The 144,179-nt window shown below is 44.4% G+C and overlaps 2 protein-coding genes and 2 long non-coding RNA genes across 10 annotated transcripts; 3 read left to right on the top strand and 1 right to left on the bottom strand.

Annotated features, from left to right (window-relative positions):
* Window positions 1-35,527: 35,527 nt before the first annotated feature.
* Dusp10 (dual specificity phosphatase 10) lies at window positions 35,528-72,935 on the bottom strand. 3 transcript variants are annotated; one of them, NM_001105734.1, is made up of 4 exons: window positions 72,821-72,935; window positions 69,935-70,786; window positions 41,470-41,841; window positions 35,528-36,892 (listed from the first exon to the last, which is right to left on the bottom strand). In NM_001105734.1, exons 2-4 carry the CDS (start codon window positions 70,743-70,745, stop codon window positions 36,627-36,629), a joined length of 1,449 nt encoding a protein of 482 aa, NP_001099204.1. In that variant the 5' UTR covers window positions 70,746-70,786; window positions 72,821-72,935; the 3' UTR covers window positions 35,528-36,626. The 3 variants fall into 3 exon arrangements, with proteins under 3 accessions (NP_001099204.1, XP_087437676.1, XP_087437677.1); XM_087581550.1 differs by having other exon boundaries at window positions 35,544-36,892; window positions 70,972-72,924; XM_087581551.1 differs by lacking the exons at window positions 35,528-36,892; window positions 41,470-41,841 and adding an exon at window positions 52,861-56,644 and having other exon boundaries at window positions 72,821-72,930.
* A 142-nt stretch (window positions 72,936-73,077) lies between these two features.
* On the top strand, window positions 73,078-74,362 carry LOC145788559 (uncharacterized). 3 transcript variants are annotated; one of them, NM_001446384.1, is made up of 2 exons: window positions 73,078-73,127; window positions 73,391-74,362. In NM_001446384.1, exon 2 carries the CDS (start codon window positions 73,527-73,529, stop codon window positions 74,229-74,231), a length of 705 nt encoding a protein of 234 aa, NP_001433313.1. In that variant the 5' UTR covers window positions 73,078-73,127; window positions 73,391-73,526; the 3' UTR covers window positions 74,232-74,362. The 3 variants fall into 3 exon arrangements, with proteins under 3 accessions (NP_001433313.1, NP_001433314.1, NP_001433315.1); NM_001446385.1 differs by having other exon boundaries at window positions 73,078-73,136; NM_001446386.1 differs by having other exon boundaries at window positions 73,078-74,362.
* A 2,917-nt stretch (window positions 74,363-77,279) lies between these two features.
* On the top strand, window positions 77,280-87,054 carry LOC148001855 (uncharacterized). Of its 2 annotated transcripts, XR_015635747.1 has the most exons (5): window positions 77,280-77,467; window positions 82,085-82,189; window positions 83,893-84,035; window positions 84,885-84,937; window positions 85,538-87,051. It is a non-coding gene; the product is annotated as an uncharacterized LOC148001855 (long non-coding RNA). The 2 variants fall into 2 exon arrangements; XR_015635748.1 differs by lacking the exon at window positions 83,893-84,035 and having other exon boundaries at window positions 85,538-87,054.
* A 27,499-nt stretch (window positions 87,055-114,553) lies between these two features.
* LOC148001854 (uncharacterized) lies at window positions 114,554-143,975 on the top strand. 2 transcript variants are annotated; one of them, XR_015635745.1, is made up of 3 exons: window positions 114,554-114,640; window positions 142,850-142,965; window positions 143,863-143,975. It is a non-coding gene; the product is annotated as an uncharacterized LOC148001854 (long non-coding RNA). The 2 variants fall into 2 exon arrangements; XR_015635746.1 differs by lacking the exon at window positions 142,850-142,965.
* Window positions 143,976-144,179: the final 204 nt, after the last annotated feature.

The following is a 144,179-nucleotide window of genomic DNA, read 5'->3' as shown; positions in this document are numbered from 1 at the left end:
ACAAGTGGATCATAGCTGCCAGTATGCCAGTAAAAGATCAAATATGTTCCCAGTCAGGAAAAGACATCAGGAGTAAAATCGAGATCACACTTTATAAAAACAGCCACCATTTTTAAACTGTAAATGCTGCAGCATATTTTCTACCAGAATGAAAGTTCTGTGGGGAGAGAGAGAGAGAGAGAGATTGTCAGTTTTAGGCACGATGTTGCTGGAATGTAAAGTAAGTTCTAATGAGGGAATGAGTTTCTTATTCAACATTTGAGAGATGAACAACGGACACAGCTCACAACTCCCCTGCATTCCCTGCGTTCTCAGCAGACAGGAAATCAGTCAAACAAGGTGAGGGCTGTTAGCTCCATTTTCAGGTGTTCCCCATAAGGCCCAGGTTTAATTAGTTAGCCAGTGACAGAGCCGGAACTTGAACCCAGGTTGGCTGGTGCAAATGGTTTCTGTACCTAATGTATGGGGAAGGGAGGGGAACAATTTGTATAAAAAAGGAAACCTGTCAGGCAGTGTACACCTAGAATACAAATAACCAAGTAAGGGCACACTCAAGAGTGCACATTTCCCCACTGTCCAACTGGAGAGAACAGAAGGAAATGAATAATTTATGTTAAATACACATCACATTAGAATATACTGCTGCGAATGTGGAAAAATTTGAGATAATGAGAGTTGACACTGATCAGCATCAGTAATGGGGATTTGGGGTAAAAGACAAAAAGCAAAAATGTAAATATGATACGTTCACATTTTGTTAAAAAATTTACCCAAACTGAGTATATGCATGTATGTGCATGTTTGTGCATGTACCTGTGTGTATATGTTCATATGTGTGTGTGTGTGTGTGTGTGTGTGTGTGTGTGTGTGTGTGTGTGTTTGACATCATATTACTTCCTTAGGAGAGAAATAGTTTGAGATGGTTAGCCAGGATGATTCCTTGGGGGACTACTAATGGGAACAATACCAGGAGAGTTAGAGGAGTGAAAGAAAAATGAAGCAAACAGGGAGAAAGTGAAAACCACCTTTTACACTTGATCTTAGCCAAAAGGCTGAGAAGTGATAAGCCACCTTTTTAAAGATTTATTTTTATTTGTGTGCATCTGTGTGTGCATGTGTGTGTGTGTGTGTGTTCATGCTTAATTGCTTTTTATGAGTTATATAAGAAAGATGTGTCCATCCCCAATGTGTTTGCTCAGAAACATCTGTAGGTTTCATTTTCTTCCTTTTCTGTTTACACCTAGAATTCACTTTTAGTTCATTTTCATGTAGGGTTTGAGGAATTAGCTGACACTGTTTCAAGTCCATAGTCAGTGAAGAATTACTTTAACATCACAATGAAATACCACCTCACATCAGTCAAAATAGCTAAAACGTAAAGGACTGACACATGTTGGCATAGCTGTTTGCCACCTGGAGCTCACAGCTGTTGTTGATGGGGATATTAAGCACTGTAATAACTTTGGCAAACAAATTTGAGTTATGTGATAGTTGATCACAGTTGTCAACCTGACTGGATCAGCTCAAAGGCAAGCTGAGGGATTTTCTTAATCAGATTATTTGAAATGGGAAGACCTGCCATAAATGGACAAGGCACCTTCTGGCAGCAATCCACATAAAAGCAGATAAAGAGGAAAACTGATGTCTTTTCCCTGGTTGCTTCTCTCTGCTGCCGAGTTCCTTCACCCTGCTGCATTCTGTCAGTGATATTAGAAGCAGCTTCCTCAGACTGTCAACCTAGGCTGTATCTTCCAGACCTTCAGCATCAGTCCGGGATTCTAAGAAATCCAACCTCTCAGACTGAGCAACTGCTGAATTCTGGGTCTGCCTAGAATGAAGACAACCATGTTGAGCTACCCACACTGTTATATAAGCCTAATAAATTCTCCTTTTAATATATTTTCAGCATATCAATTCTATTCCTCTGGAGAAACATAATACAAGTTGCAAGAATTCACCACGTGACCACCAAGCTTAAATCCTTGCACGTCCAATTGTTTATGTAAAACAAATCCAAAGATAACCCCACACAAAGATTGTCTGACAACCTTGTCTATATATATATATATATATATATATGTATGTATATATGTATATATATATTGTCTATATATGTATATATGCTCGGAAGTGAAATTCAATGAAACATCTGTCAACGGGTGGATGGACTTCCACATAAAAGATGAAACTATGGTACACCCAGCATAGTATTTAATAATAAAATGTGAAGCACACTTCCAGATACATAAACACATATGCCGTGTTGGAATTATATGGCATGAGGCAAGGGAAGCATCTCGTTGTGAAGTTCAGAGGTACTTTGGGGGGATGACAGATCATGCCTAAAAGGAACAAATATCTCACAAGCACACATATCCTTACAGCAATAGGAGATCTACCTAAAACAGTTGGGGAGAGAAGATGAATATGAGCAAATCTCACTGTATGAAATTCTCAAAGTACTAATAAAACATAAAGGAACTCAGTGGGTGAATGTCTTCATAAGCCACTGAAATATTGCCAGAACTAAGTAAGGACAAAATGAGGGAAAAAGTGATAGGTTGTAAATTTTAGAATGGAGCTGGCCTATAATCCCACGACATGCATGTACTTTCATTCACATACATACATGTCACACACATGTGCAAATAGTAATAAATGGAAAATCATTACATCTGTGAGAAAAAATGAGCTTTGACTAAATGTGTGGGTTATGTGCCTTGCAGAGGGTACTGGGCCAGGCTGCCTGTGCTTAGGTGAGTCACAGAAACCTGAAGGAAAGGAGCAGATGGGAAGAGAGGAACTCCAGTCACTGAGAAGAACCACAAGCAGTAGCTCTGTTCCTCCTCACCCCTGGCTTCTGGTCCTTCCCCACCTTCAGACTTGAAAACTGGCCCTGCAAGAGCACTGCCAGCAGGATTATCCTTTAATTGGGCAGAAGCCTGTCCTGGGCCTTTGCTTCTGGTAATTAGATCTAGTGGCTTCGCCATTAAAAGTGCAACCAATTTCTCAAGATTTCAGAAGTCTGCTTACCAGTGTCTAGCGGCCCTTTTTAACACCAAGTCTTTATAGTAGGCACAAACACTCAAACAAATAAGAAATGCTCAAAGGAAAACCTTTTTTTCAAGAATTAATAGAGCATCTCAGAGTCTCAGAGTGAAGAAATGTGGAGTGAATTTCTTGCATGTTCTTGAAGAAAGAAATGGGCGAAAACCCACTCTGGGATCCTTCATCAAGGCATTGAATCTGTAAATGTGTGTAAATCTGGAGTGTGCTGTCTCAGGAACATGCGTCTCTAAACTGCAGGTATTGAGACAGGAAGCCATCCACCAAAGGGAGCCAGAGATCATGATGCCAAAGAGTAAAGAAGGGTGCCATGCCCCACTAAGGCTGTGCTGTCACACGTGGTTAGTTAGTGAAGAATTAAGAAACAGTGATAGAATCTGAGGTATAGCTTAATGGCATAGTGTTGCAAGATATCTCATCACACTGTGATCCCTAAGATTGTATACTTAAAGAAACCCATCTTTCATTGTGGTGTGCTCAGCCTTAGCACACACTTTTAATACAAGAGTGTTGTAGAATATTTGAGCACATTATGAGATTGTGTACTGGAAAAACCTATTTCTTGTTGTGATATGGCTTCATCCTTAGCACGCACCTTTGATCCAAGAGCTTTCTGTTTATAGTAAACAAGATTGAATAAAGTCAACCATAGGTCAAGAGGCAGAGCAAGCAAGCAGTTGACGGGGAGAGATCATAAGAAAACCCAGGAAAGAGAAAGGGGGTCTATGAGTTGAATGAAGAGTATTAAGAGGGCATGGAGAAAGAGAAAGAGCTTTTTCCTTCTGGAATTACAGTGGAGTAGGCAGGTCAGTTGGATGCTTTCTCTGCCTCTACAAGCTAGCTGGCTTTCACCACAGGGTCTGGCTCTTGGATATTCATCTGGTAAAATCAAACACTTGGGATTTTTGTTGTTTTCAAAACAACAGCAGAGTGCTTGCCCAGGATATACAAGGCCCTAGGTTTCAGCACCAGACTAAAATACATACATACATACATACATACATACATACATACATACATATATACCTTCCACCCGGTCCTTTCTGCTGGGACAGACTGCTAGCTAGTCTGCTCCATGGAAGAGGCTACATCTTCAGACATAACAGAGGATCCACTGCACTCAGCATTTGCTTTGCATAGGACAACAGTGTAACTGCTCCTCTGAAGACCCAACAGTCTGAAGGCCTCCCAGGAGATCTACTACAGTCAGGGCTGTAATCAGCAGCTTCTCTGTTCCTCTGAATACCCTCCAGTTGGAAGGTCCCACAGGTCTGCTACAGCCAGGGCCTCGGGCCTACCAGGAAACCTGTTGCAACCCAGGGGCAAAAGAGGCAGACTCCAGACAGAGTCACCCAGATCAACAAACACTAGGGATAACAAGATGGTGAGAAGCAAGCACAAGACCATAAGCAACAGAAGCCAATATACATGGGCACCATCAGAACCCAGTTCTCCCACCACAGCAAGCCCTGAATACATCAACACACCTGAAAATCAGGAAGCTGACATAAAATCCTATCTCATGAAGATAATAGAGATAAGGAAGATAGAAATAACTCAATGAAAGAAATACAGGAAAACACAGGTGAACAGGTAGAAGACCTTAAAGAGGAAACAAATAAATCCCTTAAAGATATACAGGAAAACACAATGAAACAGGTGAAGTAATTGCCCACGCCTTAAAAGTGGAAGTAGAAATAATAAAGAAAACACAAATGAAGACAAACTAGGAAATGGAAAACCTAGGAAAGAGGTTAGGCATTACAGATGTAAGTATCACCAACAGAATACAATAGATAGAAGAGAGAAACTCAGGTGTAGAAGATACAGTAGAAGAGATTGACACAATGGTCAAAGAAAATTCAGAACACAAAAAAATTCCTAACCTGAAACATCCAGGAAATTCACAACACAAATGAAAAGACCAAATCTAAGAATAATTGGAATAGAGGAGAATGAAGATTCCCAGTTCAGAGGACCTGAAAATGTCTTCAACAAAATCATAGGAGAAAACTTCCCCAACCTAAAGACAGAGATGGCTATAATGGTACAAGAAGCCTACAGAACACCACATTAATGGGACCAGAAAAGAAAATCCTTTTGTCACATAATAGTCAAAACACTAAACTCACAGAACAAAGAAAAATAAAAGCTGCAAGAGAAAAGGGCCAAGTGACATCATACAAAGGTAGATCTATCAGAATTACACCAGACTTCTCAACAGAGACTATGAAAGCCAGAAGAACCTGGTCAGACTCTAAGAGAACACAAATGCCAGCCCAGACTACTATATCCAGCAAAACTCTCAATCAACATAGATGGAGAAATCAAATTCAGAACAAAACCAAATTCAAATAGTATCTATTACCAATCCAGCTCTACAGAGGATTCTAGAAGGAAAACTCCAATACAAAGAAGATACCTATACCAAAAAATGACAAGATATTAAGCATCTCACAACAAAGTGAAAGGGAGAAAACCACAAGCACATAAAGCTACCTACAAAAGAAATATTACAGGAACCAACAGTCATCTGTCTTTAATATCTCTCAATATTAATGGATTCAACTCACCTATAAATGACATAAGCTAACAGAGTGGATACACAAACAAGATCCAGCATTTTGCTGCATATAAGAAACACACCCCATTAACAAAGACAAACACTATCTCAGAGTAAAAGAATGGAAAAAGGTCTACCAAGCAAATGGTCCCAAGAAACAAGCTGAAGTTGCCATCCTAATATCCAATAAAATAGGCTTTCAACCAAAAGTTATCAAGCATGATGAGAAAGGACACTTCATATTAATCAAAGGGAAAATCCACCAAGAGAAAGTCTCAATTCTGAACATCTATGCCCCAAATGCAAGGGTACCCACATTCATAAAACAAACTTTAGTAAAATTCAAAACACACATTGAACCCCGCACAATAATAGTGTGAGACTTCAATACCTCACTCTCACCAATGGACAGGTCATTGAAACAGAAACTAAACAGAGACATAGTGAAACTAATAGAGGTTGGGAACCAAATGGATTTAACAGATATCTACAGAACATTTCACCCTAAAACAAAAAACTACACCTTCTTTTCAACACCGTATGTTATCTTCTCCAAAATTGACCATATAATTGGTCACAAAACAACCCTCAACCAATACAAAAAGATTGAAATAATCTCATGTACCCTATTAGACCACCATGGCCTAAAGCTAGTCTTCAGTAACAGCAAAAGCAACAGAAAACCCACATACATGTGGAAACTGAACAACTCTCTACTCAAATTATCCTTGATAATTTGGTCAGGGATGAAATAAAGAAAGAAATTAAAGACTTCCTGGAATTTAATGAAAATGTTGACAGATCATATCCAAACCTATGGGACACAATGCAAAGAGTACTAAGAGGAAAAGTCATAGCACTGGTAAAGAAACTGGAGAGATCTTCTTACACTAGCAACTTAACAGCACACCTGAGAGCTCTAGAACAGAAAGAAGCAAACTCACCCAAGAGAAGTAGAAGGCAGGAAATAGTCAAAGTCAGGGCTGAAATCAACAAAATAGAAGCAAAGAGAATACAAAGAATCAGCAAAACCAAAAGCTGGTTCTTTCAGAGAATCAACAAGATAGATAAACCCCTAGCCAAACTAACTAAAGGGCCCAGAGGCAATATCCAAATTAACAAAATCAGAAATGAAAAGGGAGACATAACAACAGAAACTGAGGAAATTAAAAAAAATAATAATCAGATCCTACTACAAAAGCCTATACTCAACAAAACTGGAAAATCTAGATGAAATGGATGGTTTTCTAGACAGACACCACATACCAAAGTTAAATCAAGAGCAGGTAAACTTTGTAAACAGGCCCATATCCCTAAAGAAATAGAAGAAGTCATTAGAAACCTCTCAACCAAAAAAAAAAGCCCAGGGCCAGATGGATTTAGTTCAGAATTCTACCAGACCTTCAAAGAAGACCTGATACCAATATTCCTCAAACTATTCCATAAAATAGAAACAGAAAGAACACTACCTAATTCATTTTATGAAGCCACAATTACTCTGATACCTAAATCACAGAAGGACCCTACCAAAAAATAGAACTTCAGACCAATCTCGCTTATGAATATCAATGCAAAAATACTCAATAAAATTCTTGTAAACCAAATCCAAGAATACATCAAAATCATCATTCACTATGATCAAGTAAGCTTCATCCCAGGGATGCAAGGTTGGTTAAATACAGGAAAATCCATTAATATAATTCACCATATAAACAAATTCAAAGAAAAAAATCATATGATCATCTCCTTAGATGCAGAAAAAGCATTTGACAAAATACAACACCTCCTCGTGTTTAAAGTATTAGAGAGATCAGGAATTCAAGTCCCATACCTAAACATAACAAAAGCAATTTACTACAAACCAACAGCCAATATCAAATTAAATGGAGAGATACTTGAAGCAATCCCACTAAAATCTGGGACAAGGATGCCCACTCTCCCCATATCGATTCAATATAGTACTTGAAGTGCTAGCTAGAACAATAAGACAACAAAAAGAGATCAAGTGAATACAAATTGGCAAAGAAGAATTAAAGGCATCACTATTTGCAGATGATATGGTAGTATACATAAGTGACCCAAAAATTCTACCAGAGAACTTCTCCAGCTGATAAACAACGACAGCAAAGTGGCTGGATATAAAATTAACTCAAATAAATAAGTAGCCTTCCTTTACAGAAATGACAAACAGGCTAAGAACAAAACTAGGGAAACAATTACCTTCACAATAGCCACAGATAATATAAAATATCTTGGGGTAACTCTAACCAAAAAAGTGAAAGACCTTATGATAAGAACTTCAAGTTTCTCAAGAAAGAAATCGAAGAAGATCTCAGAAAGTGGAGAGATCTTCCATGCTCATGGATTGGCAGAATTAATATAGTAAAAATGGCCTTCCTACCAAAGGCAATCTACAGATTCAGTGCAATCCCCATCAAAAATCCCAACACAATTTTTCAAAGACATGGAAAGAACAATTCTCAAATTCATCTGGAAAGGCAAAAAACCCAGAGAATTGGAAATAGACCTACCTAAAGATCCAGAAATACCATTCTTGGGAATATACCCCAAAGATGCCCCACCATGCCATAGGGGCACATGTTTCACTATGTTCATAGTGGCCTTATTTGTGATAGCCAGAAGTGGGAAACGACCCAGATGTCCTAGGACAGAAGAATGGATACAGAAAATGTGGTTCCATTTACAATGGAATACTACTCAGCTATTAAGAACAAGGACATCCTGAGTTTTGCAGGCAAATGGATGGATAGAACTAGAAAATGTCATCCTGAGTGAAGTAAATCAGACCCCAAAGAACATGCATGGTATGGTCTCACTAATAAGTGGATAATAGCCAAAAAAAAGTTTTTAAAAAGTATGGAATACCCAAGATATAGTCCACAGAACTCAAAAAGGTCAACAACCTGAAGGACCCACGTGAAGATGCCTCAGTTACACTTGGGAGGGAGAAGAAAGCAACCACAAGGGGGGAGGGAGGGAGGGAAAAAGGAGGGAAAGGGAATGAGGGTGAGGGGAGAGGGGAATATGATCTGGTATTGGGTGGAAGAAAAGGACTAAAGCCCTGAGGGCCAGCAGAAAGAATGGAACCGGCAACCTCGGGAGGAAGGAGGTTGGGAAGACCCTCCAGAATGTACCAGAGACCTGGGAGGTGAGAAACTCTCAGGATTCAAAGGTGGAGGGAGGGGGCTTGATGAAAGGCCCTACAGTGGGGAGAGGGAACTTATTGAATCTACCTCCAGCAGAAAGACAGGGCATCAAGTGAGAAATGGGCTTGCTATTCTATAGTCAAAAGTCTGACCCATAATTGTTCCTGTCTGAAAGAAATTGAGGGATGGAAATGGAGAAGAGCCTGAGGAAAAGAAGGTTTAGTAACAGGCCCAAAGGGGGATCCAGCTCAAGGGGAGGTACCAAGGCCTGTCACCATCACTAAGGCTATGGAGCACTCACAAAACAGGACCTATCGTGACTGCCCTCCGAAAGACGCAGCAAGCAGCTGAAAGAGTCAGATGCAGATATGTGCATCCAACCAACGAACAGAAGTCAGAAGTCGCTGACCCCTCTGGTTGAATTAGGGAAAAGCTGGAGGAAGCTAAGGAGGAGAGCAACCCTGTAGGAGGACCAGCAGTCTGAATTAACCTGGACCCCTGAGATCTCTTAGACACTTGATCACTAACCAGGCATTATACACAAGCTGAGATGAGGCCTCCAACACATATATAGGAGAGGACTCCCAGGTCTGTCTGGGTCCAGTCAGAGAAAATGCACCTAATCCTCAAGAGACTGGAGGTCCCAGGAAGTTTAGAGGTCTGGTGAGGTGGGTGGAGTGGCGACATCCTTGTGGAGACTGGGGGTGGGGAGGGAATATGGGGGGGGGGAGGTTGGTATGGGATGTGGAATCCTTGGAGGTTGGACTGGGAGGGGAATAAAATCTGGAGTGTAAAAATAAATAAATGAATAAATTTATAAATTTATAAAAAAACAAACAAACAAACAATAGGAAAGAAACAAAAACAGCAATAACCAAGTTTTGTGTTGTACATGCCTAAATCCAACCCTTATGAGGCTGAGGCCGGAGAGTACCAAGTTTGAGACCAGTCTGGTAAGACTGTGTCTCAAATCACAAACCAAACAAATGGAGCTGGAGAGAGAGTTCAGTGGGTAAGAGTGCCTGATGCCCTTGTGGTCAACCCACCTTCAGTTTGCAGCACCTGTGTGGCTCACAACAACCTACTCCAGTTCCAGAGAAGCAACTGTCCTCTCTGGTCTCCATGGGCACGGTCCACGGGTGGTATACTACACAGGCACATACACACACACACACACACACACACACACACACACACACACACACACACACAGGCACATACATACACACAGAGAGACAGAGAGACAGAGAGAGACACAGAGACAGGGAAGGGGGCGGGAGGGAACACACATAAATAAAAATGAATATTTAAAAGAAAAGGCAAAGCCATTTCACTCTTCCTCCTTCTGCAAGGAAGCACTGATGTTAAATATGGCCTCAATGATATGCTAAGTCCTTTGGTAGGAAGCACATCATGGACTAGCAAATGAAGCCACCCGAAAGCCACATAATATCTGCTCTGTGGACAGGAGCTCAGGGGCAGGCACAGCCAACAAGAAATATACAGACTTTCTGTAAAGATGAAGAACCAACAGTGGAAACGGGACTTGGAAGAAGCAGTGGACGTGGGTTGGGAGAGAAGGGCAACGAGGCCGTGCAGCCAAAGGGAAGAGCATGGTGCAGGACAATGAGAGGTCTGTGACACGCTTTCAGTAAAGAAACACACCCCAGGAATGTCCATCCTTGTGAAAAACACCCGAAATTCCTTGACATCTAACAATATCTCCCGTTTAGTAAACATTCTACAGTAACGGGCTGCTTCATTTCAAATCACTCCAAGTGGTCAATAAAGCTACTAACTCCAGAAATACTTTTGACCTTATGCTAAGCAAGAGGCCTAATTACAAAATTGTAATTACACGATTACACTGTGTAAACAGAATGGCCACAGCTGGGTCTAAGAAGACCTTAGCAAACATGTTAGGGAATAAACCATGATAGTGAACATAGTAATGGGTTTTTTATTCTGTTTTTTTTTTTTTTCACTTCAAATATCATATTTTGTTTTCACTCAAATTCTTTGTCTTTCTAAGATTTGAGAAGTTTCCCATACTATTCTTCTCTTATAGGATGGAAAATAGAACCTGTGTTTCTACAGACCTCTGGAAGGCCAGGGACTCATTCATAACAACTCCACCAGGCCAGAGGACACTGTGATGGGCAGAGTGGAGCCAGCAGTAGTGCGGGCTGACTGAAGAGTCTGAGAACTCACTTCCTCACAGAGATGTATAACTCATCTCAAGAGCATGCTCGGTCTCAGGATCTAAAGTTCCATTCCTATGATAGACGTAATTCGTCTGATTCTTCTTCAACCCGCTATCTCTAAACATGAGATTTAACTCTTACGAGTGATTGCTACATCCGTGACTGTCCTGGTGCTGTCACAGAATTACCTGACACAGACAACTGAAAAGAAGCAAGGATTTCTTCTTCTGGATTGTGGTTGCTTGAGGGTTCCATCCACGGTCGTTTAGACCAGCGTCCTGTGTGAAAACATGACAGCTCACTGCACCACTGAGTGGGAAGCACGTGGCCCAGAGACCTACTTATTTCAACTGGGTCTCGTGGTCTAAAGTTTCCAGAACCCTCAAAATAGTGCCACTCGCTGGGGACCAAGTGTTCAACACAGAAACCTGCATGGGGCATTTCATACTGAAACCGTCACTCTGGCCCAAAGAAGGGATTGTAAGTGACAGATGTAGAAGTTCCCAGGCTTTCATGTCCCTGTACAATGAGGGCCACACTCAGACGTTTGCCAGTTTGAGAACTCCTCTTTCTGGTATAGGAGTGTGTAAAACATCAGAGCTGATAGCTGGGCTTCCAGAAGAAACTCAAAGATAGAAATCTCAATATGGAGTAGGTAAGAAGGGATGGGAAGAGAGAAAGGAGGGGTCCCTAACCACAGCCTCGGTGGAGATCCCCCTTGTGTCTTCAAAATTGACCCTGCTTTGCATGTGTAGCCCCAGGGTGAAAAGTAGCTTCTTGCAAGTAGCCATCTTGAATGACCTTTGTAGAGCTGATGTCTTGCAGGTGCGCCCCTGATAAAACCAGGGAAACCTCAGCATCGAAGGAGAGCAGGACAGAGAGCTGAATGCAGGTCACATGCTGCTTAGCCAGATACAATGGAGCTAATGCCAAACCGGTGTCTCTCGTTCAATTTGTCGAGTAGAGCCACACTGGAGCTATCTGTGTAGTAAACTACAAGGCTCAAAGACATGGTTCTAAATTTTTGGACAGTGGAAGGACTGAGTGTCGGCAGTCTGATTGGAGGTTAACTGATACCTCATAGTAAGAACCAGGATTGTTCATTTATGTGGATGGAAACTAAGGGCCATCTGGGGTCAGCCTCTAAAGGTTCGACTTTCATTTTAAGTGTCTACCCACTATTTTCGTACTATGGTGTATTCTTATTAATTTTAAATATAGTTTTCTGTTGCCCCTAAAAGTAGTACTGGGAGGGTATTGACATGGACAGATAAGTGGTCCATGTGACCTCCTCTGACAGCTACAGTGGAGATCTGGAGATCATATTGTTCAGAGGAGGAAGAACAAGTAGGTGACTGCCTGACCTATTGCTATGTTAATGAGACTCGCATCCAAGGGAAGACTAACACTGCAAACTAGGTGGTGGCCTGTGGACACTTTACCCCCTTACAACGCATGAAGGTTTTTTCCTCTGGGAGTTCTCTTTACCCAACGCGGTTGCCACACCATGAGCCCAGCCGCTGACTAAAATCTGTTATTCTGAACTTCTACCCTTGAGATAATTCAGGTCACTGTCCACTGACTGGGGAATGGAGCCAGCTGTACTGCTCAAAGTCACGTCTCCAAAAGTCTGGAATTAAGCAAGAGATGAGAGGCCGGTTTCTCTTTGGAAGCCCGGATGTTGTCCTGTGTAAATCTGAGAGACGTGTGGCCCAGCGGATCGGGGGAAGTGGAAATTATTGTGAAAGCGTGGGGCTAAGATAAACCTTAGAAAGTGGCTCCGAATCTTGTTTGTAATCCTAAGAAACATGAGCACCCAACGTCTGAAGATAGATTAGCAGCCTACCAGTGGCACTCACATCGCCGTCGGTGTATGTGGATGATGGCCATGAAGTCTAATGTTGGTGATGGCTGGGGCTTGAATCTGAAAGGTTCCCCCACAGGCCCAGAGTTTGAACGCTCATGCCTGACCACACATAGTCTCCAGTCCATCCCTCATTCTATGTCCTCTCCATCACGAAGTGAAGATGCTCGTCTAGTACACTCTCCTTGCCAAGGTACACTGTCCTGACAATCATGAGTTGAGCTTTCTGTAAGAGTATGCCAAAATACACCCTTGGTTGCTTAGTCATATCCTCGATCACGGTTACACAAACTTTCTAATCAGCATCCATTTTCTCCTTAAACGTGGGAAGAATACCATCAATAAGGAAATAGGCAAATGCAGCCCAGTATAGTCTTTGGATACTCCAGAACCCGAGGACAGAGCGGGTTCACCACCCACTTGGCTTTCTGAGATCTCCATTTTCCTATCTTTCTACATTGTTTCCCGTTCCCATATACACAAGCAGTGAGAGCCAAGAGAAAAGGAAGTGCTGCCATTTTCCTCGGAAATGCCCAAACAGCCTTTGAAATTCTTCTTCCAACAGACGATCTCAGTCTTTGGCAAAGAGAGTTGTGCATTCAAAACTTTAGCACTGGGGTTTCCTAGTTTCTAGGGACCCTAATAGATGTCAGTCACATTGTACCTCATTTCCAGCTGGGAAGATCTGGGAGACAATGCATGCTAAACAGCTGTGCCCTCTCTATAGCCATTACTCAACCCATGCCTAGAAAAGGAAACTCCCTGCCATTCACTCCCATGTCTATCAGTGAAGCTATGTTTACTCAAAAGCAGTTTGCTTCTGTTACCCTGTATTATTACAAGTTATTTAAAAGTCAGGTGTGGAGTCTAGGGAAATGGCTCAGTGGTTAGGACCACTGGCTGCTGCTCTTTTACGGGACATGGGTTAGGTTCCCAGAACATACATGGTGGTCACCTTTCATAATATAATATAATAATCTTAATCTTAATCTTAGAGACATCCAGTAGGTCTGATCACTCTGGCTAACAGAGCATTGAGAGGTGACTCTGAAGGACAAGAATGCAGTTACATTAGCTCTCTCTCTCTCTCTCTCTCTCTCTCTCTCTCTCTCTCTCTCTCTCTCTCTCTCTCTCTCTCGGTAAGAACACCTAAGAATTGTAAAATAAACCCAGGAACTAACTTAATACTGACTGTGACTCAAGCCAATGTCCCTCCAGGGACACAAGCAACTTTACATTTTTCTTCATGATGACTTTATTAATTCTAACTTTTGCCTATGGGTATAAGAATCCCTTTTAGGACATTGGGCTGTAATTGCTCTAGGGAGCTTGGGTGAAACTTTCTTTTAACTCATCTACAACCTGTACAGAATCCATAAGCAGCTACTGCCGGGATCCCTAACTTTCCTCAGAGGTGGGGCTGCTAGTCTACAGCTGCTTTTCCGTCCCATAAGATCTTGGGTGCTGTGCTGTGTGCACTTCTCATATTTTCCTTGGACATGATGAGGGAGAGGTGGGAGCGAGAAGGAAATTAGAAACCAAAACCATGAGGCTAGAGAGATGGCTCAGTGGTTTGGAGCACATACTGCTCTTTCCAGAACCCAAGTTCAGTTTCTAGCATCCATGTGGGGCTGCTCACAATTCCCTGTAACTCCAGTTCCAGAGGGAGGCACTTCACTCATGCACACAAACTCATACTTAGTCACTCACACATATATACAGCTGATTTAAAAAAATAAAAAGTCAAGTATTTCAAAAGCAGTGGTTAAATAAATCACACTAAGTGTCAGTGTGATCTACTTCACTGTCCTAGGGCAGGGCCAGGAGCACAGTGGCACAAAGCAAACATTTGTTAGGGGAATAGAGATCCTCAAATAATCAATCATCAGGAAGACCAGCCATTTTAACTTTCACATCCCGAGAGAGAAAACTAAACAATGAAGTAGAAATACGAAAGAAAAAGAAACAGACAGAGAGGGTAGTTGATGTGTTCGAATGAATGCCACTTACAATCCTAGAGGAGTGGTTCTCCACCTGTGGGGTCATGACCCCTTTGGGGATCACATATCAGATACCCTGCAAATCAGATATTTACACTACGATTCATAACAGGAGCAAAGTTACAGTTATGGAATAGCAACAAGATCAATTTTATGGTTGAGGTCATTACAACATGAGGAGCTGTATTAAAGGTCTGCAGCACTAGGAAGACTGAGAGCCACTGGCCTAGAGAAAGCCTGAGAATGTGGGAATGTCCTTCTTGGTCATTCAGTCTCCCACATCACTCACCGGAGTGGTTTGCTGTTTCCAAGACACCAATCAGGTCCCTTCCCATTTATCTCTACACCATGAAGAAGCAGTTGTAATTGCTTCTGTAGTTTATTCTTCTGGACAGAGAAACTTCTAGAATCTAAGAACAAGTAGGTCGAGTAAAGCCCCTGTGCTTTCTGTTGCTGCTCTTAAGCCACTGTTACTCAGTGGACAGACAGCTGTTCTCACACAACACAGCCCTCCACTTGAACACTGTTTATTCTCCTCTTCCTTACTAAATCTTACAATTCTGCCAACAACCTCTGGTGTATTTCATGCAGCAGACACTGACATGTTCGCGTTGTTAGAGCATTTGACATTCCAAAGGCGTTTTATCTTCTTTATGTCATATCGACATGTGGAGATAACCCAGTAACAGGAGACTCCAACAACACTAGGCAGCCTTCTTTTATTATCGTAGCTGGTGATTAATGGGCATTAGAAAACGTATGTGATACTTCTTATATTTGATTCCATAGAGGAATATACATCCCTCCTTTCTACATACATTGCGCAATACCACTCGTTCACATACATGTCCATGCTGACAGACTCTCTATACTATTCAAGTCTGCATGTTTCAGAAGGTAACCTTTCTCCTTGTTTTATAGTAGTGTTACAAGACTCACTCCTCTGGACCAATTTATAAGTCATTAATACCAGCTCTAATCTCTGAAAGGAGTTGTAAAGGAACATTAGTGGGACACCGTGGCTCTTTTCCAGGACATCACTGGCAAATGGTTCCATAGATTTTGGGTCTTACAGAAAGACACTTGATGGTTTTGAAGTCTGTTGTTCTCTGACTATCTCTCTCCTTGGGACAATAAAATTCAAATTTTACCACTAGTTCTGTAAGAGAAGCTTTATGTAATTGCCTTTGAATATAACTCTTAAGCCTTCAAATAAGACTACTAAAGACAAGATATTCTTTTATTTTTAAGTGTGTGTGTGTGTGTGTGTGTGTGTGTGTGTGTGTTCACGTGAGTACAAGTTCCCAGAGAGGTTGGAAGATGCCACATGATCCCCGTGAGCTTGAGATTTGGGTGTTGTGAGCAGCTCCTGTGGGTGCTAGGAACTAACCTTGAGTCTTTTGCAAAGGCAGAGCGTACTTTTAACAGCTGAGTCATCCATTCAGCCCAGCAAGACATTCTTAAAGAGACCCAAATAAACCAACCATCCTTAAGACCCTCTAAAGGACCTATTGGCTGTGTATTTTCTTCAGAAGAACACCAAAACATTATCACCCCTCTCACTGCATTGATATTTGCACAAATGGCACAAAATTAATAATGACTAAAGTGGCTGGGGCTGAGCACAAATCAAGGTACTGACACTAAACCATACCGGTATTATGATCTGAAGGGCACACATCCACCCTCCCAGCTAAGCAAAAAGCAAAACACACTTTAAACAAGAGGTCCTTGAACCAGTTAAAGCTATTGATGACCTTAAATGTCAACCCCTGAGTAAATTTCCTCTGTGTCGATGCAACAAAATACAAAGTAAGAACTAAGCAGCCCTGAGGCATACCACAGCACTCTTGTGGTTCCCAGAATGCACTTGGAGGTTGTCAGTGTTTAGTTGAGAGAATTACTAACCAACAAACTATAGGTTTCCAGGACTTCCTGCTGTTTAGCTGTTTTCTCAGAAATAAACCTAACCGGTGACCGAAGGAATGTAACTCGAGAGTATTTGATACTAACGGTAAACACCTGAGATGTGGTGTAATAATTAGTAGTTTGGAACATTTTTATCTTGAAATTGGTTTGGTTTCCTTTTCTTGCCTTTTTCTTGCTTGTTTTGTTTTGTTTGTCATGACATTTAGCTTGACAAATTCCCACTATTTAAAGTTTTTTTTTTTCTGATAGGATCTGTGGTGATGTGAGTAAATGTTATTATCAAGTATTTCATAATGAAACATATCCGCTGTAGGAAGAGCTGCATGATTGAGGGTAGAGAGCATCATTTTAACCACACGAATCTCAGTGATATCCAGATCTAGCCTGATTTATGACGGGTGTTTTCAATTGGTAGAAATTCCAATGTTCACATTAATGATAGCCTCCTCCTACACAGAACACTCGATTTTATAATGTGAGGTTTAGTTTACCCTGGAACAGGCTGAAGATGCCTCGATCAGTGTGTTAGCCATACAAACGTGAGGACCAGAGTTCCTATCTCCAGCCCTCACATAAAAACCTGTGTGTGGCAATGAATGGCTATAACCTCGGTGCTGGGGACAGAGACGGCTCATTAGCCATTGATGAGCTCCAGGCTCCGTGAAAGATCCTGAGGTAAAGAACAAAGCTGGAGAATAATGAAGAAAATGTATACATGCACACAAATGCACTAGCAAATACATGCAGAGAGAGAGAGAGAGAGAGAGAGAGAGAGAGAGAGAGAGAGAGAGAGAGAGAGAGAGAGAGAGCTCCCAACCCTGGAATATAACAACTTCAGCATTCTCAAACACGCCCCTGGGTGGCCATGTGAGAGCTGGGCAACAAAGTCTTGCAGTGTATATACTTGTTTGCCAGCTTGTATGTATGTGTTAGCTTGCATGTATGTGCATATGTGTGTATGCTAGTTTGTGCATATGTATATGCATGTGTGCCAGTTTGTGCATATGTATATATGTATACGTGTGTGCCAGCTTGTGGGTATATGTGCTCCACATGTGTGCAGCACCTGCTGGAGATAGAAGAGGTAGGCTAGCCATAATGGTGACTCTCCGTTTGATTGAGGGACCCTGCTTCAATGAATAAGGTAGAAGAACAGACCTTCACCTATTTGCACACATGTACAGGTACACACACACACACACACACACACACATACACGCATCCCACACACATGCAAACAACGCACATGTACACACACATATACATACTACACACACATTTAAAATGGAAAAAGATAGACTCAGAGAGTGGGAGGAAATACATATGTGCTGTGTTTACTGTGACCAGCCATCCATACACTGTCCCGTGTGCGTCACCTTCATCTCTGTGGAATCATCCTGAGGTAGGATGAACGTAGGATGCCACCACATTCCCACGCACTTGGGGCTTGAAGGAGTCAGGAAACTCAAGTCACTTGAAGGAAGGCATGGAGTGGGAGGACTCTCAGAGTCACTTCCTTGAGAATTTCATTCATGTATGGAGTACATGTTGGTCAAACCCACCCCTCCCTTCACTCCCTTCTGGATACCCTTGAAGCTCACCCCCACTAGTTTTCTCTCCCAACTTCTCGTGCTCCTTTTTAAGTCCATAGAGTCCACTCAGAGCTACCTGTATGTCATCCGTGGGGGACCATCTACTGGGACATGGGTAGTCTCTTAGGTGTTGCATCTGTGAAGAATGACTCTCCCCCTGCCAGCAGCCATGAAAGGCCAATAACTCCTCAGCTAGGGGTGGGTCTCCACTAGCCACTCCCTACTCATGCTTGGACTTTACCTGATTTGACCTTGGTCTTGTGCATGAAGTCCCAGCCACTGTGAGTTCATGTGTGATGTCACTGTCCTGTCTAGCAAATACTGTCACAGGTTCATTTGAACTTTGACGTGATTGCCTTGAGTAAAACAAATTGATTTTGCCCTTCACCCTCCTCCAGTGCCACACCTCTTTTTTGTCTCCTCCCCTTCTTCTCAGTGTCCTCAGGTGGTCTCTATCTCCCACCCTAAGACCCGCTTTCTGGAGATACCCAGGACATGAAACTTGGCCAAGGGTTTTTTAAATCTCTTCAGTGTCTGCCATTGTCCATTCTCTCCAATCTGCAGCAGTCTATAGAAGTGGTTATTCAGAAGACTGTTCAGTCTTGTTAAACTGTTGATGCAGGACCCTTAACCTCTCTGAGAATAAATTCCCATCTCTTTAAGGTTCACAACCACAGTAAGTTAACACGTTCCTTAAAGCTCTCTGGAGCTGACATGTGGAGGAATTGAATGGCTACTGGTGGATCCGCATATAGCATCTAGAGCTAAACCAAGAGAACATCCTGATGGCACATGACTGAACATCTGTTCAAATGCTGGGACCTAGACAAGGCCAATTTCCTGATAGTGCTAAAGTGACATGACCCATGCTCCAGGCCTTCTGGGCAAGTACATGTGGCACCTTGGGAGGTCAACGCCGGCCACAGCTGAGGGACCATGGGGTGATAAGCATGGAGAACAGAAGAACTGGAAGGAAAGTGATGGACATTTTCATAGGCACAGCTATTGCTGTCCTCAGGCCCTCGCTTCTGCCTTCATGTATTCATCCAGTTGTTCTGGCAGCAAAGGAAGCAAAGGAAAGAGAAAGAGAAAGTTCAACACTGTGTGATCCCAGAGCCAGGGCTTCAGTGAGTCAGACCCGGCTTTCCATTCTGTGTCCTATCCCTATGTACATGACACCAACAGTGAGGAAATAGACTTGATAGAGCTTCCACGTATCGCCCCCATCCCATCTCCCAAAAAAACAAGTATGATAATGACTACTTTCCAGCTGTGAGGTGTGTCTTGTATAGTGACTATTGTCAGCTTGTCACAACCTGTTTAGCTTTCTTCATTGTCTCCCTAGTATAGAAGCAGTAGAACAGACAAGACAGTTGAATAGCTGCTAGAGCTAGGAACTCTGGGAAATTTCACTTCTACATCACTGTATATCTCCCATGGAGCCTAGCATGTTCCTAGGCCATCTTCAAGAACAGGTGATGAAGAAAAGCACAGAGGGGGGGAGGAAAGAGGAGGAGAAGGAAGAGGAGGCAGGGAAAGAGGAGGAAAACCTCGTCCATCTGTCACCTTATGAACGCTGAAAGATTCCTTCCCAAAGGAAGGTAAAGGGTAATTTGTGAATTCTGTCAAGGGGTTTTCCCTCTCTCCTACTTGTTGTGAGTTACTTCATCTAATCATGACCTCCTTGGGTCTCTGAGATATCTAAGCAACTTGATGGAAGACAGAGATTGACATCCCAAAGTCTTTCCCTTCCACTGCACCCCCCAGACCATAGCTAAGGCGTTGTATTTCTACTAACCCAAAAGATCTTGCCTCTTATCTAAGGTCTGCTATTGTTAACCAAGCCCACAGCCTGTCACCTGCTGTGCCACATTTCCCTCACAGAATGAGAATCACAGCTACCCTTGCTCACTCACAAAGTCACTGAGGGGTCTGACAGACAATGATCTTTGTCACCTGCAGAGCCACACTCCTGAGACAACCTGCAGTGGATGTGTTCTCACTGTGGTGTGAAGGATTAATATTAGATCCTCAACCCAAGCAATGAAGGAGTGGAAAATATTCACACAGAAAAGGATGAAAAATTGGAGCAGGTTGGAGACATTTGAGGGACATGTTTCTGTTCTGCCATAACTTCTGGAAACCACTCCTGTCTAGATGTAAGGTGCTTCCCTGTACTTACCACACTAGGTTCTTGTGTTCACCTAAGAGTCCAGCATCCATGGACTGCTCCCCACTCCTCCCACCAACACATTTCTCATCCCCGGGGACATCTTTCCTTCTCCAAATATGTACAAAAGCAGCAGCCCCAAAGCTGGCTGTGGGCTGGCTGAGCTCAGGGCTATTCTGGGGCAGCCGTTTTGCATGCCTGCTAGAGGAGGATTAATGAGCCAGTCTGCTCACCCATTGCAATTAGAAACAACACCACAACTATTCTGAGGCTCTTTCTATGCAGGGAGCTTGAACTGCTCATCAACCCTCCTCACTCAGAGACCTGTGGGTAATTAGGGCCCTGGTAAATATAGGAGGAGACTTGATGGTTAGCAGCCCCATCTGTGTAGTCACCCTTGGCTGGCACCCCAAGAGAAAGAGGAAGGGGATTTCACTTCAACCTGCAGAGCCAGAGCCAAAAGCACCCTGGCCTTTTAGTCCAACATGGGCTGGGATGGCACGTGGAGTTTAGGAGCGAGAGTCGATCAGTCCCAGAAAAGCTCCTGGCACTCGTGGACCTAGATTAGCCAAGGCGCAGATCTGACAGCTGCCCATTAAGAGGATGATTCAGTTTTCACTAAGGCCAAGGGAGGAATACTGGGTGTCTGCATCTCTTATGTTTGCACAAGAATAACTTAAAGAAGAACAGGAAGAGGATGGAATGGGCTAGGGGGAGGCCCGGAACGTGTGATTATCAGAGCAGCCTTCGATTCTGAGGGATTGTGGGAACCTTGGGTGATTAGGAAGCATTTCCTGTCCTGTAACAAAAACTCTTAAGTAAGCAGATCACAATGACCTGGATTTGACAATTCATGTAGTCCTTAAGCTATCTTCTCGTGTCGCCATAGGGGCTGAGGATGAGAAGTGTCAGCTATGCATTCTAGAGTCTCCTAGAGTCTTTTTTTCTTTCTTTCTAGAAATTGGGAGGTGGTAGGTAAAGTTAGGTACATAAGCAAAGCCTACATGCCAGGGTGATATCGGGAGGTCCTCTGGCTTGTCTCTGTGACACACCCCTCTTTGTGAGTGTGTTCTCTGAGTCCCACTACTCCAAGTGTGAACAATTCAAACACCACCTGAGAATGTGGCAGAAATGTGGCACGGTCTCAGGCATGGTCTACTGAGCTAGAGCCCGCCCTTTAATAATGTCCTCATAGGATCTACAGCAGCATCCAGGGTTGAAGGCGTGCCCTACAGGAGGCATTGCTGGGTTCCTGCGTGCAGAGATCAGCGGAGTTAGGATGAGCCAATGTGAGGCTGAGGGGAGTTGACCGTGTGCGGCTGTGCCAGTGTGAGGCTGCTTGGATTTCATCCCGCTGGCCGGAGAAGTTTACCACCCCCAGGATAATGGAGAAAGAAAGGTCTAGGTGTCCATTATGAAAGGGCCTCAGTTGTCTGTAACTTCACTCTCGGTCGTATCCTCCATATGTGCCCTTTGGGTCGTTGGATGAGGTTTGTGGCCAAATACCTTTTGGATTGCATTTTAAAAAATAAAGTACCAGGTCCTCTCCCCTGACCAGCTTAGGAGACTCAGTTGTCTTCATGGCTAATGTTCTAGGGCGGCATCCTCCACTTACTGAGGTCAGTGACTGATGCTCCAGAGGGGACATGGCTCAGAGTCATACTCCTGGTCCTCCTGAGAAGGACTCAAGCTTCTAGGCGTGCTAGTTCCCTTGATTCTCCCAGATCTCCGTGCAGTGACAGGAGCCATTCCTGTCAAGAGTGGATTATTGATGGAAAATGACTCCCATTGAGAAAGGAAAGGAAGTCACTTGCTTTCTGGGAACTCGGGGACCTGCTGGCTATGAAGGTCGCTCTTGGGGCTTGAAGCACTAGGATGAATGTCACAGCTCAGACCTCTGAATCCCATCTGCTGAGCCAGCCCAGTTATTTTATTTTAGAGCAGCCATGTGGGCTGTAGCATTCAAATTCTTTATATTTTACCAAGTCACAAGGGGGAGGCATCCACAATCACCCAGGTGACAGGCTCTCAGCTGCAAAGTGCCTAGAGGTAGCAGACACTGTATTTCTCTGGTGACACCATCACAAGGGCAATTTTACTGTTAGCCTTAAGTGGGATCATACTTATAGCTTTTCTGCACCCCCCCCCCCATTAAGGGAGGCAGAGGCAAGCCTAAGTAATGGAAAGATTGCACGGTTAACATTGTGGTGCATGCAACGAAGGAAATGCATAGGATGCTATGGTCAGTGATTCTGGTTAAACCACTTTTAAAAACCCAAAGTACCAATTAGTAGCATCTTCCAATTTCCACAGTGTAAATCTTTCCAGCATGACTGGTAGTTAGTTATTAGAAGTTGGTAGCTCGGGGCTGGGGATTTAGCTCAGTGGTAGAGCGCTTACCTAGGAAGCGCAAGGCCCTGGGTTCGGTCCCCAGCTCCGAAAAAAAGAACCAAAAAAAAAAAAAAAAAAAAAAAAAAAAAAAAAAAAGAATACTGGCTGCTTTAAAAAAAAAAAAGAAGTTGCTAGCTCGGGCTGGAGAGATGGCTCAGTGGTTAAGAGCACCGACTGCTCTTCCTGAGGTCCTGAGTTCAAATCCCAGCAACCACATGGTGGCTCACAACCATCTGTAATGAGATCTGATGCCCTCTTCTGGTGTGTCTGAAGGCAGCTACAGTGTACTCATATACAATAAAATAAAATCTTAAAAAAATAAATTAAAAAAAAAAAGAAGTTGCTAGCTCAAAAAATTCTAGAACATTTAGCAATCAGCTCTCTTTAGTCACTCTGAGCCAACTCCAGCACGTCACTGGGTCAGATAGAACATCTGAGTAGACTTATGGCCTTTAGAGTATCCCTGGTGTACAGAATCTGAACTGAGATAGCTAGATGGAGCTCTATAGTTGTCAAGAGAAGGATCCGATGTAAGACTCTTTCCAGGTAAGAGACTAGCCTGTTGCAGAATATTTGAACTCTGAGATTGTGTTATTTACTGCAAATACCCATTTCTAGTTGTGGCTCAGCCCCTTAGCCCTTTAATCCCCCTGGCTGGAACACAGGCATACCCTTAGTGCACACCTTTAATCCCAAACAATGAAGGTAAAGTTAGTTTGTAGAAGGAAGCACCCATGTTTGAAATGTCCAATTGAGTGGCAGACCAAAGTGATGAATCAGAGAAAGATTTGACAGAATAGGTTATGCCCAACTCACAAGAACAGAGAGGAAAGAGGCTACTTAAGAGAAAGCAGGACTGGAGAGATGGCTCAGCTGTTAAAGGCTAGGCTCACAACCAAAAATATAAGAGAAAGAGGTGCAGGGAGGCAACTTTTACTGGGACAATGGTACAGAGACAAATTGTAGAGAGATAACATGCTAGGTGTGGATGAAGACAGACCAAGCCAGAGAATGAGAAGGAGCCAGAAGATTATAACATATTGCCAAAATTAGTATGAGGCCAAGCAGAGCAATTCAGGAGAAGCCCAGAGAAGTCAGATTGAATCAGTCATGGTTGCAGAGGAGTTTTGAGCCAAAACAGCTGAGTTGAACCAGCCAGCCAGAGGTCAGAAAGAACTAGAAAGAGGTGAGTTTATTCTGCTGTAAGTCTTGAGGATGAAATCATTCTATGGGGCCTAATAAGATTCTAAGGAGGTTAGAAGCTTCCAGGACTAGGCCTAGGTTAGCCTTGGAGATGACAATTATGTCAGGTGAATAAAAGCTACTATTGGGGTTGGGGATTTAGCTCAGTGGTAGAGCGCTTGCCTAGAAAGCGCAAGGTCCTGGGTTCGGTCCCCAGCTCCGAAAAAAAAAAAAAGGAAAAAAAAAAAAAAGCTACTATTACACTGACTTGGGCAAAGACTCTGGGGGAAAGAAAAAACGTGATGCGTGATGTGAAAAGAGGTCAGTTTGGTGGGGCTCTGTGTGCCTGCAGACCAAGGATGCACCACTCACCACTGTTAGCATCATTCGAGGCATGGGGAACCTGGGCAGCAGAGGAGTAGAGAAAACCAGCACATTGCACCCAAGCACACTACTGCCAAGTAGAAGGTGATAGTTCTGAACCCAGGTCTTTTCCCTAAGTTGGCTGTATATACTTTCTGCTGCTCTTGTTCAAACTGGAAGAGAAGGCAAGGACCCAACATGCGAGGGATGAGTGAGACTTGGGCTGTGCTTCCAGGAATGGCACCAAATTCAACTCTCAAAGCATCTCTCTGCTCAGGCAGTTCCTTACCCAGAGGACCCTGGGAAATTTGATGAGAGGTATAGATACTGTTATAGTATTGAACATGTTTAAACACATGGATTTGCACATGGGTTCAAGGGGCACAACAGAACCCTGAAGCTATAATGTGATCTCTGTGATTCAAAAACTTTAGGGGAAAGAGCCTCCATGTTTGCAGCCTCCCATGCTGCTTAGCTTCCTCCTACTCGGTCATAGACATCCTGTCTCTGGATGGGAAGGGATGATCCTCACTCCCTATCTGCCCTCTTACTCCATGTCTTTTAGCTTCTCTTGTCATGACAATAACAAGAGATTTTGTCTTTTATTGGAGTCCTGGAGCCAGGTCATTTAAAATACATCTTACAAGGATGTTGGGCTAGAATGAAGAGCTGGTGATTTCCATTAGCCTGATCCCTGATGACTTTGCCCCCTGTGTCTCTAGCCATTATGTGAAACTCCATTAACACCTATTTTTAGTGCTCCCCTTGAAGACCCATGCCCTTGGACATTCTTTGTCCAAAAATACGTCATTAAAATATTCCTGAGTCTTCCATCAGTTCAATTTCCAATAAATTTACTTCACACTGACTAAATTGTACTCATGAGTAAATTTCTAATGTACAATTTTTTATGAGTAAAGTTCTAATGTACTTGGTCTTCTATCTTCCCAAATACTTTTGAATTTAAAGGAGGTATGTATAAAAGTGTTGTGAACCTTTTGAAAATAAAAAGCCGTTAAAATGCAGAACTTACTATCCCAACTGTAATTATTTTGCCTCAGTTCTAATACTGTCCCCCATCTTACTTCCAACTCTCCCTTCCAGAGCAAGAAAGGACAGAATCAAAGTGTTCTGTCTGCTCCCATAGCCTCAGAAACCTCGCGGTAGCTACTCCAGTCAATCACACTTAAATACATTGGCCCAGGAAAGCTCACAGAGCTCCTGTGAGCTAACAGTTAAATATTCTGGAATTTTGTAATCTGACAACTGTTTTAGATGAAGGACACTAATGGGGGAAAGAGGCTCTCTCTTTACTGGTTAGTAATAAAATGATAAGCAATATGACCATCAAGGAGCTGATGAGGCAGAGCATGTCCTGTGGAATTATGTAGTCTAACACACTGTTTGGGACTCTGGGGTGGGTGTGGGGTCCCCTCAAGTGTTTGATCAGCCTGGCTACACATTGGGCCATAGCTATATAAAGATGAATGATTAAAGTGTTGTTGAATGGATAAATGCTGAAGCATTGGGGAAAAATGATCACTGCCACGAGAACTCCAAACAGCCACATCCAGACTAAGAGAAACAGTGCATTGCAGAAGATTTTCATACATGTTGAACTTTGGTTCACTTATGGATGAAGCCTCATGTACTCTTTTCTTTGAGCCTATGCCTTGGTCTCTTAGTAGATGACCAGTCACTTGAACTTCTGCCCAGTGGCCCGCCCATGAGTCAGAAGTATCTGTGGGATTTGATGAGTGTCTCACCGAGTTTCAACTTGGAGAAGTGACATTTGTCCGACTCCTAGTTGTGTCTTAGTCACTTGCTACATACTTCGCTCCTATGAGTTCATTAGCTCACTTCACCCTGCAAAAATGTGAAGCAGGCAAATGAGACTCAGAGGGGAGCGGGATGACATAGCAAGTGATGCATCGCACTCATGACCTGAGTTTCTATTCTTCAAGAGAAACTCAGAAGAAAAAAAAAGTGTGGTATTTAATCTCCCAGCATACTTCAGAGGGTACTTACCCAGAGGCAAAACCCTGCCTATCTCAGGATGAATGTGATAATGGGGAATAGATCATTGACTCGAGTTTTCATGCCTCACTTTGAACTTCAGATTTATCCACACTTGAGTTGGGAGGAAATAATTATAATTTAATCATTTCTTAAAGTAATCATCGGTCTGATATGCATGCCTATGGAGCACTCAGGGGCCTCGTGAGCAAAGCTTCAATCTGAGTTTAGTACCAAACCTAAGTGGTTTTTCTGAGGAATTCTTTTTAAGCACATCTCCCCATTTACTCACTTTCGATAATAACAGACACACATCTCAAAGCACACTGGTCAGACGAAGGGCACGGGCATGAGATGAGTGAGAAACTGAAGAGTTGGAGGCCTAGGGTGTGAAAGTAGGAAGCCAACACCAGAGTCTGGAGACTCTTCAGAAGCTGATTGGGTTTCAGCAAGTTTAACTCTTTCAATTAAAAAAAAAAAAAAGGAAGGTGAGAGGGAGAAAGGGCAGGATATAAAAGAATAAAGGTTTCAGAGTCCTTGAGTTAAAGAAGAGAGGAGACAAGCCGACAAGGTGGGTTTCCTACACCGCACGACTTCTCCTCCCATTAGACCTCCCCTTATCCTTTTGCTGAATGTATTTTCATGGGACTGGGAAAGTGGTCGGAGGTAAAAGGTTCCAAGAACTCTACTTGCTGTAAGGCCTGTCGCACAGATGATAGTGTTCAGTCCATTTTTGTATCACTTACAATTTCCAGGACAATGAAGTATGGGCTGTCAGGTAGATTCTGACTTCCTGAGGACTTCCTCTGGCTTCGGTGCCATCCCTCTAGGAAACCTGGAAACACTGGGGATTGACATCCACCATCTATCTACTCAGAGAATCTTGATGAACAAATGCAACGGCTCCCCTCCTCCACTAGGATAATTCTTTCACATTCTACATTGGAAACAAGCTCCATCCCTTTCCCTCCATCATGGCCTCAGTTCTAATCTCCTTTGCCAGTTTTATGGGATCACTTCGTCAACTGCTTCTTTGAAAACCCCTACCTTGAGATCTACTTCAGAAGAAAGCAAAACAAAGAGAAATTAAAGTTTAATTCGACTGTCACACAACGGGTTAATACAAAATAAGGATCCCCCCCCATAGAAGACACATCTAAAAGTTCATGCTCTATAGACACATGGGACATCCATCTCCCAGTGATGACAAGGGACCAATCCAAAAACCAATGGCGGACCTACATTTTGGTCCCCAGTTTCTTAGGCATCACATAATATGTAGAGACAAGACAGAGGCACATAATGTCCCTTGTTTGTTTGTCTGTCTGTCTGTCTTTGGATGCATTCGGGTTTCTCTTTGGAATATAGCAAGCTGAAGGACAAAAATATCCCCAGGGATTTGGGCATGAATTGTGGAGTATCACATGCCTCTCAGAGCAGTAACTTTAAAAATCTAGTACACTGTCAAAGTATGATGTGGAGGAGACAAGACAGTGAGTCGTGTGGCCCTGAGAGCTGGTATACCACCAGAAACAGGAGGTCACCAGTCATCAACAGATGCAATCTTCCCCTTGTGACCTTTACCCTTATCCTCAGAGCTTTGTTTGGAGAGAGAGAAAGAGAGAGAAAAAAAAAAAACGGTTCAACCTTAGCCTTGAATTACGACATTATTTGAAGCAATATTTGAAGGAAGCTGATGTCACTGCCTGACTCTTTTCCACACACTGATTTGGTTGAGCAAAGGGGACTACAGTGTATTAAGAATGTTTGCAGATCCTTGGCTATTCTTCCTATTGAGAGGTGGAATCTCTCTCTCAATTGCTCTCTCTCTCCTTGAATTTGAACTGAGTTTGTTTAATAATAGGATTTTGCCGAAGTGATCTGAGACATCCATGTTTATATGATCTTAGAAGCCTTGCAACTTTCATCTTGATCACTTGGAAAGTGGCTACCATGTCTTGAGAAAGTCCAAGCATCCTCGAGGAAAGGATCCCAGGTATTTAGTGGACAACCATGGCTGAATTCCCAGTCAGTTAGAGCAGCATTTGCAAGGCCTTGGAAACACATTCACCAGCCCCAACAAGCAGCCTCAGTTCTGATTCTGAGTTTATGGTTCTAGTGACCTGTCTGTTGAACATACTTGAAACAAATTAATGAACAAACCCAACAATTGAATTCTTTTACGTCACTATAGTTTGTTATGAAGCTATAAGGTACTAAGGTAGCAAACACAAGAGAAATACAAATCTCCTAAAGAATTGAGACGAAATGCAAAGATGCCATTCCTTACATGTTCCCCCTTTATTTCAATCATTTTTCCTATGCTAAAAAAAGAGATGGATTTTAAGAGACAGTAGATTGTAAAGATGTCTTACAGTTGTTGGTTTCTACTACAGATGCTATGCCAGATGTGGTTTGATTAATGGGGCCACTCAACATGACTCTTGTAGCCCATAAGTATCTATTGGTATCACAAATGTTTATCTCTCTATGGTTGATGTATGCCTGTTTAAAAAGAACAGAAATTAGCAATGTATAAAACATGGACCAAATCCAGATGACTGTATTTAAAATATAAATTTACAACTATTCTTCTACATATTGTCTGTGATTGCCATTGTGGTCCAACTCTAGAGTAGCTGATAGCCAGCCTGTACCCTTCTAATCCTAAATTACTTATTATTGCCTTATACAAAACGTTTGTGAAGTGCTAATTAAGGCCATCAGAAGCAATTTGCCTTCAGAATGAATAATATAGTGACCATCACAATCCTACCTTAGGGCTGTTTCAACTTGATAGTCCCTGTCATGATCCAGTACACAGGGATCATAGGTGTCTATCCATCCCCTCATACACCATACATGGGTGATAGCACTCACAGTGTCTGATGAGTACAATGAAATAACCGGTGTAGATATGCTGCTGAGATAACGCAGGGATTGTCACAGACCATGGGTACCTGAGTCATCTCTTTCTCAATGAGCTTAGCTTGGCTCTCACCTATCTCTCTCCTATTTAGTAATGGGAAGATTGAGAAATACATTCCAAAACACTCAGGGGCCTACAACCAGTAAACATATAGAAGTCTAGGGGTTTTAGGAATGCTAGTAGGAGGCTGAGGCACGTCTCAGTGGTTAAGAGCACCGAGTGCTCTTCCAAAGGTCCTGAGTTCAATTCCTAGCAACCAGGTAGTGGCTCTCAACCATGTGTAATAGGATCTGATGCCCTCTTCTGGCGTGTCTAAAAGCAGGTACAGTGTACTCATAGAAATAAAATAAATACATCTTTTAAAAGTAAGTATTCTAGTAGATCTTCTTTATGGACAAAGTAACAAAGTTCTACCATCTATACTTCCTACCACAGAGAAGGAAACATAAGGGCCCTTTTTTATTTAGGAGAGAGAATCCATTTAATTCGATGAAAGGTCATTATTTTTGAGTAAAATCCGGAACTATGGAGTCTCTATTGTGGCTCAAGGTTACCATGTTAGATGTTTTTACACCTGAATCCAGTAGATCTGGTGGCAGCACTAAATGTCTCTCTATGCGACAGCAATCCTGTATGGAGCCATTGCCCCCTTAAGAAAATCACAGAATAGAAGTCAGAATAGATAGAATTCAGGAGCAACACCATGGCAGAATTTTTGTTTGTTTGTCTGCTTGCTTTGGAGTTTTAGAAAATCTATCCTTTCTTTAGATACCATTTTGCTACTGGAAAGCTTGAACTGGGACCATAAAATTACAATACAACCCAAATTTCCCATTATGAGCTAAGGATTGTTGAGCCCAGCATGTATCTACGCAGAGCATAAACAAGAGCATTTCATTATCAATGGTGGTGGGATACACCCTCCCCAGCCCAACCAATCTGTAAGCACTGACCCACAGACCCACTGCCCGCTCCAGTATGTCTTAGAACTTAGATCTCTAGAGTCATGGAGCGTTCTTGGTGACTAGTCATTGAAAGACAAATTGACCTTGTTTAAAGAAGGTTCTGTGTACTATCTTGTCATCCAGAGAGAAAGGCCGCATCATTGTATCTCTACTCTGTGGTGATCCAGAAGAAACAGATAAAGGGAAGACGTTCCAGTAGGCATAACTTTCATCTTTGAATTTTTTTCATAACAGAGAAAGGAGCAAAGATATGAATCTACATCGCTTTATGGCAGCAGTTGACAGTTTTCGTAGCTTATTAGAGATTTTGAAGAAACATGGCAGAGTTCACTGGGTTGGAAAGTCTTGAAACATGAAAGGTATCAGCTTCTCCTAGTGGGGACAGATTGTGGTCTGCCCTCTAACAAGTACCTTAAGACTGGTTAAACTTACCCATCCTGAGGACCTGTGAGTCTCCCTTTTCTACTGATCAATGAACTCCTGATCAAAGTAGCCATGCCAGTCCACATGGTGTGAGTGTATGCAATCAGGCACATGATAATCTACCCACCCAAGTCTAGTCGGGTTACAGCGGCTAATATGTGCCCAATCAACTCCAAATGAGGCAGCACTGGTTTCCTGGACTAGCAAACTTCCCTCTGGGGGAATTACTCAGCTATCTGATGCCGTTTCTCCTCACTCCATAGAAACCGACTTTTCATAAGGGTTTGCCTTTCCTACGAACACCTTGACAAATCCAGCAATTGGCCACTCACAGAGGTCTTCTTTTTTTTTTTTTTTTTTTTTCCGGAACTGGGGACCGAACCCAGGGCCTTGTGCTTCCTAGGCAAGCGCTCTACCACTGAGCTAAATCCCCAACCCCCACAGAGGTCTTCTTATCCACCACCATGACATTTCATGTCGTGCCTCTAAGGAACCTCCTTTGTGGTGAGTTGTGTATGGAAACAGGTTGATATTCATTAGTCCAACCATGTTAGCTGCCACTCTGAAGCCGTAGAAAGGCAGAAGAGTTATGACACGACAGTTGCTATGCTGGCAGACAGGGCTGGAGTAACGGCCTGAAAGACGAAGTAAAGTCAGAGTCATCAGCCAGTGTATGTTGCTGTTTCTCCCTTGTCTGTAAATGGAGTTTAATAAATTCTATTAGTTATTAATAGGACCTGTCCAGACCCCCAGTAACTGAGGCAGAGTCCTATGGGTTTATTTAATCAGCTTTTGCAAAATAACTGGGGGGTCACCCCTAAACTATTTTGCAAACGCTAGACTGGTTACTTCCCCGGCATCCCTCCTTAAGTACTTGCTGTTTGAGTCCCTCCCGGGTTACTTTTGCTCCAGCAATCTGCCCCCTGGGGATGGGGGTTCACTCAGGCACCTGCTCCTGGTCCATCCGTCTAATGGAGAACTTCTGTCCTCTCTTGTCTTCCTTCTCCTACCCTCCCTCTTCCATCTTTTCCTCTCTCCTTTTCCCTCATGGTCCCTCCCTTGACCCCCAGCCCCAATAAATGGAAACTGCCTCTTTCTACTCTCCCCAGGAGCTGACTGTAGCCATTTTTATTGGACCAATAGTTTTACTTTGGTGAGCAAGGCTTACATAGCATCACTTGGTATACTTTAGGATCAGCTTGGGGAGGGGGGTTTAACCAGATCTTGGGGGCCAGAATTTGTCATTTGAATACATAGGAGCACCAGAACAACCCCCAACATGTATCCAAGATACTTAAAGGAATCAAAGGCTAGAAATAGGACAAGCATCTCTCGCTAACGTCACTAATGATCCACTTACAAAGCTTGCTCTTTCTACCCTCAAATGTAGACATTCTAGTTCCTAAGGTAAAGACACTTCTACTGGAAGATGCAATATGGATCCATTGCGCTCTAAGCTGACACCGACAACTACCTTGGGTGTTTTACACTAAGAATCAGACATAGGGTAGAGCCCCGGCTCATCTGTGAAAGCATTTCCTGCTCTTGTAGTTTGGTTCCCAACACCCACGTCAGCCAGCTCATAACTGCCTCTTACTCCAGCTTCATGGCATCCAAAACATTCTTCTAGCTTCTGAAGGTATCTGAACTCACATGCACATACTCAACACATGTGCACGGGCGTGCACATGCACACACATTAAAAAGGAAAGAAATAGACCTTTTAAAAAACGATCAAGAGTAAAGTACTTTTTGCTATACTGACTGGCGTGATTGTAATTGCCACAAGGAACCGGGCTGGTACTGGGTTAAGGAAAAGTACATTTGGAATGCTAGAATGTCTCTTAGATTGTTGTGATTTTTAATTACCCTTGTTACAATAATAAAATAAGTGGAAAATGATCTAATGCAAGTTCAGTGGTCAGGGTCTGGGTCCTTCAGAAGGCAAAGTACCATGAAGAAGAATGTGCTTGCTGAGGACAAAGGGACAGAATGAGCAGTGAGAGAGGGAGGTTCCAAATATCAGCATGATGACAAAATCAGCCTAGATGGGAACTGGCTTTCCCACAATTCCCTTACCTGTCTCAAACTGGGTTTACTAAGTCTGAGAGGAAATTTACATCAAGTTGGGGGAAAAAAGAGAAGCAGCAGCCATCCCACTTTAGAGGGGTAACTGGAAGAATTAGAGTGAGCATGCTTTTGCCTTGACCCTGTGACCCACCTTGACTGAGCAGGAGCCATGATCTCAGCTCCTATGTTCTCTTCCAGTCTCCTCCTTAACCATCAAGCCACAAGCTCAGGACCTTTGTAATGTCATCACAACACTCCTCTATTTCATGTTCAGCTTTTGTCTCCCGTGTCCTTATGGACACAGAAATTCCAAGCCATGTCACATAGAAGCAGTACCCTGCTGGTGAGTCTTCCAATGTCTCCAGAGCCTGGTTATTTCACACCATTGATGAAGGGAACCAGAGACCAAAATCAGGGATGACTGACAGCAATGCCTTCTTTCCCTACCACCTCCAAAGGGCAGGTGGGTGAAGCTGGGGCCACTACAGTTCCAGAATATGACAGAACTCTTGCTTTTGAGTACCAGTGTTTCAATATATTCTATTGTGCCCTGTCCCAAAAACATTTGAGATTTGTGGTCAAAAATAATCCTACATACATCTATATAATTTATGTCCGAGAGCCAGGTTTCAAATAAGGTGAAAGTTAAGACAGTTTGATCTTTGTTGGGCTCACCAGGCTTATCCTTCAGAAGACCCAGAGAAATCAGCACTCTCTCTCTCTCCTGGCTGTCTCCCTGCCTGTCTCTCTCAATTTTCAGAGTATGATTTAGATGCTAATTCAACAATAGTACTCTTGCTACTCCCTTTCCCATTTCCCCATTTATTATCTCTTTAGCTTTTCTGGGTCATCTCTCATTTGCTGCCAACATGTGATCACTGCATCCTAAGAAATTTTCCTCTATTATTTTGCATACACATTCTTGTCAGCTTCCCCTCCTCACTCTCCACTCCACCTACCTTGGTCCAAATGTGGCTAGCTGGAGCTTGTCTGTGAACTGACCTGTCTCTACTCATTGATGCTGACTGGAAAAGTACGTCAACTATTGAAATAAATGTGGGCGATCTGGAGTTGTTCAGACCAAGGGAATGATGTCTACTCTGTCAATAGATATACTATGGATTCATTCTACTAAATCACTGTATTCTTTCAGCATGGGCCCTGGGAATGACTCATGAGGTGGATGGAGACTATGCTTTCTCAGAAGACACAATCATTTCCCAACTCCATCCCAAGGGTTGCAGGCAGCTAGTGAGAGGTTCAGAACGCTAGGGAATCTGCTTTCCAGAGAAATGGCTCTGCTGATCCAGTGGGTTCATGAAATGATTAACATTCCTCTTGAAGAAATGAAGGTGAAGTGACTCAGAGCAGATTAGGAGAAAAGACACGAGTTCTTCTCAGAATTCTTGGTATGCTGGTTGGCAAGATTCCTGTCTGCCCCAAGGCAGATCTTCTCCTAAGCTCATAAACTTCCAAACACATAAATCATGTCCATGTAGTTATCGATTCTTTCCCTTCCTTTGCAGAAGACATGATAAAAAAGCAGAGGGGAGAGAGAGAGAGAGAGAGAGAGAGAGAGAGAGAGAGAGAGAGAGAGAGAGAGAGAGAGAGAAATTTTATGCTCTAACAGAACTCCAACTTTTGACTTAGAAAATGACAAATCTGCCAGGCATTCTAAGTCCCCGTGTATCAGAAGTGGATTCCTTCAGTCTGCTCTAGTTGACAGTTGACAGAAACAAACAAAAGACCAACCACAACCTACTGACAAGATAGAAATGCCCAAAAGAGATTTACTTTTTGACTACTTCATACTTAGACTAAAGTAATTCCAGTTAGCTCTCAGTTCCAGTTGTGACCAATTTCCACTTTTCTAATGAAAGAAAAATTTAAATGACTCTTGGCAGACAAGCTATTTGAATAAAGAAATCAATGTCAAAACATTTTGGGTGTAACATTTGTAAGCAAATGTTCACAAAAGTATTTATGTCACATGTAGTCACTCCGGGACAGACATGCCAGAATTCTTCAGGGCTTACTCGAACCACGCAAACTTGGGGGCACTTCGAGTCTTCCCGGTGGCTAAGTCCCTCTAGATACGCACTCCACTAAAATGTCCAAATGCTTAGGATTATATTTCCCTCCCATCCCACTTCCAACTGTCTGTGGGTGGAATTTCCAGCACTGTCAGTCAGTGTGTACCCAGAGCTGGTTTCTACTAGCTGGGAGAAACACTGGAAGAGTACATCTAGCAGCTTGTACTACAGGGTGAATGTCCCTACATGTCACGTGGGCTAGCATCAGTTGAGGTGGGACTTCGAAAACCATACAAGCATGTCACTGATATTTACTTGTAGTTACCAGGGAGAGAACTGGATTCTAAATGCTCAGTTTGGCTGTGATTTGGTTATGAAGCCTGGTGGAAGCTGCTCAAATCTTTGAGTCCGCTGTCTCACAGGAAGAGAACGGGAGGGAGCAGAGGGGTGGACCAGCGCTGGGATCCTCGCCCTCTGTGAGTGGTCCCTGCTTTACGTTCTCATCCCCACTCTTTATAAAAACCTCTGCCTTGTTCCTAGTTGTGTTACGTGTACAGCTCCAGAGGCAAGAGAGGCACGAGCCTAACCAGAGAAGACAAGTGCAAAGAACGACACATCCCCAAACGAGTTTCATTTATATAATGAAAATAAATTCTTACACCATCAACAAAAACACACCAAGGATTTTTTTTTTTTGCGAAAAATATTTTTTAAATAAATTTTTGTCTTTTTTTTTTTTTTACATTCTGATATACATATGTAACAAGGTTTATGGCACTGTAACCAGAATCAAATCCAAAAAGAAAAAAAAAATTAAAGGAGGAGGAGGAAGAAAGAAAGGGGGGGAAAAGGGAGGAAGGAGGGAGGGGAAGCCACTGGTATTGTTGAATTCCTGCCTCCAAGCTGACTCCAGTCCTCACTCAGCTGCCAGCCCTACCTTAGCCTCACACTCCAAACACATTTTTATTGCACAAGTGCCAGCAAAGGCACACGGTATAACGTCAGTTTCTTTGTGTTAAACAAACACACACACACACAAAAGTTCTCTCAGACCCAGAGAAGGGAGAAAGTTGTCGGGAGCATGGAGCACACAAAATCGATGCTAGCCTGTCTCCCCAGAGAAGGTGTGAGGTGAGCTGAGCTGAGACCACCGGGTTTGCCCGCCCTTCTCTTCGCACCGGTGAGCACAGCTGTGCACGGTTTAACGGGCTTGCTTTCGACATGGTTGTCCAGGTCGGTTCCAGGTCTAGAGTCTTTTCCGTTGCCTTTTGGTTGTTTGTAATTGAAGGGTGGTATCTTCTGTCTATGAGCCCGCACAGACTATTGAGTCAAAACTCTACAGTAAGCTTACAAGGGAAACTGGGGAGAAACAAGTTTTATAGTATTTTTATTTGTTGGCTTAAAAAAAAAAAAAAAAAAAGATCTCTTTAGCTTAACTGCAATACCAGTTTAAGAGAAGTGAGTCTCATGGGCATCCAAAGTTACAGTCTTCTTACACTTATTAAAAATAGAGTCTTTCGACAAGTTTGTTTCCTTTCACAAACACCCCTGACCTTAAAAAAAAAAAAAAAAGAAAAAGAAATAAGAAAAAAAAAAAAAAGGAAGGAAGGAAGGAAAGGAGGAAGAAAGACAAGCCAGAATCCACCTTCCTTCCTGTTCTGCTCCTAACAGAGCATGACCCTTTCTAGCCTGTCTGCTGTCACACAACTGTCTCCATGCCCATCAGCTTTGGTGTAAGGATCCGTGGTGTCACGCCATTGTTTAGGTCTTCCTCAAATTCCAGCAACTGCCCCATGAAGTTGAGGTTCGGGGAGATAATTGGTCGTTTGCCTTTGACGAATTTGTAAGCGTCAGTCATGGTCATCCGTGTGTGCTTCATCAGGTAGGCGATGACAATGGTGGCAGAACGGGACACGCCGGCCTGGCAGTGGATGAGAAGGCCCTTCCCACACTGATGAGCTTCCTCTGTGGGATAAAGAGACAGGTGGTGAGAAAGGGGGGGACAGACGGAGGTTAACTTGTGCTTGAGTCGGCAGTGTTTCCTTGTGCAGAGACAATGCTTTGAAATGTTTCCAAAGCGTGACGCACCGATGAAGTCTACATGATCAAAACACAAGCTACAGAATTGGCCATAATCAGGAATCAGGAGCTGCTGGTCTGCATTTTCTTAAATCATTAAGAAAAAAAAAAATGGGGGCAGTATGCATGCCACAGTGTGCATCATGGGGAGGTCAACAGACAACTTGCAGGAATCAGTTCTGTCTTTCCACAATTTGAGATGGTAGGGATTAAACTCAGGTCGTCAGTCTTGGCAGCAAGTATCTTTTATTCACTGAGCCAGCTCATTGGCCCTTCACTATTTTGAGGGGGAAGGGTGCATGTGTGTATAGATGTGTGTGTGTGTGTGTGTGTGTGTGTGTGTGTGTGTGTGTGTGTGTGTGTGTTGTGCATGTGGAAGTACACATGTTCACATGTGTCTGTGGAAGGCCATGTGTTGGCATCGTGTGGTATCTACTTGATCTTCTGTGTTCTATGACGCAGCATCTCTTGCTGAGTCTGGAGCTCATAGTTTCTGCTGCTCAGGATGGCCAGCTGGCCCCGGAGTGCCCCATCTCAGTCCCTAGTGCCATGGGACTCCAGGCAAGCTGCTAGAGCTACTCGACTTCCGTGGGTCCTGGTGATCCTAGCCCACATTCTCATGCTTCTGTGCTGAGTGCTTTACAGCTGAGCCGTCTTCCCAGCCCCCTACAGCTCTACATTTAGAGAAGATAGTGCATGTTACAGGGATCATGGAATGCAGAAGCTATACCTAAAGAAGGACAGACTGACAGCCAGGAGCAAGCTACTGAGCTCACCAGGATCTCTAGATCTCTTTTGTTTTCTAAAGATTTATTTACTTATTATCTTTACACACACACCAGAAGAGGGCATCAGATCTCATTAGAGATGGTTGTGAGCCACCGTGTGGTTGCTGGGATTTGAACTCAGGACCTCTGGAAGAGCAGTCAGTGCTCCTAACCACTGAGCCACCTCTCCAGCCCCTCGAGATCTCTTTCTTGACAACCTTGCTCCTTTTCTATTTTCTCTAAAACCACTGGCATAAAGGGAAGAAAAAGTTAAAAAAGGAGGAGAGAAGACATGGAGATTATGTTACGAACACATATGGGCATGTGACAAAGGTCTTCTGATTAACAATGTTAATCCCACTTTCCAGATTATATGACTATGTCCCTCATAAAAACTAGCACTATTAGCAATGTATCTTCCACATGCTAGACACACACATACACACACACACACACACACCATTCTTTATCCTATAGACTGTTCTCTATAAGAGAACATTTAATATATAGAGTTTGGCTAAAACTTCATGAAAGGGAAGGGGTAAAGGTCAGCTGGAGCGTTCCTACTCTCAGCTTCTCATCAGAAACGCCAAATGTTGTCAGTGAGCCTTGTGGAGTACTGATCTACTGATGGCCCTCTCAGGAGTATTTGACTCCTCATCTCCACATATGCTGACCCTACATGGTGACCACTGGGAAGGCAGGGTTCCTAAGTAGCTCAGAAGAGAGAGCAACAGAAAGTGGCATGTTTAATATTAAAAGTTTCAGATGCCTGTGAGCACTGGACAACATTTTAGTGACACTTCTAGATTAAAACACACCCCCCAGGAAGTGTCCCCAGAGGAATGCAGGCCAATGATAAGGTAGAAAAGGGAGTACAGAGACTTGTCTCTTAGCTTAAATTGCCCACACTGGCTGCTTCCCAGCAGACTAAGAAGCAAACAGGATGTAACTATCTCTCTCACCAATCTGTAGACAAGCTTGCTTCAAGAGACCCAAGAGCAGTGCTTCAGGAAAGTCTCCCTTTGTCAGCACTAAATGACTTTCCAAACTAAGACCATAGAACATGGTGGTGTGAGAAAGAGTAAGGTGGGTGTGACTACCTGTTCTACTAACACACTAGCTGAGTGACCTTGGGAGTCCTCTGACCCCCAGGACTTCAGTCTTCCTCTTCCATAATACAAAGGACACTAGCTCACCAGTAGCTCACCACTAGCTCACTAGCCTCTGGAACTTCGGAAATGAAGTCATTTGATTCTGGTGTTAAACTGGCATTGTTAAACACTAAACGTGAACACTGCTTAGTTTATATTAAACTCAGGTGAATGTTATTATGCTGTAAGCCTTGCTGTGTGCCCCCTGAAGCCACGCTATAAAATTTCAGTTTATCCAATCAGTGGACAAGGAGAACAAAACCGTGCCCACTCACGTGATCCTGAGTTGTTCAGCAGGCTAAATGTTGCTTGTTATTAGTTTTGTTTTTCTTTTAAAGGGGGAGGTAAGCCTGAATAATCCAGAAGGAATGCAAACGCCGTGACTGTAATCTCTTAGAACCAGCCTATCCCATGCCACTCTCTAAACAGAAAACAAATTCCCAACTTCCTCCACCTGAAATTAAGCAGGTGGGACTCCCCTTTATAACGGCCTCAATTAACCAGAAACTTCCTCGACCTGGTGACCAGCATTTCTTGCTCAGGATTCAAGACTTGGCTCAGATTTTATGAATAAAAGAACCCAGGGCATCTTTGTACCCAGTGTTAGGAACTAATTAACGGGGCATGGTAAACACGGGAAAGTGTCTTGGCCAGAAGTCAAGAACACTAGGTCCTTTGTTCTTAACAGGTATAGGCATGCCATGACACACATGTGGAGGTCATGCAAGGCCTTGCCTACTTCCTTCTCTGAGATGGGTTTTCCTGTGTTGCTGTGGAGGCCAAGCTAGCTGTCCTGTGAGTGTCTAGGGGTTCTCTGCCTCCTATCTTGTCTCAGGAGAAGGTATCACAGTTATGTACTCTTGCTGACTTTCCATGGCCTCTGGAGGATTCAAACTCAGGTCTTGGAAACATTTTTTCCCCATCGTATCTCCTCCCAGCCCCCAGTTCTTTCTTGACACTAGAATTTTGGACATGGAAAGGTCCGCTTACTTCTGAGTTTAGAGACCACTCTGACAGAGTGTCCCTGGTATAGCCAGGCCCTGAAGGACAAACTAGAAAGGGAAACCAGCCGTTTAAAGCTGCTAAATTGCCAAAAAAAAAAAAAAAAAAAAAAAAGTTTAAAAAAAAAAATCACCCTGGTGGCTGCTAAACTTGGGATCTTTTTTCTGGCAAAACCAGCAACAGCCATGAGTGTTTTCTTCCCGAGGCAGTAATGTGGAGAGCATTGGGCTACCTCTCTATGTGCTGATAAAAGCTGGAGTCTCTTGGAAACAATGGAACGTTTGTCAACTGTTCTTCTTGCCCTAGTCACCCTGAGTCGCCCCACAACGCTACAAGGGCTACAAAAGCTAAGTTCAGCATAGAACTGGTGGTTGCTTCCTTCTGAGGTAAGAGCCTACTATTGCTAGGCTTTTCCTTCTTGGGTCCTACAGGGTCTTGATCTTTGCTGCTTCTCTGAGCTGCCAAAGGAAACATGTACCTCTCATGGCCACTAATGTCTGTCCTTGTCACTCAGTGTTTAAGAACTCAGATCACTTGGATGGAAGAAGACAATTCACACCACCCTTCCATCCCTCCTCTGCAAGGATGAAGTGGGTAGAGAAACTCACCACAGCATGGCCTGCTTCTGAAGATGGTCCTTCAGAACCAGCCCTTTCATGATACTGCCTTTGCCTTGACCTCAAGTGAAGAGGCCACACACTGTGACTCAGTATAACTCATGGTGGCCAGTGGAAATCTCCTACTCTGTGCTGGGTGAATAAAGGGGAGGGAGGTACTTTGTGGAGGTTTGGGGACAATTAAGGTGATGTCACAGTCTCTACCTGGTGCTTCTTTTGGGGCTTAGAGGGCAAAGAACAGGCAGCAGGAATAGCTCTGAGCAGTTCTTCACACTCCCCTTGAAGCTTCTGGTCATATGACATCTAAGTGCCAACATCCACCACGGTGTCTTTGTTAATGGGAGGATGGAGGACAGGGATTTCCTATGGAAAGGATGTTGGACAAAGAGGGTGCTTATTGCTTTAATGTGAATGTGAAATGATCCCACAGACTCATGTATCAAATGCTTGGTCCCCAACTGGTGGTACGGCTTTCAAAGGTTTCCAAAACGTTAGAAGGCAGAGGCTTGCCTAAGGAAGTAAGTAGGGTAGACACTATGCTACTTAAGGCCATATGCTGTCCCAGTCCCTCCCTTCCTAGTCACCATAAAGCCAGTCGCCTTTATCATACACCCCACTGTCTCACCTCAGGCCCAGAGTCAATACTACCAAGGACTGAAACTTCTAAGATCATAAGTCAAGATAATTCCTCCCTTTGAGATAACCTCTCTGGTATTTCAGCCACAACAACGGAAGGCTCACTGACTCAACTATTCTTCTATGTCCATCCAGGCAATCGAGGTTGGCTTTGCTTTGTTATTGTTGCTGCTTTCCCTAACATAGGAATAAACTTTGGACCTTGTATCAAACCCAGAACTAGAGGAAAGAGAGAACCAAAGAGGAGCCTCCCCCAATCCCCACCCCGTGCTGCGGGAGACAGTTACCAATGAATTCGAATGCCTCTTCAAAGTACTGCCGCAAGTTCTGCTTGTTGCTGTCTGTGGCTGGCAGCCTCTTGTAGTTGAAGAGGCCTTTCTCATAGTGGTAGAGAGGAAGGTGTGTGGTGACGTTGATGACATAGCCGACATTGAGCCTCTGCATGGCGTCTAGGTCCTGAGCATCCTGCTCATTGCCAAGAAACAGGAAGGGCAGGATGGGTGTCAGCTCTGCGCTCTCGATGTCAGGGGTGGAGGGGACAGACTGAGGTAGCACGCTCGAGGCCGCAGAGGCACCACCCCCCACCTCCCGGCACTCTTGGAGCTGGAGGGAGTTGTCACAGAGGTTTCCATGGTTCTGTTTAAAACTACTGAGTCCCCCTGGAAGGAAAACACAGAAATCATATATGAGTAAAGTCCACAGTGGGGTTAAAAAATGCCAGCTTCCCCATAGAAATGGGTGTCACTGTAGTCATGTATGTGTCTTAACATTTCTAAAATAAAAACAAGAACCAGAAGTCTGTTCTGGACACCCAGAGGCAGCTACAGAGGGCACTGTGCTCCCTATTGCAAAACTGGGCCAAGGTGCCTGGGAACAAGTTCCTCACAGCGCTCAGCCATTTCATCAACTGAAAATCCGATTTGCCTTTAACAGACATAGGGTCCCTGACTTATACGGAACCATGTACTTTGGAAGTTGAGAAGAGCACAGATGACATCACCCTACAGAGGACTTCTGTTGGTCTCCTGGTACTGTGCACACATGTCCTGTACCCTTTATAACTCACTTTACAGAAGGACAAGTTCACTCGGCAGCAAAGCAGTCAGTTGCAAGCAGGGCTTGTGGGAAAGACAGGTTACACTGGCTAGCATCCGGCTGGCACTGCTGAGCTGACGGTTGAATTGCACAAGCATGTCTCTCTGAGTGTGAGTCGGAGACAGACAAACACAGGCAAAGTGTTCAGTTCACCCCCAATGCCCAGCCTTGCATGGCCACTCTGCACAAACAAGCTATTTCTATTCATTTTACTTCTATGGCTGCCCAAAGGTAGAAAAAGCGGAGGGGAAGCTTGGCTAAGGTAAGTTAGTGTTGGAAGAGTGACTCAGGATCTACTGTATGACTTCTTCCACATAAGTCCTTGACATTTATAGATCTAGACTTCCAGGAGAATGGCATCTAAGACTGGCCCATTTCCCTGTAGTTAGCTTTTAGAGGACAGAGAGTACACTAACCCATTAACCGTGACCTCTGATGGATCTAATAACGCGCACTCCGAGCTCGAGGCTCTGCTCTCACTCTTGAGTCGGCAACACTTCAAAGGTTAAAGCTGCACCAGTTTCCCCACTTTCAGCATGCAGACGTGGCCTTCTATAAGTATGGAGTCACTTACAGAACTCACTCAGGCACAGCTGTGACGTGAGCCGCATGGGGTTGTCCATGAAGCGCCATCTGGTTAATGATGATGGAAGCAGAGAACTGGCTCCACAAAGTGGGCCTCTGACTTCCGAACTCACACACATACACAAACGCAAACAACTCAGACATACACTCAACAATGATAGGTTTTTTAAAAGGAAAGAAAGGCTAAGTAAAATACCAAAATTAAACTATTAAATCCATCCATGGGATAGCATGTGCCCACTAAAGGAATAGCTATAAAACCAAAGAAAGGGCTTCTATTTGATGCTAAAAGGAAAACAGCTGAATGTACGTGTCAGCGTTTGCTGCTTAACCCCTCCTTTCTTATGTTACACATAGTTACACACAGCCAAACCTGAAGGATTATGGAGCTCAAATTCTATAATGCATATGAGAGAGGCATTAGGAAACCTGGGGAGGGGTCACCCAATGAGTGGGAACCCCAGTAGAGCAAGGGAGATGTAGGGTCTTCTAGAAAAGGGTGAGACCCTGGCAAGTTCTAGGAAGCGATGTGAATTTCTTCCCAGTCACAGAGGCCTTGAGTGTCCCAAGGCATAAGAACAAAGCCTGAACAGAGTACAGCTCTGCTAACAGGACAGGAAGTCCACTTGTCCACCAGCCTCTCAACTGACACCACATCCTTCCAGACCGCAAGTCTCACTTTTGACCACTAGACTGGATGGCCTGTACAAGGCTTGTCCCCAACCATTGCATCAGCCTACTATATAACAGAACACAGTCATATTCTCAGTAGGGAATGACAAGAACTCACAGTCAGCTCAGGAGGGCCGTCCTGTACCCAGTCTACCAGTCAGACAAGAGACAGGGGAAGAGAAACAAAAGGGAGAGTACGTAAGAGCTTTGACTTCACTTGAATTCACTTCTGTAATTAAACTCTGCCCTTGTCGTTGTCTTCTGTGGTGATACCATTAGACCCAGGTGGCTAGCCCAGGGGGAACCTTCCAACTACAAAGAGAAATACAAGACTACAGGGGGGAAAAAAAGTCACCAGTGATCTTAAGTAAGAGTATAAAACTACCCACTGCCACTGTCCCGAACTCCACAGAGGACACTGGAAGGAGTTGTGTGGAAATCTGCTGGGCTCCACAAAGCCCCCAGTAAACAGCCCCCATGCTGATGGTGCCAGGGGAACCGAATTCACACGTTCTGAAGAAAAAAGGCACTTGTAACATTTTTTCCCCATATAAGTTAGGGGGAAGGACTGGGAAACTAAACTCAAAAGAGGAGGCTGGGAGGGGGAGGAGTCGTCTCAGCTCTTATTTATGTATTCAAGCTGTCATTTGTCTTAAAAGCAGCTAATTCAGAAAATAAAATAAAATAAAAGCATACCAAAACACCCTCCCACCCCCACACACATAAAAACCCCCAGCATAGAGCTCTTTAAAATTCAGCCTCTACCCCTCCTTTCCCAGTGACATCAGCCGGAGGCTCCCCACCTGCCCAGTTGCCATGGCACTCACACAAAGACACACAATGACATCAGCTGGCATGATATCAGCTCTTTGAATGCAAACAATACAAGAAGCACTACTTTGTTTAAGGCCTTGGGTACAACTGTGTTCTGGGGAGCCAATGACGTAATGCTAACAGGTGGCAAGGGGCCTTCCATTTGCCTAATGGGGGGAAAACATGGGGGAGGGGAGGATCAGAGAGAGTCTGACACACAGAAAGCTTCGACCACAGGGTGCTGCGTGTGTCTATGCGAAATGATGTGAATTATATGTCTGAGCCATGTGGGAAAGTTTGCTTGTGTACTATGGCTATCTGTAGGGAGAGAAAGGGGAAAGGCCTCATGTGACTGTAACGTCTCAGCTGACAAGGAAGTTCTCACTGAGGGTCTGAAGGCTCAGCCTCCAGCTAAGTCTGCTCATGCCAGGCATTGTCCTCACACAAGGGTGATGTACAGTGTCACACTGAAATGGAGACTCTCTCCTGGATGGCCTCTAAGGCGGCATGAAATAGCAGTATCTTACAAGGATATTCCAGAGAGGCCTGCACAGGGGGTGTCTGTACCTGTCAGGGGTGAGTTATGGGAGCAGCAGAAGGTGAGGGTGGACAGAGCTAAGCAGAGTTAACAGGGTCATTTTGGGCCCTCCAGACCCCATCAAACGATTACTTAATGAGGGGGTTTTAATTCTGTTTGGCCCGACTATAGAAGAAGACTACACAGGGGCAGGAAGATGGCTTAGTCAGTATATGGCCCACTTCACAAGCGTGAGGATCTGGGTTTGGATCCCCAGTATCCCTATGAAAGCAAAGAACATGTCTGTAATGCTTGCATTGGGGAGGAAGATACAGGGAGATCCCCATACCTTCCTGGCCAGCCACGGTAGCCAAATACAGACAGACAGACAGACAGACAGACAGACACGCACGCACGCGCGCGCACACACACACACACACACACACAATGGGTGGAGATGCATGGGCCCAGCCTCTGAGGCCTCAGCCTCCTAAGACCTTGTCAGAATCCCTTTCCCTTAAGAAGGCTCCGTTTATCGCCAATCGTGTATAAAATACAGCCCATGCACAGGACACAGGTAAAGGACACCTATATGAAGGTTTACGATTACATCACATGGGGTTGGGGATTTAGCTCAGTGGTAGAGCGCTTGCCTAGGAAGCGCAAGGCCCTGGGTTCGGTCCCCAGCTCCGAAAAAAAAAAAAAAAAGAACCAAAAAACGATTACATCACATGGCATTGCATACACTCTACCTCACGATGCTCACATCAGGACCACGGCCCTCACCTACACTCCATCCGGTAAGGATGAAGCTGCTGGAGGCTGAGCCTGGCCTTTCAAAGCCTGGCTGTGAGATCCTAGGCAGGCTCCCCACCTGTCTCTTCCTCAGTTTCCCTTCTACACTTCATTTCCTATGAACGTATCCACATACTCCATAGCTGAGAGTAGTCACTGACTTCAGGTTTAGTACCAGGAGGCATGAATTAAATCCTTAGGATCTGGCCCTGTGGGAAGCTATACTGAGAGAGAAGAGGGACAAAGGCGCTGTCTTCTAGCACCTAAGACCCTTTTGACGGCTGTAGCTGTACTCTTCCTACTAAGGTGCTCTGCCCCCGTCTCCGGACATCTCTGCCTTAGACAGGTTTTATTCTTTCACCTAATCTTTGTGGCTACAGAACCTCAGGAGACTTCATGCCATATTATTGTTTCCACTGGGGGAGCTACGAAATAATATTTATTATATGCCAATAATCCTGTCGTCTGTAAGATATATTATGCTGAACCGCGTCTGTGTTGAGGTCTGTGGATGGATATGTCCAAACGGCTGATGCAATCGCTGAGATGCAGGTAACGCCTTCATAGTGACCTTAACAGGAATACGCTCTTCCCAATCGCGCCGGGACGCCGAGTGACGGCTCGTCAGTATACAGGCCATACTTTTCAAGCGTGAGGACCTGAGTTTGGATCCCCAGGACCCACATAAGAAGCACAGCTGGGTGCCCCGAATCCCAGCACTGGGGGGACAGAGACAGGAGGGTCCCCAGAGTTCCCTGGCTGGCAAACCAAGCTGAGTCGGTGAGCCTGAGGATTAACAAGAGAGCCTGTCTCAGTACTGTGGACTGATTGAGGAAGACAGAAAATGGACAAAATGTCAACCTTTGACCTTCACATACACACACTCACATCATTCACACACACACACACACACACACACACACACACACACACACACACACAGAGAGACAGAGATACAGAGAGGAGAGAGACAGAGAGACAGAAAAACACAGAGACAGAAAGAAAGAGAGCTACATGTACACCCTCCCCCTCAAAAATTCTTGCCTGAATATTTATCTACAAAACGTGGAACTCAGTCAGAAGGACCTTATGATTTATTAAATAAAAGGAAAAATCTAGCTTTCTTTGGAAGCCTTCCAAGATATGGCGACTCTGGTGTGCTTTATCAGAGGTTGCGGGATTCCTCTCTGCCCTTGCCACCTCACTCTCCCCTCCTCTGAAGCAGTCCAGGGCTCTCCCAAGTCCATGCCTTACAGATGTGCTATAGAAAATGGCTGGGATTAAACTTCAGCCTGCTGAGGAGAGCCTCTCCTCATCAAAAAGACAGGCTCAGCTCAAAGCCCCATGGGGCTGGGGTGGATGGGTGGGGTTCCTTTACTCATCATAACCTGAAGACTTCAGGCTTTAATGAGTAGCCTGCACTGAGGAAGCCACACATTGTGTGTGTGTGTGTGTGTGTGTGTGTGTGTGTGTGTGTGTTTGAACAGCACAAGCAGATTGTTTGAGGCTGCTTCACAAGTATGTAAATACAGGCTGCTTCTTTAAACCTGTTAGCTCATTTATTTACATTAGTACAGAAAGCACTGCCAGAAGCGACAGCTGATGACAGTCATGTAACTTTCCACAACGACGACAATTAAAGCGCTTTGGGCCTGCTTTCACGCGCTTATGACTTTTATGTGAACCGGATTTAAACTGTAAGATCTCTGAGTCCCGTGCCAGGAGCCGGCTCTGGCTTTGCACAAATCAGCATGATTCTAAAGGGGGAGCAGCCCCAGGCTCCTTCCCATGCACCTGCAGCTGGCCTCTGCCTCCTGCTCCACCCCTTTCCCCTATTCTGACCTCAACGCTATACTGTGACATGTGTGTGCCTGCCATCCACACAAACAACAGGAAACAGGTTGGGTGAAGGAACAGGTAAGAGAAGGTAAAAGGACAGTCATGTTCTGGTTTCTTCTAAGTCTTCTAGCTTTGGCCCTTAGCTGTGGGAGAGCTAATTCCTGTTGCTTAAGTTACCCAGCTTGGGATGTTTTGTTATAGCAAGGTGCTGTGGTTTGGATGTGCTTTGAGCAAGTGCTCAAAGTTCAAATACTCGGAGCTTTGTAGTGTGGTGATGTTGACACGCGGAAGAACCTTTATCAGGTGGGGCCTAGTAGGAGGTCATAAGGTCAACAGGTGCTGCTGGGCTTGGAAGGAGTGAATACATTTCGTATATGACCCAAGTTAGTACCAGTGAGAGCAGGCCTAGGCCCTGAGTGTCTCTGGCTTCCACTCTTGACATATGATCTCTCTGGCACATACTTCCACAACTGAAATGTTATCCACGGCAAAGTCCTCGCTAGAAGCCCAACAGAGGCACCTGATCTTGAACTCCTGACTCCTAAAACCACAAAATCAATAAATATTTTCCTAATAAAGTATCCAGCACAGTCTTTTATTATTGCAACAGAAAACTATTACATAACCCAAGCAAACTAATATAGTACGACGTTACATTTTATTTCTCGGTACAACTCTACATAAGTGTATGTGTATCAGAATTCCTACTCTTTAGGAGTCTCACCAGAACTTGTGGGCTCCCTAAGACAAGGCTCCTGAGAGCCAACCTAAGGATACCATATCTTACAACCAAGCCAGAAACGGTCCAAGGTCAAGAGAGAGAGAGTGGTGAGGTTGAGAGGCTGCCCAGCCTACCTGGCAAGCCATAAGAAGTAAGCGCATAGAACCTTCTGGAACTACAGTTCTACATGCCAGCAAAATTCACAGAAGTTATCTTTTCTCAAAGGAATCCCTCAACCTCATCACGGACAAGCCCTGGCTCAAGCCCACCCTGAGACATCTTTCTGAGTAAAGATTGTCTTCCTTGGAGACATTTTGTCTGTTTGGGAAACCCAACCTTCTCGGGTTAATCCAGAGGGGAAGGGGGGCATACTAAGGTGGCTCTGAGGAGCTGAAGAGGAAGAATGTTAATAGTGAGGGGCTACTAGACAAACCCATGTTTTTCCCCAAGAGTGAACCACATACTCTATGCTGCTCATTTAATTCCCTGAAGGCGGGGCAAATATTCTTTACTTTTCAGGGCAGAAAAAGCTTAAATAATCAAACACTGCTAAGCAAACAGATAAAGCTACTCATTAAACCAGCCTGTGGCACAAGAGGAAAATTCGCTCCACTACCCATGTATCCATCTACCCCAGGACCACATTTATCTTAGACCCCAAACTAAACACATCACAACTTCACAGCGAAGACATGTTTCCCAATGGCAGTTAAGTAAAGTCTGATAAATCTTTAGAGACATAAAGAGCACACCTCAAGGGACTACATTCTTCTGACACAAAGAATTCCCACTGGAAATTACACTCAGAGAGAAGTTCATCAAACATCATCCCTGATCAGAAGAGGGGAGGAAAAGAAAAGGTTTACAGTAGAGACTGGGGTTGGGACCCATGCCCATGGTGATGAACGGAGCTGGCTAGTCAAGTCCGTGAGCCAAACTTGTTTTGAAGGAAACCCCACACTCAAACAATAGCTTTTGCAACCATGGATTTTGGAATGATCTGAAGGTCAAAGGGCTTTGGCCAGGGCAATTCAGGAAGCGGCAGGGGAAAGGCTCAACTGCTCCTGTCACGATTTGAAATGTTTTCCTGGGCCAATGTTTTCAGTCCACACAAAAAGAATATAGCAACCGATTCCTTAAGTCGGAGCTAAAGTCTATATTTGGCAAGAACAGTAAGCAAGGATAAGTCTTAACCATCAACTGCCAGAAAGAGGAGGCAGGAGCTGTCTCTGCAGACACATGCCATAGTCAAATCACCCACAATGGCTGAGCTCTGCAAGGTCAAATTGAAACCAGGCATGGCTTAGGAGGGTCTGGAAACCTCTGGTGGTGGTGGCTGTGGTGCCAGGTTATAGTAACAGGTCAAGCAAGAGCTGGAGTATCCACATCTGGTAGACCACATTATGGCCCAACCAATATAGCCGTCTGAGCTGGCTGAACTCAAAGTTACTGAAGAACCATCCCAGTCACCGTCTCTGCAGCCCAGAACAGAAAGCTGACCCTGTATGCACTCCACATCTGGCAGCGTAGGACTTTCCAGGCACATTCCCTGGAGGCCATATCCAGCAGGGTACAGCACGGAAGACCTCCTTACAGCAAGGACTCACAGAGCAGCTCTTCTTTCCATGCTGAAGGGACTTGGGGTTCTTGCTTATGGCATTTATTGCCAACCTCTTGGAAGCAAGCTCCAGGGTAATCCTTTCATTCTTTCCTCCCCTGAGCTCCCCTTAAGCCCAACAAAGCCCCACTACAATACAAAGCAGGCGGAAGTTGAGGCACAGCAAGAACAAAGTCAGTTGCCGAGGTGTGGGACCTCCACAATCTATTCCAGGGCTCTCTGTGTTTGCTGGTCACTCTTTCAAGTCATTCCCTGTGTGAAACTGTGAGACTACGCAATGCACCCCCCAACTGTGTCTACCTGCTGGTACCCAGCTCCTGAGACCCTGGCAACTTCCGAAGAGGTAAGAGTTACTATTTATGTGCCAATGAGGTGAGTGGCAGTCTGGGAGTCCTTAACACCTTCCAGGTGGTACCAAGAGGTACCATAAAGTAGAGAACAGGGTTAGAGGCTAGGGAACTTGAGCTCCAGCCCTCAATCTTCATCTAGAGATGAAGGTGAAAATGAATTGCTCACCTGTGGCCAAAAATTTAATCAATCATTCCGACTTAATGAGAACTCCATAAAAACTCAAAAGAACAAGGTTTGGAGAGCTTCCAGATGGCTGGGCCACGTGGAAGTGACTGGAGGAGCTGCATGCCCCTTCCCACACATTGTCCTACGCATCTCTGCCTGTCCATGTGCATGCTCTATAATATCCTGTATAACAAGCAAGGTCACTAAATGTTTCCCCAATCTCTGTGAGATGTCATGGCAAATGAATCAAATCTAGAGAATGAGTTCTGGAACTTGCATTGACAGCTAGTTGGTCAGAAGTGCAAGCCGATACCCTGGGACCGCCAACCAGTACCAGGAGTGGGGAGTTCTGGTGCACTTGGGCCTTTGGCCTGTGGGATCTACATGATTTCCAAGGAATTGTGAGAATTGTTAGGACATCTTGCTGGTGTCGGCTGAGGAACTATTTGAGGGACAGAAGAAACCTCCAAGAGCTATTCTGTACGGGAAGGGAGCAGGAGTCTGTTTTCTGTTCCCATAACAAAATAATTGAGGTTGAATATAAAGAAAGGAGATATATTTAGTCCCCAGTTTTCAGAGACTAAAACTCTAGACAGTATGGCACTACCTCTGGTGAAGGTCACCTTGGCTGTGTCACACTGTGACAGGTGGCATCACAGGTGGGATGGTGGAATAAAGGGGACAGAAAACCAGGGTAACAGCGACCCTGGGCTGTCCACTTCTTTCCTCATCTTTATTTTTTTTATACAGACTCTGTCAGGTTTCCATAAAACCAGTCTCATGCACTTCCAAAGGCAGTGCCCCAAGTTGACCTCCTATGAGGTGTCACAACTTTGCAACACACCTGAGGGCCACATCCCACCATATCCTAACTATAGCAGAGCAGATAGCACTGGTTTCCTATGAGACCTACGCAGGGCTCAGTGACGGTGGTCTCCTAGAAGGTCTCTTCCCTCAGTATTCTCTCAGCCCACTCCTTGACCACATATATCACAGAGTTTTATTATCTTCAGAACACTGATGCTGTCCTTTGTTTTTTATTATTACTAAAAAGTGGAGTGGAAAGCAGGGGTGCCATTAGGACTCAGGGCATGTCTGCTCAGGGTGCTGGTGGCAGGCTGCCCTGCGCCTCTGCGGTACAGGCTCCGGAAGGTCGTTTGGCGTCTTCAGATCCTAGTTTACTTCTGGGTAAAGTAGAGCATCAATGGGCAACAGAGTTGATGCAATAATTAAACGAACCACTACTAAATGAGTTTATTCAGAGAAATTGTACTCATTCACTCTGTACCGTCTGCTCTGAATAGCAAGTGCTCGTTAAATATTTTTAGATGAGATGAACATCGGGATGAGCCAGAAAGGGCCATTAATTATGTGTTGTTCCGCATTATGCTAGAGATTTGGGAGATTAAAAATAGTCCCCAAAGATAAATCTAATTGGAGAGAAAAGAAGGGATGAGGATGAGGAAACATTAGGAAAACTGTAGTGAAATGTCGATGCCAGAATGTTCTGAGAATGCTGGGAGACCGGCCTGGATGAACACCACAAGCCACAGCTCATGCAAGCAGGTGCAGGAAAGATGAGGAAGAGGCAAAGAACCAGTTGCCCGGCCTTACGCATGACAAGTAGGCCAGTAAGTGGCATTGAGAATGAGATTTGCCACACTTGGTGGCCTCTAGTCCCTCCCTCCCCTGTAGCCCCTCCCTCCCCTGTAGCCCCTCCCTCCTCTCCAGCCCCTCACCCCTCCCTTCTCTCTAGCCCCTCTCCCTCCTCTCTAACCCCTCACCCTCCTCTCTAGCCCCTCACCCTCCTCTCTAGCCCCTCACCCTCCTCTCTCTAGCCCCTCACCCTCCTCTCTCTAGCCCCTCTCCCTCCTAACCCCTCACCCTCCTCTCTAACCCCTCTCCCTCCTCTCTAGCCCCTCTCCCTCCTCTCTAGCCCCTCACCCTCCTCTCCAGCCCCTCACCCTCCTCTCCAGCCCCTCACCCTCCTCTCCAGCCCCTCACCCTCCTCTCCAGCCCCTCACCCTCCTCTCCAGCCCCTCACCCTCCTCTCCAGCCCCTCACCCTCCTCTCTAACCCCTCACCCTCCTCTCTAACCCCTCACCCTCCTCTCTAACCCCTCACCCTCCTCTCTAACCCCTCACCCTCCTCTCTAGCCCCTCTCCCTCCTCTCTAGCCCCTCACCCTCCTCTCTAGCCCCTCACCCTCCTCTCTAGCCCCTCACCCTCCTCTCTAGCCCCTCACCCTCCTCTCTAGCCCCTCACCCTCCTCTCTAGCCCCTCACCCTCCTCTCTAGCCCCTCTCCCTCCTCTCTAACCCCTCACCCTCCTCTCTAGCCCCTCTCCCTCCTCTCTAGCCCCTCTCCCTCCTCTCTAGCCCCTCACCCTCCTCTCTAACCCCTCTCCCTCCTCTCTAGCCCCTCTCCCTCCTCTCTAGCCCCTCACCCTCCTCTCTAGCCCCTCTCCCTCCTCTCTAGCCCCTCTCCCTCCTCTCTAGCCCCTCTCCCTCCTCTCTAGCCCCTCCCTCCTCTCCCTTGTCTTTGGACATCCTTTATGAGCAACAGATGACAGATGTAGATGAAAAAAGGTTGTGAAAAAGAAAGGTCATGAGGGATACCCAGGCTGAGGGAAGTTGGGAAACAGGCCCTGAATTCAGGTCAGCATGCATTCATGAAGTGCTCACAATGGCGTCTAAGAAAGGTCTGGTTTGGCCATTAGACCTGGCAGCTCTTCCATCTAAACAGGGTCAACAGTCACAGATACTTTGGACAGGGTCTTCACTGACCGGGTGGTTCAGATTCTCCCACAATACCAGATCTACAACCAGACATCCCTAGTCCCTCTTATCTGCCTTATTAACTCTGAACTGGCAGGCTGGTTACTTACATTTAAGGTCACTTAAAATCACATTATCAAAGAAATGGAGAGACAACAGCTCAGTGGGTAAAATGCTTGCTGGGCAAGTATGAGAATGTGAGTTCAAATCCCAGCACCCACAGAAGAATCCAGCCATCTGTGGGAGGCAGAAACAGGAGTGTCCCAGGGGCTCACTGCAAATAACAGGCAAACCCAGGAACACACACACACGAACACACACACACACACACACACACACACACACACACACACACACACCCAAGAGCATGTATGCATGAGTGCACACATAGACATGCAAAAATAAAACTAAATAAGATACTGGGATTATATCCTAAGAGCTTTACTTCAATGGTGAGTTTCGGCTCTCCTGAAAAGGATTCTTACATCCCTAGCTCTCTCACAGGGCTGTAGCACATACTTGTGCCTTGAAGGGTGCACTCTGAACCCTGTAGTTCATTCATAGCAAGGCAAGCATTTGGAAGTAGCTTGGGGAAGGGTGCATCCAACGCTGGGGCTTTCAGTCACTTTTGATCACCTGTTCTACCTCATTTAGAAACTGACCTTCATGGAGGGTGGGGAGAAAGCTGCTAGCCCCCTCAGTGAAAGCTGCTATCAGTTATTTGGCTGGACTATTGCCACCATTAAACCTCTAACGATCAAGCCTGCGCTGGTGACAGAGTATGAAGCACCCAGGGCAAGACCAGGTCCAACAGATTTCAGGAGATCCCACAACTCTGTTTCGTTCCTGTTTCTTGTAGGAACCCTCCCTCAAATAATGATGGTTTTCTTTTCTTTTCTTAGAATCCCTTCCAGGGTGGCCCTATCATGTGCCTAGAGAATTCAAACTTTCTAGGAGCTGGTGACCTAAGAAGGCTTCGCTGGACAGGACTAGTCTGAGCGTAGCTAAAAAGTTATGGCTCGCAAGACCATGGGGGAGACCTTGTCTATTTTAAGATAGGAAGGAGAAAGGAAAACAACATAGACAAAAATAACCATACAAGATCACGGCTAAAATATCCAGAGTGTCTACAGAAAAGGCACCATTAGATGTAACAGTGTATTTATGAAACACGGTAAGACACAGCACCAGTATGAACCCTTACAATGCAAATGAGCAAATAATGCAAATCCTCTACTTAGGGCTTTCCCATACATCAGTTTCCTTACTGGAACAAAGACCCAACGTCAGTACTCAAGAATCCTTATAAGATGCCAGCATGCCTGGCCACCACATCCCTGAGGTGACACCGAGGAGTTGAAGCAGAGGGGGCCTCCAAAGTTGGGAAAGTCTGGGGCTTAGAAATAACGGCCCGTCTGTCTGCTGACCTGGAAGCAGTTTTCCCAAGACCACATCATGTTATAAGACTAGAGTGAAGGCTGCCTGTTGTCACCAAGGAAGTGAGGATCGGGAAACAAGCAAGTCTTGCTGTCTTACCAAGTGCCGTGGTATTCTCTTGCCACCGGGGCCTTCAAGCAGATGCCGGGTAATCTCAGGTAAACATAGTGCAGCTCTGACACGGCTCTCACAACAGAGATTCCAAGGTTGACTCTTGTGGAAGACCACAGACCTCAACTCGGTTGCCCTCACTGCCAACACCAGTTGCAAGTGCAGTCTCTCAGGCCACTGGCACCTCTGACTAAACAGTCACCTGTTCTCTACTTCCCCATAACACCTTGGATTCAAGAATCCACTAGGGCGATTCGCTGAACTGGGGAAAGCACTTTTGTTTGTGCTAATGGCTTTACTATGAAGGATGCAAACCGCCAGGGTCAGCAAAATGAAGCTGCGGAAAGGGTAGGCCTGAACATCCCAAACCGTGCACTTCTGTGTTCAGTCGTGTGAAAATGAAAACACTCCACCTTGCTGCCATGCCCCTGTGTGCAAGGAGGGTGCCCATACGAGCTTCAGGGACCGGGCTTCTGTTAGTGTTTCATTAGGTGCAACTGGAATTGATCAGCATCAGCCCCGTGACTGAACTTAATCCTCAGTGCGGCTTGCCTCTTCTGCAGAGGTTGGCTACATGCCAAGCTTCAGGGCCAGTCACAGGGCTGGCCCTTCAGATAGATGACCAGCTTGTCCCCTGAGTCATCTCATTAACATAAACTCAGGTGTGAGCCAAGGGGCTCTACAGGAGCAGCTCAGGCACTCTTATCTCTCTGTAGATTCCAGAGGGTGAGAGGTCATCTCCACAACTCAGGGACAGAGGGCAGGAAAAAAACAATCAATTTACAACAAATCCACACAGCCATAAACACTGGGGACCTGGGAGTCAGCCTAGACTTCAGGTGACTTCAGTGTGACTCTGAGTGACTCCATGAACCACTCTCGGCCTCTATTTTCTCATCTAGAAAGAAGTGATAACTTATCACTATACAAACATCAGCCTCACTGGATAGAAATGTCAACAAGCTACACGGCAGGACTATTTTTCTAGTCACTACACTGAACGGCATAAAGGGGAAACAGGCCAAAATTAAAACTAATGATATATTTGACCAAATTACAGTTTCAACACTCAGCTGAGTCTTTCACACTGCAACCCAAGAAGGGTTTTTGAAATTTGAGATGTATGATTCAGAGCTGCTTCGACCAGCTACCAGAAGACATCAGCTCAGGTAGAAGGGATGTCCCCATTCAATGAGTCCCTGCTGAGTACCAGAGTCAGTCTCTGGCCATGTTAACGGAAAGGAGGATGTGTTTGTATGTGTGTGCATGTGTTCACATGGACAGAGTTAGTGACCAATAATAAAAATTGATGGTTCTACAAGCTACACTGTACCAGAAAGTGAGCCGTCTCCACCACAGATATGAAATAGCCACTCTTTTCTCCAAAAAGGGCACTCCAACCCATTATGTGTTGAGAGTTCTGTTCCTAAGCCTGCATGTCGCATCAGCACATACTTCAATCCTTCAAGTAGTCATGGATAATGGCTTTTGATACCAAAGACCCCTGGAAGACACTGTGTGGCCAGATGAGAAAGGTGTAAGAGCTCTGAAGAGCTTTAGAAAGGTAAGGAGGAAAAGCTGAAGGAAAGAAGGAGCTGGGACCTACTAAGTCACAAAATGATCAGAGCCGCCAGCCACCACCAGTCAGTCACACACAGCCAGGAACCCCACTCCACAGTGTGAAAAGCTATACACCGAGAAGCAAAACAATGGTGGCTCCTAGGAGATGAGTGTCCAGGTCATTCTTTGGGTGGCTTTGGAGCATCTTTTGACAGGAGATGTGGATGGTGGGCTGGGGAGACAGCCCAGTAAAGGACAAGTGACAAAGCATGAGGACGTGAGTTTGCAGTCCTGGGCAACCCTGCCAAGGCCAGGTGTAGTAGTACATACCTCAGGGGTCGGCTGGGGAGACAAAGATCTTGGTGGGGGCAGTGTTCATGATCCCACCAATGGAGCTCAAGTGTGAGCCTAGGGTTCGGTGAGAGAGCAAGACGCAAAGGTAAGTCAGAAGTCAGGTGAGATGGATCAACAGGTAAGGGTGAGGTACACACCTGTGAGTGCCTGAGTTTGGTTCCTGGACCCTGCAGTGAAGGGAGGGAACAGACTCCTGAAAGTTAGCCTCTGGCCTTCACAGGTAGAGTGCACAAACGAGTGCGTGTACACACACACACACACACACACACACACACACACACACACACACGCCTTCATCAATCTGAAAGCTCAATGCCTGTTGATGGGGAACTTCACAGTCACATCCCCTATTGGAGGGGAGGCTTCCAGGCATCATCATCATCCGGGCTTCTCTCTAGTTCCAGGAAAGCTCACGACAGTGAGTGGACTGGGCGTCTAGCTCTCCTTCAGCTAAGAATAAAGAGATCCATGGAAGAAGTGCAGGCCTGGTGGACTTTTACATGACATGCAAAATTAATTATAATAAGTTCAACCCAACTTGTACTTTATCAAGAAAGACAAGCTAATTATCTGCTAGAGAATTAACTCCTATTTAAAAGGGTATTTTACATTTGCAAAAAAAGGGCTGATGGGAATTCTTCCCGTTCTGATTCTATTCGAGGTCCTGTGTCCCTGAGTTTGTTTAAAGACGTTGGGGACCTTAGTGGACCTAAAAATGGGACATGGGGAGAAACAGATGTATATACCGAGCAGTTCGCAGAATCTAGCTCTTTCTGCTTGCACTGATGTTTTAATGGGTTTTATCAAGGCCAATGAGATACCTCAGAGGGTAAAGGTATTTGCTGCCAAGCTCGATAACTTGAGATCCTGGGACCCACATGGTGGAAAGTGAGAAGAATCTCACAGGCTGAATTCTCACCTCCACACTTGTGCTGTGCTGTGCCGTGTACATACACATCACACACTTTCTCTCTCTCTCTCTCTCTCTCTCTCTCTCTCTCTCTCTCTCTCTCACACACACACACACACACACACACACACACACACACACACACACACACAAATATACCCACCCCAGACGTAATGTGTTTTATTAAAAGTGTAAAACTGTGAGGGATACAGAGAGTGGCTTGTATGTAGCCCTGGAATCTTCTAGTTCCATAAAATATCTGGCTGCTTGGGGCTTCCAAACTGCCTTACTGTGCCCCACCCAAAGAACAAACCCAGGATCACAGCCCAGGTATCAGATGACATACAGTATACACACTGGGCTGAGCTTTGGCAGTGGGTCAAGGACAGGGACGTCCCTTAATGCTGAGGACTTTGATTGGCAGCTAAATCTTGTATTTTGAGAGGGAAAGCAGGATCCAAAAAGTGAAAGTGAATTAGGACAACAGAAAAGAGAAATCCCAGCAGACTTACAGCTAGCATTCATTCCTGTAAAGGGGGTCAGAGTAAGCTAGAGACACTTCTGAAGCAGGGGGTTCCCTCCAGACCTGGCTGGGGTTTAAAACCCTGGATACGGGGCTGGGGATTTAGCTCAGTGGTAGAGCGCTTACCTAGGAAGCGCAAGGCCCTGGGTTCGATCCCCAGCTCCGAAAAAAAAAAAAGAACCAAAAAAAAAAAAAAAAAAAAAAAACCCTGGATACCACTGTAACTTCCATTAAGAGGTAACTGGTTAAGCAAAATGTGGCTATTAAACAGATGACAGCACTGAAGACAAAAATCTACGATGACCATACAGGAAGTAAGGGAGCCTACGGCATAAAGTGAGAATCAGCTAGAGTTTCTATATGAGAATCTGCAAAACATGCACATATATGGGTAAGGGAAGAAGAGGATATGTAAAAATGAAACTAGGGTGGTGAGGGCAGGGTTAGTAGACTTTTTTTTTCCACTGTAAAATGTTCTTAATGTTCCAACAATAAGTGTATATTAACAGCTTTTACTAACACTTAAGCTTCTGCAGTTTTCTTAAAGAGAAATTGCGTGTGGTTTTCCTTCCCCCCAGCATAGCACCAATTCAGAAAAACAAAAGGACCTGCACCTCACCGGGTACTGACGCTTCTCCAAACATTGAAATGAGGAGATCCGGAAAGCAGAGAAGTTTGACCTATTGCTTTAGTAATGATGTCAGATCATTTTATGGCGTGATGATACTTAATAGTTCTCATAAAAGAAAAAAGTGGATGGCTTATTACTTAACTATTTTATATTATAATTATGGTGAGTTTTAATCAACATCAGCCTTTACAGGCCAGACGTCGTTTACAGTACTTAGATAAACAACTACTTAATTTAATCTTCCCGCACCCCCATCCCATGTGAACATCGTCATTATTATCTCCATTCTCACTGAGGCGCTTGAAAGTTCCCTTGTCCAAGCGTGAAACGACAAGATCAAAATTCCAAGTCATAGCCATCTGCCCCAGAAACTTGGCTCCTAACGACCAACTTCCACTTCCTCTGGAGAGAATAAGTACATTTATAATAGGAAGGTTGAGTATGTATATAAGGCAAGGCAGAAACACAGGTTGACCAAATAGCCCAGGAGGGTCAGGTCTGGTGGTGCAAGCCTGGAGCTTCAGCACGCAGGAAGTAGCAAGAGGTCACCTTCAGTAACAAGGACTTCAAGGCCAGCCTGAGCTACATGAAACCCTGTGAAAAAGAGAGGGAAAAAAAGAAGTCTCGGAATTGGGGGGAGGGAGAATGGAGTGGGGAGAAGGGAAGGGAGGGGACCTGAGATGTTTGGGGAGAGGTGATAACACCTTAGAGTCAGCTTTTTAATTTCCCTATTTCCGCTATGTAAAGCGGGGTGCCTGATCCAGGGATAGGAACCTGCCTAAGAGCACCTTACTCTCAGTACAGGCTCCTGAGGTCACGGAGCTACTCACCCTCTTCCAACTCCTAGTGGTATCTCAGCCTTAGACTGCATGAAGGCAGAACAGGCCAGAAGAAACAGGAAAGGAGAGGTCAAAACCCAGCAACCAAGCCAACAGTCGGAGGGTGGGTCTGCAGGCTTATCTCAGAGGATTTCTCAAGGCAAATGGACAATTTGTACTCACCGTCCCAATCCCCACTAACTAGACAGCAAAGGCCAGAGCTCTGAGCACTCAGGGATGGAGGCACAGGGACCCCCGCATCGTCTTCTGACTCATTCTACCTGCTTTGTACCTGCCTTTCTTCTCCTGCATCAAGGACACTACGGAGAGTGGGATATAGTAATACTTAACACCTTTATCTATATTTTTAAGGTTCCAGACACTTAAAAATACACTAGTTAGAAACCCCATCATAAGATGCTCCAAGTTCCACCATGTACCAGGTCAAGGGCCTGAACCTCCGATTCTAAGCCCCTGGTATTCTGATGACAGAGGACACTGACGGTACAGAAATGTTTCACAAATACCAGAAATAACACTGCCATTGCAAAGGTTTCTCTAATTGAGTTACTGCTAAAAACAAAACAAAACCAAAACAAAAAACAAAACAAACACTTCTGGCACATGATACATACGTTAGTTTCCTAAGCCTGAGATATAACCTGGGTTAAGATCCCTTGCAAGGTCAGCTTTAAGGACAGAGGAGGACACTGTTCTTGAAAACCACTGGAATTCTCACTTGGAGACAGCCAAGGGATTGGGGGAAGGGAAGTTGTGTTTAAAGTACCTACAAGGCAATACACTCATCAAGGAGACCCTGACCACTTTTAAATAGGAATGCGACCAAGCTGAAAGGTGCTTACACTTGCAATCAAAAGAACATTTTTTGTGCTTGTCCAACCTCCCGGCTTCCAGGGCTTCCACGGCCTTGCCAAGGGCTCGATCACCAAACACACACACATCCCACCCCTCGGCTTGCCTGCTCTTTTTTTTAAATTCAGGGCAACTGAAGTCCCAAAGACTGGAAGCCAGTCCGACGACTGGAATGGTGCATTAAAATATCACATCGAGAGAATCATGTGACTCACTGTTCTCAAAATCTTACCAGTTTGAAAGAAGTGATTTTTTTTTTCTTTATAAGCATGGAAGTCACAAAACACAAGAAAATGATCCATTTTGCTTCAGTGACTGTCCCCTAAAAAGTCTGCTCTAGTCTTACCATTTCAAGATGGAGGCAGAGAAAACTCAGCCTGGAACCAAACCTGAGGGTGGAGGTCTGCAGCTACCACCTGAGCTCCTGCTTATAACTGCACTGTAGGCACGCGCACGCACGCGCGCACACGCACGCACGCACGCACGCGCACACATGCACGCAACTCCTGCCCCCTCCTCCCATCTGATTTATTTTTCTCCTTCTCTCTTTCCAGTAGCAACATCTGGCACTATTTAGTGCCGTGGTGGTGCACCTCAGGGCCATGATTCAAAGGGTGTGAGATTATTCCTTCCATGGAATAAACAGAAGGTATTGGACTGGGCAGGGATGTCCTACCCTTCACGGTGCTTCTTACGACAGACACAATCCCTGGGTCAGGCGTGTTCCTTCTACACACTTGATAATAGGAGTGAACAGCAGATGCCCAATGGGGTCCCACTCCCTGTGTAAGACAAGAAGCAAACCCTTTCTGGAAACACAAAGAACAGCTGGACTTGGTTTGTTTTTCCATGAAATTCAAGTCTGGGGTGGGGCTGTGAGGAGGCCTTTTGTCATAAATAAACCATGAAAGAAGCCAGGTAATGTACTGAATCTGCCCTGACGTCCTCTCTGTAAAGGCACTTCTACTTTTGCCAGGGCAGAACACAGACCGATGGTTTGCCAGTGATGTGTCTGGAGGCCAAGCTGACAAGAGACAGGCCTACTATGGTCTCTCATCTTGTCAACTCGTCTGGATGGAAACTCAGTAGGAGTCAGACCTCTGATGTGCCTATAAGAATGTTTCAGAAAGATGTAGGGGTCCCACTTCATAGGCTGGGGGTCTGCCCCAAGTTAAAGAGGGAAGTCTGGTGAGCCCGGACAAGAGCGAACATCCTTCTGTTTCTGCCCCTGGGCCTTCCTCAACACGATATGTTTCCCCATCAAACTGTAAGCCAGAATAAAACCTTCCCCCCTTACCCTGCTTTCCACAGCAGTGAGGAGGGCAACAGTACTTAAGAGGAAACTGCTTTTATCTCCTATGGAAGTTCCAAGCAGGCTCAGCTGATTTCCTATGCAAAGGAAAACCAACCTTCCTTTTCTTTACATTACATAAAATGTGGGTCTTGCTGGCAGAAGGGAATACAGATTTCCTAACTTTTTTTTTTTCCGGAGCTGGGGACCGAACCCAGGGCCTCAAGCGCTCTACCACTGAGCTAAATCCCCAACCCCAATTTCCTAACTTTTAAGGAATGGTATCTGACATAGATATATCCTGAAAACAAACATAACTTGGGAGATTTTGTTCTTGGGTTCTGGATGAAAACATCTATAGGAAAAAAAAAAAAAAAAAAAACTCATCACGATTAGAAAGCACTAGCAAGTTGAATGTAAAATGTGCCTCCTTTTACTTTACGATAAAAGTTTGCTCTAAGGCAGGGGCCCAACTATCGACAATACACTATGCCCATTCACTGTTTGCTCACCTCTAATTTTTCTCAATCAGTAAGGTCAGAAGCTGACAGCAGCACATATGGTCTATGGTAAATGTTAGCCAGTAAAAATTTATCCAAGAGGGAGTATGAAGGGACCTAAAATCAGCAGAAAAAAAAAAAAAAAAAAAAAAAAAAAAAAAAAAAAGAGCGTCCAGGCAACCCTGTGAAGGATTACTTGACTAGGTTAAGTGGGAAAGGCCCACCCTAACTGTGGGTGCCACCATTTCTGTGGGGCTGGGACCTGGGGAGAACACAAGGAAAGCAAGCCGAGTGTAGCCTCCCATCTCTCTGCTTCCTAGCTGCAGATACCACAGAACCAGCTGCCTCAAGCTCTAACCACCACATCTTCTCGGCGGTAAACGAAGGTCCCTTTAAACTGTGAGTCAAAAGAAACCCTTCCAGGCTTCTGGCTGGAGCATCTTCCCACAGTAACAGCACAAAGAAACCCATATGGGGATCTTCATCATACAGGGATACAGCAAAGGCTTTGGAACCAAGGAGAGCTGTGTTCTCATCCTAGCCTCGTACTGCAAAATGGCCCTTAAAAATATATATATATAAAGTTAAAAGATAAAAGCAGGCCAAAACCTTGTCTCTGAAGCACTGTTTGACTGGTCTGTTTACCTCTAGTGCCCTTTTTTTCTCACAAGGGACACGGGGTAAAATTAAACACAGGTCTTGTTCCTATCAGAAACATGTCCAAACAGTTGAGGCTCAAACGACAAAGTTCCACTCTGCTACACAGAGGGACCCTGTCTGCCACAACTGCAGAAGCAGAAAGAGCGTGTAATAATTCCCTTTCCATTAAAAACAACAAATCTGTTTCTTTGCAGGCTGCAGCCTTGGAAAGAAATTCTGTAGGCCCTTGGTGTACTTCGGGAAGGCTAGAGGAAACAGCACAAAGATGCTTAGCAGAACAACATCTCCTGAAGATAAACCATGCCCTAAACAAGCTGCTTGCTGGAACTCGGTCGTGCACAGTCTAAGGCCCCTGGATGCTCTCTCCCTTACTGTGAGACTACAAACACTGACAGAACATATTTTCCAGATTCACACAGTGCTTCACACACAGAAGGGACTGTCGGCAGCTACGAGACCTGTGGTCTAACCTCTCTACCCACCAGCTTGCACTACCATGAACCGCCAAAGAGCTGTTAACTTGAGATGCTTGAAGCTCTGGGGATCAAGCCTAGGCCCTTGCACCTGCCAAGCAAGCACTTTCCATTTAGAAAGCCCTTTCCCAACCCTTTATTTGCATGTACCTTGGCAAATTTTTTTTTTTTAGCTCTTCCTTAAAATATTAAGTTGCTAAGAAAATGGGATTAAATCAATGCTAATAGTTGGCCCATGTTCCAGGACCTAGGTAAAATTGTGACCCTCAGGTACTGGTTTCCAAAATCCTTTCACTTAAGTCTGGTTTTGTTCTAGATGGAAACCTGAAAACCAAAAAGGTACTAGTATTCAAAACGACTAAGTGGACTACTTTATTTCAGGTCGTACACTCTACATGGGATGCTGCTACACATACACATAATGTACACATACACATATACATACACATAATGTACACATACACACATATCAGTCTACGGCCTGCCAAGACCCTATTTTAGCACCAAGGACCAAGGCTCTGAAATTAATCACGCATGTGACCTTGGATTAGTCATAAACCTCTCCGGGCCTCATTTCCATAACTGCATAATGAGCTTGAACTAGATCAATGGTTTTCCAATTTCACTGCACAGTAGAATCGTGTGGGGAGCTTTTCAAAATCTTGGCATGTGCGCAGGCTGTACCTTAGACCAAATGAATCAAAACCTTTAGTGGGGGTGAGAGAGGGTAAGGGCAGGCAAGGATCCTGAGCACCAGAGACTGTCAACCATCCACTCGTAACAGCGTAGAATCAACAGCCTTCCAGAGTGGATTAGAAGACCATTCTGGGGATCAGGATGATTTCTATCCTTAAGCTGGACGTGGTAGCACCTGTACATAATCTCAGCGTCTGGCAGCAGAGGGAAGATGATCGCTGCAAGTTCAAGGCTAGCCTGAACTCCACAGTGACCCCATCTCAAAACAGCAAACAGAATATCTTCAGTGTGTGGTTAGTTATTTGGTATCAAAGTGGACAGAGTTGCCTAAGCACTACCTGTGGCCATAATTTGCGTCCAAACTGCTCTCCAGGGATCTTGGAGAATGGAGAGGACTGCTATCACAGCGAGAAGATCTGAGGAAACATGGCCTGCTACAGAGGCCTCCTCCCTGGCCTCTGAGGGTCTCAGCCCTTGAAATCTCATCAGACCAACTGGAGGGTTGGCACAAACAGACCAAGCAGGGAAACACACCTCGTCACCCTTCTCCAGACTCACGCCTCCTAGAGAAACATGCTTTAGAATGTAGCCAGGCGGACTGCTTTCCTGTCAGTTTCTTGACCTAGTGCTAATGTTTGCAATCGGTGACTACCACTCACCCCACTGCCAAGAGTTGCCTGAACTCCTCTTTTGACAGCCCAGGTAGCTGATCCCAGTTCAGTTCAGTTCGGTTCATAGGTCTGACCTGGTATTGCCCCAGAGTCCTGGGTTCAGGCCAACTTGCCCTTTCCCTCTGTTTAAGATGCAAGGACATCTCAAAGACCAGGGGGCTGGCTTAGCTGAACCAACTACTCTTTATAGACCACTCTCCATTATCCCATACCATGAGGAACTACGGGCTCTCACAATAGGGCAAACCTAAGAGCCTGGGAGGTCACCAATGAGGGGGTCACTCAAACTCCACAAGAATGTGCGCTGTAGGGTCACGGGAAAACCTACCTATGAGGAGCAGACCAATAAGAATAGGGTTGGGAGGGAGGCGTGCTCAAGCCCACGGTCTTTCACTTGGATTGCAATGAGGCAAGGCCGGCAGGCAAGTTCCTTCAGGGGAACGTTCAGGACCCACTCAAATGAGCAAGCATTAGCTCCTTTTCTTCCCTCACACTCCAGCTCCGCTCTGGCACTCAGGGTTGCAGCAGCCCACACCCCCTCCTTCTATCATCTACCCTTTTATAGTCAGACTACAATCCTCCTTCCAAAAATAAATCGAGGAGAGGCCAGCGAAGACAAAGTTGAAAAGTTTTATACTTTCATTATTCTATCCAGGACATTAGCTGGACAGATTTATCATCCCATTTTCCTAAGCTCTCCTACAAATAAATAATTCTAGGGTATGCCCAAATTACTCAGCCTCTTGACCCAACATGTTTTTGCAATTACTTGGCACAACTGTATGCTACTTAAATTAGGTAACAGTCACCAAGTTATTTTTAGGCCCTAGCAACACACACACACACACACACACACACACACACACACACACACACACAGCTAGACCTAGGTGGTTGTACTCCCGGGAGAGAAGAGGACAAACCACCTTTTCTGACTGACACATTTCAATCCACAGAAATATTGCCGAGCTACCCGGAGAGCGTGCTCAGCGTGCATCCGGGGCTCTGCTGCTGAACACTTTGCAAGCCTTCGCTTACTGAACTCCTGAGTGAACATCACAAGGACAACACCAGTGCTGTGCCTTCTTTTTACCAATGAGGAAGCCAGAGAACTCAAGGTTTCAGCAACCTGCCCAAGGACATCAAATGGAGGAACCTAGTGTCCTGCCGATCGGCTGTGCTTCCTACATTTCTCTACGTTTTCTTATAGAGCGAATGTTTGGCTCGTAGCCTTGAGTATTAATCAGGCATTCGGAATTACAAGAATAAAATAAGGTTGCAATGCAGATGTGTCTTAAAAGGGTGGACAAAGCAAGGAGGGATATGTTACTCTCCCCCCCAAAGAAAGCCGACTAAGAAGACTTTCCCAGGGTCTCTAGTTTCTTGGCGTAGCTATTCAGTCTGCACTGCTTACTAGTGAGTATTTCAGGAACTATTCCGACTCAGGAAAACTGTTAGACCCAATTTGCTCTTTATCCCGGAGTTAAGAGGAAGGTATGGGAGCTTTTGATGGGTATGCAGAGCATGAACTTACGTATTCTTACATACATGCCATCTTACCATTGAAAACAGTTCAACTGCACCTGAATATTTTAATAGAAAATATTTCTAAGATGGGGAGGGGGTGGGGAGTAGGGGGAAGTTTTTAGTGTAGGTCTCACTCCCTTGCCTGACTCCTCTCTCTGCATCAATCTTTTTCAGCTACTTCTCTGCCAGTCCTTTGAGTCCTTACCCCCGACCCCCACAACCCCTCCAAAATGCTTCTGGTGGAGAGCAGAGCTATAAAACCCACAGCAGACAGGCTACCTTCATTTTGTAAGGCAGCAAGTACAGGCCTGGACTCTGACACACGGAATGCACAGGCAGAGACAGGCCCTGAGGGGGTCCTAAGAAGGGGAAGGAGGCTTCTCCTTAGACTCAAGACCCAGTCACTAACAGTGGCATTCCACATTTGAAGAACATTCCTGGGCAAGTATATTACACTAAGTATTTAGCTGGGAAAGAAAAGTGTCTGCACCACTCTGTAAAATACTCCCAGCTCAATTAAATATATAACACTGACATTAGACTACAGCACACGACACAGAATATTTCAAAAACAAGGAAGGGGGAGACGAAGAAAGGAAACACATGTTTGATCTGGTTGGCAATAAGGGTGTTCATTTTGAAAATTTTGATCATAAAATTTTAAAGGCCATGGCTACAATGAGGGGACAGTAGGAGACATGCCCTTCCCACATACATAAAGGACAAATGATTTCCCTGACCCCAGTGATGTTAAAAAGGATGGGAGTCTTACTGAAGTGACACCTCTCATTTTAGAAGGACGATCCAGCCTCCTTACTTAGGTTTGAAATCAAGTTACAGTTGATCAAAACAACCAACATTGGTGTGGGAAAGGTTACAATTCTTTCAAAGACTGAATCTCTAACGATTTATTCATCTGGGTCACTCGGATGAGGTTGACCAGAAGCAAGGGTCTGGTGCCATATATCCTTCAGTGGGTAAGAAAGAGCCAGAGACTACACAGTCTCAGACCTAGGTCACAGCGGGGCGGGGACTATAAATTAGAACAGTAACTTAATCCCAGGGGCTTCTGTGCCTCCGATCAGTTTCGTCCCAACCTGACACTGCTTGACGAAAATGGCAACCCAGCCGCCACTGGGCTCGACAGGCAGCTCCAAAAATGGAGAACATGGCATTGAAACTGAGGGACAGAAAAGCTGGAACGGGAGGGTAGCAACCGGTGTTTACAAACATGAACCAGAGTCTCAGACGGATCAGGCATCTTTGAAAAAAAAAAAGTCTCTGAAAATAAATTCAGCAAGAACTGGGGACTTCCAGCCATATAGTCTAACCATCTACCCCCACCCCAGCAGCCACAGGCTCCCTACAAAATCCACTCATTCCAAAATGGTGCCGTTCCCGCACCAGCTGAAATGCAATCTTAGCTTACCAACAAGGTGAGTCCTAAAAATAAGTCTCAGAAGAGAAGTCAGACCAGAATGGTCTGCTTGATCCACTCAAGAACCTAGGAGAAGCTGCCCACCATGCTTGTTGAGAGAAAAGCACCTCATTCTCTACCTCGAGAGCGCTCTGAAATGAACCTCTGGTTTGATCAGAGAAGAGGATAACTGGGGGGCTCAATGTCCCATCTCTTTGTCCTCCTCCTTAACTTGGTCCTGATTTTAGGCCATTCCTCCAAAAGGTACCAAATTCATGATCACAAAGTAGACAAGCGAACCTTTTACTCCTGAACTATGTATTTTCAACCAAATTCCAAGAGAGTTGAAGGAAAATTCCCCCCAAAACTACAAATTACCCAACCTCTACCACCAGAGCGTCTTCCGAGCTGGCCGCCACGGTGTCGAACCAATCCGAAATGACGAGCCCTCAGCGCAGCTGCCCAGGGCGCCTGGTAGTGAGGTCAGCAGCGTGTCCAGCCCCGCCCCACTGAGGCAGTCTTTACACTGACACTGAGGAGCAAACCCAGGCTGCAGGGATCTTCAGATAGATCTATGGGAGAAGGCTGGAGGAATCCCTTCTTCCTTAGCAGTACCCATGAAACATTTCTCAGCAACTGATGGGCCATCCCAAAACCCACCGAGCTCCACAGCAAGAGAGAGAATAGGATCCACTCATCCTAATAAGCCCTGTGTTCGAGTTTAGAGCCATCATAAACCAAGTCTGCTTACTCCTCTTAGATTACATAGACCAAAAGGGCTGATTTTTACCAAACCTATCCAATTACAAGATAAAAAAAAGGCAGCCCGCAAAGCTTTTTGTTACAGGTGAGGAAATTGTAGATGGTGTTTTCTCATCTGTAAAAAAAAGACAAGACAAGATCATGCCAAGAGAAGAACAGCAGGCTAAAGGCACAGGGGGGTTATAAAGTCAACCAAACAACAATTCAGAAGAACACAACTACACAACTGAACCCTGACATATTTGTGACTCCAAGAAAACTTGCCACCACCATGACAGGACCCAGAGCTTCTAGAACTGTGTAGAACTGAGCCCACATAACCCCAGAGAAAGCTGCATCTTTGTGAGAGTTGTCCAAAGGATTAAAGTGGGAAGGGGCGTTCCTTAGCAATGGGTGATTAAGCCACATTCCTCAGAGCAAGGAGAATGACTAGAGATGTCCCACAATGACAAATCTGAGCGTGCTTCCCTAAGCAGCCTATCCCAAGTTAAACATGAAAAGCGTTCAAAGGAAGGCAGCACCATGATGATCAACAGCACTTTAGTGTTGGAGTTGGGATACTGCCCCCCCAACCTGCCCAAACCCCATACACACACACACACACACACACACACACACACACACACACACACACACAATGGCTCAAAACAGAGAGATAGTTATCACTCTCCATCAAGACCAGGTAGCTGTTATCAGAAGAGTGATGCTCGGAGCCCAAAAGGACAGTGTTAGAGGACAAAGATGAACAAGTGGACCATGCACATGATCAGGGTAACATGGTCATGGTTAGAAGCTCAGAGAAGACTGGGTCATCTATCTCTTTTGGGGGGGGGGGGTTGTCCAGTCATCACAGTTGTCCTACACTAGGGGAAAGTGATGCATTCCTTCTAGGGATGAAACAGAGGTAACTGTCGTCAGGTGATACCAGAACGATCAATAGGTTGTAGGGCAGTTTGTATCTCTATCCTCTTGGAGCTTCCTCAGAGGAACGGATGCATTTGGAGAATTCCCACACTTTCAATAAGGCTTTAAGATAAAGATGTGCGCCTTTGTTGAAGATGACTATATAAGCAATGTGAACATCAAGGCAGCCAGGTGAGACACAGGAAGCGTTCCTCACATAATGCACTGGCACCTGTAGATGCAGCCTCCTCTGGTCCCTCAACACTTAGGTCTTGAGAGACAAAAACTTTCCAACCCACTCACCAACTGAAACAGCTACCACAGAAGGCATGACCTGAGACACCGTCTTGGCTGTACAAAGCGCCTTTTGCAAACCATGTCAAGTGAAATGTCTTAGGCAACACAAAGCAGAAGCCAGACCAAGACTCAGATCTGCATTATCAATGCACTGCTACTTAGATTTTCTTAATAAACCAAAATAATAAGAGGAGGGTAGAAGTGAAGACAAGAAGAAAGGCTCTTTTGGTTCATGGTGCCCGGGTAATTAAGAGAAGACTGCTGCGTGTGGGAGAATCTCATGGGGGGAACCTGGCTGATCAGGATGGTATCTGAGGGAGGAAGGAATGTGGGGGGAGGGGGGAAGAGGGAGGAGGAGGGGGAGGGGGGTAGGGCGAAGGGAGAGTCATTACCTTTCAATACCAGGGGTTCTTTGCCTTCTCTCTTCAGGGACTCGAGAACTATGTGAAGTGGTTGGGATGGCGTCACACGGCTCGGCTCATTGGTATTCTCATCATAAACTATGATTTCTTTGGAAAAAATCCTCTTGAAAGAGTCTTTGCCTTCTCTACAGGAAATCAAGTCTAAGACAGTGATCTTGCCCTGTTGCAGCCTCCGCCGGCTGATCTTATCTGCACAGTTAATGTGGACAGCTCCTTGGATGTGACTCTTGTTGTACTCCATGAAAGGCCTGCAGTCAATGATGACAGGACCCTGGCTGGGCAGGTGACTCTTGCTGCATTTGGTCATCTTCTTCGCCAGGTCATTGGGGTAGATGATTTTGATGCTGGCTAGCTGCTTGGGAGTCCCTGACACGGGGCTGCCCACCCCGCCCGATGGACTTAAAGAGCCTATATTTTCATTGTTGTTGACCATCTGGTTAGCAGGGCAGGTGGTCGAGGTTCCTATGGCAGTGGTGGCAGTGCCTGCAGCGATGGCTTGAGTCTGGGCCTGATGATCCTTGTCGTAGGTTGCCACAGTGCAGCAGCTAGTGCTGCTGCATCCGCAATTCAGGGAGCGGGCAGAGCCGCTGGATGAGGGCATATACGTCAGATTCGCAGCCTTGAGGGTCACGACGGCTGTGGCAATGACAGGAGTGTGGTTATTGCTGCCTGGGCTGGCAGAGCCCAGGTAGCTGGAGTCTAAACAAAGGTTGAGATCCTGAGGTCGGACAGGCCTAGACAGTGCTACTACTACCCTGTCGTCTAAAGGGGACGGAGGCATGAGTAGGCTGAAGACTGGCGATTCAAGAAGAACTCAAGAGTCTGTGGAGAAGAGGAAGAAAGAAAGAACAGTCACATGACACGGGCGCCAGTCTCATCCAATCCCCGGGCTAAAAATCCTCTTTGATATATTCAGAGAGGATGCATGCCTGAGGGACCCCATCCATCCTGATGCTAAGCCAAAGTTTAAAGTCGGACGTGACGTCAGAAATGGTTAAGAGACCTACTTTCGTGGGCCTGCATCGAAGTTCAGCCTCAGTGAAGGTAAAAGCGCAGAGGACCGAAAGCACTAAAGGCAGACGGGGAGGCTCTTAGGTTTCTTCTGAGCCTCCTCTCCTGCACAGAAGTCCACTTGACCTGTGATGGACGAATCTGTCCACCCTGGCATCTACTGTATTCCTTTCCCCAGAGCCAAGGCAGAGAGACAGGCAAGAGCATTTTCAGAGCTCACACAGAGATGCACAGAAACGCACTACGTTTACATGAGGGGCTGGATGTCAACCTTCTGCAAATCTGAAGGAATGTGTCTTCCTATGTCAATCTCCATGGCTAGGAGCTAATCGTGCCTTCCATTCTGGCGAGTCCTTTGAAAAGCTCAACATCGTCCTATTCAAAGCTTACACTAGCCTCTGCCAAATCAAATCAAGCTGCATGCTCCCCTTATACTATGAATAACTGTCCAAAAACCAAGTGGCCAAGGGAGTCAGGTCTGCGAACTCCAACCGAAACTGGCCCATGACCCATTCCTCTGTGACCCCACTTGTCCTTACCCCTCTCTGTGCTGTGCCCCTATGCAAAAAGGGGGGGCCCTTGAGTTTCACCTGGGTAGTGCAGTGCAGACTTTACATCTCCATGGGAGTGGGAACTTGTAAAAAATGTCTCAGTCCTGTACTGATATTCTTCTTGGAAACAGCAAAGATGAGAGCCACCTCACTTGTCCCTTTACTACAGACAGGCTAATTGGGAAGCGAGGAAGTAGTGCCCACAGGGGTTACCTCTGCCTCCTCCAAGGGTGCCTGCAATGGGTCACTTACCTCCTCCCCCCAGGCAGAAGGCCACTCTATAACATAGCAATTCTGACTCGTCTAATAGAGAAATCAAACCCCAAGCAAAAGCCACTCATCTAAAGGAACTTTAAGAGCTGTCTGGAAAAACATCAAGAATCATCGGTCTATTCATGACCGGCACTGTTCTCTGAGACCGAGCCAAATTGTCACCAGCGAAAATCCACACACGCGCACCCAGGAGCACGTACCCACCCGTGTAGGCATATCCCCACTGACTCCGGTTTCTCTCACCCACCTTTGGTTGGGAGCAAAGGATCCCTCCCTCCCTCTTTCCCTGCCTCCTTTGCGTAGTATTTTTTTTTTTCATAGCGAGTACTATTCCAGAAACTGTAACTGTGTCTCGGCTGGACCATAAATGCAGACAAAGTCTTTGCTATTGTGCTACCTGGTAGGGACATCCAGGATCAGTAGCCCATTCCCTAGGAGGGGGACCCAGGAACGACTTTCCAGAGACACAGGCTGGGACCCGTACCTCTACACTGTGCTGCTCGCACACAGGCAGAGTGCACGGAGATCTGCATCCTTGCAGCAGATAGCTCCAAACCCATCCGGTTTGGCCCGGGAAACCTCCCACAAAAAAATAGCACTACCCCCCTACCCGCTTTCTTGCTAATCTCCCTTCCATCACTAACATGGACTGAAGAAAAAATTCCCCACTCCTGGGGTACGTAGCATCTCTCTTCCATGCAACCACAGAGCATCAGCAAAGCCTTGGGCTTTGAAAACTGCCATAAAGCACCTTAACCAAACCAAAACTCATTTCCCCCTTCATTCCAGGGCAAACAGACCCAAAAACCTAAATCTTAGGATCTTCCTTGCCTGATGTGGGTCTGTCTCTGTTTCTGTCTATCTCTCTCTGTCTCAGTCCCCTCTCTCTCTCTCTCTCTCTCTCTCTCTCTCTCTCTCTCTCACACACACACACACACACACACACACACACACACACACACACACACACACAAAACCTTCCGCCCTCCAGCTCTGAGTGACCGTAATGTCTTCCACTTACTTCATCAATAAGCGTAGCCCTCTACCATCTGGCGCCCGCTTCAGCTATGCGCTCGCGCAGTGCGCCCCCATTCACTCAGCTTCATTGATCCCCAGCAGCAACACAGAGTTACTTTCTCTTTTGCTACAGCGTAAATGTAAGCTTTGGAGGAGGCGGGGCTGACTCCGAGCGACAGCACAATGCGCCAGTGAGGACCCAGAGACAGCCGCCCGCTACATCACAGTGGTCTCTGACCAATAGGAGGCCAAGGAGGGTGGAGAAAGGGGCGAGGCCTCGCCTTGGGATGGAGGCCGGCTCGGACGCGCTTGTGGGTTTGGTGTGTTAGAACGCGGGTGGTGATGTCATTGGCAACCAATCAAAAACTTAAAAGTGCTAGCCCGGGCCCGCTTGGAGCAGCGGCTCTCTATTTACATGTAAACCTAGGCAGCTGGACGCGGTTAACCCTTCCCGGGACTGAAGTGTCAATGGCTTGCTCTGGTCGCTCTGGCTGAAACTGGTTCTTTTGACCCTTCCCTGCCCCCTGGTGCGGACACAGCCTCACGGGGTCTCCTTTCCACCTTTTGATTCCAGGCAGAGTGCCCGTCCAACTTTCCCGAGGCCAGAGACGACTCGAAACAGGGTCCCTCCATGGCTGTAGCTGCGCCGCGCGGGACGTGAGCGTGCACAGGGCCGGCCTCCCCGTAGCCCCGCTTGGCCCGGCCCGCAGATGTCGCTGCCCCTCCGGCTACCTTACTGCTCTCCTGCGCGGCGGCTGCGCGCGGTGCTTCTGTTCCCCTACTTCTGTGCCCCTGTCACTCCTCCGCCGTCCCCAGTCTGTTCTCAGGAGCCCGACTCCGAACCCGAAAGCTGCACCCCAGAGAACTACACGGAGGAGGACGCCTGGCTCTGTGCGGGCAGCCAGTGGGGGCCCGTGCTGAGCGGCAGCGTGGGCGCCGTCCCGCAGAGCTGGGCGTGGCCGGGCCCTCCGAACTCTCCTCAAACCCCTCAGCCCCGGCACCGACCTCCTCCTCCCACCCCAGTCTCAGTGTCCTCCTCGGCCGCCTCCCCTGCCGTGTTGTTTTGGAACCCGCAATACATCCGTCCCCCGGTGCTGGGCCGCCCCCGGCCCCCAGTGGCGCAGGGCCCTCGGCGAGCCAAGGAGCGCCAGGCTGGAACAGCAAGCGCTGGAGGGAAGGAGCCGGAGCTCGGGGTGTACAGCCAGAATGAGCGGCGGTTGAGGAGCATGGAAGGGCCCACGCCAGCTCTCCCGGCTCCCCGAACTTTGTCCATCAGAGGAGTAGATGGTCGTGGCATGTGTCCGCTGAAGAGAAGTGGGAAGCTGGGCAAGCCTGCCAGCGCCTTGCCAGAAAAGTATCAGGGAAGGTGCAAAAGAGTGACTCTGGAATTCAAAGGAGTGGAAAAGCCCAGATGAACTGTGACGAAGTTGCATCAAAGAATCCTAAAGCAATAGAGCTTTTTATACCCTACCCCCTTCTAGCTCAGAGAAGACCACCAAAATGTGAAGTAATTGAAGCGAAATAAAACATTATCAGCTCTGTGGAAGGTTCAGTCGTTCTTAATGATGGGAGGTGTTTGAAAGCAGACTTTAGACGCCATTCTTTCACCATTGATGTGTTGATCTGTGATCAGAAGATGTCCAACCGTCAACTTAGCTGGCTATCTCGGTCAATTTAGCATGATCTCCCTTGGAGTTCAGTACTTGTACACAAGTGCACACTGGTGTTGCAAAAGGATTTTCTGTAGCTCCATTCTGACCACATCACCCATACTTGAATGTCCGCACATGAGTGTCCAGGTCACAGCATTTGGTCCTTAGATCTTTGAGGATTAACAGTCCGGCTAGTGGAAGAGTTAGGCTGTGTGTATTTTCCATAGAACCCAGAAGAGAAATTCCCAGAACAAATTTGTAGGCTTGTAGCTTAAAGATCACAGACTATCTATCCCTGAGTATTTACTGAGTGTGTGCCTCCTGGGGTCCCCATTGTCCATTTGAGTGCTAGGTATTACTTAGGTCTGCCATTTGTCTGCAAGCCCTTTGTCTGCCAGCCACTTTCGCTGTGTTCTTCACTGTGTACATTTGTCAACCGCAAATTCCCTAGCCCAGAAAAAGATGAAAAGATGCTGTGGAAACGATTGGGGGGTGTGGGGATGGTAGGGCAAGGTTCTCTATTGATTAAAGGTATTGGGAGGGCTGTGTTTGCTTTAGGAGCCTCTGTCTAAAGGTACCTACAACCTGTAAGTCGTGATTCGCAGACCCTGATGGAGGTAATGTGAGGAAGAAATGCAATCATTTAATAAGATGATTATTATAGTTTCAAACCGATAAGTTATAGTATCTCGGTTGACTAAAAGTCTGTCATCCGGGCTGGAAAATTGGGAAAACTGACAAAAACTACTCATCCTATCAAACCTTGAAGCATTAAATAATTCCCATCCATTAGCATATGCATGGATAACTACCAGGTCATTAACATATGCAAAGGTGTGGAGGCTTTTAAATTAGGCGGCAGTTTGCATAGCTATGCCCCAAGAAGTCAGATTCCAGATGGTTTTTTCCAGGATGTTTTTGTGCAGAGGGAGGTGATTTCAATTACTGATTTGAAGTCATAATGTAAAAATACTTTCTGAAACTTAGCCTTGTTTAAACGTACGGGGTCAGTCAGCAAAAGGCCTTGAACACAGTATCAAATACCCTGTAACACCCTGCTGTTCAGTTTTAGTCCCAGAGAAAGAGTAATGCATCTTCATTGCCCTTGGGCTTCTTCACATGCTTATGCTGGTCTGTAGCTCTGTTCCTACAAACTGTGAGAAGCATGTGGTTTCTGCAAGATCCTTGTGCTGTGTGTTAAAGCTAAAGAACAAAGCTAACCGTGGCCAAGATCAGAGACAGAAAACAGATAGCTAAACGGACATGACATGTTCAAGAGGTTAAGTCAGGTACTTGCTTGGTGGCAGAATGGCGAGGTCTTCACGACAAGCCTGAAGGTCAAGATAGATTCTTGGAGATTCTACAATGAAGTCAGGGAAAGGAATTTGGCAGTACCAAATCCCCAGGTAAAAGTGGTATTCAATCAGCAAGTAGGGATGGCACTGAGGAAGAGAAAGAGAGGAAGTAGGGGATGAAGTCATAGGAATAAGCCTGGGAAATACTTCACAACACTCCCCAGCCTAGGCCTGCTAGGATAGGAGGAGCCCCTAGAGAAAGTGGCCATGAAGACCCACTCACGTGTTGAACTTCAATTCTCAAAGTGATAACATTAAGGGGCAGAGACTTTTCTGAGGTGGGAATGGCGTGAGGTAGAACTTTTGTGGATGACACTAGGAAGGAAGTTCTACCTTCTGTCTTCCCTGCCCGTGTGTGTGTATATATAGTGTTTATTTCTTCCCAGTTACAAGGTAACAAGGCGCCACCTTGGAAGCAGAGGCCAGGCCCTCACCAGAGGTGGCCTTCATCTGTTTTCTCAGACTCAAGAACCATGGGAAGTCAAGTTCTGTGTTTGACTGCAGATACTGTTATTAGTCATCAGGCCATGTGCTTAGTCATTGGAGCAACATGTAGCCCTGGAGGCAGGAGTACTTATCTTTGCTACTACCTGTGAGTAGCAGACATTTGTAGCTCAGAATAGCGGACATTTACATGTGACTTTGAACACTTGAAATGTGATTTGTTGGAACCAAGATACATCAAGTTTAAAAAAGACATTGGATTTTTTTTTTTTTTTTTGAAAACTTGTGAAACGTGTAGGTTGCTTATGTCTTGGAGATGCTGGGTTAGTTTGTCATTAAAATTAATTTCACTCATCTTTCAGCTCAAATATGACTTAAGAGAGCGTTTAAGATGATTTACTCATTCCATTTTTGTTGGATGACACCATTCTGGGAAACCCCCCCCCCCCATGGCTACTTCAATCTGAAGCCAGTTGGGTATTGAAGATAACCACTCTATCAGGACTTGAGAGTCCCATCTAGGCTATCAGATAGGATGAATTAGAAGTGGGGCCTGTGACTGGGAGTGGAGACCTGCTGTAGGACTCTATGACAGACCCCTACCCCCACACTTGACACAGGTATGTAGATCTACAGATGTGGGGAGGGGCATGTTTTACTCAAGAGACTACAAAGAGGTCTTTGTTTGTAAGGCAGAGCCTGACTGCTCCACCTGTATTGTTTCTGTGTCTCTGAAATCAATTTATCTGCAAGGCAGTTAGAGGCCCAGAGAAAGACGGCATGAGCCAAAACCGTGTTTGAGATGGGGACTTGGTCCAGATATCTATTCAAAACTCAAGCCTGACCTCCACTGGTCACACAGAGGTGACTGGCTGGACAGGTGAGTCCCAGTCTGGTCTTGACTTAGGCAGCAAGACCCCTTCCTCTGAAGCGGTCTTTGCTCCTGCCCAGTAGACTGCCACTGCCTTGTGATGTCACAAATACCTGTTGCTCTTTGTCAGAAAGGGCATTCTGGTAGGTCCAAGGGTCTGATTATACCGAATGTATGAGCCACGGCTGTCACCGACAGCTTCTAATTATTACGATGTGTTGCCACACTAAAGATTCCACATTTCCCATGGGAGCAAGTTGGACCATCGGGTTTTACCCTTAGAAGTCACTACCAGGGCCAGGCTCAGAGCTGCATGTGACCTTATTGAGGTAGGGTGCTGGGAGGGAAATTTGTGTTGTATGTGACATTGCTAACCATTCCTGGGACTTCAGGTCTAACACAGGTTGAACATTCTCAATGTGAAAAATATAAAATGCTCCCAAATTCAATATATTTTGAGCACCAATATGATAGTACAACTGGAAATTTCCAAAGGCAGGTGTGTTTAAAATGGAGATGGTTCAGCGGTTAAGAGCACTGGCTGCTCTTCCAGAGGTCCTGAGTTCAAATCCCAGCAACCACAGGGTGGCTCACAACCATGTGTAATGGGATCCACTACCCTCTTCTGGTGTGTCTGAAGATAGTTACAGTGTACTCATATACGTAAGATAAATAAATCTTTTTAAAAAGTTTATAAAACCACCTCCAGGTTATGTGTATAAGATTTATATAAAACATAAGTGGGGGAACTGAAGCAGTGGCTCAGTTGTTACAGATGCTTGCTGTTCTTGCAGAGGACCTCAGCTCTGTCCCTAGCACCTACCTGTGGCAACTCAGGACCAAATTTAACTACAGTTCCAGACGCTCAGGTACCTTCTCCTGGCCTCTGAGAACACCTTTACTCATGTGCGCATACTCCCACAAGATATTCTTTTTAAAAAGAATTAAGACTCATAAATGAGGGCTGTGGAAAACAGCCCAGTGGGTAAAAGAGCTTAGTGTAAGCTTGAGGACCCAAGTTCAGATCCCCAGCGCCTACTTAAAAGGACAGGCAAAGCAGCATGTGCCCATCACCACAGTGCGGAAGGAGGAACACAGGCAGATCCTGGAGGTTCGCTTCCCGGTGTGTCTAACTGAAGCAGTGAGCTGGAGGGGCCGAAGGGGCAGTGAGAGACCTCCCCAAAAAGGAAGGTAGAGAAATGATATCCCAGAGGCCACAGAGCCGGCTCAGCAGTGAGAACACTGCCTGCTCTTCTAGAGAATCTGGATTTGATTCCCAGAACCCACAGTGTGGCTTATAAATACCTTAACTTCAGTCCCAGGGGAATCCACTCCCCTCTGGGCTCCATGGTTTCCAGACATGCAATACAAATACATACATACATACATACATACATACATACATACATACATACACACACACACCAGCCACACATTTAAAAAATAATAATAACCCAAATATTCACTTCTGACCTCCACACATGCCCTCTGTGAACATGTATGCACACACAATAAAGAAAGAAAATTAGCTATGATCCAACAGCACGACTAAGGGAACTTACAGAAGAGTTTAGGTTTACAGTTTCAAAGGCATAAAAGTGCAAAGGCATAGAAACAAGCAGTAGACTTAGCCAGAACAGGAAGTTGAGAGCTCACATATTTAACCATGAACACACAAGAGCAAACAGGAAGTGAAGCAAAGGAGAGGGAGAAGGGAGGTTGGGGTGGGGCCCACAATCTCTAGGACATGCCAAAGACCTGAGGTAGGGAGAGGTCCCAGAAGTCTATGGTGACTGTAGCTGAGTCTCCTAGCAGTGAGGGATATGGATCCCGAAGTGGTCAGTTCCTGAAACCAGACAGGACTCACAGTGGAGGGATAAGGACAGCAACCCACCCCTAAAACCTTCGACCCAAAATGTGTCCTGACTACAAGATGTGCAGGGACAAAGAGCAGAGACTGAGGGAATGGCCGACCAGCGACTGCCCCAAGTTAAGACCTATCCCACGGACAAGAACCAATCCCTGACTCTATTGATGATACTCAGTTATGCTTGAAGACAGGAGCTTAGCATAACTGTCCTCTGAGGGCTCTCTACCTAGCGGCCAGTTGAAAGAGATGCCAAGATCCACAGCCATTAGATGGAGCTCGGGGAGTTTGGGAGAAGGACTGAGGGAACTGAAAAGGACTAGGACTCTATAGGAAGGAAGACCAAGAGAGTCAAGTAAACAGGGAATGAATCACCGAGGGACTCCGAGGGAATGAATCACCAAAGAGTAAGCACTGGCTGGACCTAGGCCCACTGCACATACATGGCAGACGGTGTTGGTCTTCATGTCAGTCTTCCCAACCCCCACAACAGGAGTAGAGGCTGTTCCTGAGCCTGCCTGCCTGCCTGCCTGCCTGCCTGCCTGCCTGCCTGCCTGCCTGCCTGCGGATCCTGCACTCCTAAATGGAGTGTTTTGTCTGGCCTCAGTGGGGGAGGGATACACATAGTCCAAAGGGACTCGATGTGCACTGGGTGGGGGTAGGAGAGGAAGGGCTGATAGTGGTTGTAAAGTGAATAAATCAATAAATTAACAACAATGACCAGGACAGCAACAACAAAGCTCTCAGCTGGGCTGATATTGGGTTGTGAAATGAATAAAACCAATAAAATAAGAAAAGCTCTCAAAGCCTACCCTAGCGACCCACTTCCTCACGCAAGGTTGCACCTCCCCAAAACCTCTCCAGAGTCACCAACTAAGAACCAGGCATTCAAATGTTTGAGTCTATGAGGAACATACTTTATTCAAACCACCTGGAGCTCGCCCCTCCCAATGGCTCATTGTTTGTACATGTGTTCCACGACCCTAAAAGGAAAAGTAAACCTGAAACCTCTGCTCTCAGGCACTGTGAGCTTGGGATATCTAGCCTTCTCTAAGTCTGCAAACTTAATCTTAGCGACTCTTGCTTGGCCTTTGGATGTCCCAGTGTGCCCTAAGGTGCTCTGATGTCTTTATCACCTGACCTGATTCTAATGATCTAGGGTGTGGAGAAGTTGATGGGACCTCCTCGCTCAGCACTGAGCAGCACCATGATAATTTACAAACAAGGACCCATTTAAATCTCCACACTAGCATCAGTGATGAAGTAACTCTCTTCTGAGATCAGCAAAGACACGATCTACCCAAGCTCATCCAGCCAGAAAACAGAACCAGCAATTGAACCAGAGATGAGACCAACTGTCTAGCCTGTCCTCTTTGTGATTTTTGTGGAGGTCTTCCTCATCGCTCAGCCTCTAGGATTCCTTGAACTGATTCTATAAAAGTCGGCCATTTTTGTTTTCAACTGATCTTTTTTTTTTTTTTAAGATTTATTTATTTTTATATGAGTACACTGTAGCTGTCTTCAGACACACCAGAAGAGGGTATTAGATCCCATTACAGATGGTTGTGAGCCACCATGTGGTTGCTGGGAATTGAACTCAGGACCTCTGGAAGAGCAGTCAGTGCTCTTAACCTCTGAGCCATCTCTCCAGCCCTCTACTGACTTTCTTGGAGGGCCAAGAGCTTTGAGGAGGTGATTGAATCATGAGGGTTTTGACCTCTTATTCAGATTATCTCTCCTATTCCTTTGAAGTTTAATGTGCTGCCTAAAAGTATTAGAAACTTGGTGGGGTGAAGTCTAGATGAAGTGTATAGATTACTGGGAGTGGGCCACTAAAAGATAGTTTTGTGCCTGTTCCTTTTGCCTTCTCTTTGTTTCCTGACCACAATGAGGTGAGCAGGTTCATTCCCCACCTTGACATAATTTACCACAAGTCCAGGAACAATGTATAGTCAAACTACCGGCCAAACAAACCTGTTCTCCTTTAACCTTTTTCTCTCGGGCATCAAGTCACAGCAACAGAAAGCTGGCTAGCACTGGACTCATATTTGAGCCTTTAATTTTCTTAACATCTGGCTTAGAAAGGGTAGATGTGAAAATGGAGAAGACAAGGAGTATTCAAGTAGAAGAAATGAACTCAGAACTGGTTGATGTCCTAAGTCAAGCTGCCTAGAATGGGGCCTGGAGACAGATGGGTCTACTGAGTCCTTAGTAGTTAAGCCTTCTTGTTTCGGAAGCTTAGTATGATGGTTCTCAGAAGACACAAATGTCTGCTCCTGTAGAGGAAGGTGGGTGTTTAGCAGGAGTGTTCTGATTCAAATGACAGTCGCTGTTTATATACCCAAACCTGAGGGCTTCTGAGACAAAAGAGGCCAGAAATAGGCCTCTAGGAAAGTTGAGGAATTAATTCTGAGAGATGTTCAGAGACACTCTATCCAAACTACAAGTCCAAAAACCAAACACGGCAGCCAGCTTTCAAGAATGCAGACTTCTTCCCTTCCCCAGTTTAAGCCTGTGCCACCTTCCTCCAGATGGTTTAAGCTCACTTGTTAACTTGACAGCCCGACAGAGATGTGTGAGCAGATGTGACTCAGCTTGTTTCTGTGAGGATGTTTGGGGATGAGATTAACATTTGAATTGACTAACTTGTGTAAAGAGACCACCACTCCCGAGTGGGTGAGCCTTTTCCAATAAGCCAAATGTCTGCTTGAGTCAAATTTCCCTCAATGAGGGGGAATTCTGCCATTTGATTTCAATCCATCATTGACTTCCCGGGTCTCCACCCTGCTGGCTGACCACCCAACCCTACAGATTCTTGAGTTTTGCTATCTTTCTATGGCATGAGCCAATCCAAGGAAAACTTTTCCTCCCTTTCTCTGAGAAGGGAGGAAGAGAGGGAGGGAAAGAGATGGAGGTGGGAAAAAGAGGGAGGGGGAGAGAAAGAGATTGACTTTTTCATCCCAACTCATTCTTACCTTGGTGCCACAGGCAACCTGAGAGATGAGGTCGTATTGTGCCTTCATTCCTCCCTTGCCCTACTATAGATCCACTTGAGTTCATTACCATTTTTTACTTCCAGGAGTTTAAAACTACCTTGAAAGATGAAGATTCATTTACTAAACTTGGGACAGATACAGAAGTCAGACACATTTCTGTGCTGTTTACTAGAAGAAAGAAAATCCAGGTGGGTGCTCTGGCTACAGGATTCTGAGGCAGTCTGAAGAACAGACATACAAGTATAGATAGGTTTCTGAGCCTCTGGTTTGTGCCCATTCTGCCAGAGGGAAGGAAGAGATAGTTTCCTTTCCCCAAGTACATATCTAATGATTACCTAAGTATTCTGAATTTTGAACGTGTCAGGAACTCCCGCTGTTAAGTACAGATTGCTTTCTGAATTTTACAGCATGTATTAAAGAATGCCACTTTAAATCCCAGAATCATTGTTGACATCTTACTTTTGTTAGTTCTTGTTGCTTCTGCTTCCCCAAGTTAATTAGCATGCTGTGGAATCTTTGTGGAATCTCAGCATAGGGGCCCACCATAGCTGGCTTACACTAGCTGGGACTAGGATTCACAAAGCTAACTGCAAAGCAGAATTCCTTTTCTTTTCAAAGCCTCTTGTTGTCCCTGTTCTCACCAGCTGTCTCTTGGGGATGTGTAGTGTGCGTGGCTATGAATACAGTATTTGTCTGAATCCTACATAGGTTCTGGTACACTAGAAACCATTGGCCCACTATCTGGGTCAGTGTCTCTCCATCACCCAGATCACCAGGGGACTCAATACAGGTCAGGAGTGACATCAGAGAGTCCACGTTTTCCGTCCAAAGTTATACTGGTTTAAAATTTTCTTCCAGTAATCAAACTTTGGGCTTTGCACAGGATACTCAAACACCTCACTGTTGAAATGTCCCCCCAGACCCCTTGATGGTAACCTTGTTGTTGCTGGTCCACAGGCCAGACTGGTTATATCTAAATCCACACAGTTGGATAGGAAGCCAGAAGCCATTATGTAGCTAATCACTCAAACTGTGGCCAGTCCTAATTAAGACCTCCTAAGGTATAAAATAAGTCTGTTGGATGTCACAATGAAAAAGCACCTCATATTTACTTCCTTAATTATTATATTATCAGGGTTCTCTAGAATGTCATAAAAATGTCTCTATGTTGAAGGAATTTGCTATAATGACTTACAGTCATTATATTCCTTAACAATGGGCAGCTGTCAATTGGAAGTCCAAGGATCTAGTAGTAGTTCAGTTCCACGAGGTTAATTGTTTCAGCTGGTCTTCTGTAGAAGTAGGTTCCAACAAATGTACTGGCCAGTAAATGCAAACAGGCAAAGAAGAGCGACTCTTCCTCCTTCCAATATCTTTATGTAGGCCTCCAGCAAGAAGGTGTGGCCCAGATTAAAGGTGTGCACCACCACGCCTGGATCTGGGACTTGCTTTGTCCCAGGCTGACCTTGACCTCAGAGATCTCCTTGCCTCAGTCTCCTGGGACTAAAGGCAGGTACTACCTTGCCTGGGCCTAAGTATTTCATGGCCATTATGTCTCAAGATCTCCATGCCAAGATCCATGTCAGAAACTTGTGTCTTCTAGCCTCAAGATCTGGATCTCGGGTGTGCCCTCCAATTCTGGATTGTAGTTCATTCCAGATGTAGTCAACTGACAACCAGGAATAGCCATCACAACTGTATACTGCCCCACTCTAGGAAGTGTTGGCAGTCTCTGGTAGGTATACTGTTTAGTTGCATCCCCTGAGCTCCTTTTCCACACCTGTTCTCAGCCAAAGCATGCAGTAAGGGTGCCTTTGATAAGACTGATATTACCCAGGCACACGCCTTTAATAACAGGTCTAGAAAACAACACACTAGTCATGTCTTCCAGTCATTTGTAGAAGAGGAAGACTGCAGGAAGAAGTGTATGGAGAACTGGGAAGGATTGCTCAGAGAAGATGGGGAGATGGCCTAGTCAGTAATACAAGCATGAAGGCCTGGATTCAAATCCCCAGCAACCAGCCTAGCCTAATCGTAAGCTTCTATTTACTGAGATACCGTGTGTGTGTGTGTGTGTGTGTGTGTGTGTGTGTGTGTGTGTGTGTGTGTGTGGGGGCAACTCAAGCACCCATTTTCACAGAGAGAGCCTTTATTAAGTGGGGAAGAAAAGTCAAGTGGCTGATTTCTAATGAAGGCAGAAAACCATCTTGCAGGTATAATTTTTAAGAGGGAAAAAGGGGGATGTCTGTGTTAGAACAGGCTAGGATGTGGTAGTACACATGATTGAGCATGTGAATTAGGTTAGCCAAAGGTGGGGGCTGGGAACTTTTGATTGCTGGACTTCGAATACTTTGATGCTGGACCTTGGTGATCGGCCTCAGGGGTGAATCTGGCGTTAGAAAGTACCCAAATAAGAGAGTAGACCTTGGTGGCTGGCTTTCGGGGAAGGGCAAGGCCTACCAGCACCATGTTTGCCATTCTTTAGCCTGCTAGAGCCCTTCAGTATATGTATATGAAAACACATGCAGCCCAATATTGTGAATCATTAACATATGCTAATAATCCTTAAATAATAAAGTGGAGGAATGATTTACGGAGATGCCCGTCACCAACCTTTGGTCTCCACACATGTCCACACACACAGACACATACGCCCAATTTGGACGAGGGAGGCACTGATGTCCTTGGTTAAGGGCTATTAAGAAGCATAGGTGCAAGGGGAGGGAGTCTCCATGAGAGAAGCTATAGAGTAGCTGTGAAGTAAGGACATGAAGAGCAAGAGTGACGAGGACTCTTATTCAAGAATCTCCAGTGAGAGAGAGATCGCAAAACAGCTCTTCTGAGGTGGAGGAGGGCCTACAGGACCTTTGTTCTATCTTTCAGACAGAGGACAAATGCTGAGGATGGGATGAGATGTGTGAAAGAGGAGTGGGGAGGTGAGTATCAGCACCAAGTACTACACAGAAGCAGCAGAGTGGGTGGATGGGTCAGCAGGCCTTGGGGTTCTTAGCCTTTGAAAGGGAGGGGCTGTGTTTAGTGAGAACAAAAGGTAGGGAAATGTCTTCAAATGTTAAGAGTAAAAATGGCAGTTAAAAAAAAAAATAAAGAAGCCAAGATCCTCCAGGGAGCAAGGAAGATACCCAACGCTGATGGCTCTCTTGACCCCTAGCCTGGACTCAGGCTTCCTCAGGCAAAACCATAGAAGAAGAGCTTGTGTCTGAACACGTGTTTCTCGTGGTATGGCTCACAAGTGGAACATGCCCCAGAGACTCACGGGTTTGGATGTTTGGTCTCCAGACAGTGGTAGTGTTCGGGAAGGTTGTAGAAAGTTCAGGAGATGGGGGGTCTACCTAGAGGAAATATGGTCACGATGAGGGTTGGGAAGGGAAAGGGAGCTAGACAGTGAGATTCTCATTCATTCTCATTTTCTCTCTCTCTCTCTCTCTCTCTCTCTCTCTCTCTCTCTCTTTCTCCCTTCCTCCTCCTCCTCCTCCCTCCCTCCCTCCCTGTCCCCCTCTCTGCTTCATGATCCCCAGCAACGATGGAAGACATCATGTTCCAAAGTGCACTACCTCAGAGAGCATCCCAGGGACACACGCCTCCAGTCACAAAACTGAGCTGATAAAAGTCCATCTTCCCATGATAACTTTCTAGTCAGGCCTCTAGTGCAGCTGAGGCTGTTTCCTCCCTCTCAGACTCAGAGCATTGCCCTACCTTCCAGCAGGGCTCTGTATGCTACCATAGTGTGCAAGACAGGTTCTTCGGAGGGGGGGGGGGAACACCTATCCATACATTTGCACTGCAATACCCAGGAGACACAATGTCAATGACAGTCCAGCTTCTGACTTGCCTTCCTTCATTGATCCTGTGTGAGTGGCTTTGCTGTCCTTTCCACCAGGGCACTAGGGCAAGAATACAGAGGAGGGAGTCTGCCCCCTTCTCCTTCACCTCGCCTGAACAATTACTCAGCCAGGCTCATGACCTCCTGTACTTATATCTCCTAGGACTGCACACTTTTTTAACCTTCCATGTCACCAATTCAGTCTGGCCACTTTGGGTTTTTCCTTAGCTATTGCTGTCTGACACAGACACTCCCTGCTTTACACTTTTGCCCCAGAGGGCTGCATACACAAATCAGAGCACTCTTCCCTTGAATGCTCCCTCAGGGGCTCCTACCATTAAGTCTCAAACCCGGGGACAAATGGCCAGAGGTGCCTATTTAACATCAAAGTAAAGCATACCTGGCCACCAGGTTCTCCCAGCATCCCTCAGTCCCTATCTGGTTCAGGGTGTGGCTGGTATACCTGCCCCCTCCCCTTCTCCAGCCCTGGGCTGCCCTTCCCCCAGCTGCTCCTTCATATATAATCCAGCCATTTGGCTAAGACTCTCCTCTGGTCAGTCTCCTGGCCCAGGCCTCTGCTCTTGGCCAGTGGCTCCTTTCCCCCTACCTCCTTGCCTTCTCTGCTCATGGCTTGGGTCATGTCTATTCTGGAGTCTCCCAGATGTGCCTGCCTCTAGTTAGGCTCTCCCTTTTGTACAATAAACCTTTTCCACCATACCTTTCCTTTTTATTTATTTTTTTCATTCACTTAATACTCTACATAAATATCTGGAGTGACTCATAAGCCCCTACCCACCATCTAGGAAACCACTGTTTCTTTCTTTGATCTCTGACTTTTCAGGGTGTTGCTTCCTTCACAGGTGATTGCCAGTAAGGTGAGTCACCTCAATTCCTTACTCCTTGGACTAAAAACTGTGGGGCTGGAGAGATGGCTCAGCAGTTACTTTTACCCTTCTCACAGAAGACCAAGGTTCAGTTCCCGGCACCAATACAATAGCTTACATCCCACCTGTAAGGGGGTCTAACTCCTGTTTTGGCCTCTGAGGGCAACAGGCAGACATGTACTACATATCTGCAGAAACTCATTTATCCACAAACAATAAAAATAACTCAATCTTTTAAAAAATTAGAATAGCTATAACCAAGTAAATGGTTTGAAAATAGGCACCCATTATGTGTTTGTTGGGTGAATAAATATTGTTAAGACAGAAATGGTGAGTGTGTTTGATGTCAGCCTGACTAGAATCAGAGTGGATGTCTTAGGGTTCCGCTGCCGTGAAGAGACACCATGACCAAGGCAACTCTTATAAGGACATTTAATTGGGGGCTGGCTTACAGGTTCAGAGGCTCAGTCCATCACCATTAAAGGTGGGAAGCAAAGCAGCATCCAGGCAGACATGATGTGGGAGGAGCTGAGAGATCTACATTTTGTTCTAAAAGCAAAAAGGAGAAGACTGGCTCTCATGTGGCTAGGAGGAGGGTCTCCAAGCCCACTCCCACCATGACGCACTTTCTCCAACAAGACCACACCTCCTAACAATGCCACTCCCTAGGCCAAGCATATTCAAACCACCACAGCGGTTTTGCACCCTAAGTTCTATGCTGTATGTATGGACAGAGGTGTGTTCCAGTAATATGGGGGGGGGGGGGGTTGTGGAGCGAGGAAGAAGAGAGACAGGCCATACTGACATGGACTTATCTTTAACCAACCCTCTCCTAGAGCACATTGAAAACAATGGTGGCTTGAGAACATCTTTCAAAATAAGATTCCTCCCCATCCCCCATACACTCTTGTCAGCTATTTGTAAAGCTTCCCTGGTTTCTCTCTTCCAGTTTTACTATTAACACCCTCATGCCTGCCAGACCCCTGCCATTTTTGAGGTCTGCCCTTGACTTAGACCTGATTTATTTACTACTCATCGTTATCTCCAAGTTCCCTAAGATATAATTTACAGAGTCAGGCCACAGCAGATGAGCAGGCCCGTCTACTACTTCACCTGCTGTGGGGCAGAGAGAGGGGAGCAGGTAGGGAAAGTAGTACACCCGTTAGGAGCCAGAAAATAGATTATGGCTGGAAACTCCCGTCTTGCCATCTTGATCTGGCCCAGGGGCCACAGGTATATTTGGCCGGCCCCTGACTGACATAATTATTATTGTCAGAAATTAATTTTAGAAAGAACTTGAAAGGAGGACATGGGTGATTAAAGTTCTAAAAATAACATTTTTTAAAAAGTCTGGGTTAATGAGTCTGTTACTGAGGCAAAAAATAAAATAAAACAAAACATAAAATAAAGTAAAATAAAGGAGGCTGCACGTGTTCTGGGACTGGCAGGTGGGACTGAGCTCTGAAAAATAAAAGACATTTGGCTATAGAGTCAAGTAGGGCAAGGTTGGGTCGCACGGCCCCAAGAAAGCTTAGGGGAAGGGAGGCAGAGTTACTTTACAGTGGGGTTGCTTCTGTAATTGAAAATGTGTACGGAGTAAAACTTCACAAAGCATATATGAGAGAGAGAGAGAGAGAGAGAGAGAGAGAGAGAGAGAGAGAGAGAGAGAGAGAGCGCGAGCACGTGCAACCAGAAAAACAAACACAAGTGTCAGTCCTTGAGGTCTACCTTGATACAGTGTCTCTTTGTTGTGTATCACTCATCAGCACCCACTAAGCTAACTTGCCAGGGAATTCGGGGGGGGGGGGGGGGAGTGTCTCCTGTCTCCCTCTTTTATCTCTCCCTGGAAGAGTTTGGACTACAGATGCATTGCCCAGCCTTACACGGGTTCTTAGGATTCAAACTTAGATCCTAGAGTTTGTATTTTTCCCAAGGAGGCACCTCCCTAGTTCACCAAACGACGTTTTAAATTCACTCTGAGTACCTGTATGTGAGAGACAGTCCACTGGCTCCTATGGAAGAGGCCTGTGGGCATGAACAGTCTGCTGGAACCATTTTGGCTCTTCAAAGCATTTGCTTTGATTAGGCCAAGGCGCAGTCTGATTGGTGGATGTCCTGCTAGTTGTAAAATATCGGTTACCATCAAGGGTATAGAAATTTCCTGCCTTTAGCTGGTTTAGGGTTTAGCAGATGAGAGAACTCACAGGGTCTGAGAGACTTGCAGATGACTCTGACTGAAGCTCTTCAGATCTTCACAACAATGCTTGGGTGTATTCTCCCAGCCCCATTCTGCAGATAAGAAAGCAGGAAGTGCAAGGGGAAAAGTGATCTTTCACATTCCACAGAGCAAGAGCCTCTCCTAGTTTGTCAACATCTGATTTCACCCTCAGCGCTAGTCCTCCCTATTCCAAGGCCTCCCTTTTGGAGAGGGAGGGTTCTGCAGTTGTCTACACCTCATTTTAGAAGTTCTTGATTTTCTAAACCCAGGTTTTCATATCTGACAACTACACAAAGCTCACCCTTATAGCTCTACCACTTCAGTAAAAAAGTTTTAATAAGCTTCAAGAAAAGAAACAAACTCCCCCAAAGCTTAGGTGATATATACCGAACTCATAGAGTTGTCTTCAAGCCTCCTCCTAGGAATTGATGTGTAAGATTACACAGACAAAAAATCAAAAGGCATGACCAAATGAGAGAGTGGGTCACAGAGCAAAGAGTATACAAGAGAGCAATCACCCAGCGATCTGGGGTCATATCTGCATTTCAGGACAAGACCGAGAAAGTCCCTGTAGTTCAGCATAGAAGGAAGGGAAGAGGTATTCCTCCTGTTGACACTGGTGAAAAATAGGCTAAAAATTGAAACACTGGTATTCACAGATGTAAATCTGCGTCTTTGGAAATTCCCATCATGAAGAACACCATAATTTCAAGAGATCTTGTGTTTCCGCGCGCGCGCGCGTGTGTGTGTGTGTGTGTGTGTGTGTGTGTGTGTGTGTGTGTGTGTGTGTATGTATACACATGTGCATTTGTCTCCTCATGCACAGCTTGCTGAGAGGCCACTAATGTCACTAGATCACGGCAACTAGACAAATGAGCTCTCCAGTAAATGATCCCAGAGTCTGAGTATCTGGACTCCCTGAGAGAGATGTGTAACTACAGACTTCCACTGATGCCCCAGTTCTTCAATAGCTACTCGGAGGCTATATTATTTATTAAAGAGCTAGCTACTTCTCCTCAGTTTCACACATCCAACTTCCTCCGAGACTGGGTGGGGAATCTCCTGTAATAGACTCATTCCCAGAGTTCTTTGCTTCCTGCTCGATGTCCCGCATTCCCAGAGTTCTTTGCTTCCTGCTCGATGTCCCGCCTTCTATTCTCTCCTTTCCTATAGGCCACAGTTATTTTATTGACAGGTGATACTTCCACATAGTACAAAGAGATTACACCCACAAATCTGAGAAACTGGAATGGTTTAGTGGCTTTGTCCCTGCGTCCGCTATATACTTAGCCACCTTCCAGTCTCCAACCTCTCCAAATAATCCTTCCTGAGACCCAACAGAATGAATATGTCAAGAGAAAGAGAACTTTGAGATTGCACATGGCAGCCGGCTTTCTTTCTAAGAAAGGCAAAGAAAACTTAAGAAAGTAGGATACCTTGTTCAAGGGCACGAGATATGCTAGTTACACATTAATGCCAGAGATGAGATGTCAATTTCTAGTTTTTGTCTCTTGCTTGTATGATTTTTGTTTGAAATAAATTCACTATCAAAATGCCTGTGGAAGTTGTTACTCCATTCTTCGTTGTAGAGTCAGTCACAGAATGAGGCCATTTTATTAGCACTGCCCAGGGGAACACCTTGCTCTATGAGACACTCAATTATTAAGATCCCAGGCTGCATGTGTTCAAGGATCCCTCCCTGATGTGTATTTTAAAAGAACCCCTGAATAAATTTCTCATACTGTGAGGCAAGGAGACACATTCCAGTCGACCTTGTCAGTACTTCTTAAGAACTCTGTACTTACCCTCGGTGGCACCATCTGGCTTGGTTTTTTTTTTGTTTTTTTGTTGTTTTTTTTTTTTGCTTGCTCAGTGATTTCATTTCACTTTGCACAGATTGTGTTCAACCCCAAATCCCTGATACAACACTTACAGGAGGGTCTGGAACTAAAGGGGTGCACGATACATTTCTGATGGCTACAAAATTGTATTTTTGCTAGGCACGGTGGTCCACTTTCAATCCCAGCACTCAAGAAGCAGAGGCAGGCAGACCTCTCTGAGTTTGAGGCCAGCCTGATCCACATTGCAAGTTCTAAGCTAGCCAGGGCTTCACAGTGAGACCCATTTTTTTTAAAGGTTCTTAATTGTTTTTTTTTTGTTTTTTGTTTTTTGTTTTTTTTTGGTTCTTTTTTTCGGAGCTGGGGACCGAACCCAGGGCCTTGCGCTTCCTAGGTAAGCGCTCTACCACTGAGCTAAATCCCCAGCCCCTTTAATTGTTATTCAGTAAGAAAATTCCTGGCCCTGGCTCATCTTTACCACAGTGTACAGCTGCCTAAGGCTGTTTCCTTGAGGAACACAGCTACACAGCTACAAACTACCCCTTCCTGATTTGATTGACAAAGGCAGTCAGCCAGGGCAGCTGGGGTTTGCCCATCGCCTTCTGGTGAACTCAGAGCACTCAGCCCACAACGAGAAAGTTCCTTCCTACCATGACTGTACGTCTTTTACATACCACATAAGACTATTTGGTCCCCGGAAGATGTTGGTCCCAAAGATTTACATGAGTTATTTTTCTCATGGCCATGACAAAAACACCTGACAAAATCAACTTCCTGAAAGAAGGGATTATCTTGTTTTATAATTTGGGGGTACAGTCCATCATGGTGGGGAAGTCAAGGCAGCAGCATGAGGCAGCTGCTCATGGTGTATCCCCAGTCAAAGAGTAAAGAGATGAATTCTGGTGTTCTACTCACTTTCTCCAGGCCCACAACCAATGACATGATGCTGCCCACATTTAAGCTGGGTCAAAACAGTCTAGAAACTTCCTCACAGACATGCCCAGATGTTTGTCTCCTAGGTGACTTTAAATCCTGTCAAATCGATATTTTTAGCAATCATGTGGTTATATCACCTGATATCCTAAGTAACTTAGCATGTGTCCATGTGATGTTTGCAAGATGACAAAATTGCCTAGCAAGGTACATGTATCAGAACCTATCCCAGGGTTAGCCCCCCCCCCCCCAAGACTATAGTTATCTCCCTCCCTGACTGTTAAAAACAGCAGCAAGAAATGAATGATTGAGCTGGTGGCAGTGGTACATACCTTCAATCCCAGCACTCAGGAGGCAGAGGCAGAAGGATCTCTGAGTTCAAGGCCAGCCTGCTCTACAGAGTGAGTTCCAGGACAGCCAGAACTACTCAGGAAAACCCTGTCTCAAAACAAACGAACAAACAGCATTAATTCATTCAAAATTTAGATATTTATTAATCCACTAAGTGTGGCTGTTATCTCGGAGACAGATGGGAGTTTGACAAATTCTAGTCCCTCTTTTTGTGCTCTGATGGTTCAAATCTCATCAGGAGTTCATCATGGGACAGAAGAATGGCAGGCAGGGCTTCTGCCCACTCGGCTCAGCTCCAGCTCATTGGCTTGGTTGGTTCTGCCTTGATTTCGCAGAGCCATCCTCACTGCGCAGGGAGCATGCACCTGCCCTAGGCTTCTGCACCTTTTACAGACTGAAGCTGGTTCTCGCTCTCCATCCTTCTGTCCTCTACTCTCTTGCTCTTCCCATCACCTCTGCCCACTTAACCTCTTAGCACAGGATGCTGAAGTAACAAGAATAGCAACAGTAACAAGAGCCCAGGGCTTCCCGTTATCTTTCGTGGTCAGCCATGTTGTTAAACACTTCATTTTCATGACCTCATTCAGGCTTCATTGCAAGCCTGGGAAGTGTAGAATCGCTGGTTGCCAGGCCAGATATAGCGGCTCACTCATAACTCAGCACACAGGAGGCTGAGGCAGGATCGTGAACTCAAGACTAAACTGAGTTACACAGTGAGACCCTGCCTCAAATAATACAAACAATACAAATAAAGCAAACAAGAATGAAACAAACAAAATATGTTATATAAATTAAAACCAGGGCAGAGGAATCGGTGGTAGAAGTATGGAGAAGTTAAAGGAGATCAAATAATTTACCCAAGGCCACAGAGCAAAGGTGTTGGTCTTCTTGCTTCCTTTATTTCTTTCAGATACAATGTTTTTTTTTAAAGTAATTGGTTACTTCCCTGCTTAAGATTCATGACTGCTATCTCTCTGCCTTTGGTTAGAGCTCTGTCTTTCCTGGGAGGTCCCAGAAACCTGTCCTCACGCTCAGTGTCCTGTCTCGCTCTTTCTCCTTCACTCACTGGTTTCTGGAGAAGAGCGGCCTCCTCCTGATGTCACCTCATTTGAGCTGCTGCCTTGGGCCCTCAGAGAATGAGAATGAGGGCTCTTTGCTAACTCATTGCCCAGCTGTCTCCTTTCTTCCTTCAACTGTGAGTTTTAACTGTTACCTCCCTAAGGGCCTTTTAAAAATAGGAATGTTTCTCTTATTTTATTTTTGTTATAACAAATAACATCGAGAGAACTTGTTTGTAGAAAATATGCATTTTCCTCCCCCCTTTTTTGAACAGGCATCTTTCATTGCACACCTGTTTTCACATTATTTAGAGTTCGGTGAGTAGTTACTGAGTGACCAGAGATAGGATCGGATTGACCCATGAACAGATGCCCACGAAGTCAATAAATTAAACTTTGGGTCCAGGACTTGCAAAGAGTCCTAGCAATGTGTCCATATTGTTGCACAGCTTCAAGAAAGTGTAAATACCCTGAAATATTTAAAGATATTTAAACTATGGCTGGTTAGAACTAGCGGGATCTTTGACACTTATAGATAGGTCGAAAGCTAGACATGTTTTAGGAACACTGCTCGTCTCTGTGGACCTCACAACTCACTTGCTGTTGTGACACAAAGAGGTAAGATCGTGGCATCAGAAATGAATAGATTCTGGAGAAGGGGCAAGGTTTGAAATGTATGGCACCAGATAGCACTGTTTCAAGTTCTTTAGATCCTATAGATCTTTACAAAACCTCGGTAGAATTTACCCAACTTTGATGATAGTCTTAACAATGTCTCTGGCATAGTTAAATGAGGGGGAATCTGAAACGTCCTTCAGTGGTCATTTATTTAAACATTTATAATTGTGGATCCATGGTATTATGTATTACATAACACATAATAAGGCTTAATGTGTGAATATTAAAAACCAGAGTATTTGGAAAGTCAAGAGGGTGGACTGTAGCATGTGATAAAACCATCTAACTGTATGGCATGAGACTAGAGAGCTCGGTAGTTAATAGCACTTGTTGTTTTTGCAGAGGACTTGATGCAGGTCCCAGCACCCACATGATGGCTCACAAATGGCTGTACCCCCACTTCCAGGAAATGCAGTGCTTCCTTCCAGCCTCCAAGGGCGTCAAGTATGAAGGTGATGCAGACATTCATGCCTGCAAGGCACACACATATAAAATTAAAACAAAACAAAACCATAACAACAGAGAAGAGATGCATGAAAGGATCTCATTGAGAAGAATAAGACTGTACGCTGTTGAACTGTAAACCTAGCAGGTGGGCCTTTGCGAGTTTGAGAGCAGCCTGGTCTTCATAGAGAGTTCCAGGCCAGCCGGGCTACAGAGTGAGACCTTGTCTCGCATAACTATGGGAATGAGAGGAGATGGAATCTCTAAGATTTAGGTAAAGACAGCCTCAAGCAGCTACCAGGGCTGCCTTAGTGCATCAATAGCCCCAAAGTAAGGTGGAACAAAATAGAATTAGTGCCCTAAAGTATTGCCTTACATTTCATCTAGTAGCAACTCATTAGCCTGCTACACACAGAGACCCCCCTCCCTTCTAAACTCAGGGACACCTGCCTGCTATGGAAGTCTTCAGATATATGGATTTTCTCTTGGTTTGGGGGTTGCTGGTAGATCTTTTATCCCAACTTCCTCCATTGCAAGTGACCAATGTCATTAAAGGATCTGATCCCCTGAAATCCAAATTTCTATGGGTATGTTCTAGCAATTACTGAGAGGGATTATCAACTTGGTTTAAGAAGCCAACACTTTAAGTAAATACTAACCTAGGTGAGGCTGTCAATGAGTGTTTAGTTAAACAACTGGTAGACTATAAAGACCAAGATTCACCTCCTAACATGGATAGGCTTTTTCCTGTCGATTGGAAGTTCTCAAGAGCAAACTTCAGCTTATGGGCTTGCTTTATGGATTCCAGACTTTCCAGTCTCCAAAGTTGCATAAGACAAATTCCTTAAAATAATCTCTATCTATCTATCTATCTATCTATCTATCTATCTATCTATCTATCTCTCTGTCTATCTATCTATAATTATAATATATGTATGTGTATATGTGTATGTATACATGTATAGACAATCTTATAGCATAGTTACAGATAATATATGAATTATATATTATATGCAACAAATAAATATATTTCCTGTTTCATGTTCTTCTGCCTGATGTAGGTATTAAAATCATTACTATGATATATTTGCCTGTTTCTTCTCTTTACATTTTTAAAGATGTTATACCTATAGGTGTTTTGTCTGTATATATATGTCTGTGCACCATATGCATGCAAGAGACCAGAAGAGGAAAACAGCCCCCTGGGATAGAGTTACAGACAGTCATGTGCCACGTGGGTGCTTGGAATCAAGTCCAGGTCCTCTGCAAGAGCAGCCAATGGTCTTAACCACTCAGCCATCACTCCAGTCCTATATTTCTTCTCTTAGTTCTCACATAATATTTACTATTTGTGGCACTCATAGTTAGATTGTTACATCTTGATTGTCTTTTATTAGTAGTAGTATCTCCTTTGTCGGTAATAATCACCATTTCCTTTGTCCAAATATTACTATAAACACACAAGTACATAAGAGTATTGTTTATACTGTATACTTCTTTTCATCTTTTACTTTCTACTGATTTTGTTCCCTATTTAATTAGCATACAGTTGTGTTGCATTTTTATACAGTCAGCTAACTTTTTAACTGTACTGTATAACTGTAACTTATAGAGTTGGATTTTCTCTGCAATCTTACTATTTAGTTTTGTATTTATTTCTATGCTTTCTGTCCCTGTTACTTTATTATTACAAAATTTGATTTGGGATTAATTGAAGAATTTAAATATTATTTATGGATTATATTATGATTTTCTATCGTGTGTTAAATATAGTTCTCAGCTTTGTTTAAGAAACAAGATATTTTACATTCACTATGGAAAGATGTTTTTCCCCAGACTATTAAAAGATGGCTAGCTGACTCTTTCCTTTCATAACGTCAAAAGCATTGTTCTAGTCTTCTAGAATTTCTTACTATTTCCCTGGTAGATAACATTCTTTTAATTGATACATTTAGTCTTAGAATACTTTTAGGGTGATAGAAAATACATGAGCAAGAAAGAACTTGAGGAATGATCACAGCCTATGACAGAAAAGAGCAGCCATTACAACCATACATTGGAAACTTCCCACTATCTGACCTCCCCAAGGACACATGGCCCTGTGTGTTTTCTCTCATGGGTATGTCATCATAAACAGCCTTATTTGTCCTCTCTCATAGACATATGTATTCTGCCCTTTGCCCACAAGTGTTTGGCCCAAGATGCCAGTGGCAGGAATGGATTGACACAGTGGTGTGCTTCAGCAAAGAATAGAGCAGGGTGCTCCCAGATCAGACTCCTTCAGACGGCTGTCTAAGCTTCCTTTCTATCACTGGGACAAATACCATAGCCCAAAGAAACATCGTGGAGGAACAGTTCATTTTACCCTCCAGGTAGTGAAGGAAGTCAGGTCAGGAACTCAAGCGTAAACTTGAAGCCGTATCTGTTTGCTATTCTGTACAGTAGTACTTCTGACCAAAGGACTTAGAGGCAAAAAGAGAACAGGAATGACAGAGGAACACTACTTGCTGGGCTCAGCTGGTTTCTTTATACATCTCAGGACTACCAACCCAGGGAATGGTGCCACCCACAGTGGGCTGAGCCCTCCTATACCAAGTAACAATCAAAATAATACCCTACAGACATATACGCAGGCTAGACTGATCTATACAGTTCCTCAGTTGAGACTCTCCTCTCAGGTGACTCTGGGCCATGTCGAGTTAACAGTTAAAGCTAACCAGGACAATGGCAGACTTTCCAGAGCTTTTTCCACAGCCCATTCTTCCTTGCTTGCTCTCCTTTCTTGCAGGAAAGTGCTATTCAGTGTAGATTCATTGCCTCATGAATAACTGCGAGTCATTTAGCAAATATCAAATACCACAGAAATAATTTTTAATATCACATCAGCTCCATGCATATTGTATAAGACCATACTTGTCCCATCCCCTGGAAGTAAGATATATATATATAAATATAAAACCAGTTTGGGATGGAATTATTTATGTTCTTTTTAAGCCCGTTCATATATATGATCACTATCTTTATCGGTGAAGATTCTGCTGGCTCAGATGTTATCACTGATATTTCAAATCACATTTTAAATATTTAAAAGTCACCTTTTATTTCTACCAAGATTGGGGCCCTGTGTGCCTTACTGTTTAGATGGGAATCAGAGGGATCAGGAAACAGCTGGTTTATTTGGGACACTCCTGGTTGGAGTTAAGTTGTTGCTGCTTCCCTGGGAAGAGTGGGAAGTCTAACCCCAGCTTCAGATTTCTCTGTTGAAAAGAGATCAGGCTAAGAGGAGGTTGGTTAAGTCCATCAATTTAGCCTCCTGTTTCAGTTCATTGAGTATGCTGGCAAAAAAAACCCCAAAACCAAACAAAACAAAAAACAAAACAACAACAACAAAAAACACAAGGGGTGAGATTCAAGTACTCAGGGAAGAACCCCAGACTTCAGGGGTTGTATCTGTAGAACACAGACAGGATACTCTGTTAAGGTTTGAATGTGAAATGCGTCCCCGCCACCAAATAGGCTCTTGTATTTGAACACTTGGTTCCCCACCAGTGGTGCTCTTTGGGAAGGCTGGGGAACACTTAGGTGGAAAAGCCTCACTGGAGGAAGCAGAAAACCAGAGACTAGGGCTTCATAACTTAGCATAACTTCCTATACGTTCTCTGCCTTCTTTCTTAAAAAAAAAAATAATAAAATTCACTTATTTATTTATTAGAAATACACTGTAGCTGTCCTCAGACACACCAGAAGAGGGCATCAGATCCCATTACAGATGGTTGTAAGTTACCGTGTGGTTGCTGGGACTTGAACTTAGGACCTCTGGAAGAGTAGTCAGTGCTCTTAACCACTGAGCCATCTCTCTAGCCCTGCTCTCTTGCTTTCTGACTGCTGATGTAATGTGACAAGCTGGCCTCCAGTTTCCCACGTATCTCCCTGCAATGAAAAGTAATTCCTTGCTTTCTTAAACTGTTTGGTATTAAGTTTTTAGTTACAGTAACAAGAAAGGTAAACGAATCCATACTCCGGGTATAAGTCCTAAGAGTATAAGGGTATAAGAAAGAATTTCAAAATTTCATCAACTTCATTCTGGAACCAAAAGATAGTAAATCCTAGAGAATTCACAAGACTTAGACATGCACTTTCTCTTGGTTACCATCAGGAGGCACTGTCTTTAGGAAAGCTCGACATTCCCCTAGGTGGTAGAGCAGGCCTTTGAAGCAGCATTGACACAGTGACTAGGTGGTAGGCAAGGTTTGGCCCAATCATCGTAGGCCTACAGTGCCCAGAACAGTAACACTCCCTTCCTCTTACATCCATGGCATGCCCAGAAGTTCATGGAGCCCTTCTTAATATCTGAGCTCATTTCTTGATTGTTTCATCCCTCTAAACCATTTGTATTGTAGGTAAAGAAAACAAGACCCAGAAGGTTTAGAAAGCCATGAGTCCCAAACATCCAGACCCAGTGAAGAACAGGAATTTTTTTTTTTCAATGCTCAGTGCTTTCCTGGGATTCAGAGCTCAGTCACTTTCTCATCAAAAATCTTATCACCCATTGTCAGTACAAACTAAGAACAGTTGAAAGGCACCTTGGGGAACTGTTGCATGGGCTTACTGCTTTCTCTGCTGCTTCCCTCATATGCCCTCAACAAGTCTGTACAGGTAGGCTTTGTTTCTGTTAAGGACTGTGCCGCCCAGGAGCTTTGCTGTTCATCAGCAAAATCTATAGACGGGGCCTGGGGAGGCGTCTCTGTGGGCAAAGCATTTGCTGAGCAGGTGTGAGAAACGGAGTGTGAACTCCAGGACCCCGCGTAAAAGGTGTGCAGCTATAATGAGTGATGGGGAGATAAAGACAGGCAGATCCCTGGGGCTTGCTGGCCAGCAGCCTAGCCAATCCACGAGCTCCAGATTTAGTGGAAGACCTATGTCTTAAAACACAGCAACACCAAGAGCAATTAAGAAAGATTTTCCACATTCACCTCTTGCCTCTAGACTGGTACACACATGTGTACATGCAACCCACACAGGTACACACACATGCACATACAGAAGCATGTACACATACAGCGTGTACATAAACACCTCTGTAGAGAAGACAGAATTTAGATTCATCCAACACAGTCACGTCAGCATCTCTCTACTATCTTGTTTCTCTCTTCCTTTGATTTCTTGATTTTTCTCATAGGGAGCTTATGTCTCTCCCTGACGAGAATAAAGGCCTTGCTTCAGACAGTGTGGATATTTTATGCATTTTCAGACCTCTCTTTCTGAGGTATAGGCACAGCACCTAGCATGCCATAGATATTCTCTTCCACAAGCTAATTAAAGAAACCTTGAGTCCGTTACATAGCCCTACCATAACACATTGATACGTTTATAATCCCTTGGCTTTTTCTATCCTCCTGAAGAGGCATAGCTTCTCTACTGTCTCCCTATGCCTCCGAACTCCAAGGTATATGACTTCAAAAACAAACGAACCTCTTCCTTCTGAACACAGAGGCATGATCAAGGAAGCATAAATTCATCTCCACTCAGGGTTTTCCCTGTGATGCTGAAGCAAATGGCCAGCTCAGTTAAAAAGCAAACACCAAGCTGTTGGGTGCTTTCCACACAGGTTATTGGATCTCAGAGTGGGCAGCAACAGTGCTTTCAGATCTTCTTCAGTGAGCATCTAAATTGCTGAAGAGCAGGAAGAATATAGTTCAAAACCCCAATGTGTGATCGAACTGCACTGGTGGCCACGGAGGAAGCCGAGGCGGCATGAGAGAGCAAGTCATATGTAACTTACTAGCCTGGGGTCTATACCCTGCCTCTCCCTGTTGTAGACAGCAGGAGTATCATCTCCCTTGGGAGTTAGTTAGAAATGCAGGGTCTTGGGGTGTGTCCCACACCCTCTGAGTCTGAAACCAATGGCAGCAAGATCTCTATAGGATCCCAGAGGCACAGAATTTGACACCTGACCACACTAGAGAGTGAAAGGCCATCTCACCCTAAGACAGAGCAGCCATCACTGGGCAGTATTTAGCTTTACTGTTCCGGCCAAAGCCAGAGGAGGTTCTAACAATGGCTGGAAGTCTGGGTTTAACAAGAGGCTTGTTGGAATTTATTATCTGTCACACGCTTCCTCCTGAGGTGCATAATCCTATACAACTCTGTATATCCATCAACTTATGCAACCATTATTTTTCATTTGCTTTAAAGACATTGTCACATCTTGAAAAGAATTAGGTACCTATTAGTCAGCAGTTTAACAAGTCCTCCCTACCGGCCCCTTCCTATGAGGAACCGTTAATTTATTTTCTCCCTGTAAGTCTGCCCATTGTAGACCCTGTGGACTTCGTTATTGCCTCCTTCTATTTAGAAAGATGGGTTCAAGATTAAGATCACTGTCATTTCATGTATCAGTATGTTATTCCTGTTCATGGCCTCATAATATTCTGTTGTGTAGATATACCACATTTTGTTTATCCCTTTATGGGTTCATGGGCATTTGGGTTATTTTCTAATTCTCAGTTGTTATGATTTAAATTGCTATGAAGATTCTATGAGTATAATTCATGTAGTATAGAATGTATGAATAGTCTATACATTTTTTATGTGAACCTAAATTTTCACAGGAGTCAGTTTTGAGCATTCAACACAATGGTTGATGGTCCAGTAAGAGAAAGGCAAGTGGGAAGAATGAGGAATGATGTATGCAGCAGCCCAAGCTCTTCATCCATATCTTGTACACATGCTGGCCGGCCACCAAGCATCACATAGCCACACTTGCAAAATGCACATGAATCTTTACTATTTGGACTTCCCAGCACCAAATGAGGCGTTCAGAGGTTTTCCTGCCTCAAAACGCTGCACAAAATCTCAGCAGGATGACTGCCGAGAGCATGTGTCAAGAACACATCACTACGGTTTGGATGGCCTTGAAATTATCAGTGTCTTCTGAGTCTATGAGCAGTAAGTCTGGGGAGGAGAGCCACATGGAGGACCGCTCTCCAGAGCCTCCCATGACCTTCTCTGGGTCCCTTTGAAGCAAAGCTTTTCTTAAACGACAGACACCGTTGGAGGGAAAGTTGTCATGCACATTGCGGTTTGCCATAGTTGGGGTGGGGGTGGGGGTGAGGGGAAGAAATGGAGGAGGAGAAATATAAAGATCTTTTTAATAGGTCACAAGGTGCTTAACAACTGATGATGAGTTCAGTGGAAACCATTGTGGCTACCTTGGGTTTCTTCTGAACTCCTCTAAACTAGAAACCCGTATGTTCTCTTAAGCATGGACCTGGGAATAGGTTGGCCTAAGCACAGAAAGAAGGCCTTGGGGAAGACTAAATCTTAGAAGTAAGGGAGAACAATGTAGAAAGAAAGAATCGGGGTTGGGGATTTAGCTCAGTGGTTAGAGTGCTTGCCTAGGAAGCGCAAGGCCGTGGGTTCGGTCCCCAGCTCCGAAAAAAAGAACCCCCCCCCCAAAAAAAAGAAAGAAAGAATGAGAAGAGAGAAAGAGAGGAAGGAAATCATGATTTCTTCCACGTTGGAGGAGGAGACAGGAGTGCTGTGGGTCTGAATGTATAGCCTCTGTGTTCCCTGAGGTGCCTAATTTGGCTTCCAGGGGACAAAAAGGAGAACTATTGCCACAAAACCCAGGAAGGGAGGTAAGACCAGGCTTGTGGGAGGAGGGCATCTACCTGCTTCCTGTCCCAGGCTCTTCTGGTAACATGAATGAGTGTTGTGGTTTACTAGCTGTTCTTGTTAACACCATGCCCTACCTTGCAGGACGTGTGTGTGGTAAACATACCATCTGGATTAGAGAAACAGTTACTTCTGGGAATAGACCAAACATAGCAGAACTTTTAAATCTGGGCACTTTGGGCCACCAAGAGGAGACCCAGAGGTTACACAAGCAAAGTATTAAGTCAGGTTGATGCCAGACACACAGATGTTTCAAATCTAGCTCGAAGAATCTGCCCATAGTGCAGGAAACTGATTCTCAGCCGTCCCCTACCCCCCACCCCTCAAGGTGCTGCTACCTTAAGTAAACATTGGGCCTTTGTGTTACGTGACTGACACCACTGGGACAACTTTCTCCAGCCCTGGGCATCTGGAGAAATCTGGTTAGACAATGTTTTCTTTCTATAGCTTCATGTCTACAAAGGGGAACACATCTAAGACTGAATGTCCTCTCCAGAGTGACACCGTGGTGAGGAGAAAATGTACTTCAAAGTTTGTGTTCAAACCTCAGTTCCAGTCTGGAGTAGGAAGGGCTTGGGTGGGTCACTGGCTCCTGGAGAGCTTTTTCTTTTGTATCTTCATGATGAGTGACCGAGTACTTCCAAAAGGCAATATGTTTATCCTAATGGGCTTCTGGGCGGGGGTTGGTTCTTCCTACATCCCCTCTGTGAAATGATTTTCACAGGCAACTGAACCCGAAGGAGGCCACAATGCCCAATATCTGTAAATAGAACAGGGAACATGAGAGAGTTCTCCCTTTTCATCCCTTCCTGAATGGTGGACGAGACATCGTAGTAAACAACACTGGACCCCCATCTTCTCCCAAATCACGTGACTCACGGACACTCTGTAAGGGCTGCAGTGGTTCCTGGTGACCTGCTGGCCTCTTCAGAGCTCTAACTGGGGAACTTCACTATGGTTGTGAACTCTCTTACTCAGGAACTGGGAATGGGAAGGATTTGGGATAAGAGATCCTGGGACTGGAGAAATGGCTCAGCGATAAAGAGCACTGGATGCTCTTCTAGAGGTCCTGAGTTCAATTCCCAGCAACCACATGGTGGCTCACAACCATCTGGAATGGATGTGATGCCCTCTTCTTATGTGTCTGAAGACAGTGTACATATATAAAAAAACATAATTCTTTAAAAAAAGATCCTAAGGATCCATTGATCCCTCATCATGCATGAGGTAAGTGGGGTACACATGACAGGCAAATTGAGGTCTGGTTGAGTGAAGCCAAGTTGTGTGTCAGTCTTGTCTATGGACAACTTCAACAGCACAGCCTCATATTGAGCCACACATGGCCTTTTTGCCCCAATGCACTTGCCCCAGTTCCCTGTGGAGAAACTCTGAAATGGAGCTGTGTGATGTCACCTGACCACTGCCCAGCTGCAGACTACCCTGTCTATCACACTTGCAGTTTCAGAGCATAGGCCCTCGGGATGGGAGGAGGGGTGGGAGGGCCAAAGGTGAGCAAGACAGTCATCTAGACCAGTGCCACACTGAGCAGTGTCAACACGAGCTCCATCATCAGCTGCCAAAATGGAGACAATCAACATGATTAATCACCCCCACAGCCATCTGGTGAAAGGATTTCAGAAATGCTGGGTCATCATTAACTCCCTGACTGGCCATCACAGATTCATTGGAAAATGTCAACCTGGAAGGCAAGCTCCATCCAAAGCCAACACATTGCAGAAAAAAAATAATAAATGGATTTCATACTGATATCCTCTCTTCTGGGCTCGTTCTCTCCCAATTGACAAAATGTTTTCTTAAGCTGGCTTGAATCTACAGGTAAATAATAGCCAAGCAAGGGCAATTGGCTGTAGTCATTGTCCCTGGGGAAGAGGCAGAGATGTCAGAGACCTTGGTGAATGCTCATGTGTGTCTCTCATTTCTAGCAGTTACCCGTCTGTGTCTCCTGTGAGTTTAAGAGAGAAATTTGGGTGTCAAGTATGCTTAAGGAACCTCAAGGTCTAAGAAACCCAGTCCGTCTAAGCTTCACATCTCATGCAGAGGATGGGGTGTGTGGAGAATGGATACCAAGGAGGCTTCCATACTTTGTCATGGACCATATCCTGCATCTCTGCAGAGGGATGGATCTCTCACGTTTTCTGCAGAGATGGACAGTCTTGAAAATGGTTTGAATTAAGAAGTGATGAACACGTAAATGAATGACCAAATCTGAGATGAAAAGTGGACTTGTGACAGATATTTGCGAGGCCTTTCTAAGGCTTTGCCAGTGGCCTGGCTCCTGGGATGGATCAGAGTTGAGCCTACCAAGTACTTCCTGCACAGAGCTATTCAACAGGGAGAGGGCTAAGCAGCAGTTCACAGGCTGAGTCTGGAGTTAGCTCCAGGATATCTGTGGGGGCTGGGAGAAGGAAACCACACTAAATACCTTAAGCAGAGGCAATGTAATAAAAAAAAAAAAAATGGCCACACAGGTTTTGAAGAAGAAAAGCGAAGGGAATATCCTAAAAGGAAAATGGTTTTGTTTTAATCAACGGTGAAAACTCAGAACTCCTTGGGGATTCTTAGCCAGGAGTTCAGGTACTTGTCTTACCTTTGGCCTTGGGCTGGCTTCAGTCAACCAAACAGAACCTCCCTGTGGGTGGGAGAGGATTACACTGGTCACCAGCATAATAGCTTCTTTCACAAGACAGGATCCTGAATCAAACCTGGTCCTAAGAAGCCCCCATGTCCACTGTAGTACAATCAATCCAAGCTTACTCCAGACTAGCTTACCAATAAAGGCGACTTGGACTATGGTTATTTTATTTGGCTTTGACAATTACTGGGGGGATAACCCCTAATCTACTCTTCTAACTGCAGGCTCTGGTTGCCTAAGCCCCTGTCCCCACTGAGTTATATCCCAGATACTTGTTGTTTCCCTGGCCACGTGCTCATGGTCCGTTTCCCTTCATTGCAACTTTCTCCTCTCCTCTCCCTTTTCTTCCTCTTCCTCCTCTCATCTCTCTCCCCACAGCCATGTCACTCCCAATCCACCTACCTCTAATCCTTCCAGTAGTGTCCATAGCCAATTTTGTTTAACCAGTAGTTTTTAATCAAGGAATAAAGTTTGCATGGCAAAAGCTTGTAGACATAGAACCCTTGTAATCCTGGACCTTCAGGTATAGAAGTTAGCATTGTAATACATGGCAACAGACCAAACCTGCACAGTCCACCAGCAGGTAGTATTGGACAAAGGTTAGAGACAGAGGTCGCTCCAATCAACCCTCCTTGTAGGCTCTGCCAACACTTGCTCATGGCAAAAGGGCTTAGCTTGAAAACTGCATTCAAACCCTACAGCTGGCAACCTGTAAGCCAAGCCATTAAGCAGAAATGAGTGGAGCTGTTTGGATTAAATTGGCCAGAAAAAGTGGAAGCCAAACTCTGATTTGTGATGGAGCTTTGGCAATCCATGAGTTTAGCAATCAGAAGTTCGGCATGCCTCTATTCCTGTCCACAATGGTAGCTTAAAATTCACCAGCTCAGCTAGGTTGGCTGGCCACCCACAGATCCCTGCGGATTCTTCCTGTCTTCACCTCCCTGAAACTGGGAATGTAAGTATATGCCACTACAATTAACATGTTTTTACATGTGTCCTGGGGACCAAACTCAAGTTATGTTTACAATGTTAAGTCACTTTATAGACAGAGCCATCTCTAGACCCCTTTACCCCTTTCATGTTCTCCTCCTCCTTTTTCTTCTTCCTCTCTTCCTCATCTTCCTCTTTTCCTCCTTCCTCTTCCTCCTCCTTTTTCTTCCTCCTTTTCCTCTTCTTCCCCTTCTTCCTCTTCCTCCTTTCCCCTTCCTCTTCCTCCTCTTCCTCCTCTTCCTCTTTCTCCTTTTCCTCCTTCCTCTTCCTCCTTTTTCTTCCTCCTTTTTCTCTTCATCATCTTCCTCCTTTTCCTCCTTCCTCTTTCTCTTCCTCTTCCCCCTCCTCCTCCACTTCTTCTTTTTTAAAGATAATTCTCATTTGCCCTTCATGCTCTTGCCCAGATGTGAGCCTGCCTCAGTGAAGATGAGCACCTGGACAGACTGACCTCTCTCTCCTTCCAACTTCACCTCCACTTGGTGACTTCTCTTGAGCTCACTCCTATCTAGAAGACTCAAGCATTTAAGCCCAAACACACAAAGGTATCTTTGTATGTCAGAGTAGTGGATGTGGCTATAATGGGAAGAAAACAAATTACCATCACAAGCAGGCACAATTCCAGAGTCTAAACGGTCTCTTTTAAAAAGTCACTGACTGGTTGGGGATTTAGCTCAGTGGTAGAGCGCTTGCCTAGCAAGTGCAAGGCCCTGGGTTTGGACCCCAGCTCCGAAAAAAGAAAAGAAAAAAAAAAAAAAAAAGAAAAAGTCACTGACTACTGCCCCCTTCCCCATGAACTTCTTCTGGGCCATCAACCAACACAGCTTAGCAGCTGTCACATAATATACCCTAAAAGCTTTAGGATATAAGCCAAATAGTGCTTGGTCCTCTGTCCCAACTTTTTCTTTTTAAATTAAAAATATATTTATTTTTTTATATATGCATTTTTTTCCTGCCTGTATGCCTGCCTCTGTACCATGTGCAGCCTGGTGCCTGAGGAGACCAGAAGAGGGAATCGGATGGATCCCCACCCCCCCAACCCCAGTGCTGGAGTTGCAGATGGTTATAAACTGCCACATAGGGCAGGAATCAAACTTAGGTCCTCTGTAGGAGCACTGAGTCATCTCTCCAAGCCAGCCTGGCCCAAGTTAATAACTGTGGCTTTCTTCCCAGTGTCTTCTCAGAACCGCCTTTTTGACAAGCAGGGTGGATTTCCTTGCTACATAGGACAAAGGATAGCAGAATGGAGTCTTGATTTCTGAATACTTAGCTATGCCTCTGACTTTCTGTGTTGGTTGGCTGTGAACCATTTGATTGACAGGAGGAATGAGGACTGTGCTGACATTAGAAAACATACTTTTATTCAGATTATTTTCTAGTTTTCAATGCCCTAGGAAGAGAATCTGAGCGAGTGAGGGAATGGCATGTATGGTGGTTTGAATGACATGGTTCTCAATGCTTATGATAGAATGCTTGGTCCCCAGCTGGTGGAACTGTTTAAGAAGGATTAGGAGGTGTGGCCTTGTTAGAGGAGGTTTTGGCTAGGTTTCCAGTACCAGACATGGTATTCTCTTTCTTGTTAAGCATATCTTAAGGCTGATTAGAGAGCTGTTGGTTACTTCCAGGGTATGTGTGTCACTACTGTACCCTCAGGGTTATCATGCAATGCTGGTCATTATGTTTCATAGTCATCATTGCTCTGTAGGACTTTTGGTTGCTTTCCTTCTTTGGGAGCTTCCAAGACACTGTCTAGTACTATGAAAACTAGTCCTCAGGGATGAGGCTTTCAAGTCAGTTCCAGCTCAGGAGCCTCTGGGCCCTACATCTGAAGTGCTGTGGAGGGACATTACAGAAAAACCACAACCAAAATGTAGAGTTGTGGAACTCACTCCCAGCAGGTATATCTATTAAGCAATTTCTATACTTAAGGCTTGAGGATAATTGCAGAAGAGGGGGCAGGAAGATTGTAAGAGCCAGATGACCAAGAAATGTGCAATGATATTGTGTCTCCTATTAATGTCAGAAGCTATAGTCATAAAGTCTCATCAACATGACTGCTTAAATATGAGACATGCTAAAGTAAACAGAGGAAAGCCCAAGAGGCCTCACCCCTACATAAAGAACTACAAACAAATAAGAAATGGTGGGCTGGAGAGATGGCTCAGTGGTTAAGAGCACTGACTGTTCTTCCCGAGGTCCTGAGTTCAAATCCCAGCAACCACATGGTGGCTCACAACCATCTGTAATGAGATCTGATGCCCTCTTCTGGTGTGTCTGAAGGCAGCTACAGTGTACTCATATATAATAAATAAATAAAATATTAAAAAAAAAGAAAGAAATGGTGAGAAGAGGGAAGAGAGTCTTCCTTAGGAAAGGGCACACCAATTGGTTATCCAAACAAAACGGCCACCTTGAAAACACACAAAAAAGCAACATTATACAGACTGAGCAGGTTGCATTTATGTATTTAGGAACATCTATATTATAATATATGAATATATATATAGTGTATTTAAGAATATATACCGTGTGTAAAAACAATTATTGAAAAAAGAGGTCATTAAAGGAGAGAAAAGTGAGTTATTTGGGAGGGTTTGCAAGGAGGGGAGAGAAGGAGAAGATGACATAATTATATTATGGCTTCAAAATTTAAAATTCATGATATTAAAAAGTTAAGAGCGCTTAAACATGCCACTTTAGTCGCTTTTCTTTTGCTGTGATAAAAGAGCATGAGCGAAGAAACTTATAAAAGAAAGCAGTTGATCAGGCTTATGGTTCCAAGAGGGTTAGAGTCGATGATGGCAGAGCACAGGCAAGCAGGAGCAGCTGAAAGCTCACGTGTCAATTTGCAAGCAGGAGATAGAGAGACCAGGAACCTTTTGAAACCTCCATGACCCACCCTTCCACCCCAACTACTTAGCGCTGGTGAAGTCACAAATCTGAGCAGAGAAGCCACAAGCACAAACTTTACTAAACCAGCATAATTCCCACCTATTTTCTAAATATTTGTCCCTACACCCATAAATAAGGATAGTCCTCAGCCCTTATACAATAAATTCCTCTTTGCAATATTAGTAATTTTTATTCTCAGAATCCGGGACATATTTAACAGCACCCCTAGTCTGTCTATAAGAGCCAACGTGAGCTGGGGATGGTACCACTCTGTACCAATTTGTTTTGTGTGTCAACTTGACACGAGCTGGAGTTATCACCGAGAAAGGAGCCTCCCTTGAGGAAATGCCTCCATGAGACCCAGCTGTAAGGCATTTTCTCAATTAGTGATCAAGGGGGGATGACCCAGTCCATTGTGGGTGGTGCCATCCCTGGGCTGGAGGTCTTGGGTTCTTTAAGAGAGCAAGCTGAGCAAGCCAGGGGGAAGCAAGCCAGTAAGTAACATCCCTCCATGGCCTCTGCATCAGCTCCTGCTTCCTGACCTTCTTGAGTTCCAGTCCTGACTTCCTTTGGTGATGAACAGCAATGTGGAAGTGTAAGCTGAATAAACCCTTTTCCTCCCCAACTTGCTTCTTGGTCATGATGTTTGTGCAGGAATAGAAACCCTGAGTGAGACACACTCCAAACATCAGTGAAGTATTTGGGCAATTCTGTCAAATAGCAAGCATCACTCCTGGGGCTGCCTTCTCTGTTGGCAAGACAAAGCTTTGGGATATGATACTGTGGAATTATCCTAAATAACAGGGAGCTGACTTTTCATTCTGTAAGACAGGGAAGCAAGTCAATGTGGTGACTCAGTGGTAAACTTGGTGTGTAAGCTTGATGGATGGACGGAGTTCAACTTCTGGAACCTATAATGGAAGGAGAGGAATGACCAGGAACACTTACACACATACACACACACACACACACACACACACACACACACACACACACACACACCCTTCATTTGGAGATGTTCCAAGGTCAGGGCTCTCAAACAGGAGGCAAGTTGCGTGTCTAACCTCTGAAGTCTTTTTGTAGCTTTTGCAAACTTAGAGATGTGGGTAGATATGAACTAGCTGTGCCTGTCTCTGGGTTACTCCGGACTCTAAATATGTGAGGTGTATCTCACCTTTGGTCATATTGTCCTATTTCTGTTCCCTTTGAATCACGGCTGACCTCTAACTTGATTGACAAATAAAATGTGACGTAAAGAGTTCAAATTTGACTGTTTTGGAATTGGTCCCTCCTGCTCTCAGGCACTTTGTCTAGCTGGGTGTGGTGGAGCACTCCTTCAGCCAGCCTTAGCACTCAGGCAGCAGAGGCGGGGATCTCTGGGAATTCAAGGCGAGCCTGATCTACCAAGTAAGTTTCAGGGCAGCCAGGATACAGAGACCCAACCATCTCCTAAACAAACAGAAAAGAAAACCGTCTAGACAACTGGAAGAAGAGAGGCCATCTGAGAACCATTTTGAAGTTATCTCAGCTAATGGCTAGTGTCGTTCCCCACTGCATCCCGTGGACTGAGCACTGCAGCATTAAAAACAGCGTACCCTGAGCAGTTCGCCATACTCCAGGTCCATTTCGTATTCCCTCATCTTTGTTTTGGTTGTTTGTCCCAGAAGTTTTTGGTTCTGTTTACCAGAAGCGTTTTTTTAAATGCTTGTTTTTATCGTTAAGGATGAAAGGCAGGGTCTCACATTTTCAAGGCAAGCATTTTAACACTGAGCTATATCCCAAGGTACCCCACTCCTTTTTTTTTTTAAATATTTTGAGACATGATAATACTGTGTTACTGTGGCTGGTTTTAAATTCTCTCTGTAGTCCAGGCTGGTCTTGAATTTGCTATCATCTGTCTCTGCCTCTGGAGAAACTGAAATTACAGCCCTGTACCGGGAGGGCTGATGGAGAATGGATTTAGAAACCCATATCTGAGTAGTTGGCATAATCATGGCAATTATGGTGTCATTGTTTCTAGGTAAATCTCAGATAAAAAAAAGAGCAAAAGAATATATGTATTTATGTGAACCTCTATGTATGTGTGCGTATTCATAGCTGACAAACAAAATTATACATTTGTGTATTAACCTCTGTGTGTGTATATATGTGTGTTTGCATGTATGCAATCTTAGCTGGCAACCAAAACAAGACATGTATTAATTCTGTATATAAAGACATATCCATATAATACACATACACATGTATATATAAAATCCAAACGGAATTATGGGTGTGTATACTAACTTGTATATATATATATATATATATGTATAACATATAATATATATTATATATACATATATATAACATATATTTATAACATATAAATGTAAGTATGTACATCTATATAAACATATATATTTCTATTTTATTCTGGCCATCTGTTTCCATTTTAAGCTAAATGTAACCCATACCAATGTCTCCAAGTGCAATCCATTATCTCTTGGAACATTCTCTCCTCTCCCCTTGCATATCTATAACCTTATCTAACAGTGCAGAGCCTGGCTTCCTCCATTCACCTTCTGTTTACTTGAATATGACACTCCACTACATATAGGTAACAGTTTCAGATTTTTGTTAACCCTTACCCTTGTGGAACAGAACAGAACTTGAGCAGATGGGGTGCACTGCTTACAGATAAGCTGGGGCGCAGTGTTTACAGAGCAGCCGGGATGCCTTCTACATGCTAGGAAAATGCTCTGTCACTGAGCTAAACTTTTGGCCTGTGGTTCTCTTCTATGGGAATTCTTGGCAGCAAGCACCTTGATCTGCTGAGCCATCCTTCTGGCTCACTGCTGGGCCAGGTGTGTGTGTGTGTGTGTGTGTGTGTGTGTGTGTGTGTGTGTGTAGAATAAATTTCCTTAGGAACATTATTTCTCGAAGTGTATTCCTCAGAACACTAATTCTGCAGGCAGTTCCCTCTTCAGACAGACCTGTAGTCAGGCAAGTCCGATAGCCACGTCTCAGCAGATTTACAGAGCTACGGCATAGGCTAGCATATCAGAGCCTCTGAGCTGGTCTCTAATAAGAACTCCTTTTCAGCCTTAACTCCACTCAGACTTCCCCAGACTTATTTATCGTGAGGATTCCTCCCTCTATTACTTACCACTTCCTCTCAAACCCAAAGCAAAATCACCTATTTTGAGTGAAATGCCACATTAACATTTCTGATCCTGGAATAGGGAGCTTCTCAAACTTCCTTCCTAATGCTGTGGCCCCATAATACAGTTCCTCATGGTGTGGTGACCCCCAACCATAAAATTATTTTCATTGCTACGTCATAGCTGTAGTTTTGCTACTGTTATGAATCGAAATGTAAGTATCTGATATGCGGGATATCTGATATGTGGCCCCTGGGAAAGGGTCATTCAAACCTCAGAAGGATCATGACCCACACGTTGAGAATTGCTGCTGTGAAGGATGTATCTTAGTGACCATCCTGAGACGTCCCTTTCTGTATGCTGTCCACTGTCAGAGGTCCTCATCTACCTACCTGCAGCGGCTGTCAAGGCAAGAGCAGAAGATTAATAAAAAACACTGTAAACTCAACATCGTGGTCCGCATGACTTCTCCCTGTCCCCACTCTCTGTTAAGGAACCACATCTAGATAAATAACAGGTCACAGTGGGGTTATTTCCTCTGTTCTGCTGAGCACTCCTACAGATAAGGAAGCATTCTTCTCCACATAATGAGCCATCAAAATACATTTATAACAATCCCCAGTTAGAGCAGTTATCTGGGCTGCGGACAATAGGCCTCCCTCCCACCTGTCTCTTTTATTATGTTCCAATAGAGAGGCTCAGCCATTACTCTTGCCCTGACAAGAGATAGTATTTTGGACCTTAGAGCTCTGACAATTGCATTCAGCCCATTTAATTACTTCCAGCACAAGCAAGGGCTTTATTAACAGAACTCAGATTGGCCAGGCCTCCCTTCAGGTCACCAGGAGCCATGGTTAATTGAGGCTTATTTACAGAAAGCTATGCATACTCCGAGGGGACAGCAGCAATGGGGCCTTCTTTGTTGTTAATGAACGAGGTCTAAGACTTGGAACCTCTTCTATGCAAGAAGCTGCAGAAAACTGAGAAGTCAAAACCCCACAAGTCATGGTGAAATAGGCTATGTAAGCATTATTTACCTGTTGAGAAAATAAAAAATCTCCCCAGGCCCAAAGTACACTTGAACTTCCACACCACCTCCGGTTGCCCTCTCCAGCTCCCCCTGCACAGCCCAAACCTCAACATGCTCTCCCAAAACCCTAAACTAACAAAACCTTCTGACTTTCTTCTTGCTGTCCCTGATATAGACTTGTTAGGGTTAGAGGTCAGACTTGGATAGCCTAAGCAAGTAAGGTTTGGCCAACCGTCCTCAATAGAACAATTAAGGAAATGGGTAACACTGAAAAGTAGTAAAAGATTTATGCAGTGGGTTGCATTTAGGAGAGGGGCAATGGTCCTGGGACAGTCCATCTTTGTGGTGCTGACATGCGATCCATGTTTAAACAGAGAACGGGGACACATGCTTAGCTAAGCAGTTCTGATCACCTGCCTTCATCACGGTCTCAGTTCAGATCTCTCCTGCTGGGCACCCAAGATGTCAGAACTGTGTGGAATCCCTTTCCAGGCGACAAACTCCCTCTGACTGGTACTAGGGATTTTTAACCGTTTTCTCCTTCCAGCATAGACTTCTGGGGAAATCTCAATTTCCTAAGGTCCATTCTTGTAATGGCCTAATGGTGCCAGTGTCTCTCTAGAACATCAACATTCTTTCCAGAAAGCTTACACCCTTCACCTATCCAGTTGTGCAAAAGAACATCTTTTGGCTCCACTGGTGATCGTTGAAGACTCTCTAGGAGTCAGATACTCTCATGCCAGGGGTAGTTTAGCATTGTCTTTTGGCTGCCCTGTCCACATAGACACACCTGTACACTGCAGACTGCAGAAATACCTTAAAACTGCAGGACGATCTGGCTATAGTCTAGGACTTAGGCATCCACTGCCTCCAGTGATTCTAAGTGTATTCTGTCACCAGGCATTTAGGCCTCTAAACCCCCACCTCAGTTTCTTTGTGCTTCAGAAGAAGTTAGGAAACAAATAATGGTTAAAGAAAATGAACTTATTTACAGTTTGATGAAACCAAGGAGAGACGGGCTCCTACTTTCTCTCCCCTCTTCCTGCAGCAGTGTCAAAATTATATAGGAAAGATAAAATAAAAGCCAGGAAATACGGATATGCCAATTTAGTTATTGATATCTGTCAGAGCCATGTGACATCTTGCTACCAGACAAGTCCCCTTTCTGCTGACCCAGGGCTGTAGCCTTTCTTTTCCCAAGAGTAAGATTCCTGGGGAAATTTTAATCTCTATAGAGTTCATTGTTTCAGGGCCCACATTTCACTGTGTGTGGCCTATCTCTTTTGCTATGAAGGAGTGCATTTTGGGGCATCTTTAGGGCCTCCAACCATCTTTAGGCATTTGAGTTTTGTCCAGGTTGTTTGATTAGAAATCAAATGGCTGTAGGAAGGAGGAGGATGTTGGCATGATTGGCTTGTTATTCAGCCCTAGTCAGCTGGTTAAACCTAAGAAGAAGCACTCGGCAGATAGCAGCCATTGATTCCAAACACAATATTAAGTTAAAATCCCTGTAGGCACATCTTTGCTTCCTAGGAAGTCATCCTACTAGACAGAGAGCTCCTAGGCCATTGAGATAAACACACAAAGCAATTCAGAGCTCCTCTTCTGACCACCTGGGGACTGCGGAGGATGTGGGGTCAGACAGAAGCTCTGTCAGAGACAATGTTTTTGTTTTTGTTGTTGCTGGTTTGCTCATTTTGGGAATACACATTCACCTACTTTGTGCCAGGCCAAGGAACTAGGGTAAAAGGAATTCTGGCAATTCTAGAAAGCTTTTCTCCCAGTAAGAAGAGCAGTAGAAAAATCTGACTGTGCTGGACTTCTAGATACCATGCCCCAGGCTGGGAAACACAGAAGCAGGGCTTGAGACTGCTCTGCAGGTTCCCTAGCACCCTGCTTATGCTCACACTGAGGCTATGCCAGCCATGACTCAGCATCCTGTGGACCCTTAAGGAAGCCAGCAGTTGGGGAGAGGAGTCATGTGGACGAAGGAAGATCCCAAGATAGAACAGGTAAGGATCAGTTTCTCTCCACCACAGCCAAGAGTCAGCTCCTGCTTGTTCCCCCTCCCCCTTCCCTTCCCTTCCCCTCACTTCTTTCTTCCTTTACCTCGATATTTCCTTATTCTGGTCTCCCTTAGCCCTGGTTCTTTTCCTTTTCTTCCTTTTCCCCTTCTTCCTGTCCTTGTTGCCTCATTTCCAACATCACTTGCTCAGTGTTGATCCACAAAAGATTTGGTAACTGGCAAGAGACTCAGAAGCACAGAGAAGCTGTTTCCTACTGTGAATCATTGTAGAAACTTCCAGAAAACAACAGGACTTGCAGCATGATCATGAACATATGCGCGTGCGCGTGCACACACACACACACCACACATACACACACACACACCACACATACACACACACACCACACATACAGACACACACACCACACATACACACACACACCACACACACACACCACACATACACACACACCACACATACACACACACACACCACACACACACACCACACATACACACACACACCACACATACAGACACACACACCACACATACACACACACACCACACACACACACCACACATACACACACACCACACATACACACACACACACCACACACACACACCACACATACATATACTACACACACACACACACCACATACACATACACACACACCACATACACCACACACACACATACACACACAATACACACACACATACACACACACCACATACACGTATACACATACACACACCACACACACACCACATACACACACACACACCACACATACACACACACACCACACACACACACCACATACACATATACATACACCACACACACACACACCACACATACACACACCACACACATACCACATACACATATACACATACACATATACACATACACACACCACACACACACCACATACACACACACACACCACACATACACACACACACCACACACACACACCACATACACATACACATACACCACACAGACCACACATACACACACCACACACACACACCACACATACACACACCACACACACACACCACATACACATACACATACACCACACACACATACACACACACCACACATACACACACCACACACACACCACATACACATACACATATACCACAGACACACACACCACACATACACACACCACATACACATACACATACACCACACACACATACACACACACCACACATACACACATATACACACACCACATACACATACACACATATACACACACACCACACACACATACACACACACACCACATACACATATACACATACACACACCACACACACACATACACACACCACACACACACACCACATATACACACACACCACACACACATACACACACCACACACACACACACACCACATATACACACACACCACACACACATACACACACACCGCATACACATATACACATACACACACCACACACACACACACCACATATACATACACATACACACACACACACACCACATACACATATACACATACACACACCACACATGCACACATACACACACACACACCATACATACACACATACACACACACCACACATACACATATACCACACACACACCACACACACATACACACACACCACACATATACACATATACACACACCACAAACACGTACACACACACACACCACACGCCATATACACATACACCACACACACACCACACACACATACACACACACCACACATACACACATATACACATACACACACACCACACATACACACATATACACACACCACAAACACATACACACACACCACACACACACCACATACACATATACACATACACACACCACACACACACACCACATACACATACACACACACACCACACACACACACCACATACACATACACACACACACCACACACACACACACCACATACACATACACACACACCACACACACACACCACATGCACATATACACATACACACACACACCACATACACATACACACACACCACACACACACACCACACATACACACACACCACACATACACACCACATGCACATATACACATACACACACACCACATACACATACACATACACCACACACACACCACACACACATACACACACACCACACATACACACATACACACACCACACACACACCACATATACACACATACACACACCACACACACACACCACATACACATAGACATACACATACACCACACACACATACACACACACCACACATACACACATATACACACACCACACACATACACACATATACACACATACACACATATACACACATACACACACACCACACACACACACCACATACACATACACACACCCCCCCACACACCACATACACACACATACACATACACACCACACACACACACCACATACACATACACACACACACCCCACACACACCACATACACACACACACACCCCCCCACACACCACATACACACACATACACATACACACCACACACACACACCACATACACATACACACACACACCCCACACACACCACATACACACACACACACAGACACATATACACATACCCTAGGGAAAGGTGTCAGGGAGCCAGTCTTTCTTTGGGGGAAGACTTTATACTCTCAGACACAGACGGTTATAGAAAGAACACAGACCATATGAATCAGCTAAAATCCCTAGACAACCCACATTGATCTGTGGGCTCCTGAATCCGGGGAACGATCTTATGATTCAGGTTGTTTAATGGAATCTCCTCCATGGGAAGTTTCAGGCTATCATAAGCAAATCCAGGGAATTATGACGCCATGCCTTGGAGGGGAATAACCCATACGCTGCGGGCTAACCCGGTGACATCAAGTTTTTATTGCATGTAATTACACTGAGAAGATGACTGGACTGGAGGCCCCGTCTGTAATAACAGGCTAGGCGAGAAGGGACTTTTACTGGGCGAAGTTAATGGATGCCCTTGCATGGATGATGCAAACAGATCCTCAACAAAGTGAACGGGTTGGCAAATTCTGTTGGTTTGTCCTCAGTGATGTTTGAAATGATCACTCTGCTTCCTTTGCATTTCACTCCATTCAGCTTCCATGACTTCAACCTTGGACTGTTACCATAGCCTCCCAAAGACTTTCCACCTCTCCTGGGGTGCCCTTTCCAACCCCAATTGCCTGCTAAGCATAGGTTGATCGTGCTTTGGAAAAAATCATCACATATCCTTTCAGTGCACCTACAGGAGTCAGCTTAACTTCTTGCTGCTGGCGTTCATGGCTCATGGCAGTCTTTACTCAGGTCCCTTTTAGTCGGAAATCCCGATATGCTCCCCAGGAATGCTAATTTTCTGACTGTGTCTGGCTATGAGCTATTCATAGTCTATACTGTTCTGTTGTATTTTTTTAATTAATATTTTTTTTACTCTTTAAAAATTGTATACATTTAAAAATATATTTTGGTCATGTTTGTTTTAGTTAGGATTTCTATTACCATGGTAATATAGCACCACTGAAAGCAACCTGGAAAGGAAAGAATATGTTTTAGTATATAATTCTCAGATCATTGTATTCAATTATTGAGAAAGTCAGGACAGGAACTCAGGGCAGGAACCTGGCGGCAGGTACTGAAGCAGAGGTCATGGAGGGGTGTTGCTTACTGGTGTGCTTTTCCTGCTTCATTCAGCTTGTTTTCCCGTACACTCGAGAACTATCCTCCCAGGGGTGGTATTCCTCACAATGAGCTAGGCTCTCCCATATCAATCATCAATCAAGAAAATGTCACACATGCTTGCCTATACCATATCTTATAAAGACATTTTCTCTATTGATAGCTTGTGTCAACTTGGCAAAAACAAACAACAAAAACTTAGCCAGCACAATATACATCCACCATTACCTCCTCCCTCCAACTCTTCACAATACCTCTACCCTCCCATCTTCATATCCTTTTTGTTATTAATAATTCCCTAGATCCAATTAGTGCTCCCTGTACACACGAGTATAGAGCCATTCACTGGGCCAAGGGCAAGCCACCAGCAGCTATTTCCCCATGTCAGTGACTCCCTCAACAGCCGTAGCTGATAACTCCCATGCCAATGGGCCTTTGTGACCCCCCATTCGTTCTGGAATTTTGACCAGCTTAAACTTGTGGAGGTGGCCATAGGTGCTTACACATTTAGTTTTCCTTTTTTAAAACAAGATTTGTTTATTTTATGTGTACAAGTGCTTTTCTGCATGTATTTATGTGCATCATGTTGAGTGCCAGGTACTTGTGGCAGCCAGGAAAGGGCATCAGATGCCTTGAAATTAGAGCTCCAGATGTTCATGAGCTACCATGTGCTAGGAGCCAAACTTGGGTCCTCTGCAAGAGCAGCCAGTGCTCTTAACTGCAGAGCCATCTCTATAGCCCCTATAACTCCTTTTACTTATCATTATGACTTCAAAAAACTAGTTATCCAATGGCAGAGCAAGATATTCTTGCCTATTGAATCTTCCAGACCCATTCATCTTTGACCTTACTCCTGAGACCTTTTGTGCCTAACATGTTAGAAAGGATGTCCCTATACTCTGAATCATTACAGCACTTACAAAGACCCTGTCCTTACAGAAAAGTTACCCATACTTCTCAATTAAAGCTTACCCTTGATGTGTATTCTATTCAGTTCTTACTTCTTACTTAACCTTATGCAGAGTCAATCCTGACTCCATAAAGGATTGAAAGATTACAGACAAGTAAACAGTAGCCTATGGGGCTCATATCCCTAACTGGAGAACACAGGACCAAACATTTGTGTGTTAGGCTTAGGCTTAACAGCTTCTTCAAGGAAGACACTGCACTAGGAAGATGCTAAAAGCTGATGAGTAAAAGTGAGGAGGTAAAGACATAGTAGGTGAAGGGTTAAAACCAAAGGGAGAGAGGATGGGACCTAGCTCAGTTGGCAGTCAGTGTTTGTGAAACCTAAGTTTGATCACAGATTTATAATTACACATGATGATGGACACCTATAATCCCAGTACTTGGGAAGTAGAGGCAGGAAGTTCATGGGTGTTCTTGACCACATTGTAACTTCAAGGTCAATCCTTGGCTACATGAGACCTCGTCTTAGAAACAAGCAAAGCAAAGCAAAACATATCAAACAAGAAAACAAAACAAACAACTCTGATTAAAACAAAAAGTCTGGGGCTAGAGTGATGACTCAGCAGTTAAGAGCACTGACTGCTCTTCCAGAGGTCCTGTGTTCAATTTCCAGCAACCATATGGTGGTTTACAACCATCTGTAATGGGATTCAATGCCCTTTTCTGGTGTGTCTGAAGACAGCTACAGTATATTCATATACATAAAATAGTAAATAATTCTTTTTTTAAAAGTCTGATTCTGTGGAAAAAGAAGAGAAAACAGGCAATTTTATGCTCAAATCTGTGTAAGTCTTTACTTGTTTGCCCATGGTCCTCATGGACACATGATACAACCTTGCTTAAGGTCATATGGCCTGAAAGAGACTGAATTGGGACCACATCCAGGCCTCTGGATTCCTAGGCCCATGTGCTACAACCTGCTTCCCCATTGGTAGCTTTTTATATAAGATGCCTACAGCATGAGTACCTCTCTCCTGGTTACGAGAAATTAGGAAGCAATCTACATTCAAACCAAATGACACACATCATACCATAGGTCTCTGTCCTTGAAATACAGACATCCATCCGTGCCATACACACACGAATGCACAGATCGATCTCTATCTCTGTCTCTCTCTCATGCATACACACACACACACACACACACACACACACACACACGACACTTCATCAAGACATCTTTGCCCTTTCAATGTTTTATTACAGTTGACTCTTCCTCTTCTCACTGCTCCATTCCTTGTCACCGATCATCCCACTTTACCCCCAATCGTGCACACACTCAGTTCCTCTGGTACAATGTCTTCATTCTTACACATGTAGCTTTACATATGGTGTTTGAGCAGAGCAGGGTGAGTTGGGTTTGATTTATATGTAACTCCTCAGTGTGGTATGTTGTTCATGGACCTTTTGACCACTGGCTAAGTCAGATGCTTTCTCATTGGTCTGCTGTCTTGGTGTTCTTTTCCAAACCCAAAGCAATTCCCAAGACTAAAACCTGACATTTATCCTTTGTGGGATTCATCCTAAATCCAAAGGTTCAATTACTACAGGCTTGGTTGTTATTCTCTGGTACCATGGCAAGGCGATAAAACCTTTTAGAGATGACAGGAAGGAAGTTAGGTCATGGTGGTGTATGGTTTCCCCCCCTTCTCCTCCCTGTGTTCCTCTTCCTCCTTATCATCCCCCATTACTTCTTCCATGATACCATGAGAAGAGTAGACCTCCTCTACCACACGCTCCCCACACAGTACCCTGTGCTGTCATAGACTCAAAGCAACATGGCCGAAAGACCACAGACTAACAACTTTGATGCCATAAAGCCAAACAGCCAAAATGAACCTCTCTGCCTAAGAAAATGATAGCCTCAAAGACTCAGTCACAGTGATAGGAAGCTAACACAATATCCCACCAAAATAAGCTACATGGAAAACATCTAAATTATAAAATATTTTAATAAACAAAAGAACAAATAAATTATTATAATAATATTTGTTTTTTTTAAAGTTGATTATTTAAACAACAAAGCAAAACACAATCAAAACTTGCATGACTGAACTTCCTTGAACAAGTGTGGGATGCCCTCAGCACACAGTACCAAGGCCACAGCCTAGCAGGGTTTGTTGAGCACACCTTGCTTGCAGTGATTGGCTGGAGATGGCTCCAAAATATCTATTTCTGTAAAACATGGGTGCTCAACAAGACAAAAACGTACATTTTTGGCAATGTCTCGTGCCTTGTTGTCTGATATTCTTCAAGAGGCTACAAGAAAAAGATTTAATGAGTTGAAGACATAGAAGGCACACACTCCAGGAACTGAGGGTCAGAAAATCAAATCCTATGCTTTTACTTTTGTTGCCTTGCTTGAATGTAAAACACCTCCCACGGTTTGTGGGTTTGAACACTTGGTCTCCAGTTGCTTAGGGATGAACTAGGAAAGACCTTCTGAGCTTGTTTTCTCACACTGATAGAGAGCCAATGGTTGTTATTTATTTGTTTATTCAGTTAGGTGGGCATCGGTGGATGTTGTTGGTATAGAAGCCCATAATCACATATTTAAAAACACTACATTCAGTTGACTTTATCACAGTCCCTTTAAAACCTTTACCTATTCTAACAATAAAAATGACATATTCTTATATAGTATTTATTTATTTAGGCAGAGTTTCATTATATAGCCTGGGATAATGTGGTATTTGTTATGTAGACCAAGCTAGCTTTGAACTCACAGTGATCTGTGTGCTTCTGCCTCCCAGGTTCTGGAGTGAAAGGCATATAGCAGAGCATCTAGCTCTTCTGTTTCTAGAGAACTAGTAATGTTTTTTAGGTTCACTGCTGCCACTTATTACACAAATAAAATCACCTATGCATGTTGCATATGATTCAAACAAAGCAGAAATATAAATCATGAAAATACTTCATCCTTCTGATCACCACGTGTTCCTTCAATTTAATAACTGGAAATAGGAATAACAGTTGTAGTTAACTTCATCTATCATCTGTCTGTCTGTCCGTCCGTCTCTCTGCCTGTCTTCCTTCAGTTAACTACAGCTTGCCAGCACTGACACAGTACCGAGAATTGGGCGAAAGCCTACAGGATGAAAGAAACACACATACACATACACAGGTTATCGTGTCAAGCCAGGAGAGGAAGAGAGGGAGAGAGAGAAAGAGAGAGAGAGAGAGAGACAGACAGACAGACAGACAGACAGACAGAGGAAGAGTGGAAGAGCAGAAGGAAGAGTGAGAGTGAGGAAGAAGAGTGAGAGTGAGGAAGAAGAGTGAGAGACTTCTGTAGCTTTATTCACCACTTATATACCCAAGTCTCCAGGTAGAAAATAACTGGGAAGCACAGTGGGAAACCCTGGCTCCTGACTACCTGGCTCGTGACTTCGGTGACAAAAGACCAACTATGAGACCTGAATTAATTAGGGAGAAATCCGAGAAGACCAGCCTAAATCTCCAGGATAAAGGCTGAGGAAGTAAAAGGCAGAAGTAAATTGACCACCACCCAGGTGTGGTCCAGGTGTGTCAGTTGCACGTGCATCAGCGGGGCTCAGCAGAGGTCATGCAGTGGAGACACTGGGTGTTTACTACTTGGTCTTTTCTTCCTGTGCCGTAAATACATGGGAGAGGCCTCTGTCCAACAATCCCATGACTTTTACTGTGGCCATGCAGTTACAAAGCGGCCAGGCCCAAATCCAATATGGCTCACTACAACAGCTGATATTCCTACTTCCAATTATCTTTTCTATCATCTATCATCTGTCTGTCTGTCTGTCTATTGTCTACCTACCTATCAAGATAAATACATAATATATTTAAACTACAATAATGGAACTGTTCTATTTTTTCAATTTTTTTTTTTTTTGGTTCTTTTTTTTTTTCGGAGCTGGGGACCAAACCCAGGGCCTTGTGCTTCCTAGGCAAGCGCTCTACCACTGAGCTAAATCCCCAACCCCTCAATTTTTTTATTTATCAATTCATTTTGAAAAAATGTCCATATCAATACAAATGGTTATCACATGTATTGTTTTTAACTATTCAATCTTGGATTGAATATCTATTAAGATATTTAGTTCTTCCTAACAGTAATCAACAGTGAGTTAGATATTAAACATGTAAATCTTCGGAAAAATTCTTCATAAGGCATATGGCTTTACCACTGACTTTTCTGGACTATGACTCAGAGCCATGATGACTTTCTATAGCTGAGAGACCAAAGGGGGTGGGGTGGAAATCAAGATTTGAGAAGCAGAAGAAAGATAGATTCTGTGGTTTACACAAAGATCAGTTATCATCAAGACACTGTGTTGTGTGCTGGAGCGAGTCTTGCTGCTTTGTTGTGACATAAGCTGTGCTGCCCTGGAGACTGGGTAACTTCTTTTATGTATTGTGTCACATGTGCAGCTCTCCCCCAGCTAAGATGCAACACGATAACGGCAGTAGCTTCCGCCCAGTACCTCACGGCCTTCCCGGTGCATCGCTGCCTTTCTGGGTGTGTGTGATATGTGAAAATGTCCGGACAATTTGTCTTCATGATTCCCATGTTACTTATGAAGGCTCTGAGTTTGGTGTTGTGTGTGCCAACTTTCCAGGGAGGCAGACTCAGATTAATAAATTTCCTAGTCACTGTATTATTCAGCTTCCCTTAATATAATAAATACCGGAGAGATAACTTATATTTTCTTGTAGGGCCATCTTTTCAAGTTTTCATCACCTTCTAGTAGCTCATCTGGGACCAATCCTTAATACAGGAACCTACAGGAAGACATTTGAGAGCCAAACCTCATTGTGGTTGCTTAGTGTTCTTTTACTGTGTTCCCTATCATGCTGTGCGGTGTTGCTGCTTCAATTTTTAATCACCGTAATTGGGGTTTAGGGTGACAGGTTCCAACACCACCTCATTCAGTAGCCATTTGACTACAAAATTGTTCTCAGGTTGAGGGGCCAGGTGCTGCTAGGGCCTCTTCCTAGGAGGAGAAGGAAGGCTTAGACACCATGACTCACTAGGGTAATCCGTAGTAATGACCAAAAACTGCATAGATATCTCTTCCCCACTCCCTTTTGGTGGATACTTTCCTGCGTTTTCCACTTCTCTTTCAAACATTAGAGAGCCTGGCTTGGTGGGAGAGGGGAAAGCATAAGAGATGAGGAGTGGCACTCACTGTAGTAAGGAGGATTGTGATTGGTTGGCTATGTCTGCTCATTTTTTTTAAACCTCTTATGTTGAGGTGAAGTATTTCATAACAGGTTTATGAAAAGCTCAATTATAGATGAAAGAGAAAAAAAAGAATGAGGGAAAGAAAAAGAACTGCTTGGGATAGATTTATTGATCTCCAATTATAAAGAACAAGTGTTCGCACAAGTTTTTATGATCTACCAGTATATTTAAAAGACATGACAATGACTCCATCCAGTACTTTGGGTCCAAGGAAGCAGGTCTGTAATATTGGCTATGTTTTATTGTTTGTTAGACCTGTAAGATCTCATTAAGTGATTGATTTTCTACTTCTTGCTCTAGAAAAATTGCCATAATTGAATTGACTTTCTTTCAAATTGGAGTCCGTCTATCATTAGGCACTGTACAATGATGGGTGAATTCATAAGTCTCAGTCTGACAGGCTTGGGTGTTCACAGAGGAAATAGCATGGGAATATAAGATCCTTCTTAACAAACCCATTGGCAGTCTGCCATTCAAAGGCTTAAAACTTACAGCAAAATTCAAAGCATCATCACCAGTAGATTAGACAGTAATATGTAGTGTGGTCCTGATTGTTCCTTATAATTTTTGTGTTAAGCTGTTTGCTGTGTACTAAAGTTATATTATAGAAATAGAGTTTGAGGTAGCTTGAAGATACTACTTACCTGAGGGCATTCTATTTAGCTTGAGATTGCCTTCTCATGGCCAATTCCCTTCTCTTTCTACTTTTCTACATAATTAGGATAAAAACTACATGAACATTGCTTGTCTAGAAGGTTAAAATGCAGTCATTTTTCTACATTACTGGAGATGGATGAAACCACACAAACATGAGGGAAAGGAGTAAGTCTGTGTTCTTTGTTCAATTGTATTGTCTTTTCCTGGGAGAAGGGATGGATTTTGTACTGACTGGTAAGAACAAGGTTAGTCAGAGGTGACTGGATCCATTAGAGTGAGAGAAGATACCCAAATATGTGAGAAAGATAACAGGGAGGATGTGATATAGACTGAGTCATTGAATAAAGGACAATGCTCTCTCCTCAACTCTGAGATGCATAGTTCCCAGACATAGAGTTTTACATTTTATTTGGGGAAAAATAATATCCTCGGCAAGTTAACCACTTAGGAGGATTAGAGGCATATCAAAAGGTATTCTTTTGTCTGAGTTCTTGGCCATACCTCCTCATGTCACATAATCTGGGTACTTTTCTTCTTTAATAATTTATTCCTGTCATTTTCTCTGGCCTCTTCCTGTTACTCTTTTTTCTTTAAATTCTCTAATTTTTCTCTTTCCTTTTTTTCTTCTCTGCTTTCTAATGTGGTCTTATTAGTGGGCATGGGCTTTTGAAACCTCAAAACTCAGCCTCAGTGACAGTTTTCCTTAACAATGCCATACCTACTAATCCTTCCCAAATAGTGCCACTCCTTGGTGACTAAGCATTCAAATATGTGAGCCTACAGGGCCACTCTTATTCACACCACTACAGGCGTCCTCTTCAATCACTTTTCTATATTATTTTTAGGACAAGATCTTTTACTGTACCTATAGTAAACCAACTGGATAGACTGGTTGGTCACTGAGCCCTTGGGACCCCTTCTGTTACCACCTCCCTGGTATTGGGATTTCAGGGAGACACCACTATGCATGGCTTCTTACATGGGTACCAGGAATACAAACTCAGGTTGTCATATGTTTAAAGCAAGCACTTTACCAACTAAGCCATCTTCCCACCCTCTCTGTATTTTTTATATATTATCTCTTTTTCATAAATATACTATCTTATCTGAGACTCATAATTTCTTACCCTAATATTTTTCTCCCTCAATTTTTTTCTTTAGCTTTCTTTTAGTTCAGGGTGCTGTTGTAACATAACGTAGACTGAGTGGTTTATAAACAAACAATTGAAGTTTATTTTTCACAGTTATGGAAGCCAGAAATCTTAAGCCAACTGTCACCATGGCCACTGTCTGGTGGTGATGCTCTTTGGGTCTCTAAACTGTCCAATTTACTATGTCCTTGTCTGACATATAGAAGGCCAGAGAGTTCTCTGGGATTCCTCTTTTAGGAGTGCCCATCTTGCTTGTGAGGACTCTGGAACCTGTTAATGATCTACTCACCGCAGAGGCCCCACCTTCTAAACCCATCACCCTGTTGGGCTGGGATTTCATTATATGAGTATTAGGAAGATGTACAACAAATATTTCAGTTTGTTCAACTTCTATTTTCTTCCTTCATCCCGTTTTCTGTCGGTTTGTTTCATTTTGATATCTCTTCAAAACTGAATAATTTTTCAAATGTGTCTGATGACTCCTTCTCTTCCCCATATTTAAAAATAGAACACTGAAACCCAAATTAGAAATGAAAACAAGTTAAAGGGACAATCTAACACAGAGAAAATATTTGCTGCGTGTAACAAGATAAAGGCCAATGTTTATATATCTAAAAGGCACAAATAAGTCAAGAAACTAAATATTACAATAAAGACAATGTCAGATAACCAATTTAAAAAACAAAAGCATCTAATGGTAATCTAGATGTTCAACCTGTAACCAAATATCAGTGCAAACAACACTAAGATGCTCACCCTGATATCAAGCCAGAACGTTGCTGTTCTTGTCTCCTTCAGGAATAATTCTAAGCACTTGCCAGGAAGAGAGAGGCTACTCTCAGAGATAGGACTATAAATTGTTTTTTTCTTAAAGCATAAATCACCTACAGGCATTAATACTTTGAAAAGAATGTGCACTTTGAGTCAGCAATTTTAAGGAAATAGTCAAATTTTCTAAGATCTGTCCTCTAAGATTCCGGAGTTGTTTAGTCTCAGACAAATCAGATATGGTGGAGTGCCCCACTAAGTGCTAACAGAATATGGTCACGCTCACATGGAGAACGCTATCAGCTATAAACTATGAGGTCACTGCCAATTCAAACACTGACAGGGAAAGGTGTTACAATGTACTGTCAAGTCAAAACAGTAAACTATGAGGATGTTTTAAAAACAGACATCTACTTAGAGCAATATCTAGGATATACAGAACGGGACAGGCCCAGACGACGTATATAAACAAGAATACTTAGAGAAGATAGAAATGTGGTGACTTAGTTTCTTTTCCTGTCATAGATTCTGTAGCATGGGGAATATCACAAAAGGGGAGTTGAGTGAAAATGATTTAGGACTGGAGATACCTGTTCTATTGCTTCTCTCTCAGTAAGGTTTCTGGTCAGATGATTTCTGCCATTCCACAGGAGCCCGCAGGTCAGTGTTTATCAGCTTTCTTTATACGAAGGGCAGCTTATCTGTCCGAGTGGCTCTCCATGATTAAACCCATACTTGTTGGTCCTGTTTCAAGCCTGACATTGTCTCCCCACCCTCGGCTGGGCCTTGGTACTGACATGGGTGGAGTCAGCTCAGGTAAAATTCCTCACAGAAAAGACTCCAGTCTCCTGGCCAGGTAGAGGAGAGTTTCTCAGCTGGTGAAGGAGGGATAAATTAGAATTCTTACTGCTGTTTACACAGATGTTTTGGGAGGATTGAGTGCCTATGTGTATGTGTCCCTTTGTATGTACACATGGGTGTATGGTCTTTTACATATAGACACATGTATATGTTCCTTTGTGTGAGCATGTTTTCTCTCTCTCTCTCTCTCTCTCTCTGTTTCTTTCGGTATGTATGTATGTGTATATACATGTGTATGTACACATGACACCAAAGGTAGAGGTCGAATGTATTCCTTAAATACTTTCCCCCCTGCTTTTCTTAAGCAGGGTCTCTCCTTGAACTATGTTTGTGAAGCAAGAGCTTGCTGACTACGGACTGAGCAGATTTTTACCTAACCCTTCCTTCCTCTAGTGTCAGGACCTTCTCACTCCAATCTCAGAATCATTCCAAAGTTCTACAGTCCATACTGACTTATTGCTTGTAGCTGTTTCCTCAGCAGCCTCCCAGGGCTCTGAAGAATTCATTCCTACTCATCCTTCCCTTTCAAGATCCCGACTTTGTCCACATTTCCTGTTAGTGAAGTCATCCTTCCCATCCTCGTCTCCTTATTGATTTACATCTTTCAACCCCCATTTTCAGACTATTTCAGAAGGAAAGGACATAAATATTTACACTGAATGCGATACATTTAACAGGAAGTCCTGCGGCTAGCTATGCATCTCTCTCTATTCATCAGAATCATCGGGCACAGATGTCTCCTCGGAGGGCTTTGAGAATTTGGAGAAGTTAACTTGGTGAGGAAGAGGACCGTGATGTCGCTTGTGTTTACCTAACCTAGCCAGGAGCTGGGACACACGGCTGCTCTCTCTCCCCTGATTAGCCTCACTGTGCAGGAAGACGCAAAGAGAGCAAGCGGCGGGCACAATATGCCAATTTCTTGATAATAGAATGTTCTGCTTGCATAGGAAGGAAACTGCAGCTGTTCCGTACAGATGGCGAATAGCTGACTGCATCTAGCAGGATTCAATGAACTGTGTCAAGTGGGGAGGCACGTGGAGAGAGAGGAGATGTGTAAACTAGTTCCTGCTTCCATGCAGGAAAAAAAAAAGCCTAGATAATTAACATTTATTTAGATGTTTTTTAAAAAGGAAAATGTCTCCTAAGCCACTATCCCAAAGTCAATTCCCTAAATACTGTGTCCCCAAATGCACTCAGATTTGCCTCAGATGAGTTATATTTTTCAGGATTGATTTTGTACCACCTGTTCCAAAGTTTTTTGTACCACGGAAGGCAATAAGGTCAGAGGTCTGCGTGTGTGTGTGTGTGTGTGTGTGTGTGTGTGTGTGTGTGTGGTGTGTGGTGTGTATGTGTGTTGTGTGTGTGTGTTGTATGTGTGTATGTGTGGTACGTGTGTGTTGGGTATGTGTGGTGTGTGTGTATGTGTTGTGTATATGTGTGTGTGGTGTGTGTGTGGTGTGTATGTGTGTGTGTGGTGTATATGTGTATGTGTGTGTGTTGACATATGTGGGTATGTGTGTGTGTTGACATATGTGGGTATGTGTGTGTGTGTTGTGTGTGTGTGTATGTGTGTGTTGACATATGTGGGTATGTTATTTACTCTTTTGCATGTGTTCATTTTGCCTCCAGATCTTGAAAATTAGAAGTTAACTTAGGGGACAATGGTGTTATTTTAAAATTTTTCTGTTTCTTGAACTACTTTCCTATTTCCCTTCTAAATATACAGTAAAGCTTTCATAAATACTTAATAGATTAGTGGTAAACTAACTTATCAAAAAGGAATTCCTAACCCCAACCTCATCCAAACACTTCTGGGTCTATGTAATAAAATCTGAAGAAACTTGGCAAAGAACCGAGACCATGATTCCACTTACCCGAGGAACCCATAGCAGACCAACTCATAGAGACAGAAATAGAATGTTGGTGTCCAGAGCTGGGGAGGAGAGAAAGGGAACAGAAAGCTTGTATTTCGGGGATTCCAAGTTTCAGTTTGGGAAGACAGAAAGTTCTGGAAACAGACCAAAATAACTGCTTAATGCTACAAAACTGGTCACATGAAAATAAACCATGGGGCAGAGGGAATGCCTCAATCAGTAAAACTCTTGCCTTGGAAGAAGAACCTGACTTTGATCCCCAGACTGTATTTAAAAATGCCACGGTGATGTAAACTTATTTGCCTACTGCTTGGGAGGCAGAAGCAGGAGGCTCACTGGGGCTTACTGGCCAGTCAGCCTAGTCTACATAGTAAGTTTGCTACTACATGTGGAAGACCGTGTCTCAAAGGATATGGACAGCATTTCTCAGAATGACACCTGAGTTTGTCCTCATGCCTCTACACACACACACACACACACACACACACACACACACACACACACACACATACACACCCCTCTGTATGTATAAACAGGAAAAAAATAGATGTCTCAGGAGGCATCCTAATGCCAGATTGTTGCTGTGTTTCCTAGGAAGACTAGTTCACTTATGCCTGGGGTGTGGGATCTGATGTGCTCTGGGGTCTGGTGAAGGAGAGAACCAGACATATCTGAATGAAACATACTTTGTGTATATTTCTTAAAGACTGCTGGTGTTCCACCATCCCTTAAACACCATGTTGAAGACAAAATTAAAGGACTTTCTTTGATTTTGAGAAGCCGTTCCAGGCATGGTTTCTTCAGGAGGTTCTATGTTCCTGTTGGCTTGGCAGCTGAGAAGAGACTATAGGGTACTGGATGGAAGACAGCTGAACTTCGCCTATATGGTCCTGCTGGTGGGAAACTCCTGCTTCTGTGACCCTCCAAGTCTCCAGATCATTCCTCATTTTCCAGCACATTTTATCCATGAAAAATCTGGGAGTAATGCAATCCATTTGTTAAGCCGAGGACATGCGTTATGTCATGACCTATAATGTTCTTAGCTTGAAAGGGTCATTATAAGAACCTGCCTGGTGTCCTGAGGGTCAGAAATTGCCCCAGCTTGGTTCTGAGGCCCTTACAGAACAGTGAGGTCATAGCAAGCTGCCCACTGGACAGTGTGCTCCATAGATTGTATGCCCAGTACAACTAAAGCAAAGACCTTATTTTGGACCAGTAAAGGAGCAGGAACCTAACCTCATCAGGAGCTGGGAGAGTGAAGGTACAAGAGACCCACAGTCTGGGTTCTGGTTGGGTGCCAGGGTGATTGACAGGGAAGACATGGTGCCTTCAATTTCTGGTCAAATCAAATAACAGGGAACAAAGTGAGTTATGGAGGCAGCATGCACACAGACCATGTGACCACAGAGGGAACTACACCGAGGGGAAGCACAGTTCTCCTGGGTAAGCAGACACCATCCCTACACTGCCCCACACTTCCAACCAAAGATGTTGAGGTCATTAAGAGCTTCTATTCTGCTATCCAGTGATGCAGAGAAATAGCCTGAGAGAGACCATGTGATAGGAAACAAAGTACTAGAACTTCTCGTTTTCAGGATGACTTGAGTCTGCCATTCTCTCCCCCGGGGTCTCCTTTCTGACCACTCCTCTTCAAGATTTAGTGAACCGAAAGCCACTTCTGGGTTTCACATTGTCAAACCTCCAACTGAACTTCCTTGGGGCGACTGTGCTCCTTCCTTAGCTGAACTTGCTACAGCACTGGCTCCTTGTGTTCTGTCGATGTACTGATTTCTCCGCCCTCAGGACACCTTTCAAAGTTTTTCTCCCTTCTTTTAGCTTCATGAGGACCTGGGCCTAGGTTTCTCCTTCCATGGACGGAGGAGGTTCAAAGCAAGGGTAAATGTGGGGAGATAGCAGAGGAGGTAAGACGCTTGGGGACCAAGAATGAGCTATTTTATAACTAAAGCTCGAAGATTCTGCCCTTTCTAACCCTTTGTTTGAAGTCATTTTTGGAGCTAGCAAAAGGGGAAAAAATAGGAAGAATATCTAATTTTGTGAATCTCATTTTCAAATTCAAATCTCCAATGTTCCCCAAGGCAGTAGGCTGCACAGACAACCTAGAGATGAAAACTTAATAAAAGGCCCGGAAAGATCATAGATCATTCTGGCCCATCAGTTGTCACAGGTAAGGGAATAATAATGCCATTATTCTAGTATTTGGGACATTTAGGGACTGTGTTTCCTTCTTGGCGGTGACAGCTACCTCAGTTTCAAGCTTTCTCATGTCTCCCCAGAGCTAACCTCCAGTCTCAGGCCATTTCTACCAGAGCCGTTCTTTCTCCTGACTGTTTAAAAATATGCATAATCACGGTGTGTATGTACAGGGGTGTCTTCATGTCATGGCTTTAGTTGCTTCTGCTCTGACGCTTTCTCCTTCTCATTTACCCTGCTACCACTTAAGCCTTTCCGTAACACAAGTAGTACCACAGGCACGCAAGCCTTAGCATAGCCTCTGGTTTCCTACTGCTGCAAGACCAAAGGTTAGAGCCTTCCAGGTAGAAAACCGAGACTTCAAAACATAAACTTGGATTCACTTTGCAGCCTGTCCTAGTTGGAGCTTCAATGGCTGTGACAAAAAGCAATCTGGAGGCTGGGGATTTAGCTCAGCGGTAGAGCGCTTGCCTAGGAAGCGCAAGGCCCTGGGTTCAGTCCCCAGCTCCGGAAAAAAGAAAAAGAAAAAAAAAAAAGCAATCTGGAGAGGAAAAAGTTAATTTGGCTTAAACTTCCACATTGCTGTTCGTCACCCAAGGAAGTCAGGACAGGAACTCAAACAGGGCAGGAACCTAGAGGCAGGAGCTGATGCAGAGGCCATTGAGAGGATCATGATGGCTTGTCCATCATGGCTTGCTCAGCCTACTCTCTTATAGAACCCAGGACCTACAGACCAAAGATAGCACCACCCAGCATGGGGTGGATTCTCCCTCACTGATCACTGATTGGGGAAAATGCCTTTCACCTGGATCTCATGGAGGCATTTCCTCCACTGAGGCTCCTTCCTCTCTGATAATACTAGCTTGTGTCGGGTTAATACACAAAAACAGCCTGTGCACAGCCTTACTTCCCAGAATTGTGGTCCCACCCTAACCAGTGACACAGTGTATACCATTAGCAGGCTCTCTCTGACTACAGTTCCAGACAACAGAGACTCATTACCTGCACATGCTTTCTATGTTTCTGCTTGGACCAAAATTCTACACAATGTTAAATTTCTGCTGGGAAAATCTGTACTTTCTGGTGATACAGCCTCATCTTAGAACGGACCAAATATCCAGGATCTATTCCTGAACTCTGGGGGTTTGAATGAAAGTGGCCCCCAGAGAAACATAAGTGGTGGCACTGTTAGGAGATGTGGCCTTGTTGGAGGAAGTGTGTCACTCGGGGTGAGCTTTGAGGTATCAGACGCTCAGGCCTGTTGTTCCTCTCTTCCTGTTGCCTGCCAACTTAGATGTAGAATTCTCGGTGCCTTCTCCAGCACCATATCCGCCTGTGTGCCACCACCATGCTTCCCACCATGATGATAATGGGCTAAACCTCTGGATTATAAGCAAGCCCCAATTAATTACTTTGCTTTATAAATGTCGCTATAGTTATGTCGTCCCTTCACAGCAACAGAACACTAAGAGCATCCCTTGCTCAGGCGTGTTGGTCTTCATCAGGGCTCCTACTCCTGCACAAACATCATGACCAAGAATCAAGTTGGGGAGGAAAGGGTTTATTCAGCTTACACTTCCACATTGCTGTTCATCACCAAAGGAAGTCAGGACTGGAACTCAAGCAGGGCAGGAAGCAGGAGCTGATACAGAGGCCATGGAGGGATGTTTCTTACTGGCTCGCTTCCCCTGGCTTGCTCAGACTGCTCTCTTATAGAACCCAAGACCACTAGCCCAGGGATGGCACCATCCACAATGGGCCCTGCTGCCTTGATCACTAGTTGAGAAAATGCCTTACAGCTGGGTCTCAAGGAGGCATTTCCTCAAGGGAGGCTCCTTTCTCTGTGATAACTCCAGCTTGTGTCAAGTTGACACACAGAACCAGCCAGGTCAATGTCCTACCCCTTTCCAGCGCCAGACACCATGTGCTCAGCTTATGCCAACTGGAGGAGAAAGAACCAAAAGCAATCCCTCAAGGCTGTGGGTTTGCTGGCCACCATCTTCCCTAGACAAAGGCTACCTTGAGCTCATCGATGCACTCAGATGTAGCATGCATATCCCCTGTCTTCCTGCTCCCAGTACAGCCCAGTTTGGGAGAGACTTGGGCTTTTGTCCTGGTTGATTTCCTATTGGAAGTTAAATTCTCATTGGCGCAGAGAAGTAACGTTGAGTCATAAATGAAAGGCAGTCCTGTCAGCTGTACCTCTGTCCTTCTGTCCTCCAGCTGGGTGCAGTGGCCTCCCTGAAGAGGCTGGACACCCCTTCCCCTTGTCCCACAACTTCTCAACCAAGATATGTTGGGATCTGCAAGTGCATCCCAGCCTCAAATTCACATCATGAGAGAGACAGAGAACAAAGGCTCAGTCCTCCTCTGCTTTGCTGGGAGCAGTAATCAGTACAATTCTCTGGAAAGCAATTTAGGAAAATGTATCTAAAATCTTCCTACCATTTCCTCTTTCAACCCAGCATCTTACTTCAGTGATGAAGGGGAAAATATATCATATGTATATGTGTGTTTTATGTATATATGTGTGCACCCATAAGGCGTTGATCTCAGAGTTGTTCATAGTAGAAAAATATTGCGTCAATTCCATCATGAAACAAATTATCATTAAAAATTAGGTCTTAGAAAAACATTTGATTGCCTGGTTCTGTCTGGCTACTGGGATACCACCAGCACGCCATTCAAGGGAAGCAAATAAGCAGTCCACAATGGGGGTGCCCAGTCCCTAAGTATCCTTCTAAATCTGGCCCCCAAAATGCTTCTCTAGAAGCAAAAAAGAAACAGAGAACACAACAGAAGCTGAATAAATATAGCTGCAACCCTGGCATCTCTACCCAGCCTCCCAGTTAGAGACCCTTGATGGCTCCTTTCCAAGTCTTTGGTGTCTGGCTCTACTAGGTTCTTTCCTGGAGTAGCTGCAGGAGAAAAGGAGGGTGGATGTAGTGGAGGTAAGCACAGGATTCTGAAGATTCTAACCCTACCACTGTCCATGAATCTCTGAAGGAAAAATACCCAAAGGTAATGGCTACTGGTCATCCAGCCAAGAAGGCATGCACAGCGGTATACAGATTCCCTGACACAGTCTGGTCTTTGGAAGAAAGAGCATGGCTTGTTGGTGAGAACCAGTAATCCTAGAATTCAGGACAGGCATGAGAGCAGATAGTTCAGGACTATCCAGGCTTTATTGCGAGACTCCAAGAAAAGACAAGAACAGGTGCTTAGTTTGGAATTTCTGAAGGAAATCGATGCCACACAATAAAGCGTGGTCTCTTTACTTTGTATTTTCCAAAACAAGACAGTTGGTAAACTGTACAGCTTTATCATCTGGGTCTAGGGAGTGGCACCTCTGTTTTGCCACTGGTCCAGCATTAGGAAGTGATTTCAGCCCTTTGAGTATACACATGGTAACAATGCGTTCTCCATCATTATTAGGGACCTCCTCCCACTGAGGAAGCCTGCTTACTGTGAGCTTCTCAGCATGCTTCTTTGTCTGCGTCTACTTCCTTCAATGTGTCAGATACATCACTGAGCATTTTCTTTATTAGTCACATACTATCTACCACTCCAATAGCCTACACACCTTTGTGTCTTAAGACAAAGTTAAAGATTGCTTACACAGCAGAAACTTGTGATCCCAACGTACCTTCCTGCCCACCGTATCCTGGAGAAGGGTAATGGTTATAATAAAATCACGGTACCATCAAACCCTCCCATCATGGATGACTTCAGGAGTCAGGAGGAGCTGTCAATCAGATACGTCTTAAACAGCTTCTTACCACCATCAGCTTCAGGGCCAAAGAAGAGGCAAAAGGACCACAAAATCTTTACAAAGAAAATTCTGGGCATTTAGGAGGGGAAAGATGTTCAGAGAAAACATGGCTGATCAGATCCTGATGCTGCGTATATCCTGAGAACTGTACTCATGAGATGAGGCTCCAAAGTGTGGTTCTTTTGATTTTAGAAGTGATCACCAATATCTATGACTTCATGTTATCACGTGCCTGAATGCTTGTAGGCCAAGGGTTCTCTCCAAGAACTCACTCCTGGGAATCATTGCTTGCTTAATTCTCCATTACTTTATTGATTCACTTTACATTTTGGTCACTGCTTCCTCTTCCAGTCTCTGCCTCACAAGTCCCTCCCCTTACCCCCTTCTTCCCTTCTCTGGGAGGGTGGAGTCCCCCCTCCTGACCCTGACACATCAAATCTCTGCAGGGCTAGGCACACCCTCTCCCACTGAGGCCAGACAAGGCAGCCCAGCCGAGGAGATGGAGGGAATACTATCTTACGCAATGGTAGAGTTATGGGGGTTACTCAGAGGGCTGGGGATGTTGTCTGGTGGTAGAGCTGTTATCTAGCATGCATGACACTCTGGGTTTGGTCTCTAGCATTGCATAGACAAAGTACAGCAGCGCATACCTGTAATAGTAGCACTTGGAGCATGGAGCAGGAGCACTGGAAGTTCTGGGTCGTCCTTGACTACATTCTAAATTCAAGGTAAACTATACGAGAATTGATCAGGCAGCCTATCATGAAGACGAGTTTCAATTTTAAGGTAACCCTTTTCCACCTGCCCCTGCAAGGAAACCAGCAGAGTCTCTCCTGTGTATATAATCCCACCTGTGAAACCACATCATGGGTTTTAATATTGTTTTCTCCCTGTTCTCTTCCCGATGTCAAATTCTGGACACCTAAGCCATGTGTGTATCTTACTCCTGCTGGCAGAGCTATTGTGCTGTAGGAAGTAATAGGGTTCCCCTTGAATCTTCTGGTCTAAATGAATCATTTACAAGCCATGGGTTCTTCAAACGTTCACTCCAATTATTTCCACTTATAAACACTTGGTAAGCTCTCACTGTAGGGTAAATCTTTCACCATACAATTGTTTTGGAAAAACATAAAAATGAATTACACACTTCTCAGACTCAAGTAACCTTGGAAGATGTGTTAAAAACAATAAGCAACAACATGGTCCAAATGTATCCCACATTCTATGCACAAAAAAGTTGAAGAGAGCTTTAAAAATACCTCACAGACATTTTCTCATGGAGATGTTGGTGATATGTCCTATGTCTCAAAGAGGCTCCATGCTCCCCGAAAGCTTCTCCAACTTCCCTAAACATTACCATCAAGTGAGGACCAACTCGACTTTCTTTTTTTTTTTTTTTTTTTTTTAAATTTTTTTTCCTCTTTTTTTTTTTTTTTTTATTAACTTGAGTATTTCTTATATACATTTCAAGTGTTATTCCCTTTCCCGGTTTCCGGGCAAAATCCCCCTCCCCCCTCCCCTTCCTTATGGGTGTTCCCCTCCCAACCCTCCCCCCATTGCCGCCCTCCCCCCATAGTCTAGTTCACTGGGGGTTCAGTCTTAGCAGGACCCAGGGCTTCCCCTTCCACTGGTGCTCTTACTAGGATATTCATTGCTACCTATGGGGTCAGAGTCCAGGGTCAGTCCATATATAGTCTTTAGGTAGTGGCTTAGTCCCTGGAAGCTCTGGTTGCTTGACATTGTTGTACTTTTGGGGTCTCGAGCCCCTTCAAGCTCTTCCAGTTCTTTCTCTGATTCCTTCAACGGGGGACCTATTCTCAGCTCAGTGGTTTGCTGCTGGCATTCGCCTCTGTATTTGCTGTATTCTGGCTGTGTCTCTCAGGAGCGATCTACATCCGGCTCCTGTCGGTCTGCACTTCTTTGCTTTATCCATCTTGTCCAATTGGGTGGCTGTATATGTATGGGCCACCTGTGGGGCAGGCTCTGAATGGGTGTTCCTTCAGTCTCTGTTTTAATCTTTGCCTCTCCCTTCCCAGCCAAGGGTATTCTTTTTCCTCATTTAAAGAAGGAGTGAAGCATTCACATTTTGATCATCCGTCTTGAGTTTCGTTTGTTCTAGGGATCTAGGGTAATTCAAGCATTTGGGCTAATAGCCACTTATCAACTCGACTTTCTAATGAGTACTTTCGTCAAAAGTTTTCATTTCTGTAGACTAGAGCCTTATGGGTAGGACTTCACTCTTTTTTTTTTTTTTTTTTTTTTTTGATTCTTTTTTTCGGAGCTGGGGACCGAACCCAGGGCCTTGCGCTTCCTAGGTAAGCGCTCTACCACTGAGCTAAATCCCCAGCCCCAGGACTTCACTCTTAATCGACATTTCCCATTGTCCTCTTGCAAACTGTTTTCCCAAATAGTACCTAAATAAAGCACAGTGCATGCTGTTCACACTCACACGCTTATGTGTATCTTTAAACCCCCTTCACACTCTTTCTTCACCAAAAGATAAATTTCCCACATTTCACAGCTGGGGGCACAAAGGTCCTTACATTCACACATAAGCACTAGGGAGAGACCAGGAATGTTAATCGTATGGGATTCCTCCTTTGAGGAAACATCCATTTTCTACCCAGAAATCTGGGAGTAGGTATTGTTGATGACTTGATGACCTTTTGCTACCTGTAGAACCAGAGCCAAATCTCCAGAATGTCTGCCCTGGACTCTCCCTCCCTAGACCTTTATCTTTAGCTCTCACTTAGAACCAATCCTTGTATTTTGTCACATGTACTTTATGACTCTGCTGACCTTTATGCTATCTCAGAGACAACACTAGATCTCAGTCCTTTACACTGTAGAGCCCATCTTCTTGGTCACATGCACTTTGCAAAAGGGTTTCTATGTAGTCCCACTTTAAGTTTTATTGTGCACTTGGAATTTGAATGATTGTTGCCTGGAAACTTTTCCCAAATTTTATTATGTTTAAATATGATGGCAATAAACCACCTGGCATCAGACTCTAGAAGTTCGATCCAGCCTAAGTCAGGCTGAACAGTTTTCATTCACCTCTTTGTGGATCATTTCCCCGCCTGCCATGACACTTTCTGGAACCCACTCACTTTACCTTCTGTTCCTTTCCATTTTAAACTGGCTAAAGTGAGGAAATAACAGCCATACCACAGCCTACATGCTATGCTGTTTAGAAACTTCTTCTGTCAAGCAAATTAGTCCATTGCTTTTAAACTCAGCCTCATTTAGCTTTTTAGGGAACATGGGCAGAACATAGGCAAATACTTTTCCATTTTGTAAGATGAATGGCTTTTAGTTTAATTCCATATATAGTCCATGTTCCCAACAACATTATAGGGTTTTCAAGTTGGCCTATGGTTTTCTTACAAATGAGTCAAATCTTTGATTTACTTTGAACTGATGCTTATTAAGATGAAATATAAAAACTGAGTTCATTCTACTGTGTTGGCCATCTAATTTTCCTAGTACTGTTTATTGAAGAGATTGTCTTTTCTGCAGTGCTTGTTTCTGGTACTTTTCTGAGAAAATAAGAAGCAGTAAATATAAGTGCAGGATCTACATGTCAGCTGGTAGCAGGGTGCCTCACTGTTCCCTCTGGAGTACTCTGTTGAGCTTTTAAGGCCCACAAGGATGGAGCCACTTTGATCCTACTCTCCAGTGCTTCCTTGGTCTTCCAGATGGAACACACGTGTATATTTCTTCTTGTGGTCTCTTTGGCCATCTTGCTGATATTATTCAATGAATGTGATACCTTAGAGATGTCATGTTGGGAGTATAGACACACCTGTATGCAAAGACACATAGAATGGGAAGAATACTTCCAAAATATCCTAGCAATTGTCAAGTTATGAGGTTATGGGTATTTAATTTCTTTGTGGCTTTCTGGTTTGTTCTACACCTTAAAATAGTGGCCTTGGGGGTTGGGGATTTAGCTCAGTGGTAGAGCGCTTGCCTAGGAAGCGCAAGGCCCTGGGTTCAGTCCCCAGCTCCGAAAAAAAAGAACCAAAAAAAAAAAAATAGTGGCCTTTACTTTATGGTTATTTATAAAGTTACTAACATCCCAGTTAAGGGTATAGAACGTTGATACAGTATTGAATGAACACACAGGAAAATCTGAGTTTGATCCCCAGCACCACCTTAAAAATAATCACATGAGGGAGGCTCATATCTGCCATCTCAGCACTGAAGAGGTAAAGGAGGTAAGAGGATCAGAAGTTCAATATAATCCTCAGCATCCTAGTGAGTATGAGACTAGCCCAGAATACGTGAGATTCTCTCTCAAAAAATTAATGTTTCGGCCATAAATCAGTTTGTCAGCTAATAATCTGTTACGTGTGATTTGTTTTCCACATGCCTTTCAAGGTCATACTCTCCCAGAATAAAGCTCATGTGCTAAACTTTTGCCTCCCCCCAACCCTGTGAAAGTTATGTAAAACCCTTGTACACAGAAAGAAACAGAATAAAGTTGAATGTGTTTAATATTGCATAGCCAGACCATCAGTCCAACTGAAACCCCAAATCTATTTAGCTTCAGGAATGGGAAGGCTTACTTTTCTCGGTATATGAGAGCTTTGAGAGGTCCTGAAATCCGTGGAAACAACTGACCCTTGTAAGAGGTCAAATCCAAGGCTGGCTTAATTTCCACATCTGCGGTAGTGACTGAAAATTGAGTTTGTGTTTTCCATCTCCAGAGATGTGCTCGTCTCTCACGTAGTAAAGGTGCCTGGTAATGGGCTCACACTTAAAAGCTATTTTGAAATAGAATTTTTATAGAGCCAATTTTTTGGTTGCTTAAAGTTAATTGCTTTGTATCTAATTTTAGTCCCATAGGGAGCGATTTCGATCTCCCCCAGCAAACTTTATCTTAAATGAGGCTGATCTATAATCTTATTACATGTGTCTGGGTGTCTATAAGTAAATACCATGAGGTGCACTGTGTTTGTAAAGGTCACCGTGTAACTTTAACATGCTTCACAGACTTCACTTTGGGCAAAGCGGTAAATTGTTTTCCTGATGCCAAGTCAGTCATTGTACCAAATGAAAGTTAGGAAAATGTGAGGAAGTCCGGATTACCTTTTCTCATCCATCACAGTTGCTAGGCAACTGACAGTAGATCTGCTGTTCTAAGGATATGAATGAAACACTGCACTGGGAATAGATGATAACAAGGCTGCAATAATCAGAGAGAGAGAGAGAGAGAGAGAGAGAGAGAGAGAGAGAGAGAGAGAGATTGATTGATTGATTGAGATTGCACATTACCATTAGCTAGCCTACAGCAGTCAGTCTTATAGTTTAGTCCTTGGACCAGGAACATCAGACTGACCTGCAAATGTATCCAAAATAAGTTCAATATAGACAGAAAAACAAACACAGGTACACTGAAAACTCAGATAACCTAATCAATAAATGAACAAATAAACAGAAGATAAATTTCTCAAAAATAAGTACAAATGACTAATCAATCAACACACAAACACACACACACACACACACATACACACACAAACACACACACAGAGGGGGGTGGGAGAGAGAGAGAAAGAGAGAGAGGGCTCTAACATGTGTAGCCTTCATAGAACTGCATATCAAAACAACACTGAGATTCTATTTCACACTCTGAATGGCTCTCATCAAGGAAACAGAAACCAACAAATGCCAGCGAGGATCCATGGAAAAGGGGCCTTCCATATGCTCCCAGTGAGACCACAATTTATGCTCATCCAGTATAGAATCAGTATAGTTCTCAAAAACAAACAAACAAAAAAAAACAAAAACAAACTGAAAATGGAATTATTGTATGGTTCAGCTGTACCATTCCCGGGTGTGACTGCCAGAGGGAATCAGTTAGCATACCACACAGATGCCTACAGACTGTGTTCTTTGCAACACTATTCACATGCCAAGTGACAGAGTCAACTTACATGCCTGAGAACTGACAACTGGGTAAGGAAAATGTTCTTGTACCAGATGTAGTTTTACAAAGAAGAACAAAGCAGGCCATTGCAGGATGCCAATGGAGGCCATCACAGAATGGAGAATATGAGATTCAGAAGGACAAGACTAGAGCCTACTCATGTAGAGTCTAGAAATATAAAGATGTAAATGTAGAAGGGGGAAATTATAGAAAAATAAGAGCAGAAAGAGGTTCATGTGCAGGACACAGAAGGATACTGAAGATAATGTAGGGTGACTAGATGTGTTCATAAAAATATCAAAATGAAGCCCATCATTGTATATAGGGAAATAATATATTGTTAAATGGAATAACAAAATATGGAAGTATTATGACCCTCATGCTATCAGTACATGATATATATTTGTATTAAATAGTGTACTATACCTTCAAAGCTTGTACAATTATTATAAGATAATCAAATATGGAAAGAATACTTGCCTGAAAAAGATGAAGACATACTAACCATCTTGTAAAATATCAAGGAAGTAAGGTAAAGTATGTATTTATGAACTTGATTTAATCACCTTACATTTTATGCATATATAAAAAAATCACACTGAACCCCATAGTTAGAACACAATTGTGATTTGTCAACTGAAATAATATCAGTTCTCAGGGTGATGATCTAACTCTTTGAGAAAAGCTCGCTTTCTCTCTCTCTCTCTCTCTCTCTCTCTCTCACTCACACACACACACACACAAACACACACACACACGCACAAAATCAATCGATTAATCAATGAAGCAATCAATAGTTTTGAAAGAAGTATAAATTTGGGTGCCTTACTCCATATTTAGTCAGGTAGAAACCCTGGATACAATGTGCATGGGAATAATTCTTGAAAAACATAGCCTAGAGCAATAAAGTTGTGCTGACGTCAAATCCTGACGTGAGTGTGGTGGGCTACCAGAGAATGTATGTATTTGTCACTTCTCTGTTTTGGTGACAAAACACCGTGACCAAAAGAAACTTATGAAAGAAAGGGTTATTTTGGTTTATTATTCTAGAAAGCCAGATGTCCACAATGGCAAAGGAAACATGTCAGCCGGCAGTGGAGCGTGAAGCTAAAAGAACACATTTAAACTGCACACACAGGAAGCAGAGATATAAAACTGGATGTGGGGTAAGGCTATAGATTCTTAAAGCTCATTCCCTGCTCATGCACTTCCTCCAGCAAGGCTACACCTTCTCAAGGTTTCATAACCTCCTGAACAGTGTCACCAACTGGGACCACGTATTCAAACACCCGAGCCTATGGGAGCCATTTTTTCATTCAATCTGCCACAACTTACATCAGGCTTTACCTGATATGTGGACACAGGTAAAGCTCAGTGGGAAATTGTCTGTTAAAAGAAGGCCATGCACAGTCTGGAATCACAGATGGCACTGTCACATGTGATGGGGACATATAACAGTGAGCAGCTGCCGAAGGGTCCACTTTAGATACCTCTCTACCTAAGACAGACAACAAAAACAGTTGTTGTTTCTACAAAACAATGCATTTCTGGGAAAGTGAACAGGAAGCAGAGGCATGGTGGAATAGCTCAGGGGTAGGAGAATCTGCCTGACAATCCAAGTTTGATACCCAGAACCCACTGTGGAAGGAGCTGTACTCTGACACCACACGCGTGCTGTAGAATGGGCATACAGACACTGGGATGCAATGATAAGTCAATTTAGACAGGGAGAGGAGATCAGTGTGCATTTCTCAAGTGTGTGTGTGTGTGTGTGTGTGTGTGTGTGTGTGTGTGTCTGTATAAAATGGTTAAGGACAATCTGTGGCTTTCTAAATTACATCTCTAAAAGTTTCTAATACACTACTTAACAAAGACTGTGGACAAAGACTATGATGGTTTGAACGAGAAATGTTCCTCACAGGCTCTGGTATTTGGACATGTGGTCCTTAATCTGTGGTACTGTAGAGTCTGTTGTACCTCGTGGGCAGTTATATGTCACTGTGGTAGGCTTGGGTGTTCATAATCTCACCCTACTTCTACTTTGCTCTCTCCTTGTGTTGCAGTTGAAGACACGCTCTTGGAGCTTCTTATTTCTGTCACCATGCCTGCCTGCTGCCACGAACCAACACTTTCCCCTCTTAAACCATAAGCCAAAATAAACGTATCTATAAATTGCTTTTGGTCATGGTGTTTTATCAGAGCAGAAAAGCAGCCAAAACGAAGATACAGTTTGCAGCAAGAGAAGCTCAACAAGCAAAGCTGTGAGGTGGATTTTCCAAGGAGCATTATTTAGGAAAGAAGAGCGAGTGCAGGCAACTCAAGGTTGCCTTAAATAAACACACATTTATGTACTGCCCTCAGGAAGATGTCTCTCGGAAAA

The sequence above is a fragment of the Rattus norvegicus genome, chromosome 13 (assembly GCF_021556685.1).
Source record: "Rattus norvegicus strain SHRSP/BbbUtx chromosome 13, alternate assembly SHRSP_T2T, whole genome shotgun sequence".
Classification (NCBI taxonomy): domain Eukaryota; kingdom Metazoa; phylum Chordata; class Mammalia; order Rodentia; family Muridae; genus Rattus; species Rattus norvegicus.
The sequence above is the reverse complement of the archived record's forward strand: the minus strand, read 5'-3'. Positions and strand labels throughout refer to the sequence as shown.

Coding starts and splice junctions, on each gene's coding strand:
- Dusp10 (NM_001105734.1), bottom strand. CDS start 70,745: ATGCCTCCGTCCCCTTTAGACGACAGGGTAGTAGTAGCACTGTCTAGG. Junction 41,842..69,934: donor AGAACCCCTGGTATTGAAAG/GTAATGACTCTC, acceptor TTTTCCTTCCAG/GGGGACTCAGTAGTTTTAAA. Junction 36,893..41,469: donor AGAGGCATTCGAATTCATTG/GTAACTGTCTCC, acceptor TTTATCCCACAG/AGGAAGCTCATCAGTGTGGG.
- LOC145788559 (NM_001446384.1), top strand. CDS start 73,527: ATGTCGCTGCCCCTCCGGCTACCTTACTGCTCTCCTGCGCGGCGGCTG.